Here is a 144,179-nt window from a genome sequence, read left to right as displayed (position 1 = left end):
ATGATAGCAGCAGTCAGGGCTCAAAAAAATGCTGATGAAGAAAGACGGCAGGAAGAGCAAAAGAAGAAAAAAGCTGAGATGGAAAAGGCTGCTATCGAATACTATGAATCCATGATGATCGCAAAGGAAAAAGAAAAGATGAACCTAGAAGAACAGAAGAAGGAAAAAATAAAGACGCGCTTGGAATCAGAGAAAAAGGCAGCTCAGGAAAAAAAGCAACAGGTTCTGGAAATTGCTGCGAAAAAACAAAAAGCCTATGAGGAAAGGCTGCAGGAAATTTCTTTAAAACACCTCCAGAGACAGAAGGAGGTGGAAAAACTGGAAGTAGCTGAAGAACAAAAATGCTTCCAGTCCATAATTGAACAAGGGCGCCGTCAGAATCAGCTGAAGATGGAACAATTAATGAGAGATCGTGAAACTGCAAAGAAAAAAGTGTTTGAACGGCTGACCTGCATACAAAAAGAACAGGCAGCAAAGATAGCTCTGGAGGAAGACATGATAGCAGCAGTCAGGGCTCAAAAAAATGCTGATGAAGAAATATGGCAGGAAGAGCAAAAGAAGAAAAAAGCTGAGATGGAAAAGGCTGCTATCAAATTCAATAAATCCATGATGATCGCAAAGGAAAAAGAAAAGATGAACGTAGAAGAACAGAAGAAGGAAAAAATAAAGACGCGCTTGGAATCAGAGAAAAAGGCAGCTCAGGAAAAAAAGCAACAGGTTCTGGAAATTGCTGCAAAAAAACAAAAAGCCTATGAGGAAAGGCTGCAGGAAATTTCTTTAAAACACCTCCAGAGACAGAAGGAGGTGGAAAAACTGGAAGTAGCTGAAGAACAAAAATGCTTCCAGTCCATAATTGAACAAGGGCGCCGTCAGAATCAGCTGAAGATGGAACAATTAATGAGAGATCGTGAAACTGCAAAGAAAAAAGTTGTTGAACGGCTGACCTGCACACAAAAAGAACAGGCAGCAAAGATCGCTCTGGAGCATGACGTGATAGCAGCAGTCAGGGCTCAAAAAAATGCTGATGAAGAAAGACGGCAGGAAGAGCAAAAGAAGAAAAAAGCTGAGATGGAAAAGGCTGCTATCGAATTCAATAAATCCATGATGATCGCAAAGGAAAAAGAAAAGATGAACGTAGAAGAACAGAAGAAGGAAAAAATAAAGACGCGCTTGGAATCAGAGAAAAAGGCAGCTCAGGAAAAAAAGCAACAGGTTCTGGAAATTGCTGCCAAAAAACAAAAAGCCTATGAGGAAAGGCTGCAGGAAATGTCTTTAAAACACCTCCAGAGACAGAAGGAGGTGGAAAAACTGGAAGTAGCTGAAGAACAAAAATTCTTCCAGTCCATAATTGAACAAGGGCGTGCTGATGGCAAAGGACTTACCAGTCTTACCAGTGCCAAACTGGTTCCACTGCCTCCTATTTGCAGACCATGTGCAAAAGACGGATCGAGGCGTGCACTCACTGGGGAAGTTCTGGGCCACGTTTCTACTCACCGGAGACGGCTAATAAAAAGCCGTGAAGAGTTGGAAAATGCCCACATGTGCCAACCTCTTACCATCACCAAACTGGTTCCATAGCCGCCCATTCAGAAGAAAAAACTGTAGCTGTCCTATACTCCCTTCTTTAGATTAGTGTTTACCAGTGACTGTTCACATCAAGGCCAAATCTGTGTGTTTTAAATTTAGGTTCAGTCCAAGCTCTCTGGTGCATCTTGAGTGAACAATAATAATTTACTTACATTCATTTTCTATATAATAATTTAAAAAATGTTACCACAAAATAAAAAAATCTAACTTTAGTGAGCAAGAGTTCATTGGTTTTATACATGTGTCACATAAAACACAACAGCTGTGATCAGCTCCAGGGCTCCACTGTGGTGCGGAGGTCCTCCTCTTTTGACCACCAGTTCTTAGTTTAGTTTTGTACTTTTTGTCCTCACAAACTGATCTGCTTCCAAATGTGCTTGCAGTCACCTGAGTTCACTTCCCACACACAACAGCTTAGTTGGGTCTAAGCTGTTGTGTGTGGAAAGTCAATATTGTGTTTTGCAAGGCACAATATTAGGGAGCACTTTGTACTGCTTATGACTGAATGTGTATTCTAATTACATACCTTAAAGAGAACCAAGAATGTGAACAATTTTATACAAATTCATATCACAGTTACTGATGACACTTTTCATACTTTGTCAAAATCAGCAAAACTGTTGATGATCACAGTTATTGAGGTTCCAGATTTGAAGTTGAGGAACAAAGAAGTCTTTGTCCATTGAGGATTCCATGGAGCCTAAAGACTCCTCGTAAAGCATCAACACACACTTCATCCAGAGTCCAGGATTCTCAGCTCTCTGGATTTGACAAGCTTTTCCCTACTCCTTTCTTTAAGAGACCAATTATTAATCTTCCTAAGCTTTTTTTAATTTTTAGGTAGAGTAAGATAGTTTCCCCTGGCAGAATACAAACTGATCAAAATACTATAATTTTTTCATTTTATTAGAGATTGACTGCAGTAGTAAGTCAAAAGACAAGTAGTTGGTGCTTGCCAGCCTCAGGTAAGCTGCACATCCTTTCAGAAAATTTAAACTAATGCTAAACTTGAAGATTTAATGATGAATGACATTTATGACCATAGATTTGTGCCACCAGAAACTGCATCTGCATGTTTAATATTTGAATTTGTATTGCTCAACATAAATAATCAAGATGCACAAAAAAGCCTCTTGCATCATTACCCATAATGCAACAGGAAGTCGGCCATTTTGAATAATTACCCATAATGCAACAGGAAGTCGGCAATTTTGAATAATTCTTACCCATAATGAAACAGGAAGTCGGCCATTTTGAATTATGAGTCCTGTTTTGGTCAATTTTGTGTCATTTTTGGACATTTTTAAAAATCTATAAACTCAAACAGCGTAACCCCAAGAGAGCTGAAATTTGGCCAGGATGTACTCCAGTCACGGGTGATCAAAAGTTATCAAAACGCTCCGCAAAAGTCTGAGGGCGTGGAAATGGCGAGCCACGGAATGCGGCCATTTTGAAATATGATTCATATTTTGGACAGTTTTGTCATTTTTGGACATTTTCAAAAGCTATTAACTCAAATTTAAATAAAAAACTGAATCACATAATTTTAATTAGTATTAGTTGAATTAAAAGTTTTTTAAATAAAGTTGAAAACAAATGTAATGAAGCTTGAAATAGAATTCTGTTGCTCTTAAATGTTTATAATGACATTGTAAATTCAACTCATAACATTCTATGAGAACAGTTCAAACTGGGTTCTTCATGATTCTGTCTCATCTTGCTGCTGTACAAAGTGAAGCTGAAGTCTCCAGATGCTGCTGGATCCAGTCTGGAGTCTGAGCCAGGTCACAACATTTTATTCAGTCAGTTAACTTGGTGTTTTGAAGCTAATCACTCATTCGCTGGTTAGCTAAGACAGCTAGCAGGCTAACGGGAGCTTCGTGGAAACAAGCAGCTAGCTAGCAGCTGGTAGCTAGAAATTTAATTTTAAATAATGAGCATGTGAATGAATTTGATCTGTCTGCAGAAAAGGTTCTGCTGAATTAAACCCAGAAGTGTAGAACAGACATTAGCTCTGTCACTGACTGAAGGTTTTTAAGAAGTGAGGTGAACTATTATGCCTGTTCTGATGAGAAACAAAGAGAAGTCATCTGGTCTGTTTGGTTGGTTTTCAGTCATTAAATGTGATTACTGGCTGTTCTACTAGAACACAGGTTTGTTTACATGTATAACCTGCAATTCTAGGTCCTTACTATGTAAATAATGTTTGTAATATTTGTCATCCTCTTTTAAATATTTGATTCTCATTGTCTTTGTGGTATCGATAATAGTCATTCGGTGGAGTGTTTTTGGTATTTCTCACCTCCCCAGCCTTTGTAAAGTGTGTTCATTGAAGTCAGAGCCACTCAGTATTTCAGATGCCCTTTTCTTTGTACCAAACTGTTTGCCTGATGAAGTTCTAGCACCGAAATGTTCAGACAAAAAATGTTTCTTTTCAAGAGTGGGAATGAATATTTCTCCTTAAGTGTAAGGATCTCCTTGAGAAAGCAATAAAATAATCCACTTCCATTTTTGGATTTCATTAAATGGTAAAAGGCTCCAGTACTGCAAATGTTTTGAAACATTTTAATCGCTTTACGAAAATGAATCGATGAAGCTTAAATCACTCACATCCCGCTTCCACAGAGAAAGAGTGTGGCAGCTGATTTAATGATGACAATAATTAATGGATGATGTGCTTAGGACGTTTATTTTGTGCTGCAGAGCGACTGGTGTTTCCCCGGCTTGTGGGCCCCTAATTAATCAATTAATTAATTAATTAATTTTATCCTTTTCAGTTGCTGAAGGCCGGTGGTGGTGTCCACCTCTGTGTGCTGTGCTCCCCTCAGAATTGCATACGCCTCTGTCACGTATGCATGGGTGATTTTGCTTTAGTTTGGTGAATTCCTCTCCCCTTCACTAGCCCCTGGCCAACCGGAAAGCCTCAGCATCTGGATGGCCCCCCTTGGATGACCTTGGATCCACGTCTCATGCTTGTGAGTAAAACGGACCTGTGTGCCTCCAGTGTTGGGAGAAGATAATTCTCTGGGTGCAATTCCCAGAGTGGTGTTGTCTGGCACCTAAATCTCATTCAATTATCCTGAGATCATTCTAATGTATGTCACGTTGTTGCAGTCGCCACACTTTTAATGAAACAGCAACAAGGTCAGTGTCATGGAAGCTGATGATGTCACAGAAGCTGATGATGTCACAGAAGATGATGATGATGTCACAGAAGATGATAATGTCATGAAAGCTGATGCCATTGAATGGATTAAAGAGCCTTAATTGTGATGTCACTATTGTGACATCATTCTGACATCATTATGACATCATCGATATACACCTGAAAATGTATAAATAGGCCCCAAATTCGTGTATATAACACATTTTCAGGAAGAAGACAGAACGGACGGACAGGCAAGACAACTGCTATCTGACAGAGTCTGCACAGAGTGGGAAGACTTAAAATCATGCAACAGGAGAAGAATAAAACAACAGGTTCTGGAAATTGCTGCCAGAAACCAAAAAGCCTATGAAGAAAGGCTGCAGAAAATGTCTTCAAAACACCTCCAGAGAGAGAAGGAGGTGAAAAAACTGGAAGTAGCTAAAGAACAAAAATGCTTCCAGTCCATAATTGAACAAGGGCGCCGTCAGAATCAGCTGAAGATGGAACAATTAATGACAGATCGTGAAACTGCAAAGAAAAAAGTGTTTGAACGGCTGACCTGCATACAAAAAGAACAGGCAGCAAAGATAGCTCTGGAGGAAGACATGATAGCAGCAGTCAGGGCTCAAAAAATGCTGATGAAGAAAGACGGCAGGAAGAGCAAAAGAAGAAAAAAGCTGAGATGGAAAAGGCTGCTATCGAATACTATGAATCCATGATGATCGCAAAGGAAAAAGAAAAGATGAACGTAGAAGAACAGAAGAAGGAAAAAATAAAGACGCGGTTGGAATCAGAGAAAAAGGCAGCTCAGGAAAAAAAGCAACAGGTTCTGGAAATTGCTGCCAAAAAACAAAAAGCCTATGAGGAAAGGCTGCAGGAAATTTCTTTAAAACACCTCCAGAGACAGAAGGAGGTGGAAAAACTGGAAGTAGCTGAAGAACAAAAATGCTTCCAGTCCATAATTGAACAAGGGTGCCGTCAGAATCAGCTGAAGATGGAACAATTAATGAGAGATCGTGAAACTGCAAAGAAAAAAGTGGTTGAACGGCTGACCTGCATACAAAAAGAACAGGCAGCAAAGATCGCTCTGGAGGATGACGTGATAGCAGCAGTCAGGGCTCAAAAAAATGCTGATGAAGAAATATGGCAGAAAGAGCAAAAGAAGAAAAAAGCTGAGATGGAAAAGGCTGCTATTGAATTCAATAAATCCATGATGATTGCAAAGGAAAAAGAAAAGATGAAAGTAGAAGAACAGAAGAAGGAAAAAATAAAGACGCGCTTGGAATCAGAGAAAAAGGCAGACCAGGAAAAAAAGCAACAGGTTCTGGAAATTGCTGCCAAAAAACAAAAAGCCTATGAGGAAAGGCTGCAGGAAATTTCTTTAAAACACCTCCAGAGACAGAAGGAGGTGGAAAAACTGGAAGTAGCTGAAGAACAAAAATGCTTCCAGTCCATAATTGAACAAGGGCGCCGTCAGAATCAGCTGAAGATGGAACAATTAATGAGAGATCGTGAAACTGCAAAGAAAAAAGTTGTTGAACGGCTGACCTGCATACAAAAAGAACAGGCAGCAAAGATCGCTCTGGAGCATGACGTGATAGCAGCAGTCAGGGCTCAAAAAAATGCTGATGAAGAAAGACGGCAGGAAGAGCAAAAGAAGAAAAAAGCTGAGATGGAAAAGGCTGCTATCGAATTCAATAAATCCATGATGATCGCAAAGGAAAAAGAAAAGATGAACGTAGAAGAACAGAAGAAGGAAAAAATAAAGACGCGCTTGGAATCAGAGAAAAAGGCAGCTCAGGAAAAAAAGCAACAGGTTCTGGAAATTGCTGCCAAAAAACAAAAAGCCTATGAGGAAAGGCTGCAGGAAATTTCTTTAAAACACCTCCAGAGACAGAAGGAGGTGGAAAAACTGGAAGTAGCTGAAGAACAAAAATGCTTCCAGTCCATAATTGAACAAGGGCGTGCTGATGGCAAAGGACTTACCAGTCTTACCAGTGCTAAACTGGTTCCACTGCCTCCTATTTGCAGACCATGTGCAAAAGACGGATCGAGGCGTGCACTCACTGGGGAAGTTCTGGGCCACGTTTCTACTCACCGGAGACGGCTAATAAAAAGCCGTGAAGAGTTGGAAAATGCCCACATGTGCCAACCTCTTACCATCACCAAACTGGTTCCACAGCCGCCCATTCAGAAGAAAAAACTGTAGCTGTCCAATACTCCCTTCTTTAGATTAGTGTTTACCAGTGACTGTTCACATCAAGGCCAAATCTGTGTGTTTTAAATTTAGGTTCAGTCCAAGCTCTCTGGTGCATCTTGAGTGAACAATAATAATTTACTTACATTCATTTTCTATATAATAATTTAAAAAATGTTACCACAAAATAAAAAAATCTAACTTTAGTGAGCAAGAGTTCATTGGTTTTATACATGTGTCACATAAAACACAACAGCTGTGATCAGCTCCAGGGCTCCACTGTGGTGCGGAGGTCCTCCTCTTTTGACCACCAGTTCTTAGTTTAGTTTTGTACTTTTTGTCCTCACAAACTGATCTGCTTCCAAATGTGCTTGCAGTCACCTGAGTTCACTTCCCACACACAACAGCTTAGTTGGGTCTAAGCTGTTGTGTGTGGAAAGTCAATATTGTGTTTTGCAAGGCACAATATTAGGGAGCACTTTGTACTGCTTATGACTGAATGTGTATTCTAATTACATACCTTAAAGAGAACCAAGAATGTGAACAATTTTATACAAATTCATATCACAGTTACTGATGACACTTTTCATACTTTGTCAAAATCAGCAAAACTGTTGATGATCACAGTTATTGAGGTTCCAGATTTGAAGTTGAGGAACAAAGAAGTCTTTGTCCATTGAGGATTCCATGGAGCCTAAAGACTCCTCGTAAAGCATCAACACACACTTCATCCAGAGTCCAGGATTCTCAGCTCTCTGGATTTGACAAGCTTTTCCCTACTCCTTTCTTTAAGAGACCAATTATTAATCTTCCTAAGCTTTTTTAATTTTTAGGTAGAGTAAGATAGTTTCCCCTGGCAGAATACAAACTGATCAAAATACTATAATTTTTTCATTTTATTAGAGATTGACTGCAGTAGTAAGTCAAAAGACAATATTTAAAATATATGTCCGTGTGTAAACATAGGTAACACAAAATATGTTTTAATGTGTTCATTCCGTGAACTTCAGTTGTGTTATAGCCACAGTGTTAATCACACCAGTTAATGTTAATGATGGCTATACAAGCTGTTGCTTTGCAAGTTTCTGTTCACACATCTATGGGGACTCTGATGACCGTTGACATAACAACGTAGTCCTGTTGTACTGTTGGCTGGTAGTTGGTGCTTGCCAGCCTCAGGTAAGCTGCACATCCTTTCAGAAAATTTAAACTAATGCTAAACTTGAAGATTTAATGATGAATGACATTTATGACCATAGATTTGTGCCACCAGAAACTGCATCTGCATGTTTAATATTTGAATTTGTATTGCTCAACATAAATAATCAAGATGCACAAAAAAGCCTCTTGCATCATTACCCATAATGCAACAGGAAGTCGGCCATTTTGAATAATTACCCATAATGCAACAGGAAGTCGGCCATTTTGAATAATTCTTACCCATAATGCAACAGGAAGTCGGCCATTTTGAATTATGAGTCCTGTTTTGGTCAATTTTGTGTCATTTTTGGACATTTTTTAAAATCTATAAACTCAAGCAGCGTAACCCCAAGAGAGCTGAAATTTGGCCAGGATGTACTCCAGTCACGGGTGATCAAAAGTTATCAAAACGCTCCGCAAAAGTCTGAGGGCGTGGAAATGGCGAGCCACGGAATGCGGCCATTTTGAAATATGATTCATATTTTGGACAGTTTTGTCATTTTTGGACATTTTCAAAAGCTATTAACTCAAATTTAAATAAAAAAACTGAATCACATAATTTTAATTAGTATTAGTTGAATTAAAAGTTTTTTAAATAAAGTTGAAAACAAATGTAATGAAGCTTGAAATAGAATTCTGTTGCTCTTAAATGTTTATAATGACATTGTAAATTCAACTCATAAAATTCTATGAGAACAGTTCAAACTGGGTTCTTCATGATTCTGTCCTCATCTTGCTGCTGTACAAAGTGAAGCTGAAGTCTCCAGATGCTGCTGGATCCAGTCTGGAGTCTGAGCCAGGTCACAACATTTTATTCAGTCGGTTAACTTGGTGTTTTGAAGCTAATCACTCATTCGCTGGTTAGCTAAGACAGCTAGCAGGCTAACGGGAGCTTCGTGGAAACAAGCAGCTAGCTAGCAGCTGGTAGCTAGAAATTTAATTTTAAAATAATGAGCATGTGAATGAATTTGATCTGTCTGCAGAAAAGGTTCTGCTGAATTAAACCCAGAAGTGTAGAACAGACATTAGCTCTGTCACCTGACTGAAGGTTTTTAAGAAGTGAGGTGAACTATTATGCCTGTTCTGATGAGAAACAAAGAGAAGTCATCTGGTCTGTTTGGTTGGTTTTCAGTCATTAAATGTGATTACTGGCTGTTCTACTAGAACATAGGTTTGTTTACATGTATAACCTGCAATTCTAGGTCCTTACTATGTAAATAATGTTTGTAATATTTGTCATCCTCTTTTAAATATTTGATTCTCATTGTCTTTGTGGTATCGATAATAGTCATTCGGTGGAGTGTTTTTGGTATTTCTCACCTCCCCAGCCTTTGTAAAGTGTGTTCATTGAAGTCAGAGCCACTCAGTATTTCAGATGCCCTTTTCTTTGTACCAAACTGTTTGCCTGATGAAGTTCTAGCACCGAAATGTTCAGCCAAAAAATGTTTCTTTTCAAGAGTGGGAATGAATATTTCTCCTTAAGTGTAAGGATCTCCTTGAGAAAGCAATAAAATAATCCACTTCCATTTTTGGATTTCATTAAATGGTAAAAGGCTCCAGTACTGCAAATGTTTTGAAACATTTTAATCGCTTTACGAAAATGAATCGATGAAGCTTAAATCACTCACATCCCGCTTCCACAGACAAAGAGTGTGGCAGCTGATTTAATGATGACAATAATTAATGGATGATGTGCTTAGGACGTTTATTTTGTGCTGCAGAGCGACTGGTGTTTCCCCGGCTTGTGGGCCCCTAATTAATCAATTAATTAATTAATTAATTTTATCCTTTTCAGTTGCTGAAGGCCGGTGGTGGTGTCCACCTCTGTGTGCTGTGCTCCCCTCGGAATTGCATACGCCTCTGTCACGTATGCATGGGTGATTTTGTTTTAGTTTGGTGAATTCCTCTCCCCTTCACTAGCCCCTGGCCAACCGGAAAGCCTCAGCATCTGGATGGCCCCCCTTGGATGACCTTGGATCCACATCTCATGCTTGTGAGTAAAACGGACCTGTGTGCCTCCAGTGTTGGGAGAAGATAATTCTCTGGGTGCAATTCCCAGAGTGGTGTTGTCTGGCACCTAAATCTCATTCAATTATCCTGAGATCATTCTAATGTATGTCACGTTGTTGCAGTCGCCACACTTTTAATGAAACAGCAACAAGGTCAGTGTCATGGAAGCTGATGATGTCACAGAAGCTGATGATGTCACAGAAGATGATGATGATGTCACAGAAGATGATAATGTCATGAAAGCTGATGCCATTGAATGGATTAAAGAGCCTTAATTGTGATGTCACTATTGTGACATCATTCTGACATCATTATGACATCATCGATATACACCTGAAAATGTATAAATAGGCCCCAAATTCGTGTATATAACACATTTTCAGGAAGAAGACAGAACGGACGGACAGGCAAGACAACTGCTATCTGACAGAGTCTGCACAGAGTGGGAAGACTTAAAATCATGCAACAGGAGAAGAATAAACAACAGGTTCTGGAAATTGCTGCCAGGAAACCAAAAAGCCTATGAAGAAAGGCTGCAGAAAATGTCTTCAAAACACCTCCAGAGAGAGAAGGAGGTGAAAAAACTGGAAGTAGCTAAAGAACAAAAATGCTTCCAGTCCATAATTGAACAAGGGCGCCGTCAGAATCAGCTGAAGATGGAACAATTAATGACAGATCGTGAAACTGCAAAGAAAAAAGTGTTTGAACGGCTGACCTGCATACAAAAAGAACAGGCAGCAAAGATAGCTCTGGAGGAAGACATGATAGCAGCAGTCAGGGCTCAAAAAAATGCTGATGAAGAAAGACGGCAGGAAGAGCAAAAGAAGAAAAAAGCTGAGATGGAAAAGGCTGCTATCGAATACTATGAATCCATGATGATCGCAAAGGAAAAAGAAAAGATGAACGTAGAAGAACAGAAGAAGGAAAAAATAAAGACGCGGTTGGAATCAGAGAAAAAGGCAGCTCAGGAAAAAAAGCAACAGGTTCTGGAAATTGCTGCGAAAAAACAAAAAGCCTATGAGGAAAGGCTGCAGGAAATTTCTTTAAAACACCTCCAGAGACAGAAGGAGGTGGAAAAACTGGAAGTAGCTGAAGAACAAAAATGCTTCCAGTCCATAATTGAACAAGGGTGCCGTCAGAATCAGCTGAAGATGGAACAATTAATGAGAGATCGTGAAACTGCAAAGAAAAAAGTGGTTGAACGGCTGACCTGCATACAAAAAGAACAGGCAGCAAAGATAGCTCTGGAGGAAGACGTGATAGCAGCAGTCAGGGCTCAAAAAAATGCTGATGAAGAAATATGGCAGAAAGAGCAAAAGAAGAAAAAAGCTGAGATGGAAAAGGCTGCTATTGAATTCAATAAATCCATGATGATTGCAAAGGAAAAAGAAAAGATGAAAGTAGAAGAACAGAAGAAGGAAAAAATAAAGACGCGCTTGGAATCAGAGAAAAAGGCAGCTCAGGAAAAAAAGCAACAGGTTCTGGAAATTGCTGCAAAAAAACAAAAAGCCTATGAGGAAAGGCTGCAGGAAATTTCTTTAAAACACCTCCAGAGACAGAAGGAGGTGGAAAAACTGGAAGTAGCTGAAGAACAAAAATGCTTCCAGTCCATAATTGAACAAGGGCGCCGTCAGAATCAGCTGAAGATGGAACAATTAATGAGAGATCGTGAAACTGCAAAGAAAAAAGTTGTTGAAACGGCTGACCTGCATACAAAAAGAACAGGCAGCAAAGATCGCTCTGGAGCATGACGTGATAGCAGCAGTCAGGGCTCAAAAAAAATGCTGATGAAGAAAGACGGCAGGAAGAGCAAAAGAAGAAAAAAGCTGAGATGGAAAAGGGCTGCTATCGAATTCAATAAATCCATGATGATCGCAAAGGAAAAAGAAAAGATGAACGTAGAAGAACAGAAGAAGGAAAAAATAAAGACGCGCTTGGAATCAGAGAAAAAGGCAGCTCAGGAAAAAAAGCAACAGGTTCTGGAAATTGCTGCCAAAAAACAAAAAGCCTATGAGGAAAGGCTGCAGGAAATTTCTTTAAAACACCTCCAGAGACAGAAGGAGGTGGAAAAACTGGAAGTAGCTGAAGAACAAAAATTCTTCCAGTCCATAATTGAACAAGGGCGTGCTGATGGCAAAGGACTTACCAGTCCTTACCAGTGCCAAACTGGTTCCACTGCCTCCTATTTGCAGACCATGTGCAAAAGACGGATCGAGGCGTGCACTCACTGGGGAAGTTCTGGGCCACGTTTCTACTCACCGGAGACGGCTAATAAAAAGCCGTGAAGAGTTGGAAAATGCCCACATGTGCCAACCTCTTACCATCACCAAACCGGTTCCACAGCCGCCCATCTCAGAAGAAAAAAACAGTAGCTGTCCAATACTCCCTTCTTTAGATTAGTGTTTACCAGTGACTGTTCACATCAAGGCCAAATCTGTGTGTTTTAAATTTAGGTTCAGTCCAAGCTCTCTGGTGCATCTTGAGTGAACAATAATAATTTACTTACATTCATTTTCTATATAATAATTTAAAAAATGTTACCACAAAATAAAAAAATCTAACTTTAGTGAGCAAGAGTTCATTGGTTTTATACATGTGTCACATAAAACACAACAGCTGTGATCAGCTCCAGGGCTCCACTGTGGTGCGGAGGTCCTCCTCTTTTGACCACCAGTTCTTAGTTTAGTTTTGTACTTTTTGTCCTCACAAACTGATCTGCTTCCAAATGTGCTTGCAGTCACCTGAGTTCACTTCCCACACACAACAGCTTAGTTGGGTCTAAGCTGTTGTGTGTGGAAAGTCAATATTGTGTTTTGCAAGGCACAATATTAGGGAGCACTTTGTACTGCTTATGACTGAATGTGTATTCTAATTACATACCTTAAAGAGAACCAAGAATGTGAACAATTTTATACAAATTCATATCACAGTTACTGATGACACTTTTCATACTTTGTCAAAATCAGCAAAACTGTTGATGATCACAGTTATTGAGGTTCCAGATTTGAAGTTGAGGAACAAAGAAGTCTTTGTCCATTGAGGATTCCATGGAGCCTAAAGACTCCTCGTAAAGCATCAACACACACTTCATCCAGAGTCCAGGATTCTCAGCTCTCTGGATTTGACAAGCTTTTCCCTACTCCTTTCTTTAAGAGACCAATTATTAATCTTCCTAAGCTTTTTTAATTTTTAGGTAGAGTAAGATAGTTTCCCCTGGCAGAATACAAACTGATCAAAATACTATAATTTTTTCATTTTATTAGAGATTGACTGCAGTAGTAAGTCAAAAGACAAGTAGTTGGTGCTTGCCAGCCTCAGGTAAGCTGCACATCCTTTCAGAAAATTTAAACTAATGCTAAACTTGAAGATTTAATGATGAATGACATTTATGACCATAGATTTGTGCCACCAGAAACTGCATCTGCATGTTTAATATTTGAATTTGTATTGCTCAACATAAATAATTTAAATAAAAAACTGAATCACATCATTTTAATTAGTATTAGTTTAATTAAAAGTTTTTTAAATAAAGTTGAAAACAAATGTAATGAAGCTTGAAATAGAATTCTGTTGCTCTTAAATGTTTATAATGACATTGTAAATTCAATCTTTTACCCTTAGCATATCGTACCCAAAAATGTTACACTACAATAGTTAGCTAGCTAGTAATTAGCTGTTTTCAGACCACACTAAGGATTGGTACGTGCTATCACTGTGATGTAGAAGTTCCTCTGTTATGTATATACAGCACGTTTATGTACAGCGTTAGTGTCGCATACTGATTTGATGTTATATTCACACTAGGAATATCAAAGTTGCAGAATGTGACCAGCTACGTAGTTGCTAACTCTCTATTGAACTGTTGCTGGCAGTGTTAATGCTACGACAAGAATAACAATTTTTTTGGTCCATTTTTCAAACAAAAACTAAATGTTTTTATGTCACCATCTCCACTTTGTTTCTTTCATGCTCTTAATTTCTTGCTCTGTATAAGGGTTATTGTTGTGCTGTTAGCTAGTTCCCAGAATTGCTGCAACATTATTGCCAAGCACTTCAGCAACACAAAATGAGACTACAGTCGCATTATGATGCGACCATAGTAGCATAAAGTGCTGAAAAATAGTTGAGTCCAGCTCATATTCATTTGTAGAACGTCACAAGCTGCAAATATCAAGCGTCAATCTGTAGCTTTACATCACTGGCAGCCATTTAGAACGGCTTTTTGCAAGTTGCTTTTTGACCAGTAATCTCAACACACAATTATTTTTGTTTCAGACAGCACTGGGAGATCCACTGATTCAGAGGTGCTCAGGAAAATGTAGCTTGTGTGGATGCTACTGTTATTCACGATCAAAGTGCTGTTTGATTCAGAAAACAGCACCACTACCAGCATGCTACTGGAAAATGTAGTCATACTATAACACTATCTATAATCTATAACAATCTATAAGTTGAAATACCAGATTTTACCCTTGAAATTGTAACGCTGTAGGAACCATTTTCTCAAAATAAAGCCCTTAACTGCTTCTTCATTTATATTATGTACACAGTTTTTAACTGCAGTGATGCACAAACACAAAGACCTTCATCCTAACACAGACATAGACAGACAGACAGTGCAGTAGATGGAGATGTCTGATTAAACAAAAGTCCCAGTGTTTTATCCTATGCTAACTTTTCCTGCTCATGTAACCTTTCCCGTGTCGCTATTGATCGATGGCTATTTGTATGCGAGACACCAGCAGACAGACACCAAACACCTGACTTTAATCCCAATCAGTGAAGTACAATGACATAGTCGCTGCTGTCATGAGGAGTCACAAAGGACTGCAGAGCAAATATGCTGTACAACACATCCACACCTTGAAAAGTCCTCTGTCTCCAGTTACACAGGCTCAGGTTTTATTGCTGGCTTCCAAATGTTAAATATGGGTTGACTGAAGCACTCTGCCCCAGTTGCCATAATGTGATGACAGGAGGAAGTTTAACAAAGGATGTGCAGGTAAAATGGAAGCCGGGCTTTTCATTTAAATATCAGTCACAGTCGGTGGTGCATATTTTCATGTCCAGTCTTCCTCTGTAGAGTCTAGATAATTTGTTCCTCACTTTTAAACAACTGCAATAACACTGACCTATATTACAGAATAAATGTTACAATTATTTCAAAAATGCCTCAACTTCATAGATTTTCTCTGAACCTATGTATACACCCTGTGGTTGGTGTTGCGCCATGCTGATCTGAGCACTAGGTGGCACATGAGGTTCAAAAATCAACAGCGCATCACAGCCAGGAATGATGAAATTGACTATTTCCCATGAAGGGCTTCTCAGTGTGATACATTAACTCCCTTTGATTTTCAAGCACTCTTTGAAGTTTGAGAAACTCACATAACTTTAAATGCTGAAGGCAACTAAAACTTCAAACACTAAAACTGTCTATTTGATACTGGAGTCAGCTTTAAAGAGCTTTGCTTGATCTCATCATCGTGAAACAAGCAGCTCATCCTGCGAATTTACAAACTGTGTGTTCTTTGGAGACTCGGTATCTGACAGAAAATACATTACAGCTTCATCACTGTTATGGAAGAGACAGTCAAATGGAATCTGATTGTGCAAATACCTTTTGTCAGCTAACTTGATGCTCTGCAAATCAGTGTTAACTACACACACTGTTCAAATGTATGCAATATAAATACAGTGCAGATGCATACTGTTCACTTTTAGCACATATGCATGCAAAGCCTCATAACCCACCAATTATAGCAAAGCTAGAAATTGAACTATGGTCACTTAAGACCAAACAAAAACTTTCCACATGGCTTGCTAAGTCAGTGCAATTGGTTTAAATATGCAACCAAAGCTTTTCATGTGAGATTACAGAAGAGATTTCAAAAACATAATATTGCTCTGTTCACCAATGCTGTTTCAGTCATATGGCGACTGTATAGTGACTGCTCCACTTTCAGAGTTGTTAAACTCTTTTAATAAGGTTTATGTACTTTAGAAAAGCTGACTTGGATCGAATCATTTTGGGGCTTTAATGGATCAGTTAGCATGCAAGGATTAAGCTGCTGGAATATTGCCTAATGATATTCTGTATCAGTTCCAGCTAGGGGCCCTTCTTAATACAAACACACGGTGCAAGTCATTATGAGATACTGTTAAAGTGGAACAGTTCTATTCAAAAATATATATGTGCTCAATATTTGAGGTGACAATTTTGTATACTTCAACCCTTAAATATCTTTTGTCCCAGAGGGATGATGGAGACAAACTGATGTTTCCTTCTGGACAAACTGGGTGAGTATTGAATGATAAAGGTGTAGCTTTTGCTTTCTGTTGCAGCAACTCTTTTGTTGTAGAAAGAAAAACTGACATTAATGTAGTTTTTTTTTTCTTATTGAAATCCTCCACACAATAAAAAGAAAAGTCACTTTTTGGTTGAACTGCTTAAAATAAACTACCGCTCAAAAGTTTGGGGTCACCCAGGCAAGTTAATCTTTTTCATGAAAACTCACTTTTATAAATGTGCTAACATTATTGCACAAGGGGTTTTCTAATCATCAATCAGCCATTCAACACCATTAGCTAACACAATATAGCATTAGAACACAGGAGTGATGGTTGCTGGAAATGTTCCTCTGTACCTCTATGTAGATATTCAATTAAAAATCAGCTGTTTCCAGCTAGAATAGTCATTTACTACATTAACAATGTCTAGACTGTATTTCAGATTAATGTTATCTTCATTGAAAAATGCTTTTCTTTCAAAAATAAGGACATTTCTAAGGGACCCCAAACTTTTGAACGGTAGTGTATCTGTCCATGACCTGTAAAAAACATTCACAAGTGTTCATTACTTCAATGTTTAGGGGCCACAAACGAAAATTGTTAGGAACTGCTGTCCTACAGTAAACTTGTCTCCCAAAGAAACTTATTTTCTTCAGGTAAGGTAACAGTATAATGTCAGAAAAAATTTCACTTTCCAGGAGCCACCAAGTCTTCATTAGGAGTGTTGAGAGATGGTTATGGCACAGCACTCTCACCCTGAAGACCGAGGTTCATTTTGGATGTGGAATCATTATTATTTTTTGCTCATGTTTGAAGCTTCTCCTCTATTTTCTAGGTTACCAGGATGAGAAGTCCTGCTCCATTAAATGCACAGCAGGTATGTTGATTAGAAGCACATTTGCGATAGGTCACGAACCGATCTGGGACAACATACTAAATTCTCTTACAGTGAAAATGCATTTAGTTGTCCGGGAACATATTTTTTGTGGGACAGGGCTCCCAACAGTGCAGCCCTTAAGGTGCCTTCTGGAGAATGAGACCACGAGCAGTACTATGGAGCAACAAGTTACAAGCAGCCTCCCTTTTCGGTTGTATCAAGCCCTTCCCCAACCTGGTGGGTTACCATGTGGTAAGAAACACACACTCCTGTGATTCTGCTGATTCAGTGTGGATCACAGTAACACACAAACAACAATCTGTTCTGCAAATGTATTATGTGAAAGGAAATGCACTCATTATGTTTGTTAGACTTCAAGGATATGGATAATTACTCTGCCAACGATCACCGTATGTTTGTCTGTCTGTCTGTTCGTCTGTTGGCAACATTACTCAAAATTGGATTTGGATGAAATTTTCACGGAAGGTCAAAAATGACACAAGGACCAATTTATTAGATTTTGGCAGTGATGCGGCTTATAGTCTGGATCCACTTACTCACCTAAGTGACATTACATGCACAGTTTGAATAAAAATACAGATCTTTCTACAGCAAAAGTATGAATTGTTAAAAAGCAGGGACAGAATTTCATACTGCTGGTATAAATAGGTATATAAACTTTGCAAAATCATGGTGCATCTTGCTTTTCACTGAAATTACAGTACAGCTAAAAGCATGTCTTTTGAACTTGTCCAAAACGTGAGTCCCTAGTGTCCTGCATGTGCTGAATTAGTGAACACTAAAACCAACACACGGAAGCAAAACAGGCCATCAAACCAGGAGCTTAATAGTTCTTCTATGCCAAAACATTTTTTTAATTTTTACTGTTTGCTGTTAAATTTATATTTATGCAAGAATGGGAATTTCTTATGTGCAATGAAGAAATTAAGTTCGCAGCTGTCTTACACTGCAGAAAAAAGCTGGTCTGTTATCTGTTTGAAGAGAATTCGGTGATGGCAGGCTGCCACCCAGTGGTTCCACACACTACAAGAAAACACACAGAATATGAAGACATGTAATATTGTGTAGGCCTTTCTTGTGGAGTCAAAACAGCTCAGATCTGGACAGGTCAGCACCCAAGGCTCTTTGTGATGTTCCTTGAGGCATATCGAGACATTTTTGTGGTGTGGCAGAACGCACTGTTAACACTGGTGGTTTGTACGTACATGGATGTCAGACCAAAGGTTTTCCAGCAGAGCACTTCATTGTGACAAGATAATCAATGTTATTCACTTCACTTTTCAGTGTTTTTTTTTATAGTTCAGTTTCCCATTTGACAAAACCCGAACATGTGCAATAGTTTTTTATTTATATGTTTACAGTAATAGTTTCCTGGTTGCTACAGGACCAAGGGAAGTCTACTCTTTTTCTTTCATCTCTTCTTCTAAGCCAGAAATAGTATTTTTACATTCTGCTTTACTTGGAGAGACTCCCAGAGTGAACTCTCAGCACCCACAGCTTTACAGTTTTACAGTGTCTCAGAGTCACAGTAAAGATTTGTACACACAGTATCTCTCATCAGGTCATGGTGATTCTCCTCCTTCTTCTGTTTGGACAAAATTGTGAATTGTGTTTCAGTTGTCACTGTATGAGATTCCTGTCACATGTACAGTCTAGAGTAGTGATACTCAACTTATGGCCTGCGGGTCACATCCAGCCTAGATAGTGTGTTGGCTGGTCCACCAACTATTGTCTAATTCACATGGAAAATAACCATTTTCACAATTTCAGCAAATGTTCAACAAGAAAAGCACTCAGAGAGTGCAGTACTCCGCCAAGGCTGTTCATCCCCCCATATAGCATTGTCAGGATTGCAGCATTTTTATTTTTTTTTTCAGAAATGCAGTATTTGTTTATTAGTTGTTGATGATCAGAAATCATGGAAACATAGAATGTAGCCATTTAATATAGATGTACCCACAAGCAAAATGACCTTGCGCTGAGCACAGGCATGTGTTATACATGTATATATTATGTACATATACCGAATTGCGTGACCTAAATATGTAGCAGGTGGTAGGAATTGATGGGTCTCGGAAACACCCCCACAATTGAATTAATTGTTCCTTGTATCATTTCCGACGGATAAGTCCCAATAAGTCCACAGCAGTCGATTTGTAGTACGATGGCAAATGTGATCGTCAGCAGACAGCTGATGTAGTGTTCACCTGTTGTCATAGCTACAGTGATACCGTGCTGTTATCTCGCAATGATACAGAAATATTTAACAAATCTGTGGATCCAGACTATAAGCTGCATCACTGTCAAAATCTAATCAGTTGGTCCTTGTGTCATTTCTGGCTTTCCCTGAAAATTTCGTCCAAATCCGTCGGTCTGTTGTTGAGTAATATTGCTAACAGACAGACAAACCAACGCCGACCATCACATAACTCTGCCGCATTCCTTGGTAGAGTAATAATTTGCGGTGGCAGTTAATCAGTTGATTTGACAATATATCATTTCAAAGAAAGAGTTTCAGTTTGAATGTTTTTATTTTGCTACACAGAATAAATATAGAACATTGGTACCAACTGATTCAGTTTAAAACAGATCATTAATTAGAATATTGTAAATTCAGGTTACAAACAACCTTTCAGTTTTAAAAGTACAGACAAGCATTGTGGTCCTGTCACCCACTAGTACAATACTGGTCGGACATATTTGCTTAGTATTATAAAGCTTATGCAGCCACACAGCATACCAGAAGCCACTTATGGTACTGAGGCTGATCACAGACAGGTTTTAATGGACTGAAAATGTTCCTCACCCCTAATTTTTCAAGCATCAGTCACTGAAATAGTTTTGATCATACAGAAAAAATATGTGAATTGTTTTGCTGGAAAAAATGACTTGTTGCCAAGACCACTGCAAGTATGACAGTAATTGAGATGGACACCAGCAATCATGTTTTGACATCTGTCACATTTCATAAATACAATTTATGTGTCTCAGCAGTAAGATTGAACCAAATGCAAAAAGTAATATTACAAGGCAAGACAAGGCAAGGCAGCTTTATTTGTATAGCACATTTCATACACTAGAGCAACTCAATGTGCTTTACATTAAAACATTAAAAGGAAACATTGGAAACATTCAGACAAGCATAAAAGAGCACAATAAAAAATGAGAAATATAGAAAAGAAAAGGAAATTTAGAAATACATTAAAAATATAGCTACAATTTGCATTTAAAACAAGTTAAAATAAGCTATAATAGGAAAGTTGTGGCAAACAGAAAAGTCTTGAGCTTTGATTTAAAAGAAGTGAGTTACAACACTTTTATCAGATATTGCAATTGTGACATGAGTATGGGTTTTAGTAGGAATAGTATTTTTTGCTTTTCCTTTCCACTGAAAAATGATGATGTGATTTTGTTCCTTTCTGAACCAAACATGCATTTTTTCTTATTTCTGCATGAGTCTGGGCTTCTCTGTAACACCAGTGCCTCATTTTAAATAGAATTTTTACATACATTTCATATATTTAGTGAAACAATTCAAGTCCTGTGAGTTTAAGAATATTTCAGGAAATTATTCAGCAGTGATACTGAGCAGTAACAAATTGTACCTTACTTTACTTTAGTGCTTTTGTGTTTTATATCTACATCCACTACCGGTCAAAAGATTTAGAACGCCCCCATTTTTCCATTTTTAAAAATTGATATTCAAGTGGTTCAAGTCCAATGAATAGCATGAAATGGTACAAAGGTAAGTGGTGAACTGCCAGAGGTTAAAAAAAAAGGTTATCCAAACCTGAAAAATAATGTACATTTCAGAATTATACAAAAAGGCCTTTTTCAGGTTAACAACTTAAAGCTGTTCTGCAGCGATGGAGGTTGATCAAGCCTTGAAAGTTGGTGCTACTAAATCCTGCAGGTGTCCCAACTTTTCTTGATTACTTACAATGCCCTCTGTCTGCATAAAAGTAGTGTTGGAACACACCGTGGCATCATACCCTTGAGAGCATTATTTAGTAGTATTGTACTGCAGAAAGTATCGTGTTGCTATACAAATATCGAGGTAAAGGCAATTAACAATAGAAGAGAGTGAGACCATCATAATACTTAAAACTGTAGGTCTTTCCTACAGAGAAAGTCAAGGTGTCAGTGAGTACAGTTTTCTTCACCATCAAAAGGCACTCAGAAACTGGGGGAAACTCTGACAGGAAGAAGTCTGGAAGACCCACAGCCACAACAGAATCAGAAGACAAGTTTCTGAGAGTCAACAGCTTGGTGATGGGTGGCTCACAGGACAACAGCTTCAAACACAGCTTAATAATGGTCGTAGTGAGCAAGTCTCAGTTTCAACTGTGAAGAGAAGACTTGGACCTGAAGGTTTGACAGGTCCAGTTGCAGCAAGAAAGCCATTGTTAAGATGTCAGAATCAGAAAAAGAGGCTTGCCTGGGCCAATGTCTGAAGAATATTTGAATTCTGTTGTGGAAAGAAGGCAACAATTTCTGGGAGAAAGGTTGTATTATCAGGAAAAATACCAGGGGTGCCAATAATTTCGGCCATGACTGTATATGCACGAGATAACAGGTTGAATTGATTCAGGGGAGATAATACACACTGTTTACATTTTTAAAAATTCTATTATACTTTTTTTGATTTACTTTATTGTTACTGCAAGAGGAAATTCAGTTTTTTCACATACAAAACAAATCAGGGTGTGTTTATCGTTGTTTCAAAACTGTGGTCAGTGTGATCATCTGTTGTCCCTGCTACAAATGCAAAGTATTAAATTATTATGTGCATGTTTATTTAGTCAAATACAAACCTCTGTAGCATTGGTATTGCATGTTTTGAGAGTTTGTGTTGTGCTTCTGGTTTTTACCGCTTATAATTTGTGAGGCTGCTCCCAGTTACAGATAAATGAATGAAGTCTTCGCATGTGGGTAGTCAATTTGCAACATTTGTCAAGGTTAAAAATGTGTGGATTTTTACTAAAAGCAACAGCAATAACTTAATATAACACGTATAAGGACACAAAGTAAGTTTCCACCATATCTGTTCTCTCAACCCACAAATATCCAACAATTTCTGGGGAGCTTAAACTCTCCAACAATGCTTCCTGGGATGTTTGCCTCTGCTCATGTGATTTCTAATGAACCTAATTTAAATGGACTCTCTGTTGTTCATTCATTCCTCTCATCTATTTAGGTAAAAATGCCTTAAAGTAAAAAAAAAAAAAAAATTATATTTTTCAGTCGTAAATTGATCTGAAAATAAAGATTTTACATTTTAATGTCAATGAACCAGGAATTTGCAAAAGTCATTCATTTACATTGAATAAACTTGAAAAGAAGAGTTGATGTGAATTATTTTATGGTGTTTTACAGTGGGGTGATTTATTTGTGGAGCGCTAATTGGGTCAGGACAGGAATAATTAAACAGGCAGAAATCACATAAACATTAGCTCTTGGTGTTTTTATTGGCCTCATGTCTCTCACTGCTAATTTATTTAATTTTCCTTGGCGGTGTGTGTCACGGCCACCTCGACTCCCAGCAGTCAGCCCTGAATAGAGCCACAGGGGGGTGACTAGGGGGCCATGTGACATCTTTGGTGACCATTTCTGACAGGGCGCTAATGATCAACTGGCACGCAAGCGGGTCGTTAGTCAGCCGGACGAATTAGCAGGTTGCATGCAAAGGACTTGGGATCAGGCCAGACCACAAAATAGTTGAGTCATTTTCATTCTTCCTCTCCCTGCCCTCAGAGGGAAGTGCAAACACAGATAATCTCATTAGTAAAACATAACTTTTGTAAAAGAGCTTTAGATTAACCCTTTACTGTCAGTCCATCTGCACGGTTACACTTCAGACTCCAGTTATATCTAAAAAGAAATCTGTAAGCTACTGTTACATCATCCTCATGTGATGTTCGTTGCTCTCTGCGTCATGTGACGTTTTATCTTTTATCATCAACCACTTACCACCCAAATGGTTGGGTCTGTGCTTTGAGTGTTTAGCTCCCAGGATCACCTCTGACCTGACCCTGCAGCCAAACATGGAAGTTGTTAACTCTGAAGGTGCCACAGTCCGCTTAAGATCCTCTGATTTGTGAGGTTTAAGCAAAAAAATGTTGATCTGTGTTGTCATCTACAAGCTTTGATCGCTCAAACACTTCCACTCAGTAGTCACAACAGTTTGACAAGCTGGTTGTTACTTCTGACAAGACAAACACAATATGGATGTTTTAGCTTCAGATATATCTGTGTATACAAAATACAGACTTCCAGAGTAAATTTGATCAAACATCACACATGTTATTCCCTTTAAATGAAGGAGATCTTGGTCAACACTGAGGACACATCCAAACTTAATTGAGTTTGACATTCATAAGCGAGGAATGTTCTAGTCAAGTGCTGAGACCAGTCTGGGTGGTCTGCAGATCAGCTTTATGCCAACAATGGAAAAATCCTCTTAATAGAGAATAAGCTATGATTGTTAAAACTCTGGGATTTTGTTAAATGAGTCTGTCTTTCAGTGACTGTGGGCTGAACAGTGAGAAAACCAGAGAGACACTGACATGTTAGAACAGCAGAGGGAGCCACTCACCATCCTCATTCTGATACCACTGAACACTTGCATGCAGCATGATTAAAAGTTAGACAAAATGTGTGGCTGATCTTTTTTTTTCCTGCTATTTTTGCCATTTAAATAGTAATCATGATATGTAAAATACTAAATGACAGTATTTCACAGTGATTCTGCTGTTGTTCTCATTCGATACAGACATACAGCAAAGTTCTTAGACATAATTGAACTGCAGGAGCACCACTAGGTTTCCTTTATCTGTAAAAAAAAATTTAAAAAAAATAAAATAAAATAAAAACATGTACCGTTAAAAGTTAAAATTTTTTATCTTTAGCTAAAAACCGTAATTTTTCATAATTATAGAAGCAACATCTCAAGGTAAAGTCTAACAAAAATGAGTTAAACACAAAAAAAATCTGCCTATTCCATTTTGTTACAACAGTTTAGAGATAGCTTGATCCAAAAGCATTATTCCCCATCTGCATTTCTGTTGTTTTAGGCTGATTTTCATACACTACACTCTATCTAATTAGATTAATAAAATCAAAAGTGTGTATCTGCAAATACCTGCAAGGACTATCTAGAACTGAAAACAAGGTGTTGTCAAAAACATTGTGACATGTTTTTCCCACCCCACTTCAAACCAATGAAGCCAGACTGAACACAACAAGTCCTAAGTCCACATGAGCCTCCAAATGCATGTGATCAGCTCCAGTTCTCACAGACAATCATATCTGAGAAGCCTTGGCAGTTCTTTGTTCAATTCTCAGCATCAAAATGAATTTGACAATCAATGACAAATTGTTTCTTGGTTATTTTTTAACTGTTCAGTTTGGGTTGTTGCTTCAGAATTTAAATTTAGAACAATAACATCCATCCATCCATAATCTATACACTGCTTAGGGTCGCGGGGGCCTGAGTCTATCCCAGCTGACTTAGGGTGAAGGCAGGGAACATCCTGGACAGACCACCAGTCTATCACAGGGCTGCACATAGAGACAAACAGTCACACTCACATTCACACCTATGGACAGTTTAGAGTTACCAATTAACCTCTGCATGTTTTTGGACTGTGGGAGGAAGCTGGAGTAACCGGTGAAAACCCAGAAATGCACAGAAAGAACATGCAAACTCCATGCAGAAAGATCCTGGGAAGGTCAGGACGCGAACCAGGGATCTTCTAGCTGCAAGGCGAAAGTGCTAAACACCGAGCCACTGTGCAGCCCCTGAAGAAAAACAAACAACCCAAAAAAATAAAAAAAATCTAAAAACAAAATTCTGTTTTGTACTTGTGAAGGGACTGTATCATTAGCATCCATATGATGTCTACAGCCTGCTACAGACCCAGTGCAACCTTAGACTGTACAGTCTATGAGTGATACACATTATATGTATCTTATGTACAACACATCTGACCTTTCAATAATTTATCAGCTTCTCTTTTTTGGGAGGGTTTGGAGACTTATGTGAACATTGATCACAGACATGATTTTAGACCACTGTGCTCTTGTTGTTGTCCATAAAAAATATAGAGTACCAGCCTTTAAATACCTTTGGGACTGTGCTTCTCCCAACACACTTCCACAACTCGGCAATACGGTACGTGCGAGTTGTGTGTGTCTAATGGTACAGATCCTAAAATATAAATAAATAAATGAATATATGGCTACATAAATAATCAAATGAATGAATTAAAGTAAAGCCAACATTATCAAAATAGTGTCATAAACAGTGCACTGTGTATAGATTTTATTAATGCCAAACATATAGTGGAGTAAATAAATTATTAAATGGTCAGAGGAGCGATGCCAAATAAAATGCAAATCTGTGACTCCCCATGGTACCACCAATGGTGCAGTCCAACCACAAGCACAAAACACAGAAATTGAAAATTATAATATTAAGCCGTGTTTAATTTTTGTTGACAAATCTAACTCTGGAGTAACTAGCCAAACTTGAACAATTAAAAATTAAACTGACAGTCAATTATCCATTTGGAAAGTTATCAAATAAAATGGATGATGAAAGTTTCAAGAGAAAGTGGTTGAGCTTTCTACAGCTTCTTCCAGCTTCTTTAACAATTATCTTCTGGAATAAACTCATTGAAGCTAATGATGATTTGATTCTTGATTATTATTCAACCCAATGCACCTCATTGTGTTTCTGCGTGTCTTAATTGCTTCTGTTTTCAACCTTGTGATCAGTTAAAACATTGCTACTGCTTGCAGTGGAAGTTTTGTTTTTTGCTGGTATGACCAACATATCTCCCTGCAACTGTGTGTGGTCTCCTTATCTAATTAAATATCAATAATTCATCAAAGTGACAAATGGAAAACTCCAAGACTGGATGGCAGATCTGCCCCCAGAGACCATGACCACTCAGGTCCTAAGAGGTCCTTAACCTTGACCTCAGTGGTGCCAGCTTATTTTGGAGTATTCCTGATAAATGTTCCTCAAACCCCCTGAAAAATTATATCTGCCACTGGGAGACTTCTTTGCTGGTATTTCTCTCTTTCGCAAGAAGAAGCCCCTGTGACCTGTGATCCCTGGGAAAGGTCAGTTATGTAAGAGTTGATGTGTGTGATTAATGGACTTGTGTAGCACTGCAGTACATGTAATGCCATTAGCAAAGAAAAACGTGGTAACTAGGAAAACGAACATTCAAGAATTGTACCCTAAATGCTGTTATGTCACAACCTGCCTGTAGAGGGCTCACTTGATTTACTGCTTTTCTTCAGTCAGCTCAGTAAAGGATTGGCTGACTCAAAGACTTTTGGGGAAGAGATTTAAAGGTATACTTTTACAAGAAAATATCTGAAGAAAATATATTAAGTCATCCTCTTAGATATCCACATCCAGACACTGACTCCTATTGTATTGATCAACGCTTGGTAGACATTTATTGTTGATCCTGATGCATAGTGGGAATCTATCCAAGACATTTTAATGTTGAAGGAGGTTATGAGGAGAGCCAGTCGTCAGATGATTGGCAATCCAGTGAAAGAGGTTGACACACAAGTTGTTATATTGCTTTACTCCCCACAGTGTCAACTGCAAATGAGATGAATTTCACAGACACAGCTCGGTGTGTTTCAGGTGGAAGCACAATGCAGCTCTTGAGAGCAGGACAAAGGTCGCAGCACTATGAGAATATCATCAACACTTTTGTTTGTTTGTTTTTTGTAAAATTGGAAGTTTGAAGATCTCTCCCTGCATGCTTTGTGTTGTTCCACTTTACCGGACCGGACCGTAATTCAACTGTGCAAACCTGAAGTGTAAAATCTCCTCCAAACAAGGCATAAAATGAATGGCTGCCAGCTGCTGTTTCTTTTTAGGCTCATAGGAAAGGAACCTGCTTGGAAATTTCCTACAGATGTGAAGGCATGACAGGCTGGTGACAACTTATAAAAAGAGACTCTGGGGCACCTAGTGAGCCCCTGGGGGGACGGAGGGATCAGGCCTGCATGGGGTTGAAGAGAAACAGAGTGGGGTCTTACCTTAAAAGGCAGAATCCTGAATGCTGTAGGCCATACCTCAGGAATGTTCCTCTGACCTGAACCTGAACGCACGCTGGTTTCTTGCACTCTACTCTCTATAACTGTGTAATACCCCTTCACATTCTATGCTAAATACCGAGTAATATATGACTATATAAGCTCCAAAAGAGGTTGTTGATGCACTTCAACAAACTTCCTGACGGTCTTGGACAGTTCAGCAGTGAATCATCCCTCTGGTGAAAATAAGACATTCAGGAATTCAGAGACAATAAACAGGAGGTGAACTTTCTACATCCAAGTGATTTTCTGGCAGTGCCGTGTATTTGCTTTTTGAGAGCTGTAAACTTTACAACAGTCTTCTGAGAGTTAAAAGGTTTGTGCTCACCAGATTGTAACAACCCATCAATCAAGACAGTCATTTCCCTGCTTACTGTCAGTGCAGCTGAAGGATCCAGTTCATAGAGTAACAGCTTAACATTTTAGAAAATATACATATTGTCTTTGTTTTTAAGAGCTACATGACAAGATTGACACCACTCTCAATTCTGTATGTTAAAAGCTACAGGCAGAAACCAGTTACCTTAGCTTAGCAGAAACACCTGAAACTAGCAAGTCTGGTTCGGTTCAAAGTTTTAAAAAATCTGCCGACCAGTGCTTGTAAAGCTCCCCAATTAACATTCTGTTGTTAGACAGATGATGCTACATTTGGACAAGGTCAGTCTAGCTGTTTCACCCTCAGGCCTTGTGCTAAACTATGCTAAATGGCTGCCAGTGATGGCTACATGTTTACCACACAAACAGCAGAATGGTATCAGTTTGTCCATCTGTCTATCAACACATCTTGTTTGTTTAGCTAAAGCCTCTTTCAGACATGCCCTCCCTTCATTAATCTGATGGCATCTGAAAGGGTTAGCTTCATGTTTGAATGAAAACCTTGGTAACTTCTCCATAAAAGTCAGACAACAATTTGCAGTGCTATTAACAAATATACACTACCAGTCAAAAGTTTTAGAGCACTCCAATTTTTCCAGTTTTTATTGGAAATTATGCATGTTAATGTCTCATTGCACTCTGAAATTAAAGCATAAAACAAATAAATTAAGTTAAAAATCAATTTAGAAATCAAAATGTATTTTAAACTTTTGACTCATCAAAGTACCACCTTTGGTAGATATAAGAGCTGAACACACTCGTGACATTCTTTCCACAATGGAAACCAAATATTCAGAAAGTTCCTCCCAACTCTGTTGCAGAAGTTCCCATAAATGTGTGGCACTTGTAGGTTGCTTTGCTTTCACTCTTGTGTCCAGTTCATCCCAAACAACCTCCATAGGGTTTAAGTCTGGAGACTGTGCTGCCACTCCGTGTTTTCAAGCTCGCCATCTTGTTCTTTTATTCCTAAGGTAGTTCTGGCATAGCTTGGACTTATGCTTTGGGTCATTATCTTGCTGTAGGATGAACCCCTGACCAACTAGGAACATACCAGATGGTACTGCATGGTGCTGCAGAATGCTGTTGTAGCCATTTTGGTTCAGGGTTCCTCTCACTCTGTACAAGTCACCAACCCTGGATCCAGCAAAATAGCCACACACCATCACACTTCCTCCTCCATGATTGACAGTTGATGTCACACACTGAGAAACCATCATTTCTCCTACTCAACGGCATACAAAAATCCTGCGTGATGAACCAAAGATTACAAATTTTGATTCATCACTCCATAACACCTTCTTCCAGTCTTCAGTAGTCTATTGGTGGTGTTTCATGGCCCAGGCAAGTCTTTTTTTCTTATTTTGACGTCTTAGCAATGGCTTTCTTGCTGCAACTGGACCTGTCAAACCTTCAGCTCCAAGTGTTCTCTTCACAGTTGAAACTGAGACTTACTTACTATGACCACTATTAAGCTATGCTAATTCTGTTGTGGCTGTGGGTCTTCCAGACGTCTTCCTGTCAGAGTTTCCTCCAGTTCCTGAGTGCCTTTTGATGGTTAAGAAAATTGTACTCACTGACACATTGACTTTCGTCACAATTTCTCTGTTGGAAAGACCTACATTTTTAAGAGTTATGATGGTCTGTCTCTCTTCCATTGTTAATTGCCTTGACCTCTCCATTTTTATAGCAACACGCTACTTTCTGCAGTACAATACTGTTCAAATAATGCTCTTCAGAGTATGGTGCCACGGTGTGTTCCAACACTACTTTTATGCAGATGGAGGGGGTTGTAAGTAATCAAGAAAAGTTGGGACACCTGTAGGATTTGGTAGCACCAACTTTCAAGGCTTGATCAACCTCCATTGCTGCAGAACAACTTTAAGTTGTTAACCCATTTCTTGTTCCCTAAAAAAGGCCTTTTTTGTATAGTTCTGAAATGTACATTATTTTTAAATTTTGGGTAACCTTACCTTTTTTAAAAAAAAAAAACTCTGACGGTTCATCACTTACCTTTGTACCATTTCAAGCAGTTCATTGAACTTGAATCACTTGAATTTCAATAAAAAGCTGAAAAAATTTGGGTGTTCTAGTGTACATGCACAAGCAATTTACTTCAAGTTGTGTGAGACAAATTGGGCAGCAAAATTAGTTCAATCAGGTCCGCAGAGATGACAAAAAACTGTACTATGTCTATACTTACCAACCATATGGTAACCTGTCAGTTACATTTAAAGAAAACGGTCATAAAGATAGAATTCACAATACCCCATTTGTTGTTCTTTGGATTTTTGGTTAACAAAAAGTTTCAAATGCAGCTTAAATAAATTACTTGCACTATTTCACTAGTGTAGCAACAAGGCTGACAGTGGGGAAACTTCATGTGCTAACACTCCTGTTCATTGCATTTTGTTGACATTGCATAGATACAGCAATAACAGACATTCACAAAAATGATATTAATGTTCTAAATCAGTTCTTGCAGAGAAAGACAATTGACATATGCCCAAAAATGTTAAATTATTCCCTTAGTGTCACAAGGAAGATGATATAAACAAAAACTACAGCTGACAGGCTAAATTTAAAAATGAGCTTAACAATAGACTATGTATACTTCACATCATGCTGAAGAAAAAGGCCTTTAAATCTCATAAACAGCCTGTAACTATTCTTAGGAGTGCCATGTATTCCCAGTAAACAACAGTCTCACACCAACTCAGTGACCTGCTCTTGTTATTGGCTCCCAGAAGGTGGCTGAATACAGCCATCTCATAAGGCCCACAGAAATGCTGTTGACCTGTGAAAGGAAAAGATGGTAGGTGATGTCACCCATATCTATACAGGGAGATACCCCTGAGCCCATTCCCCTCCCACACCATTCCCTCTGCATGGTATTGAAGGAATTCTCAGAGGGCCGTCTGGAGGAAATGCATCAAAGTGCAAATATATAAATATCCTCTAAGACTGAATCTGCTGTCTGAAGGAGGGCATCCAAATGGCCAGTTGCTGCCCTGGAACGGGGGCATGCCATTTAAAAAGAGACAAAATATAGGCACACGAGATCTTAGAAAGACTCACATGATCGCTGACTTTAGTTTCATTTCTTCTTGCTGCCATAGAAGGAGAGCTCAAATGCAGAGAACATTCATTGCTGTCTGTGCTCAGTCACATTCTCAGCCTTCCCAGGTTGGAATAAACACGAAGGAATATGAATAATTCATGGCTTGTTTGCAGTGTGGGCATGGTTGTAAATTAAGCAGATTAAAATAGCAAGTACAAACTTCGTGCTAAGTCTGATGTCTCAGAGCAGCCCTCCAGTATTTATCATTGAGCTGACAAGAAGACAGTTAATGTCAGTGACTGCAGGCTGAACCTCATACAGTAATGCACATTATGTAGCATGTATCTGAAAGAATGTGCTGTACTGTAGCACCTAATCATGGGCTTTAAAGTGAAGGACACAAAGTCACCAGTGAGTGTGAGCTTGCAGAAACAGATCATTATGACATCTGCAAACTTTTTTTTACTTTTCTTGTCGTTTATTTTCAAATACCTTCTTTCAATTCATCAAAGCCATGTTTACATGCTTTTTATTCAGAAGTTTTACATACATTTTCCAGATGCTGTTTTCTAATTGATAAAAATTATAATTATGACTAGATTTAAAACATGATAATTAGGGATGCGGGCTCTAGCACCTGAGCCACGATTAGCAAGACATCAATATTGCCAGCAATGTTAATTTAACATTGGGGATGAAATAATATGAAATGCACTGGCATGACAAGCAAAATGCCCTTAACAACAGCATGCTATGATTTGATTGTCGTGATTTGTGTTGGCTAATAACAGAGCTGCCAGCCAAAAAAGGAAAGATTTAATATTTATATTTTTTGTTTCCAAATACAAAAATCATTAAACATTGAGACTAATTTATATTTAAAAAATGTAGTGTGCTATTTTAACTTTTTGCAGCAACTATAAAAACTATGATAAACAAGAAAAGCACTCAGAGTGCGCAGCACTCCGCCAAGGCTGTTCATTCCCCCATATGGCATTGTCAGAAGTGCAGCATTTTTTTGTAGAAATGCAGCATTTGTCTATTAGTTACTGATGATCAGAAATCACGGCAACATACAATGTGGCCATTTAATATAGACGTACCCATAAACAAAACAACCTTGCACTGAACACAGGCATGTGTTATGCATGTGTATGTATGGTTACCGACTCACGTGACCTAAATATGTAGCATTCAGCAGGAATTAAAGGGACTTGGAAACACCCCCACAATTTAATCAATTGTTCAATGTATCATTTCCGACCAATAAGTCTCAATAAGTCCGCAGTGGTGGATTTGGAATAGAATCGCAATCACGAAGTCGTCAGCAAGCAGCTGATGTAGTGTTCACTTGTAGTCATAGTTACAGTGACGCCATGCTGCTATCTCACAATGATACAGAAATCTTTAACAAATGCATGGATCCAGACTATAAGCCTCATCACTGCCAAAATATAATCACTTGGTCCTTGTGTCATTTCTGACCTTCCCTGAAAATGTAATCTAAATCCTTTAGTCTATTTTTGAGTGATGTTGCTAACAGACAAACAGATGGACAGACATCCAGACAAACCAGCGCTGATCGTCACATAACTCCGCTGTGCTCCTTGGCGGAGTAATGAAAGAAGATAAGAACGTGCATACTCAATTCCTTGTGGATCCACTTGGATATTGCCAACCCATTTTTATTCCTGTTGTGTCAAAAACTGGTGTTTTGTCAAAGGTGCTTGTGTCTCTCAGATATGTATGAAGTGTCCTTCAGCACTGGTGCCACCACGCTATTCAATGCCCATGTAAAGGAGTTTTTTCAGTTTACAAGAGCAACATAGGGAGGTTGGAGGGCTGGTAGCAGTGTAAGTAACAGATCTTTTTTCCAGGAGACTGAGGTTTACGCCCAAAGCTAAGCCGAGGTTTGTGTTCGACACCAACAGTACAGGGGGTCCTCAGTTTACGATGTCATCGACCTACGGTGTTTCGTCTTTACTGGTTGCGGGCTGGTCCTTGGGTTAATGTACAGTGTTTCGTTGTTGTGCCGTTACTGGTTACGTGGAACTAGCTGACGGGTGGACCGGACGAATACGTCGTCATGCGGCGGTATGAGACGGCTTTGTTTATATTTGCCGGTTGCACACCACCTTGGATTGCGCTACATTCGCTTTTTTTTGCCCTTTATTATGGCTCCCGAGCCTAACTCAGACTCTTCTGATGGCAATGCTTTGAAGAAAAGGAAAACCAACACTCGGAACAGGGTGAAACACTGACGGACATTGGTCAAGTTGTAAAAACAGTGCAACATATTGTAGTGACTCTCTGTGATAAACGAGTGAGACTTTATCTCATTCTTTGGTCGTTTACTGAACCTTCACACAGGCTACTGCGGGCAGTAGCCAACCCAAAATAACTACAAAAAGCCTATAACTTAGCTCCAAACTAGCTGTCGTTCCCAGCTCTCTCTCTCGATGATTTATGACTTTTCCGAAGAACTGATCGATATTGTGATGCATGTAACAGTTTAGTTTACGTTTTCACCATATCATGATGCACTGAACGGAGTTCCAACTTATGGCAAAAATCGATTTATGTAGATCCGACTTGAGTCGAGGACACCCTGTACTTGGTTAAGTTTAAGAAAATATCTTGGTTTTAGTTAAAATACACCTTTTCACAACATAAAGTTTGATACAATGGTTATGATCTGTATTTGTGACATTCAAGGAATTTTATAGGTCTATCAGGCTATTCTGCATGTTTTAAAATTATGCTGAAGACTACCCGGTGCGGTCAAAGGTCCTGACAAAGTGTTGCAATGTGACGTGTTGGGAGTGGCACTCCTATTGGGCATGGAAACCAAAACCCAGCTGCAGTAAAACAAGACCCAATGTGATTAGAACTGGGTATAATCGCTAAAATTTTTCATTGTGTTTTGTAGTTGTTATAAACTTGTAGGTGTAAAATATAAGCTGTCAACATATATAGATATTCCCTCAGCTACTTGAACTAGTTAGCCTCCCAGCTTCACAAGCAAGTAAGACTGTAATGGTGTCTGTGTTCTTCCTGAAGGGGGCGGGACCAGCAGCAGCTCATTTGTTTTCAGAGCAAAACAGCCCATTTCGAGCAGCCCTAAAAGTAGAGGCTGTACTATTATAGTCAAATGAAACATTTTTGCTGTATTTCCAGCTGAAAAGCTGAAAGACATACTGTGGGGACACGTGAGACTTTGATTCATTGCTGAAAAGAGCCACAATACCTGACCTTTACTGACACAGTTCACTATCATGTGCTGTTCTGATTACTGCAGCATGCAAACAGAAAAAAAGACAGATACATGAAGTACATGAAGTACAGCATACAGTAGCTCTTGTTTTGCTCTACATAGTGTGGCATCATGATCAAGCGTGCCTGGGTTTTGTCACTGAGGCATTCTGGTGCCTGGGAGGTGACACAGCTCTGTTTGACTCTGGTACTCTCCCTGCCCTCCTTTCTGCTCAGCCTTCACGTGCTGGAGATACAAACTCAACTTGCTATGGTTACTGTCAGCCAAACAACAGTCAACATTTCAGTGAACCTGAGATATCCACAGCCTGCCAGACCAAAGTGCATGTGAGCTCGCTCGTATCTGCACTGCATCAACCCCTGCTCATTTTGTTCCCCCCCGAGAATAAGCTCTCTCTGCTCTCTGCTCTTGTTGTCTTTTGAAAGGGAGCTGCAGTGCTACGCTGCTAAATCAGCAAATCTGCAGAACACTTGAGTCCAAGCTCTACGCTCAGCATCCTAAAGTAAATGTTCCCAAGAAACTTCTACTACTGAGGCCCCCGATTATCATGGTCATGGTATTCAATTTTGGAACATGAACAGTATGTATAAACAATGAATGATATCTCCCCAGCAAGCAAAAGAAATATTTAACAATAATATTCCTGAGAGAAGCTGGGCTCATGTCTCAGATATTTCCTCCTGCTCAGACTGTTGGCTGGACGAAAAGGACTGTATCTGTGTTTGGGTTTATTTTGTGCAGTAGGACATTTACAGCAGGTGAGGACAAGAGGAGCTTTATCCCTCAGCTCACATCTCTGCTGTCTCCATCTAGGGCCAGTGAGGGAAACATCTTATTAAAGTTTCCCCTCTCATCCACTCTCATATGAGGGGCTCCTTCACCAACACCTCGATGTGAAAGACAGTGTGCACATTATGCAGCTCTGTTGTGGAGGTAGGGTGGAAAAATTTTGCTGGGTCTGAACTGTGCTTTTTTTGGCACCGGTGGCCTCTGGGCCAAAGCTTATTCATCTGTGAACTGACAGCTTCACCTTAGCCCAGGAAACCAAGGAGCTGGATCCCTGGAGCATGTGCTGCAGAGGCACGCTCATTAAATGTTCTTTACTTTGTAAGGGCAGATGTTTTGAGGAAATACCCTTTATTCACCTTTTTAAAAAATTTTATATGGTACAATATGCCCCAGATGTGTTAAAGGTATATTTCCAGGTTAGCACAAACCAGAACATGCTGAAAAAGTTGTGTATGTTCTTATATTCCTTATGTTATTTACCGTCCTACTTAAACCACGGCAGAAAGGCATCATTTAGCAATTTGTCTTTTTCTGTTTTTGTCAAGACAGCAACTGGTTGGGAAATTACAAGGCAGCAGGTAGTGGCAACACCCGTGTCAACTCCCTTTTTGGACTAACGTCACCAATTTGGCAGTTGCTGCCCTGTTCTCACTAACACCAGTTTGACTTCTCAAAAACTGTTTGTACAAAATGAACCCTAGATTTTTCTGTGAATTTATCTCTAGAGAAATTCAAGCAAACTGAAAAACACACGCCTAAGCTATGCCAAGCTGTGACTTGCTGGCAAAACAAATGGAATATTGTTCTGGGTTCGTGGGTGATGCACAATGAGCAGCCTGATTGTGCTGCTGTACAGCATCTTTGTGGTGCTAACATGGAATATCAGGGGCAGTTGGAGTCAAGGTTTCTTTGGGTCAAACTTCCACCTTGGACTTGTGGTAATGAGAAGACAGTGCACCGGGACTATTTCCACCTTCCATCCCTGGCATTTTTTTGTCTGCCCTTAGGCCCTCAGAGAATACTTAAGCCCAAGAGGAAGAAAAAGAGACTCTAAGGCTCTGATCAAGGTGCAATTCAAATACAGATTTGTTATCTAGACTCTGAAATAACAGAGACATCGATGTTACATAAGACACACCTGTTCAACTGACACTGCAGGTAGCGTGCCAGCTGGACACAAAAACAAAATAAACCTCCTTCATTCTGTATTTCATGTAGAGTGCTGAACTCACAGTGATGAGCAGAGTGTAACATATGTCGAGTATTTGTATTGGATTTCATAAAACAGTGGTATTTCCTGGCATTTTGTGTCGGAGAGCTTTGGCATGGCTAGAGAAACATTTCCAATATGTTACACAACACACTATGCTGCTGTGGTCGTAAGCTCCTCTGTAAACCAGAGGGAGTTTGCTTGGGGTCCACCACGCCTGCCAAATTGAAGGCTGTCATCAAGTCAGTGATGTACCATTGCAGGTATAAGCATAGTAATTACCTTGACAGCAAAGGTTTTCATTACTCATGCTCAGCGTCTGTATGCTTCAGCTCAGCATATGCAAATTCTTCGGCACTAATGCTGGGATTTTCCGATGGCTGGGTATCTGCCATGACATGGGTTCGCCTGCATCGGGAAATGTTTATGTCTCCTCTAACATCTGGTTTCACAGCAGCCTCAGATACCTCAACTGGGCCAGTCGCGGTTGTTTATGAACATTCTGAGGGGTTTGAGGGATTCGGTGGGTTCACCACACTGGTCTGCTCAATGACAGAAGTGGAATCAGACCCAGATAATTATTTGCATATGAAATTAACACACTAGAGAGGAGATGATCTTGTTTTCTGTAAACATGCAAGACACCGTGACATGAGAAGTCTGCCATAAAGTTTCATGAAGTCTTGTCATGACCCTTCGTGCCTACACTAAAAGGCCATAGGGACAGAGGATCAGGATATGGAGACCACTGCTGAGGTGTGGCTGAGTTCATGGGGCTGCATGTAGAAGTAATCACTGCTGTCCTGCTCTTTCAGGATGTTGCTTCAACACTGCGGGGTCAACGTGTTTTTAGTGTAAGAAGACAGAAGGACAGAACTCATCAATCGTTCGGCGCTGAGCAAAGTTTGCCCACAGGTTGTAAGAGAGTGTTTTATAGCCTCATCCCTCTATACATTCTGCCTGATGGATAGTGTGGCTCTAGACGGAAGCCCTCCCTCCTCACTTGAAACAGCTGATTTATGTCTAGTCCTGGACACTTGTGCTCTGTGACTGGAATGCAAGGAATTTCAAAGACCCCTCCTCTGCATGTCCCGTCCACACGCAAACAAATGGAACAGGCGCCTGGTTGGGTAGATGAAAGCCCACCAGTGCTCCCACTACAGGGCAGGGAGCAAAATATAAGGAATGTCAGAGGCGAGAAAATAAACCCATTCTATCCTTCTGTCTGTCAGTGTGTTGCTCTCACTTCCTTTGGTGTCTTTATGGTTTGTGAGTGTAATTCTGATTATCTTGAGTCATCTCATTTTGGGAAAACTATTTGTCTTGGCGTACATACACATTGCCAACAAAAAAGATAGCATAAATAGGAAAAAATTAATTTATTTGTGTTACAATATTAAAAACACAAATATGCATAGTGTTCTGTTGTTGGAAATATTAATGTGGCAAATGAATCGTGTGAAAACAGTGCTTTGTTAAACACACAAAGTCACAAAATGCAAGAATTGAGACTGTAAAAAAGCAAAGGATCTCAAAGCTATTTTGTTTATACTGTGGAAGTCAACATAAGAACACCAATCTGTCATGTAGCATTTTTACAGTAATTGAAAATCAAAGGCACGATGGCTGTGGTTTAGCTGTAACTCAAAAGCACATGCATCTTTAACATGCTGCTGGCATGGCAAACGAAACAAAGAAGAATCAACACTCCATAGAAGCTAGATTAGTTATATGTTTTGACAATAAAAACATAAGCAGCTTTGTCTATTGTAGCTGATTTACATCTCAATGATATATCCAGACACCATTTTGATTGCTTTATGAGTCTTTCTCTCCTCATGGCTACACGTTAATAATCCCCTTTCTCCTCTTGGGGCCTCAGCACAGCTCAAGGCCTGCTCTTTGCTGCAGGTTTATCCATTATGTTGAGCACTTCGTCCAGGATGGATGGGCCCAGATCGAGTTCGAGGGAGAGGAATGACCCCGTGATTTGGGCAAGGGAATCCTGCGACCTGCTCTTTTCTTTGGAAAACTCAAACTCAAAATCACAGATGCGGCCCTCTTCCACCCCACTGTCCCTGTCCACCCACTCTCCACTGCACTTGGGGAGGTCCGGCTTAAAGCCCAGGGTAATGTCATTGTTAAAGTGTCCATAACCATTGCAGTTACCATTGCCATTGAGACTCCCACTTCCGTTGCAGATCTTGCTTTGGAAGTCCCCTTTACCACTAAAGCTGTCAAAGCTGTCACTGCTTGTGTTGCTGTTCAGGCTTCCATTGGCTTTATAAATGCTGTTGCTGTGACTGTTGATATAATATGATGATGTCTTGTCAAATCGGCTTTCACTCTTGTTTATTTTGTTAGCTTTGGCAACTACCTTAGAGGTGGGCTTATCTGTGTTTTCCAGCAAATCCAAGAGGACATCGGGCTTTGACTGGATTTCTGTGGAGGGAGACGAGGACTCGTTGCTGAAGACATCCATGGAGCGCAACAGAGCATCCATCTGCAGAATCTCTACCTCATCAATGCTGTCGGGTTTCATGGAAGCTGTAGGCCCCATGATGTCCTCCAGTGGTTCTGGTGGTAAGGAGAACACAGTGGAGGAGATCAGAGGAAGGGTGAGGGCCTGGCAACCACCAATAGTTGGAAGGGAGATTGCATTCTTGAGTACTGGAGAGGGAGTCTCAGCAACGGAAGCATCACCTGTGCTGTTTGCTCGCAGAAACTCACTTTGGATTCCATACTGAGGGTGGACATTGACCTTTCCTGGTAGGAGCTCATACTTCCCCTGGAGGAAGGACATGTCTCCAAAGGCATCCCTCTCCCCACCCTTGCCAATGTGGATGGTGTGACGAAAGTCCCCCAGCGGTGGGCTGATCATGTCAGGGGACAAAATATCTCTCAGGCGACATTTTTTCCCCTTCTTGTTATTGCTGGGTTTCAGATATATGGGTGCTTTTGCTGGCATGGCTGCTTCTGTGAAGGAGATCTCAAATATGGAGGATAGAACAGTCAGAAATGCTCTATGAGTTGTGGATGTCACTGTTCCCCAGGGAAGAAGCTCCAGTTACATTCTCAAAAACAAAGCGCTCATGCAGAACTCCAAAAATAATTGTCGCATTGATCAGGAAATGGCTTTCCAAGCAGGGCTGGTGATGTCCAGTGATGTAGAAAGGTCAAATGGGCACTTTCCTGAAATCAGAGACAAAGGCAGAATACATCAGCATTTTTCTAAAACATGAACTCAGCAATTTCACATTTCCTGAAAGTCTTTTTGATGAGAACTGCTACTAATAAAAAACTACTGTCCTGCCCTCATGAAAAAGAATTCTGGCCACAGACACAAGTCCCAGGAATAAACTCTGGATCCAGAAAGAAAAAAAACATCCTCATCCTCAGCTTGCATCTGGTAAGTTTAGATGCCAGAGCAGAGGAGGATGAAACCAGAGTCTAAGGCTTTTTGCTTTTCTATTCACATTTCCACACATGAGCCTCCTTTGGACTCCACCACTCTGGATGTGCTAATGTGGAACAGCTGGACAGCAGATTGGGAGAGAAGAAGCAAAGGGGGACTTTAGAAAGATCAGAGCAGGGCAGTCTGTTTTAGGAACGAGCTACTGCTCACGCACAGAGATAGAAAGAGATCGACCAGAGGGGAGGAAGAGGGGAGGAAAGGGGTTTAAGGAGGTTTAGTGGGATTGTGACTGAGAGATAGAGTGAGGGATTACAGAGCAAGTGGACCTTAAGAAAGAAGGTGGTGCAGATTGGGAATTGCTTTGACTTTGACGAGCAGAGGGTCAACTCCAAATTTAATAAGTGATGAGATACCAGATAGGTTGCACGGTACGTAGGGATGAGTAAACATTATTACAGGGGTTTTAGATTTGATAAAAGGTGCCTGATTGCATGCTGCCTTCTCAGAGCTTTTCTATTACAAACCTAGAATGTCACCATGTTGGCAGCCGGCTTAGTGTAGGATGAACTAAGTAAAAAAGAGGGAGAGAATCAGTTTGACCGTTTGAAATGACATAGCAACCAAGGAGAAGGAGAAAAACACTCCGTGGAGGAAGGGAGTTGATGGTGTGTGTGTGTGTGTGTGTGTGTGTGTGTGTGTGTGTGTGTGTGTGTGTGTGTGTGTGTGTGTGTGTGTGTGATGGGGTGGGAGAGAGCACCAGTGAGAAGAGAGCTTGCCCATTTATAGACATATTTACTTATGAGAGGTCTGTCAGCAGTGACCGTTTGACAGAGTACACCGCTGCACCAAAGTGCCTGGGCGGTCAAGTCCACCTCAGACAAAAAAAGGTTTCACCGAGAAAACATCCACATTCCTGCTGCAACCTTATCAGAGACACTTTAAGTAGGCTATGTTTATTCAGCAGCCACATTAATGTGGAGCCAGAGAGACAGACACTTGCTGCACGTTTGAATCCAAACAGCAGTCTGGAAACGGTCCATCTCCAGTTCGTTTTCTCCTGTCTCCAACCTGTTTGATGAGCTACCATAGCATCAATATCTGCCTTATGAAAACTTCACTCTACTGTATAGAATGAGGAGCACAAAGTGCAGTCTTCTTACTTCAGGAGATGCCATCACAACACAAATAAACCTGTCATCCAGCGAGCGAGCACTGTGGGGCTATATATAGCTTTGACAAATACTGAGGGATGCAGAACATGTGTGAGTGCGTTGAATGGCAACGCCGCTCTCCAAGTATCCTTGTCTGTTTGAGTGCTGGTGCAAGTGTTTGTGCGAGGTGCCTGAGATAGCAGTTCTGAATGCATGCCATGTGTGCGGAGGAGAGCGTGTTTGTTTGCTAATAGTGAGGGAGAAAAAGGGGACGGGGGGAGGGAGAGGAGGAGTGCTGCAGTGTTTGATGAAGGGAAGGGGGCTGTACGGTAAAATCCACAGCTTGTTTAGCCCAAGCTTTTCTCTTGTTGTACTTTCCTACATTTCTCTTCCACCCACTTGTTTTTTCTTTTCTTAGCATCTCTCCCTTTTGCCGGCACTCCTCAGTCCTTTCTGACCTTGACAGCTGATGCTTACTGCAGTGGGAAATTGGGCTTGGAAGTGAAACAAATGCACCACCCAGCCAGAAGCTGCTTCCTGTGGGCTCAGAGCGCGCAGAATATCCATATCTGTATTAACTTTTGCACTGCTGTTCCTAAGAAAAGAAGGTCAATGCTGCATTGCTGGCTGAGGCACATCCTCTCAAACAATTATTGATTATTGGTCTGTTCAGATGAAACTATAACAACTGCCTGATCTGTATGGACCTGCTACTCTCCAGCGGCATGAAAAACACACAGCCCATGCATTACAATAGATGATAATATAGGCTGGAATCAATGGTATGGACAGCACTCTTCAGGTACCTCAGCAATCCAGTTCTTGCAAGCAGACATCTGCTGTGCATCTTACCCAAGGTCAACACTTGTGGCTCATGAGAAGTCAGCTGGTATGGTGAAAGCCTGAAGGTCTGACCTTCATGTCAGCCATCCTGCTGGTGGCTCAGTTTGGCTCATATGCCAAACATGAATGGAATTCCAGAGGCCGCCAGCAAAGTATGAGGAAAACAATATCCTCATGTTGGTCTTTCATGTCTTGCATGCCTCCACTGCATTCTCTATACGAGGGATAATTTAATGAGAGACTGAGTAAATTTGTATTGATTTGAGTCTATGTGGAGAATCTCTAGAGCCACAGCAATGTTGGTTAAGCTTGTGTTGGCCCAGGAGGAACTTAATCAATTACAACACCTCAGGATATCCCAGGATGGACCCTTATGACCCATTGAATCTCTTTGTGTCTCAGCAGGCTGTTAATAGTTGAGCAAGCAGGTGCATTCTAATATAATCTGAAAGCCAAGGCCAGATTTGCACCCTACTTTTGGAGCTGCTCCAAAAAGAGGCTGCGTGGCACGTGTTGAGAGGTCCAAGCCTGGCGGCGCCGCCACCACAGAATGCAGTCCTGGATTTCATTTACACCTCTGGGGAAGTGAGGATCTGATGGCATCTTCCTATCCAAATTGCTTGCCTGGGCAGCCATGCAGTCATAATGGGAGCTGCAGGACAAAACCACTGTGTCATTGGGTCAGCAGCAGCTATCTGTCTGGGCATGAAGCGATCTGGAGCCGCTCCAACCTCTTTAAAAGTGGAGCTTTGCCTCATCAGCTCGTGCTTGGAGCTTTAAATACAAGCAGAAGGGCAGCAGAGGGAGCAAGGTGATGAAAGTTTGAGTGTGGAGGAAGATAAATATGGGGTCGGTATCTGGTAATTAAACTAATGGCTCGTGATTTGTCTGGGTATTTCTGAACACCTAAAAGTCACGTGTGACATAAATAGGTCAGTTATTCTGAGAGGCTGTGTAATCTAAGTGTAGTCTAAATAAATGCTACAGGTTGATGATGCTATACAGTTCACTGTTAACCGAGCTGCTCCAGAGCAGCTGTTCAAAATATGAGCTATATATGACAAAGCAACTTTAGGGAAGCTTGAAGTCTCCAAATACTAATCTGACATGCAACCATGGCCCTGACGTGTCGCGAGAAAGACCCTCTCTTTGGGGCTGTTATAAAAAGCAAATGCACATACCACAGAGAGTAATGGTAGCCTTACAAAATAGACTGAGCTGTTTGCTACATGAAAAGCCTCAATTATAGGCAAAGGCCTAACTTTTCGAGGGGCCTGGTGGTGGTGCCGCGACTAGGGCGAATAGCAGGGTGGAGTGTTTGTTCTGTCTTTCTTTCTCCCTCTTTTCCCCCTGTGCCACCCGCAAGCATGGCCAGCAATTGCTAGAGTTATCCTTGGCAGAGATGAGCAGGAAACCGAATCAAAGCGTATGAAACATGAAGAGAATGTCAACAGACTGGCAAAGAAGGAGAAGAAGAAGTCCTTTTCTCCCAGTGAAACCATAAAATCCTCCTTAAATCTGCTTTCTCGACAGATAAAGGATAAGCCAGCTGTGCATTTCAGAGGAACATGCCTTAAGCATGTAGCCCGACTAAAAATGTCTCTCTTGGAAAGCAGGGAGGATATCATGTTGCTCAACTGTTGTGTTACATGTACGGGAGTCAGACAGACGTTTCCGTACAAGCTTAACTTACCATGCACGTTTTCACATTTCACTGTTACTAAGCAATATTGCGCTCTGCTCCAGACATTCACTGAGAAAACCCCTGTGCACTTATATGACAGCAGGAAACCTCCAGCAGCATAATCCCAGCTAATAAAGCGGTAATTGTGATTACAGCAGCATCAGAAGGTAAAATAAAACATGTTCCCGCTCTCACTCACCTCAGATGTTCTGATGGGAGGATCTCGACCCTTCACAGGTCTTGCTGGTGTTTCTCCTGCAGCCTTTCGTTGAAGTGTGTGTCTGTATGTGTGTGAGCTCAGCGGCTGCTGCTGCTCCTGTGGCTTGTTGACACTGTCCTGCCTCCTGTCTCTGCCTCGGGGCTGCACTTCTGTCGACTGGGACGTCTGCCGGACAGCTGTTTTGGAATTGCTCTCCGGCTCCTATTCCCTTCTGAAGCAAGTCAAGTCTCCTCCTACACCTCCCCTCGCTCCTTCTCTCCTTCCTCTCTCTCTCTCTCGCTCTGATTCTCTCTCCCTCTCACCCAGCCTCTTCTCTCTCTCTCTCTCTCTCTCTAGCAGCACCTGTGCATGTCTGTCCTCTCTCCTACCCAGAGCTTGGATTTTTTTTAAGCAGCTCTGTGGCGTTTGAGGATCATCCTTGCTTCCCGTGCCTCGGTGGAGCTGCGGTGTTGAGTGATCACATGCTCTGCGTGGAGAAAGGCAGATTCCTCATGGGAAGCCCGGCTGTCTCTCCTCTGTAAAACAGCCTTGCATGATGTGTACAGTGAATGTGTCTCTCCCTGTCTGGCTGCGCACATCTGATAAGACCTATTCTGTAAATGCAGCTGGCAGACAGCCGACTGGACTCACCCTGTCTGTCTTTGCAGCTGCTTCTTGCTGTCCATGTCAGTGGATCACACACCCATGCCTTCCCTTGATTATCCCAAACTGTAACTCTGCAAAGATCCTTACTATGCAATTCATGTTGTGCATAGTTATTTTTAAAGGCTGCAGCAGACTGAGGTGACAGCTTATGAATGGGTTAATCACTGCAGAATACTGCAGCACTGCAGCATCTACAGTCAAGCTGAGAGACAGCACATGGAGAGCTGCAGCCAAAGCAGACTTCTTTCCTGTTTCTCTATTAGAATTTTAAATGTGCAGAAGGAGACATGTGACAGTGCATGTAAAGGTTCAATATGATGCCCTTAAGTCAAGGACAGGGTGTCTGTGCATTCCATTTTCTTCCTTTTTTTTTGGTTCTATTCTTGTACAGAAAAAAAACCATCACCTAGGTAACTGGTACAACTGAGAGGTGATTAGTTTCCCCCCCAAAGACAGCACAAGGAGAGGTGTGTGTCTCGTACAGTGTATTTCAAAAGGAAGGCAGCACATGTGGGGGGAAGGGTGCTCGTGGCTCAATCAATGCATGTGTGTGCTGTCTGCGGTTAGGTGAAGAGGTGGATGCATGTCCTCACAAGCAGTAATAGTGCCTTAACAATAATCCAGCCTTGTCCGACATGTGCAAAAGCGCATCCTTCTGCAAACACTGCAAATTCCCACTCCTCCTTCCTGGTGAATTTGGCCTGGGTTGCTCATTCTTCCTAATCTGCTTTCTCCTTTCTGTTGCATTCATGTGATGGATGCACGACTGTAATAACTAGCCATAAATAACACTTTGTGAAATCATGAGCCGAAATGAATGCAGGGTTGCGTCTGTTTGTGAACAGCTTACAGTTGCACAGACACTCTCTATTTAACTTGTGCAGGCGTTATTTAGCACCAGTTAAACAGCAGTTGTGAATGAAGCCCTTTTAGCATGGTGTTGTCATGTCGCCCCAGGGGTGATGTCATCGTGGCAACCATGTGGCCGGCACATGATCTGTGAGTAGAACACACAACCCTGTCTTCTCATTTAGGAAGACCGTGAAACCTTGGAAACTCCAGACTACTACTGCTGCTCAGAAAGGAAGCAATAAGTAATCATCCCTTAACTATAAATAGCTCAGTAGTGAAGCGATGGGAAATTCAGTCTGTTGGCAAGACGTCCTAAATCTAACAGGCCTTAATTACAACACGCATTTTATATGATCTTAGCAGGAAAAGTCATAGAGGGATTAACAATGGCTCCAGTGTATTGAAGAGTCTCTTCCTGTAAGATATGACAGTGTGACAGTGAGCCAGCTGCACAAAAGTGAATCCTAAAACTGAAGAAGGTAAATGGAGTTCTGCCATCATTAACTGAATTAGTCCTGTGTGCTTATTTAGGCTAGGACCAGCTGAGAAATATGCAGATACCTGTGCTTGTTAGTTTAGCCTACAGCTAGAGGCTAAACTAACAAGCACAACAGATCAGAATTCTTAAGATAGTGCACACATCGTGCAGCTATTTGGAACAACAAGAAGCAGTGGAACCCTATTTAGTTTTTCTCATGCAATAATGACATTCACTGTCAGTAAACAGTATGCAGTCAGGCACAGCAGTGTGAAAGATGAATGAGCAATCCTGATAATAATCACATTCTATACATATGAGCAGCACAGACCAAGAAAACATAAAGTACCAAGTCAATAACCAAGATATTCATCAAAATAAAATGTTAACAGAAATATGATATATAATTTAATATAATGAAAAATAAATGTCTTTATATGTACCTATACATCATGATCACACTGGCACCAAACTGAAAATATTTCCCATGGAAAATATCAGCTTTTAGATTCTGCTATAAGGTTATAAAGTAATTAAATCTGCCTTATCAGATAACTATAAGGCTGTAAGGTACAAAAACACAGTTTGGTTTTGGCTGATATAATGCCACAACTCTAATAAATGTTATAGGTTATACATTGAAAGAGCTGCGAGTCACAGCTGCACTGAGTTTTATTAAATTTACCATTTTTGCCACATCACTTAAAAAGTCATGAGACACAAACACAGTTTAGTTTTGGCTGGTATATGACAACAGAACTCCAATGAATGTTTAGACATACACTACTGTTGAAAAGTTTGCACACACCTTCTCATACAATGCTTTTAATTTATTTGCATTATTTTCTACATTGTAGATTAATACTGAAGATTAACACTTTTTTGTTTACAACATAATTCTATAAGTATTCTTTGAAAATGTTGATGTCTTCAGGATTAATCTACAGTGTAAAAAAATCATTAAATAAAAACCACTGAATGAGAAGGTGGGTCCAAACTTTTGACTGGTAGTGTATATATTTGTAAGCAGCAGCCATTGTAGGCTTTGTTAAATTTGTCATATTAGGTAGCTATCAAAACTTTACACCCATACATGGGGTTTTTGAACCCGAAGGTTTTCCATTTTCTTTCATGAACCCACTTGTAACCAGTTTCTTAGTATGTTTTAGCTTCTGCTGTTTGAACCCAAGAACACATAGCAGCAGCATAAGCTTACAGTTAGCTATACAGTGTATTCCGCTGAATACACAGTGTTTGCCAGAAATATGCTTGGCATCTTGTTTTTGTATTTCCATCACAAGCTATGTTTTGGGTTGTACGGGTGGAGTTAGACTTTTTTTTTTCTTCTAAATTTCAGTTGAAGGTTAATTTGCCTTGCTCGGATTTGGAACCTTCAACAAGAGAGCTCTGTGTGTGTGAGGTTTCTCTCCAGTGTTTAGCTGTTCTGTCCAAACTGTTCCACTGATGTCACTTTTCTCCAACCGAAACGCCATGTACTGATCTCCAGTCAGGTAAACAAGGCCTGTGGTCATCTACTGAAGTAAATCAACCAAGAAAAGCAGGATTTAAAGAGGCACGCGCAGCTCTCATTATGCTTTCCACGCTGCTGCTTGTTTTATCTCACCAGCTTTAAGTTGCCTTCACAGCAAGTGTGGCTGATGACTTTCTCCTGTCACAGATTTAGTTTTAATCTCGTGTTAACAGCTCACTCGGTTGACGCACCATCCAGCTCCACCCGTCCTCCTCCAGCTTCTACGACACATGTTCACACCCATTATGGACGAATCTACATCGTTATCACTTACTGTCTGAAGGAGGCGGAGTAACTGGGGGGAACAATATGAAACTGTAAAACAAAGCACTACTACAGACTGTTGCTGTTGAGAGTGTGGTGGAAGATTGCCCAGTCTTTACATACTATAATCCATCTATCATGTGACTAAAGTAGAAAAATGTGAAGGATATGGAAACATATATTGTGGGCACAGTAATAATTGCAGCCATGAGAGATGGATACTGTATCAAATACTTTCGGGGCTAAGTTGCATTTTCCTGTTTTTTTTTTTTGATAAAATCTTTGGAGCACAGTGAAACGGTTAGTTTCCAAAAGGAACCACTGAAAAATAGTAGATATATGCAGCTAGAACGACAACATTCCTCCCTACGGCTCTCTGAAGGGGGCTTCTGTGGCATTTGTCAACAGTTTTCACAGCTTTTAACAACAGCATCATGAACAGAATGTTCCGCACGCACATCCAATATACACTGTAATCAGCTGGAGACTTGACACCACATGTTCACGGCCTCATCTGCAACTGCTGCATTCACATTCTCAGCTCTCAGAGCTTCACTGAAGGTCCTCATGCACATTCATTTTCATCCTGACAGTAAAAGTTTCACAATATTCTCGGGCCTGCAGGCAGCACAGGGAGGGACCCGACGCTGAGGGCACTGGCCAGTTTTCTGAGTGCAGGAGATGTGCAGCCGAGCGGAGGAGAGGAGGGGATTGTGGGTAGTCTAAATACTGTCTTGCTCTGTGGCCGTATCCCAAAATGTTTTTCTGCGTGTGCGTGGGCGATGCACCATTCTGAATTACAGCAGACCACACACACCAGAGGTAGCACCTTGGTTTTTGTGCCTATTTTAGCAACTGGATAAACCTTGCTCAAGGTGAAAGATGGAGTTGAAGAGCGAGGACAGCAAGAAGTCAAGATTTTAAATGCTGTGCTCATGATCATAGTTTTTACTCTGTATAAAAATCATACCTGTATTAGAAACCTTTTCTAATCATACAGCTTAATATTAACCTGTGGAATTTAGCCCAAAATGCTTCAACAGTGATACCAAAAAGCTGTTTTTCTTTATGTGTAATTGACAAAATGTAGATGGTATGATGTTATATGCAGATCACTAAGCTGGATTCTGACATTTCCAGCCTCAGTTTTTTGATTTTCTTTCCTTTGAAATCAAATAGAAACAAATTCTGTGTTTTGCCAATTTAAAGCTGCACCACTCAACAGCTTTGTATTAACAAAGAGCGAGATGAATATGTCTAAAATAAAAAGGGTTGGTTGGCATGACTAGCTTATGCTCAATTATCAAACAGCCCCACAGCTTCACCTTTCCTTTTGGCTTGTAAGTGCCTTATTTTGGTTTTACAGCCTGCAGCTCTAATGTTTTGGTACTATTAGTTTAACTAGTTAAAAAATGGGTAAATCTACAATACACAACCTGCCCAGCTCCAAACAACACACCAAAAACATAACTGGTGAGAAAACCAACTAGATAGGTGTATATTTCCTATAGGAGTTATTGGAGAGTGAAACAGAACTAAAGAATGAATATGTGGTTTATTTTCATCGAATGGACAGAAATGTAACATTAAAATAATGCTAATTTTGCTCTTTGCCTGTTGGATGTGTTAATAAGCAACTGCTTACAAAAAAGTCACCATAACACCTTTATGCAACTATATTACTGTATGCTGATGTGTTTACAGCTTGTTGTAAACAAGCACCGGTTGTAAAAACAAACAAACAAACAAACAAAAAAAAAAAACAGTTGATGCTGCCTCTAAAAGTAAAAAAAAAAGAGATAATCAAATGCCAACTTTACCTCTGACTGCCACAATATAGCAGATTGCAATGCAGCCACTTTCATGCTGCATTTGGAGTAAGAGGCATGACTCTTTAAGTTTCTACACTCCCTCATTAATGCTATTTTCTCCTATTATAACTTTTTTCTCATGTATTACCACATATGAACCACAGCTGACTACAGCACAATGAGGGATATTCTCTGGAAGTCGGAAAGAGGAAAAATATGAATACCTTCATGTCACACTTCATCACCAAACAACTCCTGGAATGCTCTGAACATCTCAGATTAATGGTAGTGTAAGAGTATCCAAGGGGGATTTTTCCTGAACTTTGCAGAGACAAATTCTCTCCTCTACAAATTAGACTATCTGACCACAGCCACGCTAGTGTGACGAAGTCTGGTTCACATCCTTGGAAAGAGAACAAATGATACATCACAGGGTATCGAGTGAGTCTTCCCATTGGAATTCCAGTAGCTGTGCAGCAGGCCACCCTCTCGCAATCAGCTTGCGGTTGTCCATTTCCCCCAGCTTACATCCTGCCTCATCCACAGCCGAAGCACTATTATGTCCATGAGAATTGGCAGGCTGCCCTTGCCCATATCATAGAGGGTTGAGCCTAGTAGAATACCAACTAGAGTCAAGTTGAGGCCAGCTGAAGGTCTGAAAAATGTGTTCACGTCGTAGGCTGGGAGGATGGTATCTGCACCAACGACAGTCATTGAACATCTCATGTTGTATACACTACCGTTTAAAAGTTTGAGGTCATGTAGAAATATCCTCATTTTTAAAAGAAAAGCATTTTTTTTCAATGAAGGTAACATTAAATGAATCAGAAATACAGTCTAGACATTGTTAATGTGGTAAATGACTATTCTAGCTGGAAACAGCTGATTTTTAATGGAATATCTACATAGGGATACAGAGGAACATTTCCAGCAACCATCACTCCTGTGTTCTAATGCTACATTGTGTTAGCTAATGGTGTTGAAAGGCTAATTGATGATTAGAAAACCCTTGTGCAACTATGTTAGCATATGCATAAAAGTGTGAGTTTTTATGGAAAACATGAAATTGCCTGGGTGACCCCAAACTTTTGAACAGTAGTGCATATCTATAAATCTTTAGCTTGACTGAGGAACACAGTGTACTATATATACTGGATTCTTAACAGATCTTTGATTTACTCTGTAGCCCCCGGCAGAGTCTGCTCCTCATTAGAAACATGTTCCAGGCTCTGGGAACATGCTCCACCATGTTGGAATTTAGAATATGTGCACAGGAGGGGTTATGCAATTTTCCCATGAGGAGATAATGTGAGTAAACTGATGTTTAGATGCAATTATTGAGCAACAACCCAGACAGTAAAGTTTTCAGTGGTGTATCTTATGGGTCACATGGGGAACAGGAAAAATATTCAACATTCCTTTGAGATGCTAAGTCAAGAGCCGCTCAGTTCTATTTTTGAACCTGGTGTATATTACATGGTCATTGCATGACCACTTTGGGAGGGGAGTGACCTCAACTAAAACCCGTCATTGTTGGATCCAGTCTGATCGGATGATTGCTTCCTGTTTTTCTTCATACCTACTTAGATGTCCCTATGGGAATCCTTGTGTCGCTCCAGTTTAATTTGTGATGATGTTATCTGTTTGGCCACTAAATAACATTCCATGGTTGAAGATAAAAGTTTCTGTTTAAAGCTGACACATTGAATTTTCCTGTGTCTATTAAAATAACAGAAAATTTGCTGCTGCTGGAAGCATCAGCAGAAGAGATGAATCACCAACACAAAGCTATGCTTTTGATTTCATTTAGAACTGATAACGCCAATAATAATAATGAAAATTTATGATTTTTGGGAGTAACCTGCAGCACTGTACATTATCAGAGGGAGTGTGTGTTGGCCACTTCTCATCAGCTTTAGATAGAAGTATGTGTGGTTTTATTTCCAGCAACAGCACTGTGCTTTGGAACATCTGGTGAGATTATCTCCAGAAAATCCTCACTTCATTAGAAGCGTTGGAGATTTCCAGAGGCCAATTTAAGCACGCTTTTGATTAAATTGATTGCATTTATACGTATTATAAAATTACTTATTTGTGTTATTAAGAAATAAGAAACGCATTCTTGGGGATTTCTCGGGCATTGCATTTGCTGTTCATTTTAGTTGCAGCTCTGTGGATGGCACACATCCCACAGGAAAGCATGAGATTGGTTCCAAAACAGCGCAGAGCACGGAAAGGCAAAAAGGCATGAAGAGATTTGAGCCAGGATTTTTAAAGATACGCAGACCCCATTTGGTGCACTCATTATCCCAACAGTTTTAATTTGACAATTATATTCTTTTTAACAGTGAATGTAACTCAGCATGCAACTCCCATCTTTTCTTAATGGATCCAATTAATCACTGTCGTTGAGTTCCTATTTTTGGGATGAATGTAATTGGATCAAGTCTTGCAATGTCATGGCATCAATATTTTTTCACATAATGACATTTAGCTCAACAGGCACTGACTTTGAACTATTAATTAGGGATGTCCAATATTGGCTTTTTTGCCGAAAACTGATATGCCCATATTGTCCAACTCTCAATTTTCGATTCCGATATCAACTGATACCGATATATGTGGACTTGGAAATAATTCCAAACAACAGACATATTGTTAGTCAGACACACCAAGTGTGTTACTGCAGCCAAACTTGCAGGACTTAAAGTGAAAAATAATCCAAAATCTGAATTTTTTTTTTTGCTTTTGGGTGGGGGTCGGGGTACAATCTAGCTAAATAATAAGAAATGAAAATATCTGCATTCAGAAACTCAGAATGCAGATTATAGTAATACTAAAAAGGTCAGTAGGTGGTGGTCTTTACTTCATTTGACTAGAACATGGTGCAAATATATTATTTAGCAACTAATCAGTAAAAGACAGAAAAAGGACATTGATTCACCTTTTAACAATATGTGCGCTATTCATTCTGAAATACAACTATGCAAACAGCTACAGTGCAAAAAATAAAAATAAATAAAAATATAGTTTATAACAGCAAACTATATTTCAGTTCAAATAATAACAAAAATATTAAAATGCTCTAAGAACTGGTAACTTAAACAATCAGACACAAATAAGAAAATAGAATAACAAATACAGTTTACTACAGACAACTACAGTTCAATTTAAAAAAAAAAAAAAACGGTACCTCAGCGGTGACTGTTGCTCCCAGTAAACGAGTTCTGAGTTTCAGGGGCCAGCGGCTCTGTGGGTCTGACTCGTGGCGTGACTGCACTGTTTTGCCGCTAGTTGCGTGCATGAGGTTTTTTTTTAACACGCAGTACAGAAGCAAGCACCAGGCTCCTTCAGTTTTTTGTACCAGCAACCATAGGGCTTGCTGTCTCTGTTTAACTTCCAACCACGGGAAGCGCCATTTATTTTTACTCCGCCAAAGAACGCGGCAGAGTTATGTGACGATCGGCGTACGTTTGTCACTCCGTCTATTTGTCCGTACACAACATTACTCAAAAAAAGCGGAATAACGGATTTGGATGAAATTTTCAGGGAAGGTCAGAAATTACACAAGGACCAAGGGATTAGATTTTGGCAGCTATGCAGCTTATAGTCTGGATCCATGGATTTGTTTTAAAATTTCTGTATCGCTGCATCACTAAAACCATGACAACATTAGACTCACCTGCAGCGGGATCTCAATGTCTTTCTAAGATATGCCTCTGCTCTACTTCCCATTGGCTAGTGACATTAGTTTGGATGAGACCAAAAGCTGCGTTCCCCTCATTCCATTGGTAGACAAACTCGACTGGCAATGTAGTCCTATCTTTTTTTTTCTTTTTTTTTTTTTTTTGAGCCAAACGCCGGCGCCGCACACCAGAAATCCAGCACCGTTGTTTACAGGCTTCATGAAGCAGTTTGATCAGGTGGTCATTTGCACATCGGTAAATGCCGACGAAATCCAGGCATTATTTTATTGGTTTTCATGACAGGCGAAAAAAACGATAACGATGTTGATGCATTTTTATGCCAATATCGGACCGATAATATCGGTGGGCCGATATTATCAGACATCCCTACAATTAATATATACATTCTTTTCTGTTAGATATTAGGGGAATCGAGTGCCAAAAGTGCAGGACACAAAACCAAAACAATTGTACAGCAAAAAGATTCCAAAATAAAGAGTCTGTTATTTAATCCATTTTTATTGTAACAAAATTAAGTAGTGCGGCTTCAATTTCAATCTGTGACTTCAAATGAATATAAATAAATTATAACTGTTAACAAACCAAAGTACTGGACAAAGTAAAGGAAAACCAGTTGTCTGTCTTGAACGCATCTGTTGTGCAACCTTTAAACAGAGCTGCTACCAATTTGCTCATGTAGAGATCGTACTGAAATGTATTAATTTACCATTTGGTGCATCTTCACTCATTGACAGAGATGCCGACAAGGAAGCTGTGGTAGCGACATAGGAAGAACTAAATTCCGAAAAATCTAAACATTATTCATTTAAGGGATTGCAGATAGAGTAAGTTTGTTGTTATTTTGAGTTAAGAAAACAAGAAATGATGAGTAAGCAGTATTTCTTAAGCGTTTTTCCCCAAAGCAAAGTTGTGTAAAGCAACTTCTCAACCACTACCTGCTCGTTATGTATAGCTGACACTGGAGTTTTAAAGCTGACAGTGGTAATACTGTGGCGACCTGTCCAAACCTGTCCACAGAAGGGAACAACACTGCAGGTATTCTAACTTGACACTTAACTAAATGAAACGCACCGACCGTCACGTTCCTCTCTGCCTCTGTTCAACTTCACAAAGTGACCCTTCAATTTATGGAACAATACATGCCACACACAGTATCCTACTCTGCATTTCTCAGCTCAAACATAGAAATTAGCTCGGAAAGGATTGTGCAGAGGCCTGTTATAATGGCGTGCTCCTCCGAAACTCTAGTATGTCAAAGGCAAAGGAAGCTGCTGCGGGGGCTGCACAGATGCCAGGGATACCTCACCCTTTATTGTATTCAGAGGCAGTGAGCGTGTACAGAGGTTTGGACACACCGAGCATGTGCAGTGAAACTGAGCGAGTGCCAGCAACCACGACAGAGAGGCCACAAAAGAGCTGATCATATGAAAGGCAGGGCATTTGGTATCTTGGACATAAACTGTGTGTGGCATCAACACAGAGACCATCAAAGATGAGGCTGATTTAAAGCTGTGCTGATATTCAACTCACAACTATGTCTTTCTAGTTAACTAATTAGTAGTTTGAGAATCATTCAACTGAGACTATGATCTAATGTTGCCTGTAAGCATCCAATATTCTGAATTAAAGGTTGACTTAATGAAAGTCCTGGATGGTTCTGAGCACTCAGAGCCAAAAAGATATTTTACTATACAATCAGTTATTGCAGTAATGAAATAAAATTCCTTATGTAAATGAACCCCTTGTTAATCACCATCATTTTTCAGTTGGCTAAAACTTTTTAGGTTAATTAAAAAGTTTATTGAAAAGTTGCCAACTACAGTCAATTTGATTTGATTCTGTCGATCTATTAATGTGCTGTGTTTTACCAGATTAAAACAGTGTGTAATATTTTAGCCTTGCTAGCAATTAGCTGCCTGTATGACAATGATTTTGTCATTTTGCACCATAATCAGATCAGGCTTTACTCCTTTACTATCCTTTGGTTTGTCCCCAAATACTAGTAAATTCTATAAGCTTCATCCATCTCTACATAATTAGCAAATGCTGATTAATATGCTAAGATGCTAAACTGAAGTCATGAACATAGTAAACATTTGCTATCTTCAAATAGAACTTGTGAGCTTATGATTACGACATGACGTGATGTACATAAAATTTTTGGCATTCAAGTGGTACCATTAACTTTAAACACCTTCCATGCTTTACACAACTGAGTTTGCAAGGGTTTCCCTTTGCAAACCTCTGCATTCAGCTCAAAATTTGTGACTGAATGGACTGGTCACGCTAAATGTTCATGTGGCAGAAAAATATATGGTGCTATATACAATCGGTTGTTATGAAAAGAGGCCGTATAAGCAGATTCTCCATTATCCACATGTTTATAATTCAGTATTAGAGGAGTAGTAGTTGAAATTGTTGCATCTGGATTTTGGAGGAGCTTTGATTTGGACATGGTTTCCATCAACGTTGCCAAAACACAGTGGGAAGCTCAAGATTCTGCAGGAATCCAATGTAATATCCATCCAATTTGCTCTGCACACCCCCAGAATAATCACACTGATACACTGCTACAGTCCTAACTTCACACTGATACAGTGCAACAGTCCTAACTATAAGCAACAGTTACATCCTGTCAGTGTAAAGTTATGGCCAGCCTTTCAGAAAAACCTAAGAGAGCCTTGTCTATTTTTCTGTGCTCAATATGAGGGGAAATGTGACTGTCGGTGTAGCAGATCAATGCGTATTGTCATAGGATCAATAAAACGTGTACATGTTCGTTGTCCTACAGAAATCATGAATTTGCCCTAAGTTTGAAGAACAAGACTGGTAGCATGGGTGTCACTGTGGCATCTTGATGTACCAAGGCTAACCATTTAGCAAGCTAATGACTAGTTAACCTAATCTTGGACATGCAAAGGCATACTGGAAAGATTAAGCTGTTGGGAGTATCATCATTTTCTTCAGATATGAAATTACAAAGAAAAGCTCCATATTACTAAAATGACAATATATTACTTATCATCCAATAAAAAAAATGTACTTCCTAACTCCATTTCTGAAAACATCAGCAAATACATCACAACTCTTGAACTATAAACTTTAGGAAAACTTCCACTTACATGCTTGTGAATATCACAAGAGAGGGGTATTTATTTTAGCTTTTATTATGAATATGGTAAACATGACTTCATGTGAAGGCATAGTTCAAGGCACGCCTGCTAAAAATCATATGTTGGCATTGTCATGTTAACATTTAGCTGCTTCACATCTAAGACAACCAAAGTCCTTATATAAGCAAATATTGCCACTCAGGAGCCACTGTGGTAATGCACCAGTTAGGTTTTTCAATCTAAAAAAATCTGGCTCGTATGTAAATGAATGACGAGAATTTCAAAGGTCACTGAGACAAAAGAACTGGATAGAATCACCAGTCAAATCAGAAAATGCTCGAAGTGTTTGCTGACTTTGCCCAATGATATGATTTAAAAAATGTCTTCCCCCATAAATGATACAACATACTGCCATTACAGAATTCTCCCTTAGATTTCTGTTCAGGATTCTTTAGGTGCGAGTCTCCCTTACACTGTCTCTGTCTGACAGAGCTGCTAGCACAACTGTTAAATCTTTGTCTTGTTAATCCCTAATTAACACCACACCACATAATTTCCCTCCTATCTGCACAGTGGCTTGGTGGTTAGCACTTAGACCTTGCAGCTAGAAGATCCCCGGTTTGCGTCCCTGCTGTCCTGAGATCTTTCTGCATGGAGTTTCCATGTTCTCCCTGTGCATCGGTTTTCTCCGGGTTCTCCGGCTTCCTCCACAGTCTAAAAACATGCTGAGGTTAATTAATAAATCTGAATTGTCCGTAAGTGTGAATGTGAGTGTCACAGTTTGTCTCCATATGTAGCCCTGCGATAGACTGGTGACCTGTCCAGGGTGTTCCCTGCCTTCGCCCGGACAGAGTTACAGCTTGTGGATTGTTAGAGAGCTATTGACATTGGATTGGAATGATAGATGCAGTTTGGCCCAAAAAATGAGACTTTCCTGTCAGACTTCTGCAGTATACAGTTTGTACTTGATAATGGGGTTGAATAATGTTTAAAATCCAAAGGCATATGAGGAGACTGACAGAGAATGGATGTTTTGCGTTATATGCAGACATTCCTTACAATCCGGTTTATGCTTCAAAGAGAACTTATCAAATCTAACTCCGGTCTTCTGTCTCCAGATCAGCACTGACACAGACATGTTATCCATTAAATTTACTACAACATAATGGATGATAACGTCTTAACCTTTCTTTCAGTCAGGTCAGACAGAAACACTTATTTGAACTTGATAACATCTGCTACTGTTATGGCCTATCACTCATTTTATGTGCCATGATTAGAAGCCGTTTTTCAATCTGCTCAGTTTTACTGCAGCTCAACGTACTGCAGAATCCCTAACCTTAGCAGTCAGAGGAGAGACGGAAAGAAAATGATGAGATTCAAGTTCAAGATCATCCCATCAGGTTTCTCCTGTGGCATAATGATCAGCCATGCATTTGATCTAATGCATAGTAAGCTCTGTCTGCCTATGGTTGCTGGGTCATACAGAGGCTGAGGACAGAGAAACTGACCAGGTCCATATGGAAATCATGATTCCCCCACAGGGCAGATCAAACGGTGATCAACACCTCTTCCATGTGGTACGTATTTGACATGGGATGGGGGTGGGGGCACTAGCTAGCTGCTGGTCCCCTCCACTGTCCCACACTCAGGGCTAAATCATTTGGGCAGACACATCCGACCTGCCCCATCTGGGTCTGCTTATCTCTTACTTTCTGAAGTCAAAGCCAGCCGTCAATCAGAGCCTTCAGTCGCTGATACAGATAGAGGTGTCTGAGCTGAGATGTGAAGACAAGACTGGGCTGCATTATAGGGGATAGATGGTGAGGGGATTTCTTTACATCTCTTGTTTTAAATGTGTTGGCTTTGACAGCATGGACAGTTTGGGTCACTTAACCATAAAGAACAGGCCTTTTACAACCTGTCAAGCTTCTAATGCACAATGGAGAAATACAGTAGGCCTAGTGGGCATGCTTCCAAGCCATTAAAGTACAGTAAGTGTGAGTGTGGGAGGAAAGAGAGGGAGACAAGGGGGGTGATAGTATTTGAGTGGGATACAGCAGCAGTTTTATACAGTTTTCAGTGGACACATTCTTCTATGGTGAGTGTGTGTGTGTGTGTGTGTGTGTGTGTGTGTGTGTGTGTTTGTGCTTCACCAGGTGCCTGGAATGCACCGGGATAAACAGGCAATATTTCACTCATATGGCCTTTTGTGTTGCTGAGTGCTGCACATTTAAGTCAGCAAAGAAAGCTGGAGAATAACAAATGTTAACTTAAGGCCTCCCTAAAACAATACCGCTCTCTGTACAGCTGAAGAATTCCCCAACAGGCTGCCATTACATTGTTTTGAATTTATATTTCCCAGCGGGGCAGTTCGTTGACACGTTCAGATAGCAAACAAAAGAAATGCTTCACATTTCTTTCCCTCTGCCTGAAGGTAGCTAAACATTCATTAGGCACAGAATTAGACTTAATCAGCTCCACATAATTGTGTGATCAGCAGTAGTAACGCCCCAGGAATGTTGGTGTTATCGTTACCTCTAATGACTGACGCTGTGATGAACAGCACCATGGGGTGTGTTTATCCTTTTTCATGTAGCTGCTTACATATTTATATCCAGAAATAACATTGTGCATTTAACTTACTGTGTACACTGCCAGTCAAAAGTTTGGACACACCTTCTCATTTAATGGTTTTTCTATATTTTTCATGACTATCTACACTGTAGATTCTCACTGAAGGCATCACAACTATGAATGAACACATATGGAATTATGTAGTAAAATGAAAAACCACTCTTTGCTTTGATTACTGCTTTGCACACTCTTAGCATTTTCTGGATGAGCTTCATGAGGTAGTCACCTGAAACGGATTTCCAACACTCTTGAAAGAGTTCCCAGAGATGCTGAGCACTTGTTGGGCTTTTTGCCTTCACTCTGTGGTCCATCTCATTCCAAACTATCTCAATTAGGTCAGGTGAATATGGAGGCCAGGTCATCTGATGCAGCACTCCATTAATCTCCTTGGTCAAATAGCCTTTACACAGCCTGGAGATGTGTTTGGGGTCATTTCCTGTTGAAAAATAAATGATGGTCCAACTAAGCCCAAACTGGATGGGATGGCATGTCACTGTAGGATGCTGTGGTAGCCATGCTGGTTCAATGTGTCTTCAGTTTTGAACAAATCCCCAACAGTGTCACCAGCAAAGCACCACCACACCATTACACCTCCTCCTCCTCCACCATGCTTTACGGTGGGGAACCATGAATGTAGAGACCATCCGTTCTCCTTTTCTGTCATACAAAGACACAGAGAGTGTAACCAAAGATCTCAAATTTGGACTTATCAGACCAAAGCACAGATTTCCACTGGGTCTAATGTCCATTCTTTGTGTATCTTGGCCCAAGCAAATCCCGTCTGCTTGTTGCATTAAGAAGGCTAGAAATCCCACAAATTAACCTTGACAAGGCACACCTCTGAAGTGAAAACCGTTACAGGTGACTGCCTCATGAACCTGACTGAGAGAATGCCAACACATTCAGATAGCAAACAGAAGAAATAATTTGCATTTCTTTCCATCTGCCTGAATTATTGCCTGAATTGATTACTGTGCAAAGCAGTAATCAAAGCATAGGGTGGCTATTTTGAAGAATCTAAAATATTAAACGTTTTGACTTATTTCACACTTTTTTGCTTACTATATAATTACTCCACCAAAGAACATGGCAGAGTTATGTGACAATTGACATATATGAATCCGTCTGTCCGTGCAAAACATTATTCAAAAACAGATGAATGGATTTGAAAAAAAATTTCAAGGAAGGTCAGAAATGACACATGCACCACCTCATTAGATTTTGGCAGTGATGGGGCTTATCGTCTGGATCCATAGATTTGTTAAGGATTTCCCATTGCGAGATAGCAGCCAGCACACAACTATGACAACAAGTGAACGCTGTGTCAGCTGACGATGACATGATTGCGATCCTACTACAAATCCACTGGGATTTATACGTCGGAAATCAGAAAATGAACAATTGATTAAATTGTGGGGGTGTTTCCGAGTCCCATCAATTCCCGCCGCCCGCTACATATTTAGGTCACGCAATTTGGTATCCATACATAAAGTACACATGCATAACACACACCTGTGCTCAGCACAAGGTCATTTTTTAGTAAAGATTTCATCCGTCGGAAATGATAAGACTGAGCAGCCTTGGTGGAGTACAGCGCTCTCGGAGTGCTTTTCTTGTTCCATATGTGTTCATTCATAGTTTTGATGCCTTCAGTGAGAATCAACAATGTAAATAGTCATGAAACTAAAGAAAAAACATTAAATGAGAAGATGTGTCCAAACTTTTGACTGGTAGTGTATATTATTTCTTCCATATACATTTACGCATCTCCCTCCCGTGAGCAGTTTACGACAGGGGAGGAAAAACAGATAAATATTCCTGTGTCACCGTCAGTATTAGATTACAGCACAGCAGCCAAAAATAAGACGTTCATGGTTCAAAACTGACAGTAGGAGGAATAAATAAGTCAAATACATTTGCCAAAAAGTTAACAATAAATTAAAGAATAGAAATAGTGGAAATAAAGGAGTCAAGAAGAATTTTTTTTTTTAATTTGCGCTGGAGCATGAGCATGTGGAAATCAGGGGAGAGGGCAGAGTAATCGAGCTCTTATCCCTCTCAAGCTCAATTTTCTTCCTAGTTTTCATCGTTCTGTCTGCTCCCAGTGCATTTGCAGATATATTAGAACTCTGAGAGGCAGCTGTGTGTGAAAAAAGAGAAGAAAAAAAAAGAGAGTGACTGAAAGAGTGTAAAAGAAGAGGACAGAAATAGTTGAGGGTGTGTAGGCCGGGCTCTGACCACTGGCATGCATGAGGAAACAGCTTCCATTCCACAGGCCAGCGGATGGTTTAGAGACACTACAGAGCGCACAGCTCAGCAGCCCACATGCAAGTCTGCTGGCCTTCCCCACCCTCGGCTATTCTGGGCCTCTCTGCCACTGTGGTGGCTTTCACTCAGCAACCACACAAATAAAGCCTCAGTGAGAAAAACATGAGAAACTGGAGCTGTAGGCGAGGAGGGGAGGAGATGCATTGTTTAGTGTTTGTCTTGTTTTTTCATTACTACTTGCCATCATATGGTTTGTGAGCTGATTTAAGGGGATGCGGCATTGTTGAAACAAAGAAATCCGGCTGCAGTTTACAATATGTTGGCCATAGTAGCATCAGCACCCATGTTTAAAGAATAAATCAAGTTTATCCCTCTGAAACATGGGCCTTGTGTCTGCAGGTTTTTACTATCAGCTACAATGACATTATTCTTACCAACCTAGAAGGCTGATTGATAATCCAGAACTGATAGTGGATAGTTTGGGCCCTTTTTTTCTCTTCCATATAAGATTTATCTAACCAGATGATTTGTTTTAAACCTGTATGATCCATTCTCATATATTTCTTGCTCTGTTGGACTTTTTTTTTTAGGAATGTCTCCACATTTTCAAATGTCAGCAATCAACTGTGTGACTACAATGTTAAAACTTAAAGGAATGATGGCCGAACCTCTGAAAAATAAGACCCAGAACAATCCTTTAATGAAGCACATAAGATTCTTATTTAAACTCCCTCACCGTTAACATATTGACAACATAGCTGAAATTCTGGTATGTAGCATGGTCATTCATCCGCCCACGGAGAATGACGAAATCAGGTGTTATTAGGAGTGAAGTAAGGTTTCTTACACTGCAGTGAGTGAGCACCCACAGATGAATTCTGAGAAATGGATGCTGTATTCCAAGATGGGAATCCATTCATTCTTATTTAAGTGCTCACTGAGCACATGGGCTGACAAATCCATCTGGTTCTTTACGAGTTGCACATCTGTGAATCCACAGATCTGCGACATAGGGGTGTTCACTTACTCACATGAATACCATTTTAAAAAATCTACTGAAAAAGCTCTGTGGGATTATTTTTCTTACAACAGTATATAAAGAGTGATACTTGAGAATTTCCACCTTGGAACTGCAGTGTACTGATGACTCAAAAACATGCAGTCCAACTTCCTGTGTTTTGTGTGTAACAAATCTAAGGAACCAATCCTGTCAGGTGACAGGGACTTTTCTGTATCATTATTCTTCTTCAGAATCAGTTATCATTTCAAACATGTATGGCTGAATTACTCCTGTGTACATCATGCCATGGAGTAGCTTAGAGTAGTTTTACAGTGTTTGAGCAGAGTCACAGGTGAGCTGGTGTGCTTGAGCTACAGGGAGTGGTGAAGCATTGGGTGAAGAAAGTGGCGGGAACTTTATAGATCTGCGCATACTGAAGGAAGCAGGAAAAAAAATCATCAGCAGTCTGACAGAGCCAGTATATACACTACCTGTCCAAAAAAAAGTCGCCAACTAGATTTAACTAAGCAAAGAGGTAAGAGCCTTCCACTGGATAATTACTGCAGTGATGAATACGTTTCAGCTGCAACAACTTATTTAACCCTAGCTGATGCAGTGAGGAGCTTCTCATTTCTTAAACAACCATGTTGGAAGACATATCCTGTGGTCATGGAAAGGATGTTAATCTGTCTCAGAAGGGTCAAATTATTGGCCTGCACAGAAAAAGCAAAGAAAACAACTGAGGAGATTTCTGAAACTAATAAAATCAGCTTAAGAAATGTCCAACACATTATTTAAACCTGGAAGGATAGTGGTGAACCATCATCTTCGAGGAACAGATGTGGTCAGTCATGTGGTCTGATGAGTCCAGATTTACCCTGTTCCAAAGTGATGGATGCATCAGGGTAAGAAGAGAGATGGATGAAGTGATGCACTCATCATGGCTAGTGCCTACAAGCCTGTGGGGGTTAGTGCTATGATCTGGGGTTGGTCAGGTTCAGCAATGTTATGTTCCCAAAGAATGAGGTCAGCTGACTACCTGAATATACTGAATGATCAGGTCTTTCCATCAGTGGAGTTTTCCTTCCCTGATGGCGCGAACATATTCCAAGATGACGATGCCAGGATTCATGGCTCACATTGTGAATGAGTGGATCAGGGAACATGAGACATCATTTTCAAACATGGATTGGCCTCCACAGAGTCCAGACCTCAGCACCACTGAGAATCTTTGGGATGTGCTGAACAAGACTTTGCAAAACGGTCCGACTCTCCCATCATCAATATAAGACCTTGGTAGAAAATTAATGCAACTATGGACAGAAATAAATGCTGTGACATTGCAGAAGCTTATCGAAATGATGCCACAGTGAATGTGTGTAGTTCTCAGAGCTAAAGATGGTCCAAAAAAATATTAGAGTGTGCAATTTTTTTTTTTTTTTGGATGGGCAGTGTATAATACAAGTGCACACAGAAGGCTGAAGGTAGAAATCTGAAAACTGACAAAGAAGTAACAGGCACAGTAACACACAACTCTTTGCTGGTTGTAGAGATTTTGGTTGGATCTTTCCTCTGGCTGCCAGGTAACACTGCCAGCAGGGCAAACAAGAGTGAATAGGACCAGAGGGGCTAGTGCAGCCTGGTACAGGTTGGCTCTCCATTGTTCTACTTCTGCCTTTCTACTTTTTCATTCTCTCTGGTTCCTCTTGACAAGGTCATTTCACAATGAAATTATGCATTTCTTGTATGTCAAATTTCTGGTAATGTCTTGATAGGGCTATTCTAATTCTTGGTCGGGTTGTAGCCCCATGTAGTTGCTCCTTGGCACTACAGTTGCTCTCATTCCTTTTTGATCTTCTGTTATAAAGCGTAACATTGGCCAGATGTTGTTTTCATGCAGCATGATATGACAAACGTTCAAATTCTAGTTTCTAGTCTGCAATAATACTTGTATGCCTTGAATTGTTACAGCACCATAACTCTAAAATATCCTCATGTGCTCATCTAGTAACTGCCACAATCTCACAGAGAATAACTCAAAGATTTGCTCATTTCCTCGGTGAGGCCTCATTGGCCTCAGACAATACGAGCCTGTGCTGCATGTCGAAGCAGCTGATGCGGTCACGGGCAATAACCTCCTCCTGAACTTTTGGATACAACCTCTGCAGTTTACCTCATGATGAGAAGATCATTGTTGTCTCGTTACAACTAATTTCTCTATTAATGACCGTCTCAAATGCATCTGTATTACCCATCAGAATGGAAAAAAAAATATAGGAAATGTTTTTCCACCAAATTATGAAATGTAGGGTAATTGTTTGCTCAAATGGGGTTAACATTCTTTTATGCAGAATTATTAAATAGTCTAACCGATATTCGACCAGCAAAATATTTAGATTAGACAAATATAATAATGCAGCACATGAAACGTCTCTTGCTGCAGACAAGAAACCCTCAGAAATGATCAGGGAAATTGTTTAACCAAACAGATTACATATAAAATGTTGGTAGCGGAATCAATACACATTAGGTACCAAAATGTAAACAACAAAACGATTGAGACAACTGGACTTAGTTTCGGTACATTTATTAAACTAAAAACATTCATTATCAACAACACAATAACAAATATCAGCTATGACCAACAACGTCTATCAACTAATAACACATCAATAATGCTTACAACGCAAGACGAACACAAAACAAACAATGAGGGGGATATGAGTGACACAGAAGGGAAGGAAGAGAACACAATATTACGACGTAATATTGGGATAAATATAATGTTGTAATATGGTGCTCAGGGAAAGAGGAGTAAGGAGACACACCTAAAAGCAGTTGTCATTTTTGGTGAAATGCTAATTTGAAGACTCGTAAAAACTGACTTTTGGGATAACAGAAATATTGAGAAAGTTGCACCTCGTCTTCAGTGATTGAAGGTACTTATGTGCCCATGATGATGCTGCGGCGGTGGATGGTCTGGTCATCCTGTGGATGCAGGCTGGAACAGTGGTGGACAGAGTGGAGCCTCTGAGTCAGTCTCAACAAACTTATGGGATTTGAAAGAAAGCTGACGGTACTCAAGGATAACTTACAATGGATGGGAAGTAGAACTAAAAATTGAGTTTTCAGGTGTGGTCTTTTTAAGCGATTCTTTTGCATCTCATTAAGAGAAGGGGAGGGCTAAGGTCCAGAGGTCGCTTGCAGAGCTACAATTTTAGAATGAACATCAGATATGTTAACCTTATAATGCTGATAGATAAACAAGCAAAGTAAAAGATTAACAGAAAAGGCACGGTATAAATTGATCATGAGGTTGTTCAAACATTTAGCTGTTCTGTAAAATCAATGTACATAAAGAAGGGTTAAGTCCAGAATTGTGGAATAATTGTCCTCCTTGTTCTAATGTGAGTTCAGAGTTCCTTGTAGCATTGTCAGTGAAGTGGAATCATTTTGAAGTTATCAACATTTCTGAGCCCCACCTTCTGCAGGGTCAGAAATCAGACAGTGAGTTTATGGGGATCATGTGGTCTTTTGTCCTAGTAGTGACTGGGGATGTGAGTCAGTCATTTGGTTACATTATACACGTTGTTCAATTGCTCTCACTTGATGGTCTGTTTTCATGGAATCCTTTGAAATCTGTCTTCTTGTGCTCTCCTCCTGCTGATTCAAACTTTACACCATCCTGACAGGTGTGTTCCACATCTGCTATGGTGTCTTGGTGTCCTTTTGCTCCACTGATCACAGAGAGCCCCGTCTCCAGTCTGTGGTTGTGAAGGTGTTAAAAATCCTTCACAACCAGAGCTACAGGATGGGGATAAAGATCTGCTCGTGCTCTGTTTCACCGTTGATAATGACTGTTGGATCTTACACAAATAATACCATATCTGTAATTTCTATCACACCTTTTTGCACAAAATGTAGTTTCTGATCTTTTTGCACACAGATCTTTCGATCTTCTTTACTTATTTTAGCATTCTACTAGTATGTGGCTCTGGTAAAAGGGATCTTCATCTCATTCTAGGATGGTTTTCAGTTCTTATTAAAGAATTTTTTATTTATTTATGTTTTGGTGCACATTCACCTTCCTCTCTTTGAAAAATCATGAAACTTTGATCAAAAGAAAATGAAGAAAGAACCAACAAAGTCAGTTGCTCTTTGAAGCTGGTGGATGTTCTGCACCTGTCTCTTGGGATGACTGAGTTATTAGCCTTTCTCTAGCAGCATTTTATTTCGTTTAGTGTCAAGTTTTTTTCAGCTTTTAAGAACACATAGACAGACACCATAGCGGACACTTTAACAGGCAGCACGGGCTTGTGGCTGATAATGTTGCTCCATTGGTCTACTACCTTGGTCAAAATGTAAATATCTTCAAAAAATATTTTAGCATTCACCACACAGTCATAGTTCCTGGAAGATTAAAGGTCTGGCTTTTCCTCTGGCATCTTTATCAAGACCAATCCACCCCCCAAAAGTGGAAATTCAAAAATACTTTCACAGTTAATGACATTAGGTCCTGCACCTAATTAGGGTGTTTAAAACTGAAATGATGAACATGGTAAAAATGAAACCTGTTTAACATCAGCATGTGATGCACCTGTGTCATTATTTAGCATGTTAACATATGGGTCACTCTAGAATTGGAGGACATTCGGGTTTCAACATTTTTTGAAAAATAAACCTTCTCTTTTACAATTTTCTGTCATGTCTATCAGGGTACTTGCATTATGTCTGCTCTCCTCAGGAAGACCAGAACATGATAAGTAGACAGGTAATTCCAAAATGTTTAAAAAATAAACTGTCTTTTTTTTATTTAAGTTTCTGCTACATATTCATCAATAATAAGTAATAAACTACCAAAGGCTTGATTGGCTCAGCTTACACATCAATGGTACCATTTGTATTCCATGTTTTATTTGTTGCTAACCCTACTCTAATCACAGTAACAGGGTTGCTAATCCATGCTAAGGTTAGCTTTTTCTCAAGAGTAGAAGTGAGATATTTAGCTAGCTGTTACTGCTGACCAAGAAGACAAACTTACTGATGGAAAACAATAAAGAAAAAGGCAAAAAGACTTTGTCTTATCCTGATAATATGCATAACAGGGTTGCATGAGGTACAGTGAGACATTCAATCAAGGCTGATATTGTTTTGAAAATGTGAAAAATAGAAGGGAGGACATAGTTTTGCTCTACACATTCTTTTGGAAAACTGTCTGATGATGTTAATTCCAGCGTATCATGTGATTCACTGCTTTCTTCTTCTACCTGCTAAAAATGTTATGCTAACATGTTGTGGGACACACGTTCCATGCATAATAGTTATTATTTAAAATGTTATGTTGATTTTTTTTTTTTAATAGATCCTACAATTACCAGAGACATCAATAAAAAAAATACAAAAAAAGAAGATTTTATTTTCACATTAACTGCTTTATTTTAGATTCAGTCGTCAGGGGGTGGGCCAAGAGAAAAATGAGATTTTAGGGGGAACTCCAGACTTAATTGGTATTTTAAAAATATTTTTCAAACATTCTTTTCTCCAAGTTTTTGTTTTTTTTTTTTTTTTTAATTTGGTCTCAAGACAAGTAAATTTACACAACTGGATGGTTTAGCATTTTATACATGGATTATTTGAAATTTTATGAATGGGACATACAATGTCCTTCAGTTCTGGAATGACCTAGATATATTATGATGCCAAACAAGGTTTCACTTACTGTATATCTACAACATCAGTGCCTGTGCAATGTGTTTTGTAAAATGCATTCATCTATTTTGCCTTATTTAGCCTACCCATGCTGTTATAAAAACAGCACAGGATCAATGCATAATAGCATGGTCTGTTTGACACTTTGCAGGTCTTTGATTAAGTTGTAAACCATTTAAATAAATCAAATTAAGGCAAATTAAGGCAGCTAATAAATCATTGCTGCTCAGATGCACTACTGTGTTGCTGCTCTGGTTCCTGGCTGTAGCTTACTGCACTGATGCGTAATAATGGTACAGTTCAAACATCAGTGTATAACACCAAAATAAAAATAAAAGGAATAGTAAGTGTTATAACAATAAATGTAATAAATATATGTTTTACATCAGTAAGTTTGTCTTCTTGGTCAGCAGTAACAGTTAGCTAAATATCTAGTTTCTACTCCTGAGAAAAAGCTAACATTAGCATGGATTAGCAACCCAGTTACTGTGATTAGAGTAGGGTTAGCAAACAACAAATAAAACATGGAACAAAAATGGTACCATTGATGTGTAAGCAAGCCTTTGATAGTTTATTACCTATTATTAATTAATACGTTGCAGAAATTTGTAAAAGAGAAGGTTTATTTTTCAAAAATTTTGAAGCCCAAATGTCCTCCAATTTTGGAATGACCTATCTAATTATCATGTTCTGGTCTACCCAAGGAGAGCAGACATAATGCAAGTACCCTGAGAGACATGACTCAGGTTTTCACATACACTGATACAGTCTGAGTAAAGTATCTGGAACTGTTGATGCGAAAGTTTTGTTTAAGAGCAGATTAACTTGATCTTTTGTTTATTCCACCCTGAACCACAAAGAAGTGTTGCGTCTCAGTCAGTGCAGACTAGTGATGAAACACATTTGGTCTATCAGAATACACATTTCGATAAAGATGTGTGTGTCTTGGATCCAGTCCTACCTGTGCCCTGTAGACAGCTCATCCTCTCAGGTGGATCACAATAGAAGTTCTTTAGGCGCCACCTGCTGGTCATCCTCTGTCTGCAACAAAAATCAGTTACTACCTCGCTCATTATATCAGTAACTTAAACTACATAATGCTGAGAGTTTTAGTGAGAGGGGTCAGGAAGGTCACATTTATCCACTGGGGCACACTGGATGATCTGTGCAAGAGAATTTAAATTGTGACAACTATTGTTTACACAAAACTGTATCAAAGTTCATGAATCTCTTAGTAGAGACAAGTTATAAGCTTGTTTGTTTACTCAGTAACAAGGAAAGGACAGGGAGGGTTGTCAAAGGTCAGGGCCAGGAATGTGTTGGTGTTGTATTTGAATATTTTGCTCGAGAACCAAGCGTTCTTACCAACTATTCCATGAGTTGGAGAGGAAAAAAACAACTTTCATATGTTATTGTGAAGGGAAAGGATCTCACAAAGGAAATCATAAAAGTTGCATGTGTGATGTGTATCTGCTTTTTGAGGAATGCACACAGTCTGATGGCATCCTTGATTGTCACTGCAGAGGAGGACAGAGGAAGGAAGAAATCATTAAACCACAAAGTCAAAAGTCACAACGCTCTCTGATGCAATCTGCTTTCCTAAACTTTTCCCGGCATTCATCACTTGTCAGGGAGTTTGTCATAGCCAAAATTAGAAGTTGCTTGCAGCTTACATATAAATCAGATCATGGTAATAACATCATTTAAATCATGAGTCTAGCACTGTACAGCATCCCACACAATCAAATTAGGTCATTTGAAACACCTGTGCACACCATTTTTCTAACTTTAATTTTTAAATGTTCATTCAAATTGTGTGATGACTGTTTGCCCTTCTTTTTTTCACATTTAACATGTCAGTATAGTCTGTCCATTTCATTATGCAAAAACAGCCAGAACAATTCTAACGGTAAAGCTTGGTATAAAGTTGATTTGTAATTTGTAATTCATATTGACTTTCAAACAACATCCTGATAAATGTAATAAGCTGACACAGGGGTGTGGTGACTGCTGCTGAAACGGACTGAACTTGATAAGGACACTGATTTAATGAGGCATGGGCAGCACTGATATTATCTAAGTGTCTAGTATCTCATTCAGTGACGCACAACTATCACCAGACTTAACCTGTCTAAGACCTGATGAGACCTTTTGTCCCTGCAGGAACAAAAACACAAAGAGTAAAGGAAGCTTAAATGTCTCACAGATGCAAATATATTCCAGCTTTAGGGTAAAAAAAATCCTTAAAGAGTGAGCTGTGCACATTATTACTGTTATTCTTGCCATTGTTGTTTTAGGATATACAGTATCTTTATCCACCACACCAAGCAGTAGCCATTGACAGGGGATCAAGATTTTAATAGACTTACTGTTTACACATTAGGGAGTTGCATTCTACCATTTCTACAAAGACAGTATTTTGGAGTGGAAAAACAATAGTCAACAATGGATACTTTATTTCTCTCAAGATACTTTAAAACAACAATGAATAACTAATAAAAACACAGCTTCTGTTATACTATTGCTGCTGCAGAGGTGTTATCAAGACACGAAAGGCTCTTCTGCTCCTTTCAGATGCTCGACAATTTAGAATTAACGTGATCAGGCTAACTGAAACCAAAATCTGAGACCTGGTTTAAATAATGTAAAGAAGCTAGTCATTTGAACCACAGGCTACCTCTAATCTAGTCAGCTCAAGTGAGCACCTACCACTCGTCACTAAAACATAAAATCTGACTCATAGTTATTGTGGTTTTGAGACTTTGTGATTCATCCATCCATCTGTTATCTATACAATGCTCAGTCCTCATTAGGGTCACCGGGGGTGCTGGAGTCTATCCCAGCTGATTTAGGGTGAAGGCCGAGGACACCCTGAACAGGTCACCAGCCAATCACAGGGCTACACATAGAGACAAACAGTCACACTCATATTCACACTGACGCACAATTTAGAGTGACCAACTAACCTCAGCATGTTTTTGGACTGTTGGAGGAAGCCAGAGAACCCAGAGAAGACCCACGCATGCATGTGGAGAACATGAAAACTCCATGCAAAAAGATCCTGGGAAGGTCGCAAACCAAAAACCCTCTAGATGCAAGGCAAAAGCGCCAACGACCAAGCCACTGTGTTCGCATCTCCAGTCTTTCTGCATGGAGTTTGCATGTTCAACCTGTGCATGTGTGGGTTTTCTCTGGGTTCTCCGATTTCCTCCCATAGTCCAAAACATGCTGAGGTTAACTGATAACTCTAAATTGTCCGTAGGTGTGAATGTGATTGTTTGTCTCTATATGTAGCCCTGTGAGAGACTGGTGACCTGTCCAGGGTTTCCCTTGCCTTCACCCTAGATCAGCTGGGATAGACTCCAGCTCCCCTGCAACCCTGATGAGGATTAAGCAGTGTATAGATAATGGATGTATGGACAACCCATGCTTATCCAATCTACAACAGTGGATGGTACTGTTATGTCAGCTTATCCTGGGTTTTAATGGCTTGTTTATATAAACATTCGAGAAGTTTCAAAGTTGTTCTTCTGGCTTGTGACCAGCATAAGATACAGTATGTGACATAATCAGAACATATAAAAAGGTTTTTGCACCTTCAAAAGTAAGAGAATTTCGAATACTTCTGAAATGAGAGAGGTTTTATTTCAGTGTCTGGCTCATCTGTTGAATGTGTTTTTTTTTCTTCTTTGGGCATCTCTGTCAGACCAGCACCCCACTTTATGGAAGCTATGGGTATCCAGTTAAAGAACAAATATCAGCTACTTGGTTCAGTGGTTGGGACACATATCACATGAGCTAAAATTCCAGAATCCTCAGTTTCAGATCCAGATTACTGGACTTTTGCTGCATTTCATTCTCCTACTGTCTGTCCTACAATTACTGTCTGCCTTTACTGTTACCAAAAAATAATCCCACAAAACTTTATATAAGAAAGATGGATCAATAACGGTAATAAAGATGGACACCATTTTTCCGAAGTCAAAATACAGTTTAATGTGACAAGGGACATTGAATCTGATTCATTTTTCAATGAAAGACACAAGATTGCTCATAATGCAAGCATGCAGGACAGTTGTTGGTGCTATTCAGTTGTATTGTATTCAAGTTTTACTTCTTGTTCCATTGGAGCAAAGGTCTCTTCCTTGTGATAGATCAGTGATTGAAGTCAGACAGACCAGCGTGGAATCAGGGGGTAAAGTCAAGTTAACCTGCCACACAGCAAGTTAGTTTCAGTCTATTAGGAGCCACTCTACCAACAGGTCCAGATTTTCAAACTGGTTTCTAGGAGAAATGAATTACTGTGAGCCCAGTATTCAAAACCAGCATCTCCTGAATTTCATTTCAGTCGATCTTGTTTTTTTTTCTAGCACTTTGTTTATTGGGTTTTCAGATAAGCCAACAGTTACAAAATTATTGCACTAGCAAGTTATTTGGTAGAAACAATAACAATGATTGTACAGACAGAGGCATACACATACACAATTGTAGTCAAGTTTTACTTCTTGTTCCATTTGGTTCCCCCAGTATTGTTGCTGATGTTTGGGAACCACTACTGTAATCTCTTCCCACATTATAGCAAAGGTACCTTCCTTGTGATAGATCAGCGACTGAAGCTGGACAGATCAGTGTGGAATCAGGGGTTCAAGTCAAGTTAACCTGCCACACAGTAAGTTCGTTTTAGTCTATTAGGAGCCACTCTACCAACAGGTCCAGATTTTCAGACTGGTTTCTAGGAGAAATGAATTTCTGTGAGCCCAGTATTCAAAACCAGCATCTCCTCAATTTCAGTTCAGTCGATCTTAAAATCAGATCAACATTATCACCTGTCCAGATTTTTTCTCCTAACTGTTGTTTTTGAGGAGTTCTCATGATGTTTAGTTGATTTTTTTGCATCCTTGTTGCCACACCCTAATACAGTAACTACTGTAGCTAAGACTGTCGGTAGCCCCGAGAATAAGAAAACTGAGTGCCTGCAGCTGAGATAGACATCAGCAGAACAAGTGTAGACCTAAGAGCTGGACTTCCCAATTCCTCAAAAATGTTGTATTTGAGTGATATTGTGCCTTCTGTTACACAACACTCACCACATCTTTATGGCTGAATAAATCTTTAAACTATCTGTAAACAGCACACCACTGATACAGAGGTTGGTTCTGCTTCCATGAGGTAGGCATTTCAAGTGGAAAACACTCCTACAAGACTGACAGGGAACAATACGGCTTAACGCTGTGGTTTCTCAGTGCAGTTCTGATAGTGACGCCTTATTTCCCCAGGATTCTTCTGTCATGTATTGTTTGACAGCTGTAATGGGCTTATGTCTGTGCACAAAGGTAAATCTGAAGCTGCTTTTATTTCTCTATTTGTGCTATGAGAGCTTGGGCAGATGTGTGGTGGGTGGATAAAACAAAACTGTTGACAATATCTACTCATCTGCTGGCTTTGACCCAATGGGAGCAAGGCCATGGCTGGATGCAACTCCCTTATCACTGCATCTACGTCCCAGCCTAGAGCTGCCGGCCAGGCTTTTTTCTTTTTCTTTCTTTTTTTTTTTTTTTGCACCGTCATGCTGCTGGCTTTCAGGTGGGCTTTTTGTTCCCTGTGGAAGCTGAATGCTGGCTGAGGGCTCATGAACAATACTGTGTTCAGAGAGCAGGGAAGAAACTGCACGTAGCGATCCCCACATCATATTATGCAAGAGACCTCCCTGTTACCTCTGTGTCCAAATTAGAATGCCTATCTGCCTCTCTTTTGGCTAAAAGACACATCTGTTGAAGAGTTCACGTACCTCTGCCAGTTAAAATAAACAACGCTATCCCAGAAAGAGACCATTTATGTAATGACCTAACTCTTAAGGCCATCAAGGACATTGCTGTTGTTGTTCATTTATCCTAATGGAACATTTCTCAAACTATTAATCATGAACTTGTCTTGATGTGCAGATAAAAGAGATAAAAGGAGAAAAACAAGAAGAAAAACAAACATTTGAAAAATCGAAATGCAGAAAATACAAAAACAATTAAAAAACACAGTAAATACACTACTTTTCAAAAGTCTGGGGTCACTTAAAATGTCCTAGAAAAGCAGTTTTTTTCAATGAAGATAACATTAAATGAATCAGAAATACAGTCTACATTGTTAATGTGGTAAATGACTATTCTAGCTGGAAATGGCTGATTTTTAATGGAATATCTCCATAGGGGTACAGAGGAACATTTCCAGCAACCATCACTCCTGTGTTCTAATGCTACATTGTGTTAGCTAATGGTGTTGAAAGGCTAATTGATGATTAGAAAACCCTTGTGCAGTTATGTTAGCACATGAATAAAAGTGTGAGTTTTTATGGAAAACATGAAGTTTTCTGAGTGACGCCAAACTTTTGAACGATAGTGTAAATGAATAATGAAATGGCAAATGAGAAATACACAGTATTCAGGCAATAAACAAAGAGAATCTAAATACTGGTTCTCCAAAAGCATCTTTACATTTGGTGATTTTTGCTGTAATATTGGCTTTTCTAAACTCCGGTGACTTTGTCAGCAGTAATTAACAATTAATATTTAAGTTAATATCTGAGGTAGATTTGTTTTTATCGGTATTGGCAATGGAAATCTGTAATTCATGCTTACAGTGTCCAATGGAGACAAGAGATAGGGAGACTTTGTATGTGGTTGATGAATCAACATCTGTTATTATGTATGTTTGGACTTTTTTGAAGTTTATTTGTAACAAAACTAAGCACTTCTGCTTTAACAAAATCAAAAATCAAAAGAAATTGTCCATCTAAAGAGAGTGTAAACAATGCAAATGTATAATATTCAAAACACAAAGTTAACCATTCTAAAGCTCCCCCACTGCAGACATCACTTCACCAGTAAGGACAGCTCTGTGTTCGCTAACTGCAGGTCCAAGGTTGATGTGATAACATGTGTTTAGTAACTTTTTAAAACCTGGTGCACGTTCAGTCCAACTTCACTGCAGGGAGAGAAGCAAGTCAAAGAGGTGAGTCTTTTGTTGAGTTTCTTATTACAGAATATTTATTATTTTGTAAATATTATTTACTATCATGTTTGCACAACATGAATGCACAACTAGACAATGATATATTAGGAATTACATTAGAAAGTAATGAAGGTAGCAGTGCGACAAATTTAAATGAGACGGTGCCTTTATTAAAATAGCTGATGACACTCTTTTCAAGGCAGTTATTATTATATGCTTTTATAACTGAGTCCATGCAACATATCACTAATATGTTTTTGTGGTAAACTAAGGTCACTTGATGAATGATTATAGACAGACATTGACAGTAACAAGTCAAATAAAAGGTAATTAAGAACCAATGGAATACAAATGAAAATGCGTCAATCTAATCTTGTAATGTAGCTTATTATGTTGTGCATGAAGAATCAAACATCTGAATATAACTAATGATTGTCTTTGTACACTGTTTCATTATACGTCAAAGTAAACTTAAACAAGGTCATGCCTCTGCAATAATGTATATCATTAGATCTGGATTTGATAGACTACAGTAAAAACAAGACAAGCACTCAGAGAGCACAGTACTCTGCCAAGGCTGCTCCTTCCCCTATATGGCATTGTCAGGAATGCCGCATTTTTTTTTTTTTTTTTTTAAGAAATGCAGTATTTGTTTATTTATTAGTTACTGATTATCAGAAATCACAGCAACATAGAATATGGACATTTAATAGAGAAGTGCCCACAAACAAAATTACCATGCGTTCTTTGGTGGAGTAATAGGGTTAATAGAAGCACTAATGAAAGTAACTGAAAATTACAAGGAAACATGCTTTCATACACAATGCAAACAGGCAGATCACTTGCTTGACACAAATCAGTTTGGAATGAAGACAGAGGAGACCCAAAGGGACGCCCAGGAGGCCACAGACTAAAGTCTGACCACCCGACACAATCAATACTGAACTCATCGATTCAGTCATCAAACAAAATTGATTTGAACTAAAAAAAAAATATTTGACAAAAATGCTATTAATCGCAATTAATTAATAAATTAATAAGCCTCTAATGAATGAGATTAGTTTTTGGAATCCCACCACTAACATATATATATATATATATATATATATATATATATATATATATATATATATATATATATATATATATATATATATATATATATATATATATATATATATATATATATATATATATATATATATATATATATATATATATATATATATTTATTTATTTATTTATTTATTTATTTATTTATTTATTAAATATATTGTTTTTGCTTTTATATTTTGTTTTTGTTTTTGTTTTTTGACGATGGACGTCCGGAACCTTTGTATACGGCTTCTAATTCCGCACGGAATATTTTGACCGTTACACAAGACAGCTGTCAAACCACAGAAGTGCCTCCGTTCTCACCTGAGCAGTAAGGTGTCTCTTTATGTCAGTTTTGTTTTTAATTAGAAATAAAACGTTCGTGTGGGGGGTTAAAGTGACTGTGATCGGTTTAAACCGGTTTAACGGGATAGCCTCTGCTAATGGCTTCGTTTTGAATGTTAGCACAACCTTTGGGACTGAACTCTCAGTCAGCCGACTCTAAGCTAGCAACAGGAATCTGACAGTTGATAAACACGGTTAGTTCGGAGCCGTGATGGCGCACAGGATAAAGCGGGCGAGAGACTCAGGCAGGCTTTAAATTCCTCAATGCGTTCAAGCTGTAATAGCTGCTGTTTGACTGCTGGCTAACAGCCTCCCTCAGTGATTCTGAGCTGATCCAATTATCTAAGCTAGTTAGCGAGCAAGTCGCACGTAGCTCCTTGTAAACAGCAGGTGAAGGGCAGACACTCCTTCGCCTGTGACTCATTTGTTTGATATTGTGTTCGCTGAAGCAACAAGAACTCAGAAGCCCAAGTAGAGTGGAGGTAAAACACTGAATAAAAGGCTATGACCACCATACACACAGTTTCTATTATGTAGTTTAGCCTCCAGTTTCCCAGTGATCTTCAAACCCAAATAAGAGATACTGATTGGAAATGTTGACTTCATAGATAAGCAGGACACTTTTGTGTCCTTGTGCTTCACACTGAGTAACCAGGTCCTTTACAATCACTGCTTTCTACAGGAAATAACTGCTGAAACGGAATAAGTATTCAAAATTGTCTGTCATTATGAAATGCTACCCATATATGCTATAATTTCTACTAAGAAATTCAGAGCTAAATGTCAGTCACACATGAGCTTGTGTTTAAGTAGGGGGAGGCTATAAATGCCTTTTGGGAGGAAAACACCCAGTAATGAGATTAAATAAATTTTTCTTGTAGAAAAAAAAAGATATCCCAGCTTTATTATTCTGTGTGATTTTGCTTCTTGTGGCTACTGGCATTTTATGAAATACCACAATTCTGCTCAAAATTTTTCCAGAGAACGTTCAACATGCATCCCTGTGTGTCTGGCACACAAAAACCCATGCTCATTCAGCCAAGGCCTAGTGTGAGGGGTGTTGCTCCATGGCTGTAGACATGTCCTTGGTCCTGCCTACTAGACCCTTAAGGTTGTCACTAACCTGTTCAGGAGCAAGCAACTTCTGCTTTCATTCTTCAGTGTTGAACATCGTGAAGACATGGCTTGTTGTGGGTAGTGATACAGAGCTGTCTCTGACACACTACCAGTCAAAAGTTTATTTAATTGCTTTATATATTGTAGATTAATACTGAAGACATCAAAACTATCAAAGAATACACATGGAATTATGTTGTAAGCAAAAAAAAGCGTTAATCTTCAGTATTAATCTACAATGTAGAAAATAATACAAATTTTTTAAAAAGTATTGAAGCATTGCATGAGAAAATGCGACTGTTAGTGTATGTCACATTTCTCATTCTCTTGGTCTTTGTCTTTAGGTCATCTGCTGCATTTTGCTGGTACTCGTCAATATGCTGAGCGGCTCTGAATGGTCCACCTTTGGCCTTCAGTCTATCCAAAATATTGACAAAAATGTTTAGAAGATGCTGATTAAGCAGCCACTTGTGACTTACAACAATACAAGCAATATAATGCATGGAGAATTTGTGAGTGGTCATATGGTAACTTATTATTGTTTATGGTCTATCAAATGGCACATTTTCCTTAAAATCTTATAGACATTCACCCATCAAATGAGTAGTTGATTGTGTGCATTCAGTTTGGCCACATAATGGCCTACATGATTTTGATGATAAACTCTCAGTGTGTTATTTAGGTGAAAATCCACATATCTGTGGTTTTCACATTTATGTCGGTAGCCAAGACAAGAATTATAGCCCTCCCCTAGTTAGTTATCTTGCTATCTTTTTTCTTACTGCTATTGTACTTGGAATACATCCCAAAACACTTCTCACTTTGATCTGACATTTCATTAAAAAAATTATTGATCAACGTTAGTATCACAGTAAGTATTAAAAGGAAATATGATCAGCTGAAAAAACTGAACCAAGTAGCAGCTTTTTGGGAATTGCTTTACCAAACATACTACAAAGGATCGTTTCACATGATGTGGACCCAGAGTCTCTCTATTCATGCATTTTTAGCAAGCTGTTTATCAAGTCAGTAACCTAAAAAAGATGTGTTTTCTATGAATTCTCTGCAGGATGGCTCAGACAGACAGCAAGGTGCTGGTTCTGGGAGCGTTAGCTGGAGTGGCCGGCGTTAGCTTGGCTGTGGTCTGTTACCAGGGTTTTAGATCAAGGCAAAGAGCCTCAGGCCCTGGATTCTACCTTAACCGCATTAATGACCAGGGGTCGGGTCTCATGTTGATGGACAGTCCTGGATTGTCTGGTGGTCAGACTGAGGTGCTGGAGCGCCTTGAAGCCCTGATCCAGTGTGTGTCTGAGCTGAAGGATGAGCTGAAGGCGTTGAAGAATGCTCTGCCAACACTCCCAGACCAAGTCAGGGAGGAGCTGAGGGGACGTGATGAGCTGCGTCGAGTCAGCCCTCTATACAGGACCACGCCAACACGACGGAAAAGGGCTGCCGGCACCATCGCAGGGTCCAGAGCTGAGGGTCGCAGCTCAGAGGAGGCAGAGAGTGAGGGAGGGTGAGTACATGGCAGTATGGAGTTTTCCTAAATTTCCTCTTTTTGAGCAAGCCAGAGAAGTCATAATAGTATTCCTTTTCCTTACTCACTCACAATAGCACACAGATTGAATAGAAATACTTCATTTACCCCTCTTGCGGTCTTAACATCTTGTACACGCCCCTTGTCCTAAGGATCAAAAATGACCCGCCTCCACTGACCCTCTAAAGTAACGCAGCTTAAATGAATTATCAAGCAAAAATCTATTTTATACGAAGAAACAACCTTTCATGCATCACACACTTTGTGAATATCTGGGTTTTCCCTCTTCAGAGGGCAGAAAGACTGTATTTAATCAATATACACCTCTCATTTTTGTCACATCACATATTGTAACTGTTTTCTTTGCCAAAGTAGAGGTTTGTTATCACTATTATTGCTGCTAAAAGTACTGCATGGGCGTAAACATTATTTGTTTAGCAAGAGATAGTACTTGTATAGCCTAAGAAAGTACCAGAAATGTGCAGAAAGTAGCTTTAAATGCATTATTTGAAGGGAAACAACAGTGTACTGTATACTGTACAATGGAATTCAACGACAAAAACTCAACTACAGTGTGTCGTTGTGGTTTTAGAGGTGTGTGTGATGTGGGTGTGTTTCAGTCCACAGTGACTGATTTTTAACTGCTGGATCAAAAATGACCCTACGACAGTCTTTGTACCCTGGTGGTGTACAGCTTTGAAGAAAATATAAACAAAGACAATGTTTCACTTTTTTTCTAATGTTGGGGTCACTTCAGGAAAACTAATTCAATTTCAAGTTGAAAAAGGGTTATTTAGGGGTTTTTCTCTGCTATTAAACATAGTTACTGGGTCCTTTTTGACCCTAAGACAAACACAAGGGTTGAATCCGAAAACTTCTTTTGGATTTATCAGATTTACACACAGCATTGAACCCAAATGTTAACCTTTGTCAAATGTTAACCTTTGTCAAAGTGGCACACACACACATACTGTCCTTAGTTCTCTTTTTAATCAAATATTAATTGTGAAGCACAGCAGACTTGGACCTTTGATCTCATTCAGCATTTTGGACTATTGCTCTCATGACAATCATTAATTTGTCAGATCACCTTCTGCCTAAAAAGCATTGTTTGTGTCACACTTTCCACCTTTTTGAACACCAATCACACACTGGTACGTAGAATAAATCGTGATTTTTTTTTTCCCAGTTCTGCGTGCATCTTATATGCTGTTAAAATTGCAGCACAGTCTGTTAATGTGGTTATTTTGGTAAGTGATTATTCTAGCTGGAAATGGCTGATTTTTTAATGGAATATCTACATAGGGGCACAGAGGCCCATTTCCAGCAACCATCACTCAATTCAGTTCAATTCAATTCAATTCAATTTTACTTATAAAGCGCCTGTTACAGTTCAAATTGTCTCAAAACGCTTTACAGATCCCATATACCTGAACCTCCAGAGCAAGCCCTAAGGCGACAGTGGCAAGAAAAAACTCCCTTTTAACAGGAAGAAACCTTGAGCAAAACTCTATCAATGGAGTTTTTCTTCCCTAATGGCACGGGCATGTTCCAAGTAGACAATGCCAGGATTCATGGCGCTCATATTGTGAATGAGTGGATCAGGGAGCATGAGACATCATTTTCACAAATGGATTAGCCTCCACAGAGTCCAGACCTCAGCCCCACTGAGAATCTTTGGGATATGCTGGAGAAGACTTTGTGCAGTGATCCGACTCTCCCATCATCAATATAAGATCTTGGTAGAAAATTAATGCATCTCTGGACAGAAATAAATGCTGTGAACATTGCAGAAGCTTATCGAAACAATGCCATGAGGCCCATTTCCAGCAACCATCACTCCTGTGTTCTAATGCTACATTGTGTTAGCTAATTGTGTTGAGGCTAATTGATGATTAGAAAACCCTTGTGCAATTATGTTAGCACATGACTAAAAATGTGAGTTTTCGTGGAAAACATGGGTTTTCACATGGGTCACCCCAAACTTTTGAACGGTAGTGTAATTTTGCATTTTTGCTTGCAGTACTATTATATGTACATATAAATGGACACATGTATATGAATGCTGACATTAAATTAAAACTACTTTTCTTGTAATCATGTAGAGACAGTGGTTGGATTAGTTTAGATCAGTGTCATCATTACACAGTTTGTCCAGCAGACTCCACTGTTTACAGTCTTTAGCTGCAGTTCATTCGCTGTCAGAGTGTAAAAAGCTTTAAAATAGCTGTAAATATCAACCTCTAGTCTGTAACTTTATTACATTCTGATCACAAACATTACATGTCTGGTATGTTAGAATCATGTTTCTGCTAATTATCGATATCTGCTCCAGCCAGCAATTTTCATTAAGCTCAAATCATTTCCTAATGTAAATAATTCCAATGGATAAACACAAGAAAATAAACAGTAGCAAATTCAACTTTTGCAGGCTTATCTGTTGATCATTGTGAGATTAAAAAAAAACTCTTGGCCTTCCCACTTTACCAGTTAAACTCTCTTCCTTGTTTTATGCACTAAATTATAGTTATGACAGTACGTACATTTGCCTGAGGTGCCGCAGAGAGAAGCAGACTAATCAAGTACCACATGCCCAGTCATCCACCTCCATGCTCAGCCAGATGCCTTGAACTCAGGCCAACCTTTGATAACATAAACAACAGATGCGTCTCTTTTCATTGGCCTACCATTTAAAAGCTCGTCTTATAAAAACAAATATCATCAGTTAAATAGCGATGATGAATCCAAGGCCTTAAAATCTGCAGCAGCTAGACAGACTTACAATGCCTATAAAAAGTATTCACTCCTCTTGGATGTTTCACCCTTTCGTTGCTTTTATACATGAAATCATGGTCAATATAATTTGGCTTTTTTGACAAGAATTTGCCCCCCAAAGTATCAAAGTGAAAACACATTTAAATAATAATATTTTTTTTAAGGAAATGCAACATTACATGTTATCTAATGTTTAAGAGTTAACTCTGATGTACCCAGATACATATAAACCTTAACATATCACGTATCGTTTGAAAAAGCTCGACTTTTTTCAGCACCATTTAGGTCATTTTCCAGCAGTAAATGTTATGTCACCTGTTTCATGCCAGGAGTGTCACAGGACCAGGGTGAAAAGTACCGCTATTACTGTTTTTGTTTGAGGTCATGTGCACTTCGTAGCATTGGAAGCAAGACAGTTCATAGACAGGTAATAACACCGTATCATATGAGCCCTCTTTCATGATGGATAAAACATTTCAGGTCAGCCTGCCTCTACTTATGTTACCAGCATTGGTTTGAGGAGCTGATTGAGGTGTAAGACTGCCCTCTAGCAGATGTGGTTCACAGGTTTTGAGTGACAGTCGTCAGCCGCATCAAATGCTCCTAATTACAGTTCGGGTTATTGTGCTTTAAAAGAAATCACATGACGCACACACCTCCCATAATTAAAGAGCCTTTCCTGCCGCTCTGTTATTTGTATGAGCAGAGGGTGTGGGGGTTAGTGGGAATGCTGCAATGAAGAAATTCCAGCCCCGTAGGGAGTGTGTAGAGTTTCCCCCAGAGGAGTCGGTTGCCCTCTCTAATCCTGACATTCATTTAAAGGGCTCTGGGTAAAAGTCATTACAAGTTTATTGAAATCTGAGGCCTTAAGAACACATCTAAGATTAGCAAGGATAGTGAATTTGGTGCTTTTTGCAAAGTTTGCTGCTTCAGACACAAGCAATCATGTATTCAGTGTTGCATACTGTCAGTTGTAGTCACAGTCAGCAACTGATTGAACAAGTCAGAGACAAAATGTTTCAAACTGTGTAATTTCCCAAACTTCTGTAAATAATGGCATTGGTGTAGAAGCAGATTTCCAACAGGGGGCATCAATGCAAGTGTGAACAAGGCCTTCAACAAATCCCGCAAGGAGCTCTGCTGCAGAACATTGTGGCTGCACATCATGAATGGGCAAAGGCATGTTTTTGTATCTTTCTGTTGGGGAGTACTTTTGCAAGCTGAATGGCTTCTGACATTTTATGTTGAAATATTTTTCTAGTTGGATAAAAAAAATATTGAAATTATTATTTTTATTGGAGAACTTTCTCCCTGTATGTTTACAGAATCATTTCAGACATGACCAGTGCTGGCAAGACAGTCTGATTCTTGCCTGAGTGTAACAAAGCATATTACTGGTACAGAAACACTGCAAAAAACAGAACAATTAGTGTGACATAATGTCAGAAATATGGAGAAGGGTACTGTCGATCAAGATAGGGTACGAGGTTGAAAGTTCCAGCTGTTTACTTTTTTCACTCCTCATGTGTCACAGTGACTTCCTCAGAGCTACCTTTCTGCAGGTAAGGAGACCCATCAATCAAACTGTCTGTGTGCCAAGCTGTCAGAGGCCTCATTTAAAGGTGTCTTGCAGGAACATGTAATTCCTTGAACAGTTCCCACTGAGTTTATTCACATCACGTCGCTGTAGCTCAAGGACATTAGTACTTCTTTTTTTCCTTTTCCAAAAAATAACATTTATAGCATTGGATAGTTTTTGATTGAAGCTGATCTAAGCAGGAGTTTTGTTTAGTGACAGGCAAGCCTGATCAACACACATAACTGTTTAGTAAGAGAAAATGGAGATCATTGTCTGCATTGTGATTAAAAGCTTTAGTCAAACTTCTGTGTGACGTCATGATAAGTGTTGCTCTGCTGCTGGTGGAGGCATTCACATCTCTATCCTCAGATTCATTCCTCAATCAAAGGATTTCAGCCTAACAAATACAATTATTTACTTGAGTTTCAGGAGTACAGTGCACACAGCAGACACATTCAGCTGTCTGATGTGTCCTCAGTCACCCAGGCTAGTGTCTGACCTACACTACCATTCAAAGGTTTGGGGTTGTGTTGTTTCTAATACAATGAAGAATCTGGGTTTGCGGTAGTTTAACTTTTACCGATAATCAGCAGCTTACGGTCAGTCATCTTCTTCTGTCCTCTGCACATACGTAGCTTAACATATGTCGTTGCTCTCTGGTGGTCAGAATACGCAATTACACCTATCACTACCAGGGTCACTTAGAAATAGCCTTATTTTGGAAAGGAAAGCAGTTTTTATCAATCAAGATAACACTAAATTAATCAGAAATACAGCCTAGACATTGTTAATGTGGTAAATGACTATTCTACCTGGAAATGACTGATTTTTAATGGAATATCTCCGTAGGGGTACAGAGGAACATTTCCAGCAACCATCACTCCTGTGTTCTAATGCTACATTGTGTTAGCTAATGGTGTTGAAAGGCTAATTGATGATTAGAAAACCCTTGTGCCATTATGTTAGCACATGAAAAAAAGTGTGAGTTGTCATATAAACATGAAATTGTGTGGGTGACCCCAAACTTTTGAACAGTAGTGTACATCTGCTGAGTTTGACTCAGACCACCCATGTGTCCCATTCAGTATTTGCTTTACTACTAAACGCTCTGTTTCATCAATTTCGTAACCAAAAAAATATTTTCTTTTTTTTTCTTTGACAATTTAAAGTGTGGACAGGGCAAGGGGTTGACAAATGTGTTTTTTTCAGGGTCGTTCAATCAATTCAGTCAAGGAGATTGATAACCAATATTCGGAATCATTATACTCTTGCAGTAAAAGTGAAAATCCTAGTGTCAAAACTTAAAAAAAATTAAATTCAAACACAGAAGTTTGTCAAAATGTCTTTATTTATTAATGTTTTACATGTGTTGAATTAAAAAATAACTTTTTATCCATTATTCTTCAGTGTTGATAGACTGTTACTTGTAATATGTAACCAATCAGATATTGCTGTGGGCGGGACATTGCTCGACATCACAGAATGGTGAATACAGATAGAGAGAGGAGACAGCATCAGAGCCAATGTAGACTACTCTGAAATCAATTTATGTAGCAGGAATTGGTTAAACAGAAAACCAATACCAAATATCACAACAATGCTGAATATTGGAGCTGATAATCAACCTGGTAAAGACTGCTCGATCTCACAACTTAGTATTTTACACCTGCATAATAGAAAAGAGTATTTCCACTCTTAGTAACTCTGAGCAACTATTGACTGCCCTCCTATTTTTGGATTTTTGTCAGTGTCCCACACTGTCTTGCAGTGTTATTGGTCGAGGCACACATTACACCTGTTGAGCCAGTGATGAAAATAATTGGGTGTGACAGAATTAGACCGAGTCTGATCCAGTCTGGGTCAGTGGATGCTAAAAATTGACAAATAAAGTTAGATAGAGTATGATATGTAAAGATTATAATCTTTTTCATACCTCCAATCAGAGAGGAGAGGAGAGAAGGAGGTCTTTTCAGTTCAAACTGCTCTTTAAAGCTATTTGAACTATGCAAGCTGCTGGTTGCTGTTCATATTTGTTTTGGTCCAGAACCACACAACATTTTGACTTCTCTTAGAATTTGCTGAGTCATTTGCTGTCAAGGTTTATTCTCTTTCCTGTCTGTAATACATGACAGAGGTCAACTAAAACACCACACACAGGCAGCAGTAAGATACAAAACACAAAATTAAGAATGAAATTAAATTGTGAACTGTCTGTGGGGAAAAATGACTATGTATTGTATGAGAGATTTGTACACATCTACATTTCTTTAAATCATTATTCCTATTAACAGAAATGCGTGTTGTCTGCAGTTTCCACTAATTCAACAACCATATTATTTTAATATTTCATTTTGGTTACGGGTTTCCTGAGTATCTTTGTCTATGAGGGAGCATCTCAGTTTACATGTATTTCTTGCTTGTTTATTTTTTGGCAAAATGACAAGCTACACGTCATTTGTGTACAAATGTCAGATTCCAAACGTATTTCTTCCTGGAGCTATTTTAAGAACAGAGTTTTACCACATCCTAATAAAAGTGTTTTTTATGATTGCATAGTAGAGATGAAACTACATTGACAGCATGAACACACTCGATGAATAACTGCATTCATTACCGATTTGCAGTGTCATCTTGTGTAAGCAAAACATGAATGACAAATTATTTTTCTCCCATCTTTTTTCTGTTTGTATTGCTTACCACAACACAGGAGGGAGAAGTGTCAAACCCTGTCCAGCCCTTGGGGGGGCAGAGAATAAATAACTAGACTCTCTCCAGCCAGTCAGCCATTGTTGCAGAGCAGCCTTTCATTGGTCCTGTCATCAGACACTGAGTACTGAATAAGCTGGCCTGCATGTTCCAGGGCCCGGTGATGTTGGGATGGTAACTCAGGTTTGTTTTGAACGGGGTAACCTCGGAGACTGCTATTGCTAAGCTCTTTTGAGAGATTGCCCATTGAGAGGTGTGCACTGAATGGCTGAGCTCCCCTGGAGAGCACAGAAAATAAGTTTTCCAGCCTTCAGCTTTACATAGCTGGTAGGGTGTAGCTGTGTCCATGTGTAACGTGTTTCTTGTTGAATATGAAGTAGCAAGAATCAGTGTTACTCCTCATACAGATATAGATTCTGGAGTCAACATAATGAATCTAGCTTCTTTTTCAGGCATTTATTTGAGCTGTCAGTGTTTAAATACACCTGCTGTATTAACATAGCCATATTATGGGAAAGCCTTATTTAGGATGTGTGTCTACACTGTTAAATGATTCTAAATGTTACACTACCATTCAAAAGTTTGGGGTCACCCAAGCAATTTCATGTTTTCAATGAAATCTCGCACTTTTATTCATGTGCTAACATAATTGCACAAGGGTTTTCTAATCATCAATTAGCCTTTCAACACCATTAGCTAACACAATGTAGCATTAGAACACAGGAGTGATGGTTGCTGGAAATGGGCCTCTGTACCTCTGTGTAGATATTCCATTAAAAATGAGCTGTTTCCTGCTAGAATAGTCATTTACCACATTAACAATGTCTAGACTGTATTTCTGATTCATTTAATGTTTATCTTTTTTGAAAAAAAAAAATGCTTTTCTCTCAAATATAAGGACATTTCGAAGTGACCCCTAACTTTTGAACGGTATTGTACATTGTTCATCATTTAACCTGAAAGCCAGAATCCAAGTTTTCCGAAAAGAACATTGCATTGCAATCAATGTTACTAATTTGGCATATCAGTGCTTTTATTATTGTGGCTGATTGTTGTGTAAGTTATGGTCATAATGGTATACTACTTGTTGAAACTAACCTTATTGTTGGCTTTCAGTTTGCTTATCTGAGTCAATAGTTGTAAGCTGCTTAATTCACTTGCCGATGAGTTTCCGTCAACACCAACCCACCACTAACAGGCTGTTGATTGGCAGATCCTGGCAGATGCCAGCTTACATTTCTGTTTGAGATCAAGCCACTTTTTTTAATCAATGTACTCTCAATGTTGGCTTCACATTAATTCTAGTATGCTGCCTAAATGCCTTTTTACATTAAGGGTTAGTTTAACAGTTTAACGCTGTGCCTCAGCCTTTTTTATTACATAGGAAAAACCTTGCATTTGTTCAATCAGTTATCAGAACCGTCAGATTTTGTTGCTCTGAACTAACAAATACTTTGACTGTGGCTTTCAGTACTAAAAAGTCAATCTCAGAGTTCTTTACACCAAAACTATTTCTCTCTCTCTTTTTTTTGTGTTGTCCTTTTCATGTGCACCATAAACAAAACTTATGTTGTGACACGCTTACATTTTTTTCTGTCCCAGTCATGAATTTGCTGGCTGAAAATAATTTAATATCTTGTCATGTGTGAGTCATAGGAGGGCCTGCTGCTACATTATGTACCTAATCAGTGTTGAAATACCAATGACATTATTCAGACTTGTTCTTTCAGAGCTGTGCACTGCTAGTAACATTACAAGCATAATAATAGTTCCTTCACAAACATATATACATTACATAAACACACAGTAATACAAACAGATCCCTAGCTTCTTTTTTCTTTCAAACTCAAGTGATTCATGAGGTGTGGAATGGCGTGACATGAATGTGCTGAACACTCAGTACTCCGCTGCCTGTCTCTCCAGCTCTACTGAGTAAATAACTGTAGGGAGGGAGGGACAACGGACTGCTGAATGAATAAAAGGACAGAGAGATGAATGAATTTGGGAATGAATGAATGACACGAGTCCAACAATGTGACTAACTTGTTGCAGTTACATGCAGGGCTTATCTGTTGCAAGCCAGTGCACCTTATTATGGTGCGGCCAGACAAAAAAGACCACGACAGCCAGAGTAAACACATGAGCACACCCATTCAGATTTTTTAAAGCCGGGTTGTATTGGCCAATAAATGATTTGAGCCTTGCCTGCAGTTTGAGGGTTTACTCAGGGGTTAGTGCAGAGAGATATACTACCAGTCAAACGTTTGGACACACCTTCTCATTTAATGGTTATTCTTTATTTTCATGACTATTTACATTGTAGATTCTCAATGAAGGCATCAAAACTATGAATGAACACATATGGAATTATGCAGTGAACAAGAAAGTGTGAAATAAGTCAAAATATGTTTTATCTTTTAGATTCTTCAAAATAGTCACCCTTTGTTTTGATTACTTTTTTGCACACTCTTGGCATTCTCTGGATGAGCTTCATGAGGTAGTCACCTGAAACGGTTTTCCAATAGTCTTGAAGGAGTTCCCAGAGATGCTGAGCACTTGATGGCTCTTTTGCCTTCACTCTGCGGTCCATCTCATCCATCTGGACTGGGTTTAGGTCAGGTGACTGTGGAGGCCAGGTCATCTGACGCAGCACTCCATCATTCTCCTTCTTGGTCAAACAGCCCTTACACAGCCTGGAGATGTGTTTGGGGTCACTGTCCTGTTGAAAAGTAAATGATGGTCCAACTAAATGCAAACTGGATGGGTTGGCATGTTGCTGCAGGATGCTGTGGTAGCCATGCTGGTTCAGTGTGCCTTCAGTTTTGAATAAATCGCCAACCGTGTTCCCAGCAAAGCCCCCCCACATCATCACACCTCCTCCTCCATGCTTCATGGTGGGAACCATGCATGTAGAGACCATCCGTTCACCTTTTCTGTGTCGCACAAAAACATGGCGGGTGGAACCAGAGATCTCAACTTTGGACTCATCAGACCAAAGCACAGATATCCACTGGTCTAATGTCCATTCCCTGTGTTTCTTGGCCCAAACAGATCACTTCTGCTGGTTGCTTTTAACCTTGACAAGGCACACTTGTGAAGTGAAAACCATTTCAGGTGATGCATTGAGTTTATTTAACAATTGTTTGTTATGATTTTGATGACATGATTTTGATGTCTTCAGTATGTATCTACAATGTAGAAAGTAGTAAAAATAAAGAAAAAACATGGAATGAGAAGGTGTGTCCAAACTTTTGACTGGTGGTGTAGATTGTAGAAAGGCTTTGGCAAACTATCCCAAAATGATGATATAAAAACAGATGGAGATTAAAGTAAAGATACTGCAAATTGTAGTTCTTCTTGCAGTTGCAGTGATTTTCGTGCTTGCTAACATGCAAGCCAAAAAATCAGTTATTTCAACTACTGGCTAATGCTACCATCAATTAGTTTGTCTAAAGATGTCAGCTTTCAATAACTTTTTCATGTTTCTTTAAAGTGCAAATGTGTAACTTTTGCAAGAAGGTATGACTTAATGTCATTTTGCAAATAGAAAGTTGAATTTCTAAACAGTAAAATGTACCTTTGCTCAATTGAATACAATTCTAGGTTCAGATTTATTGCTAGTTTGTAACTAACATAGAGGCAGCAGGCACAAGTCATTTTACTTATTCTCTCAGTTACATATTATAATTAGTTGGTATGACTTGTCTTTGTAAGGACCCAACAAACACATACTCATTTAGAGCCATGTTTCTGTCCAGTTGGTGAATGTAAGTCCAAAATCGAATGTTCCCTTAGCTGTCACGACAGTGATGAAAGTGATGGTGAAGCAACAATTGTAAATTATGAGCCATAAATCCAAAATGTAGAATGAAATAAACCAAAATCCTCTGTAGAGCTGAGTTTAGGTGCTCCAGCTAATAATTTAGGTGCATTCAGAATTTCTCACTGAGGCTTTTAGCGCTGAACAATTTCTCATTGCATCATGCAAATGATTGTAAACAGGAATAAAGCTATAGATAAATGTTTTGTTCTTTGTCATGAGGTTGATCTTCAATTTAAAGTTAGGCTTTACTTGTCTACATTATAAGCAATATTAAATTTTACTGTCATATCTTCCTCCACTACTTTGTTGCGGCTTGGTTCTGAAATGCTACAAGGAGGGGAGCTGCTCTGCTAACCACACACCTGTCACAACAGAGGATGTTTTAATTCAGAACATCTGTGATATAACAGTAAAGCATGTTGGCTGTTATATCTTAGTGTTTCTCACATGGTTGAAAGTTTACCTGGGTGGGGTGGTGGGTGGTGCAGGTGACTGATGTGCATGCAAAGACTCGTGAATTTCAAGAGGGAGAGTATACTCCAAGTTTTTCTCTAAACTACAATTTATAGATGTCCCTTAAATGCCTTGCAAGCAGTCTTTTGGTAGATACAAAAAATTTTCAGGGTTCCACAAACATGCATTGATAGACATTACCTGGGCAGCTGGACACAGAGAATTCTCTACTCCCTACTCAGTAAATGTAGCACACTTGAGGCCAATTAATACTTTCTAAAGGGTGACAGGTTCAAACAAGTGTGTGACCAACAATTACTTTTAAAAAAATGAAAAAATATGTTCTGGTGGTGAAGCTGAAGCTGAAGCTGAAGGTCATCCAGAGCTACACAGACAGACATCGTAAATGTCAGGTACACTGGTGTGACCAATGAAAATGTTGAGCCACATTTCACCGCTGCATTTGTCATGTGCTACCAGAATGGTTACACTCTGGAGACTCTTCACATACACCATCCTGTGATCCATTGTTAGTATAAACATATTGAATATAGCAGATTTAAAGCATGTTTATTTTCTTTCAATTAGAATGAATTTGATATTAAAAGGGAACATAACATTGTGCTCTGAGAAATAGGACAGAATTCCTTCATTTCATTCTGTCCCTATTGTGTTGTTGACTTTGTCAGTCATGGTATTTTATCATTGACAGTTCCTCTCTTGACTGAGGGAAGTCTGCAGCACAGATACCCTCATGTTACTCCTGTAATCACAGCACTCAGGGTTGAAGTTGTGTGCTATGGGGTGGAGTTAGCAAGCCGCCTTGGGCACAAGGCACCTGTTGGGTCCACATTGTTTCTGTCTGTTGCCCGCTCTGACACATCCCTTCAGAACCATGGCTCACAGCCCAAAATATTCCCTTAACCACCAATGACGCACATGCAGCCGCTGCCAACACTTAATAGAGGCTTTTCATATTTTTTACCTTTGTGTGTGTCTTTCATTTTTTTTACCTATACCTTTAATATCGCTGTTTTTTTCTCTAGCTGCTTCTTAAGTGTTAGCTTAAGGTATCAGTGCATACTTGCAGCCATTGAATGGCTCCATAAAACAACTAATGCGAGTGTTGCGTGCCTCACCCTGCTAAACAAGTCTCCCTGTGTTTGTAGAAAAGCCTTCAGGTATCCACATTTAGACGTCACGAGTTTCTTAACAGCCAGTATATATAAACAATTAAGTGACCCACTTGTGTAAACAAAACTGGTGCTGTTTGTGTGTAAACAGACAGTGAAGATTGATTCTTTATAATCAGCACCTGGCAGAAAGTGGCTCATAAAAATGCTCGTTATAACAGGATTGTGATTGATCTGTGTTCATTCCACCTCACAAGTAGAAGATTGCTTTGGTTATCAGTACACAGGCCACCGTCTTGTAATTCAGAGAAAAGTGGGAACATTTAGGTTGTTTATTGATGCTTCCTGAGGCCAAATTGCACATCTTGTTGACAGCATGCTGGAGACAGTCTGGTCTGATAATCGGAACCACCTAGGTGTTTAGTACAACTGTCGAATCCACACTAGTAATCTTTAATTACACATGGTAAAAACGGACTGAATCAGCACCTTTTCTTCAACACTTTGTTTATGCTTTTAGGTACATGACTGCACTGACAGACTCAGACTCAGACGAGCCCAGTGATGCAGAGCAAAGGGATGAAGAGCAGCCTGTGGACAAGTTATCTGTCCTCCTTGAGAGAATTGACCGACTGCATCAGGGCAGTGAATCTGACAAAACAGAAAGTCTCAATATCCTTTTGGAGCAGAGAGAGGAGGTGTGTATGCACTGAGTTTGTACATGTTTGTGTCCTCATGGCTCAGTATTGAACAGTGTGCCTGTACTTTCATGTTCTTCTCTAGTTCGGACAGAACTCAACATTTCTTTGGCGACTAATCCGAGCTTACTGTGATGTTCATGACATCAGCTGCACTCTGGAAGAGAAGAAGACCCATGCAGAAAGTGGTAATTTTGTAAACCTTATTTTATGCCACATTTGCTAAGCATCCAAATCTGGATGTGAGATGCTGTAATGTCATAAACACGAATGTTACGCTGCTCAAGCCCCAAACGACAGAGTCATCCGGAAAACCTAAATCTGTGCAAGTCTCTGTTTCTGCAGAGACCTCAGTCAGTTGGTTTGTGTTGTCCCACAGTGGACTGGCAGAAACCGTATTTGGTGAGCATTTGACCAAATATAAATTGTCAGTAGTTCCAGTTTAGATTGAATATAGCAGAATGAACTGCAAGTGTCATTTTTACATATTGTATAGTCATTCAGGTCTCAGGAAAACAGGTCTGAAATTGTATTTTCAGGTCATCTTGGCTCATCTCTATTATATACATGCTAGGATTTTCCTAACGGCTAGTTTTTAGTAGTAGTAGTAGTCGATTAAATGCAAATTTAAATTCTGATTGGTCGACTAGTCTGAAAGTAAAAAAATACTCAGACAACACTTAAAATTGAGAACAATTTAATCAATAAGGGTACCTTACCTGAAAAGAAATTACGGCTATTTGAATTCCTTCTCTGATCATTGATTTAACCTCTAAAGATTTCTCTGTGTATAAAAGTTACTTATTTGAATTTTTTCTTCCTGAAAATAATGCTTCCATGCCCTGAATTCTATCCATTTCTCTCTTTAGAATGTGCAGATCTGTGAAGTTCCTGCCTCCCTCTCCACACACCCCTCCCTACTCTGTGCAGCTGGAGCACACCAGCTCACCTACATAGTTGCTCAAACACTGTAAAACTACTCTATGCTACATTTTTGTTGCATGTTGTAGTATTGGAATAATTCAGCTATAGATGTTTGAACCTGAAACTAATCCTGTAGAAAATTGATACAGAAAGTCTTTAATCTGTAAGTTGACAGGATTGTTTTCTTAGTTTTGTTACTTATAAACGCTTGCACGTCGGAATCCATGTTTTACAGGTATTCATCAGGATGCTTGAGTTTTCAGCATTCAATTATAATTTATACTACCGGTCAAAAGTTTGAACATGCCTTCTCATTCAATGATTTTTATTTAATTATTTTCTACATTGTAGATTAATATTATTTTTATAGTTTTGAAGACATCAAAACTATAAAATAATACATAGAGAATTATGTTGTAAACAAAAAAGTGTTCATCTTCAGTATTAATCGACAATGCAGAAAATAATACAAATAAATAAAAACCATTGAATGAGGAAGTGTGTCCAAACTTTTGACTGGTCGTGTATATCTTATAGCATAGAAAAAGTGTCAAATGGACATGATAACAAGGTAGACAACTTGGTTTCCACAGGGGTCTTTAAGAGTTTCCTAATACAATTATTCTATTCTTCAATAGCCAAATTTTCAAACATACATTCATATATACAGTGGTTCTTCTACAGTTTAGTGTGACACAGGCTACACACAACCTTATTGTAATTGTCCAGATCAAAATACTGCCACAACACATGGTTTTACAAGATTTCATCGGCCCCACTTACACACCTGGTTTCCAACATCCAGACTTTAGCAATGGGAGAGGATGGCTGCCCTACTGGGACAGGTGTCTGAGTAACATCTTTTACCCAAAAGTGAACCTGTGTTGTGCAATAATAAAATATTAATAATTGGTTTAACCAACTAATTTTTCTGATGCTGACTATCCATTATCTAGACACTGCTTAATCCTCATTAGGGTCATGGGGGGCTGGAGTCTATCCCAGCTGACTTAGGGTGAAGGCAGGGGACACCCTGGACAGGTCACCACTCTATCACAGGACTACATATACATTCACACCTACAAACAATTTAGAGTTATCCATTCACAGCATGTTTTTGGGCTGTGGGAGGAAGCCAGAGTACCCGGAGAAAACCCATACATGCACAGGGAGAACATGTAAACTCAGGATGCGAACCAGAGATCTTCTAGCTGAAAGGCGAAAGTGCTGTCCAGCAAGCCACTGTGCAGCCTCCTAATATATCTTTCCACTATAATACTGCTGATGCTTAATGATGATGCTGGAGAGGCTCACTGCTGGATCCTGATTGAACACGCTCTAATGTATAGTTAAGCTAAAGTACCAAGTCTTGATTGGTGTCCAGTACTTCACCTTTTCTTCTACAATAGTCACATCATTGTTATGGTTCCAGTAATATTGTGTCAGTTAAGTGCAACATTGACTGTTCAACACACGATCTTGAACTGTCCCAGATGAAAACTGACATTCCAGGTGACAAATGTGGTGAAATCTCTGTTTGCCAATTAAAACTTTGAGCATGTTCATTGAATGCACTGAGAGACAAGTTCACTGACAGCAGATTTACAATTTCTACAGCCAAAGGCAAGCCAAATCAGAGTTTTGTTTGTACAACGTTAAGATGAAATCTCCCAATGTGAGTGACGCTACATCTATGATATCAAATAACATCAAATACCCTGTGAACTAGCGTAAGATTACAGCTAAAACATTTTAATATCTTCATTGCAAATTCATTGGCGGTTTCTGTTGACCTGTTTGCCTTACCTACGTAGGTTATGCACGCAACGTAGAGGACACTCTAAAGTCTTACTAGCCAAATTCATGATGACAAAAGTTTTCTGAGTCATCTTTTATTACCCTCTTACAATAGACCACAATGCTTTTTCCGCAAACAGAGGTTGTTTTGTGATTCAACTGAAGTTCAGACTGGATTGACCTGTTTATCCTTCTTCACTGATGTTCCTCAAATCAGAGCTGGCCAGGTGCTTCCTTCAAAGACACCTGTGTCAAAGCATTTGACAGCGTAATAGACATGGATATTTAAAGCAACGCAGCATCATATTTAACATTCATTTGGTTATTAATAGAGCAGATGAAATGAAACACTTTCCACTGAGTGATGAAGGATTTAAAACTGAGCTCTCTTCCTGGATTGTATTTCATAACTGTTGTTCATATTGTTTTAATCCAGTGCCCAGTGATGCTCCTTGATTTATGTGTATCCTGTTGTGTTTTCTCAGACAGCATAGCCCTTGATTCTGCTAATCCTCCCCCTCTTCTTTTGTCATGTCCAGGGTGCAGAGTGTGTGTTGGATTTATGTTTCAGTAGAGGATCACCATCTCTTCTCTATTTTTTCTTTCCTCTTAGGGAAGAAAGTTGGCGAGCAGGCGGTGAGCTTGAATCCTAGATGTGCTGAATGTCATCAGTGGTAGGTGTAAGTTGTTTCTTTTGACAGCACTGATTTAAAAGTTACTTTTTTTTCTGTTCAGAAAAGTCTACACTCTAAAAAATAATGTTTGGGCTTGAAAAAAAAAAGAAAGGAAAGCGCAAATGTTACCATCTATCTTTTGAGTTATAATAACTTCTAATGAAATTGTGTTCAACCAACAAACTATTAATTTAGAGGAATTAGGCTTTCCTCAACAATTGAAAATATTGTATATTACCACATACTTATTTTTGGTAGCATAAACACAAGTTGATTACTCAAAAAAATTGTTTGCAAGTAGTATTTCCACGTTATTTTAAAGTAATTTTTAATATCTTGAAACAAGTGTTTTTGAGTTGGCAAATGAAAAAGAATTAATTGCTCTAATGTTAAGTAGGTAGTGGAGGAGACTTACAGTCCTTTCCTCAAAGTGAAAAAAAAATTAAAAAGTTGTCAAGCCAATTTCATTAAATTACCTCAACTTGAATTTATTTGTAGCCCTTTGATGCACAACATGAATGACCCATATTCAATGGAATATGGGTATCTTTTGACCAATGTTGTGCATCATAGGGTTAAAACAACTAATGCAGAAACTTGAGTTTAAATTACACACAATATTCAGTTAATACAATTACCAACATTACTGTGGTCACCCAACCAATCAAAATAGTGTTTGCAACTTAAATGTCCCTTAGTAATAGATTCCTTGAATTACCTTTGAGAGTTTAAGCGCAGTTTCAAAACCAAATTAGTCACAGAAATCTGAAGATGAAGTTTGATGGAATGTCAGAATTATAGTTGAATCCTAATCCGGTTAAATTGTTTAAGTTCATGCTGTGAGACAGAATGAAAGCATAAAAGCAGGTACTTTCCCCAGTTGAGAGGTGTTGGGGGCCATGGGTGTTTGAGTGATGTGTTACCCTGGAGCAGCTGTTCAGATTTTACCTGAACAAATCAAGAGGAAACTCTCAGAAATCCCACAGGGGTAGATGACAGAGTAACTTCTATGTGCATTTCATTAGTTTACTCTTTGGACTAAAACAAAAAGCTGTGGAATATGTTTTTAAAAAGGAGCGCATTTTGTCAAATGAAATAGTGAAATAGTGTACTCCGGCAGAGCGTTGCTGCATGCAATGCAGACATCCATGTTTGTGAGATAATAGTAGCTTACCTCCCAAACATCTTCCTTCAGATCACCCCCTCATCCACCTGATAGCATCACATCCAGCTTCAGGAATGTAAACACAACCCAGGTTAACTTGGCTTAGATAGACTGATGGTTATACTGGAACAACTCATGTGATTAATAGTCCTCTCTTATTACAGTTGCAGTTCCTCTGTGTTGGTGGTTGCTTCACAGCATGAGCTGTACATATGTTATTTACTGCTGTACAAATTTAGTGCTTGAGGAAATGTTGGCGATAAATGTAGCACCAAGTCATTTGTTTGCATTTTATATGCTCTTGTCACTGTTGACTGACTTGTCTAACAGAAATGACCTGCACGAGTGTTTCAAAATCTGTGTAATAATGGAGGATATTTCAGAATGGCCAGTAATTGTCGTGCTTTATTTACCATTCAGTTAAGGGGAATTTTGCAGTCATAGGTCATTCCCAGGCAAATTAAAGGAAAGGAAATCAGGAAAACCTCCTCTCCCCTGGTATACCACCCCAGTTGCTGGTGACTCAGGCAAAAATCCCCTTGCTTTTAATTATCTGCGCAGAGTGGGCCTGATGGCATGAATCCCGTTTGTATTTGTGCAGGCCCCAATGCATTCCTCATCTGAAACACTGCTCATGTCAAAACTTGACTGTTGATCATACATGGAATCCACATCTGGAATACAGAGATGAAGATTGTAGCAGATGCAGCTCTAAGATCACTTTGCAAATGCTGAAGTTTAAAAAAAAAACCCTGCAAATTCCACTCCTGTAAAATAATGCAGAGCACCATTTATTTAACCGTTTAACTCAACGTTGGACATTTAGTAAAGATACATACAATAAATAGTATACCGTGCTTGTTTTTAGCATGCAAATAGTTTCCCTATTGTAAGTTTTTGTTACAGTTAATTGCATTCCATAAATTTGTGTCCTGTGTAACTGAGATCATGCGGTTACTTTCTCTATACACGCATGTGAAGTTTTCTCATGGAAAACAGACTAAAACTGCCTGCTCGAGCCAGCAGCCCTGTTTGCTCACTTCGTCAGGGAATAATTAGCATTAGCTCATGCACATACCGCAGCACTCGAGACGTCAAGTGAAATAGAAGGCCGTGTTTGTTTAGTTAATTAAGAGCAACAGCTTTAAAAAAGCTTAATGCTTAATCCCGTATCCACTAATGGAATTTGTAAGATTCTTAAACCAAGCAGAAACACTGTCTAAGTTGAATGGACAGGGCAAAGTAGGTAAAGCCGCATTTTGAGAAGGGAGGAGGCAGGAACTGGGGACGGTGCCAGGTAGTGTTGCAAGGAAGTTTATGTCTGAGGTAACTGTTTACTTAGTGTACCGATGCCGTGAGAAAACTTGTCACCTGTTTTCCTGAATGCCGCCCAGGTCGTCACAGTTTGGCCCATGTTGTTTAGAGGCGCTGCCAGTCAGTTCCTGCTCAGCCACTGAAACTACTTATGCTTCACATAGCATGAGTGAATGGAAGGCTTTTCGAAACTTTGCATTGCTGCAACCCTAATTTATAATAGTCAAATGGGTTTCAATGAGTGCTTACTACCGGTCTGGATGTGAAAGATCTACAAAGGATTTTTCCTTGGATTCTTGTCACAGCTTTTATGGATCTGTAAACATACATGCACAAATATAAATGATACAAGCACAACTAAAAAGTGCATGCTACATGCTAATGTTTTATATTTACATACAGCTACAGTTCAAACCATTATCTGATTTTAATGTTTGCTAGATAGATATAGTTTATTCAGAAATTATCGACCGTAAACTCCCATGACCTGATGCATGTTCACTAAGACAACTGTGAGTGACAGCTTTCAGGTTGGGTGAGAAAGACAGTCTGAGCAAACCTGCTCTGTTGTATCTACAGCTCGCATGGCAAGTCGCATAATTTTAGTGAACACTTTGTCTCTGTCAAAGGTACAAATGCTCTACCTGTATACCACCATCATTCTGTGATACTCAGCACACTGCAAGATATTCATCTTTGATACAGAGGGAAAAATGCCCTTTTAAAGGCATAAAGTGCAAACTAAGTATTTATTTACTGCACTGCACTGCACTACCTCCACCTCTACCCCTCTATCCCTCTACCTCTCTACCTCTTCTGTCCCTCTCAACCCGCCCGGCCAGCAGGCAGATGGGTCCCTCCTCATAAAGAGCTGGGTTCTGCTCAAGGTTTTTTTCCCTGTTAAAAGGGTGTTTTCCTTGCCACTGTCGCCTTTTGGCTTGCTCTGGGGGTCAGGCATATGGGTTCTGTAAAGCGTCTCGTAACAATTTGACTGTAATTGGCGCTATATAAATAAAATTGAAGTGAAAAAAAAATTGAACTGTGATGCCAGCATGTGCCTATTTTCAATTGTTATTCTATTTTAATAATATGCCAATTCAGTTAATTAGCTCTTGGATTTTCTTTCATATGCTATCCACACTGTCTGTCAAGGGGAACCCTGTGAGTTTTTCTCAATCACTGCAACTTAGTTAACCTACCTTTACTTTACCTGTATTCGTTTGATAAATGTCTCCACAAGTTGCCAGGAAATAGTGTCTCTGCTGAGTCAAATTGTCATCGGACTCTGTTTAGAGTGCTTGCATGTCTTAAGAAATATATTAATATTTGGGGTCAATGCATAATAAGCCACAAGAGGAGGGGATAAGGTGTTTTACTGTACTCATACATTGATCCATCCCTAATCACAGGTAGTCAGGCTGGAGTGCAGTTTGCCTTTAACAGGAGAAACAGGTTGGGCCTCATTTGCAGGTCTTCTGAAGAACCTTCCTTCAGGGACTGGGTTAAAAAGCCTTGATTACTCCATTGAGGACACCCACAGGTGCACAAGTGTTATTATTATACTGCTTTTGAGTCTGCATGAGTCCCCTTGGAGGACTGTGCTGCGTACATGTGCAGTGTGTCGTATACATACTCATGCACATGCACACACTGCCTTTGTAGAGTGGTTGCATTTTAGGGTGGGCACAGGCATTCATATATGATAGCTGAAGCGACTATCAAATGGGTACAGTGTTTACCAGAGGCTGGCCTCATATTTGTGATAATGAATAGCATAAATGGCCTCATGCGTAGAAATATAATTATATGTATCAAAATTGTGTAGCGTAATGCAGCTGCATCACAGAATTTTTAAAAATTCACTTTGTGATTAAAATTGCACTTGTTTATCCGAGCTACCAGGTTACCTAGGTTTTGTTTTTTGTTTTTTGTTTTATCTAGGCCACCTAAGAGAACCTCATCAAGGATAGTTCAGTTTCCATAATCATTAATTAATCAAATCTATTTGTGTTGATTAGTCTCATAATCAAAAGTCGCAAACTCTGATTTCATTGACCTCCAGTTCCCCAAACAAAGAAATACATGGTCGAACCGATGATGAACCAATACTACGAACAAACAACAAACAGCAATGACGTAACAACAACAGACGGTGAATAAATGAATGAATAAATGCAGATAAACAAACTAATGAACTGTGATCATCACTGGAAGCAGTTGGTAGAAAGCTGATGAATTTAGAATTACTTTGAATATTGGAAAACCAATTGTAATTTGTAAATTCCCCCGTTCAGCAGAAGGAAACTGACACTTGGATAGCCTTTGTAGTAGTGAGAGGGAAGCTGCTGTAGGATGTGGAGCTGTGATGATCTGCGGAATGAGTTGGTTCAGGAACGCAGAGACAAAGAGGAACTTTGGCAGGTTTGCACTGTCAAAGTGTGCCAAAGTAAAAACACTAAGAGTCAATGCTCATAGTTATACAGAAAATATTTGCACTGTTGTATCATTAAAGTTAACTTACGGAGTCCAACTTAAATTAAAACATAGGAAAACAAAGCCCTAGTTTAAAATTGGGTATCAGTGACTGAGTCCAGATCATCACTCTGGTGATGCTGCATTTCCTTAATGTTCTGATTTATAAACTGTTCAATTTATTCCTGCATAGCAAGTTCTCTGTGTTAGGTAGAGAGATCAGAAGTTCACTATGAAGAATGCAAATCCTCTTCTTCAGAGGTGTGGTTTTCCTCACAGTTAACACTTTACAACCTTTATCAGATTGTGCTGGAGGTAGGAGGCATGCTGTTGTCTCCACAAAAGCTGTCAGTGGTACTTTAGTTGTAAACAAATGATTGGCAGATGTTCCATTTGGATGTGAGTTTTAGGTTAGCTGACTTCTGAAATGGTTTCTTACCAAATTTACAGCTTTGCTAAAGGGTGTCTGGATGCTCTCTGTGTTGCTCTGGAATATTCTGCACCTCAGTCTGCTACACATTATTGACTAATATCAATATCCATACTGATATGTTAATGTTATTATAAACATAATGTGATCAGGACATCCAATATATTGGTGAAGTAAGTTACAAGCAGTTGAATTTGAGAAATCCTAATTGTTTATGTTGTTATATATGAACATTATTGATACTGGCCTCAGCAAAGTAATGCTTCTTAGCAAGTTACAAGTTAAAAAACCTCAAAGCTCCTTCTTTAGGTTTGAATATGCCATGATGATGCCCACCATGAAAGATCTTGTTTTTTTTTCATAGAATTCGGACTTATACTAATAGCCCAGAAGTTTTCCCATCGTAACCTGTTGATGTGCAGCAACAAGTTGCAAGACATTTGTGAACCTAACAAACATTCCAGAAAGCAAGCGGCATCCTCTCAGAGCCTTTACACTGATTGTTTGAAGACCTGAAGTGATGAATGAATGTGATGTCCGTGTAACAGTCATCACTTCACAGGAGAGTACGCATACTTTCCCACTCTGTCATGCACCAAATCTCTGTACCGGAACAGGTGGATGAGGACTCTTTTGAAGTCGGATATGTATGGAGGCACTTGACTTACTCAAAGAGCACCACTGGGATAGATATAACCCATATACTCCACACTGTCAGCTTCAAAAATCTTTTAATTCTCTGTGGGAGTCAGAGTAGACCCCTCTGCTTGTCCCCACTCAGGTTTCATTCTTCTAAAGCACTGCAGTAGTGTCTAGCCATCAAGTCTGTCACTGAGCTTTCTGGTAAAGCATGTTACGCAAGAGAGCTGTTGTGAGAGCCACAAATGGAAGATAGTGTAGGACGTGTTTTTGTCCGTGTTTGTATGAATGTAAGTGAGGATATGCATGTGTTTGGTTACACAGGAGGTTTTCATGACAGTGAGCGTAGAGCCTATTTGTATAATCTCACCAGGCTGATGGCTGCGAGGTGTGATTGCATATTTGTAGCAGCGGCTTTGTTTATCAGAGCGTTTTCAGTGATCCCACTGTGTGAATCCAGCCCATGTAAATCCCTGATTGTAGGGCCTTGCTGACCGTACAAAGGCCCACGGATTAAGCAGAGAGACTGTGGTAGTGTCAGTCAGAGGAAAGGGGGCATGGAGTCACTTTGACCTCTGCAAAGACAACTTTAATTTTAAACTCTTGCCTCGTCGTTAGCAACAGCGTTGTGCTCTGTTCTCAGTAGCCGTGGAAACCCCGTGTGTGTGTGTGCATAAACTTCAGACCTCGCTATAGTCTGGCTCATCGCTGTGGGAACACTTGACACACAGCCACACATCCCATCTCTCCTGCAAAGAAAACACTATCAGCTCATTATGTCATGGGCTAAGTGTATCAGCAAACTTCACAGTCTCACACATTGTCTTGCACAGCTTAGCCTTGAATTCCTCGAGTTCCTCCTCCTGTTTTTGTTCAAGTTTTAGCCTGGAGCTCTGCTTGGCAGTGTCTGTCTTTGAATGAGCTCTCTATGTTTGGATTTGAAGGTCTGTAATCAATCTGCTGTTTCCGCCAAGCAGCTGACACTTGGTGCCTTTTGTTTTTGCCCAGTAGAGTAGGGGATTTCATTGAGCCGCGATAAAAAGGCGGACTAACCTTGCGCAATTAACTGCTGTGTTCCGCTCTCATCTTCCCGTGCCATGTTTTGCAGCCACCCATTTTTCCGCCCCCCCCTCCTGATATTTCCCTTTTCTTGCCTTAGACAGTCGAGGAGAGATAGTATTTCAACTCACAGTAGAAAGGAAAGGATAAACAACAGCAGGTAGGCCCCCGAGGCTAGACACACCTCTGTACACCTTCACATCCCATCTCCTCATACGCTCCCTCCCCTTTCTTTTCTCCGCCCCTACCTCTGCGTCTCCATTGAGCTCCTGGTACAGCTGTACACAGGGACAATAGATATGTCCCGTAAGACCAAGAACAGCACACACACCATCTCCTGCATGCTACAAGAAAGTTCATTTTAATTTTTTTTTTTTGCTGTTTTTAACTGTGCTGTGTGGAGAACACAGACAATTAGGAGGAACTTTGACATAATCACAACTGGCTACTCCCATCAGTCCAACCACACATCATCCTGGTCCAATCATGAGATGCTCTGCCATTGCTACTCTTGGACCCACACACGTCTGAGTAAACAGAATTGCTACATGCTGAATAATGTTAGTGCTAGCCAATCAGTGGGAAACACAAATATGTCTTGTGGTAGCCTGGATGTTGTGCAACCTCTCCCACAGCCCTCACCTGGGCAATGCTTGTTCTCAATTATGATTACTGTTCTTCTCTGGTATGCTGCCCTAGTTGGTCTGCTCATCTTACCACTTCGATTTATTGCATTTAATCACGGCAACATATTACAACATGCTCTGGAAAGAGTGGAATGATTTAATGGTTAGCATAAGTCCTTTAGCAAAATTGCAGTTACCTTTGCTCATTTGTTTATTTTGGAGGATTGTGTGTGATTTCAAGGAAACACAAGGACTGCTTTTTGTTTATTAATTAGAATTAGTGTGACTTTTTGCTTGTGTATCAACAGAACAATACATTAAACAAAGCTATGATTTTAATCATTTTTACTATCAAAATTTGCAGATGGATTTCCTTGATTAATTGTTAATATCTAAAAATGACACTGCCCAAAATAGAGTCCAAACATATGAAAATAAGGTGGGCGTAGCCAACATGATGCCACCCATTGGTTTTTATGAACTACTGTTTTGAAACCTTGAGTTTGGAATTTGGTAATCACCACCTTGCTTTTTTGAAACCAGACATAATGCACAAAGGTTGGATCTGATGGAGAACTCTGAAGCATAAGCTGCTGTATCATCCATTTTCCTCTACATGAAACCACAGTTTACTAAACGAACATCATGTTGTATTCATAAAGTCTTGAAACTAGAATTCAGAGTATGAACCCATTAGGAAAATGTTTACTGAGAAAATGCATCAAGGGAGAAGTAAAGTAAGTTTCTCATAGACTTCTACTAAATCAGACTTCTTTTTGCAACTAGAGGAGTAGCCCCATGCTGGCTGTTAGAAAGAATGCAGATTTATGACATTTATTTTGAAGACCTGGAGGCTACATCCATCTTTTATACACCATCTGTGGTTTTTATTCAATCAATAGCCCAGAACTCTATAGAAGTCTAGTTTGGAGAAAAGGAAAAAGCAGGAAATTCTCACAGTTGGCATGCTGTTGTAATCACGTTTTAGGCAAGTTTTATTCATAGACTTGCAAACAAGCAATCAATTATGGAATTCTAAGTTTTTTTATTAACTGATTAATCATTATTGTTAACTGTTTCAGCCAAAGCATGGTATTACTGCAATTATTGCAACTAAGAGGTGCAAAACTTGCAGCAATATCATGCCATGCTAATAGCTCTGTCAGGCTGTACGTAGCTCTGCTTTAAGCTAAATGCTAAAGTTGTTATGCTCACACTGATATTTGCAAGATAATTTTTACCAAATTCACTGACTTAGCTTAGCATGCTAACATGCTACCTTTCGCAAGTTAACATTAAACAGATGGCATATAGCAGAGGTTGAAATGTCGTGAGCAGTCCTGCGACCAATATATTTTTAATACTGATTATCAGTCCTCATGATGACCAGTAAACGGTATTTGGAACCAATATACATTTGCCAGTTCAGAATAACCGAGATTCCCACATAGAACTTTGTTGAAATGCTTTTGTTTATTCATTTGTTACATCTGCTTAATTAGAAAAGATCTTTTCAACATTTATCCTTCAGTGTTGATAGACTTTTACTCAAAATGTGCAATCAATAAAATAGTGCTCTGTAGGGTAAAATACATTTATTTCATGAGGATTAACAAAATAACAAAGATATTTAGAAAAATTTTGAATATCAGATCTTATAATCACTCAACCCCGTGATAGATAATTTTGCAGGTATTTCCATTATTAGCCTGAGTATTGCACAAAGTGAAAGTTGGAGCTGATGATGATGATATATGGGAAGTTTTTACAATTTATCCAGATGGTGACATGAGTATCTAATAAATTCCCATGTAATCCACCCAGTTGTCAATTTGATGTAGAATCACAGATGTCAACCTCTTGGTGGCGCTAGAGGAAAAGTCAGTGGATTTCCAGAGTGGGTTGTCCTCATCCTGCGAATGCCAATAAAATCATAATAGCAATCCATTCAAAGGTTTCTCAGATTTCTTTAGTATTGCTCCTAGAGTGCGTAAAAGGTCTATAATCAAGCAGATGTTCCCCCAGCTGTTGAGTGTACTCTGGTTAAATTCCCTACCAATACAACAGCTGGAAATCATGACTGCTCACACTTGTAATAATTTTCGGACCACCGCTGCTTTGACTGTCTCACTTTGTTAAACTTGAGTCATGCAGGTAGATTACATGATACTGTGAGCAACTTGTAACTACTTGTATGACGGAAGCTGAACACTGGATTAAAATGTGTTGGTCTAGCACGTGGTGTCCTCACTCTGTTTCCTCTCAGTATATATTTAGTCACTGCTGATAGATTTGCTGAAGCCTTTACATCCAGCGCTGTGTTTTCATTGGAAGCCATGCACATAGATAGCATCTCTCCTCCTCTGATGTTGTGCAGCTCTCCACTCATCGAGCACCAACCAGTGGCAGTGTGGGCGCACCCTGCTCTACATTAAGAAAATAAACAAAGATCTTTTTTGTATCAGTTGCACACTATTCATGTGTTTGGCATATTTGGGACACGTAGAAGTGATGTGGTTAGTACTTATCTCTGTTAATTTTCCAGCAAGTACAAGTAATAATAGTTAGCAGTAAGATAAACATTTCTTTGAAGTTTTGTCCAACTATAACCACCTGAGTTATGTTTGTTTTTTCTTTTTGTCCATTTTGTTCAGTTAATAGTTGGAACAACGTTGTTGCTTGCCATCGAGGTTAATCATTGTACCTGTATTATCTTAATTTAGTAATTATCTGCTAAACATGTTGTACAATTTGCACACTGCCCCAGCTCACTTCACCCCCACCCTGTTATCTTTCTTCCTTTTTTTCTGGGTGTTGTGCTGTCTGATCAGTCTGAAGTCAGACACAAAAAGAAATAAATACCCCACAGTAGCCCACCGCCACATCATACCCTATTAAAGAATTAATTCACACACTCACACCAGACACCTCAGCACACACATACAGTTGTAGATTCCATCTACCATCAGGGCCACCGTGTAAGACTGCACTGTCAGGTGGCCTTTGTACTTGCTGATCCTTCAAATGAAAAGGTGTTCATGTCACTCCGTGGTGTTTGACAGAGTACCAACAGGATTAAAGCAGTCGTGCGGTGGAAAGACTTTGATCAGTTCACTCCGCTCCTCTCCAAACCCTCTACGTCATGCTCACTTACAGATCTCAAAGCTGAAATTCCCCTATGTTTCCCCCTACACCTGCCCATTTGCCCAAGCCAGTGTATTAATTAGGAGCGAGCTAGTAAGGTGAAGCAGCTTATCTCTGCTGATGCTGTCTAATGAGGAGTCTGGCCTCAGACCATTGAATGTTGTGGTTTTCCCATGCCCCCCTCCTGGTTGGCTTATTGCTACTGACCCAGTGAAAAGGTGGTGTGACTGCGAGGTGCTGCCGAACATCTCTCCAGTTCTCAACCTATGTAAACATCTCTGCTTTACCTCCATATTATTAGAACTATTCAACCAACAGCTCTCTGTTGCTATCATATATATTTTTCTAACATGAGATGATATCAACATCAGTTTAAAATGTCATTCCCGTGTTTTGCTTCTTTATGTTTTTTGATTTCATTCCAGTGAATACCACTAAATTAATCTGCCATGTTATGTTAGAATGCCCTTGTGTCAGATCCCCATTTGTTTTAAGCATAGGATGTGCTAAAAACAAACAAGTTCATGTAGTGTTCCACCCATGGCATAATAAAGCTATAGTGCTGCTGTTCTGAGCTGCCACGTTTGAAGGTGGAATGGAAAACCTGCTAGCATAGACAGGAAAGGGTCAGCTCACTTTCCCTTTCCTCTTGTACTTTCTGTAAACATGACAAGTGACAGAAGCTCAAACACTCCGGTGGACACAGCTGCCCTTTTCTGTTATTGCTAAGCTCGGGAAGGAGGACATTTCAGACACTGTTGGAGCATCAAAAAGCACCTGAGCTGAAACTGAGTGGCACTTTCAATTGAACACATTTAATGAAGCACACTGTTTTCACTTAACTGGAATAAATAACGGAAAGAAAGCTTTGGATTTGAACGAAGTTTACGCATCCTACTGATCAGAACTTACTATTGTTTTCTTTAGAATATGTATATTATTAGTCAAAAGTTTGGACAAACCTTCTCATTCAATGTTTATTCTTTATTTTTACTACTTTCTACATTGTAGATTGTACATTGTTAATCCTCATTAGTGTCGGGGGGGGGGCAAGAAGAAGAGCAAAGGCTTGGTTTACCGTACGTGGACACATCGCCAGTCTATCATGGGACTACACATAGAGACACACTAGCATTCACACCTACGGACAATTTAAAGTTACCAGTTAACCTCAGCATGTTTTTGGACTGTGGGAGGAAGCTGGAGTAACCAGAGAAAAGGCCAGGATGCAAACCAGGGATCTTCTAGCCACCAAGCCACTGTGCTGCCCTCAACATTTACATGATTTAAAAAATGTGGTAAAGCATTACAAAATACCTTCCAAACAGGGAGGATGACATGAATTTATGAAACCAATGACATGACAGTTTAAACCCTGAGTTAGATGCACTGCATAATGTATATCCAATATTTTTTCCTGTCCTTTTGTTTTTCAATTTTTATTTGAAATTGATTTGTCAGTAAATTTTACCAGCTGGTCTTACTAAATTGTTACTATATTGTTTACTGCCAGTTATGGAGGTCAGAGCCTTCATTGCGGCAAGTAAGACAGCAGCATCTGATGTCAGTGTGGTATTGTGTCTCAACAGGTATGCCATCATGTGTGGAATTATGGCTGAATATGAAACAGTACAAAACAAGATAAAGAATGGATACATATTTAAGGTAAGGTATGCACATCGTGTTCTAGTTGTGTCTAGGCCTGTGTGCATTCTGAAGCCATTTAATGAAGTGACTACTCTGTAATGTTTATACATTAATCTATGCATTAAGCATTGCTTCTCCCATGTACTCAGACTGAAGGGGAATGACTGCTCCTATCACTTAAGCCAGTAAATCACTCCTACAGCCATTCAGTTGCATAAGACGGCGTGTGGAACAACGGCACGTAGCATTTTATCTTCTGTCAGCAGCTTCCCCCAAACACTATATGCCTTCAAAACTCTTGACAGGTGAAAGAGAGAGAGATAGAGCGCTGGAGAGGGAAGATATGAAAAAAAGAAAAAAACACCTGAATCAGAGAGAAGGAGAATGGAAAAGAACGAGGGAGGGTGCGTGGTGGATCAGTGAGATCGCGTGTGTGAGAGGTGTTTGTGAAATACTTGTGGGTTGGTGAAGCAGGACAGATCAGGTCAGAACAGAAGGCAGTGGAAATAGCAGCCGTGTCATGAATCAACAGTGAAAATCTTCTCTCTGTCTGTCTGCTTCGCCTCTCAGGATCATCTGGATAAAGCCATCGAACTGAAGCCACAGGACCCCATGTCCTACTACCTGCTGGGCCGCTGGTGCTATGCTGTATGTGACCCTCCTGACAACTCCACAACATCTATCTCTCCCATCTCTCCTCACATCGACAAACTGAATTTATGCAGGCTGACGTGTCTGCATGGCCTCCCGTCTCCCTCTGCTAACCCACCCACGGTTTCCCCTCATTCATTCCTAATGTTTAGGTTTCCCTGAGGTTTGTTTTTCCCTCTGTAAGCTATGGGAGGTTCACACCAACCATTGTTAGCTTTAAATCAGATTCTACCAAGGAGATAATTTCATCCTGTTTCCGTTCAGCTCATGTTCTTTCAGCGTAGGCGGTTGTTTTTGATGCAGCTTATGATTGTTGTTATCGTCTGTCAGTCATTTAGGCTCAACTAGTATACTTAAGAATAATGTGTGATGATGAATTATTATCATTTAGATGTAAAGTGTTGCTGACATTCTCCTGGTGAGTGTTTCTGTTGTTTCATGAGCTACTTATCTTGTAACTTGGTGCCAGTTGTCAAACTAAGTGCCTGAAAGGAAGGAAGCTATTATAGAGATTGTTCTGATTGAACTGTATAACACTCACTTACACTGCTGCTACCAGAGAAGGAGCAAGGGACTTTGCAAATTTATTGGACAAGTAACACCTGATATTTTCAGGGATAGAGTTTTATGGGCTGTCTGTTGTATGTGCATGTTCAACAATGATCTAGTGTTTGCATTCAGCCAGCGGTTCTGTTTGAAAGGTCCTACGATGACGCCAGAGCAATGCTACACCTGCAATTAGACGCTGCTCTGATGAATAGTGCGAGGCAGGAACATTACATGTTTGACCCAGGCTTCTCTTGGTCATTATCATCTTCTGCAAGAAGTGTCAGGAGAAAGTATCAGTGTACCGGTTACGAACTGGTGGTCATGGAAATAGTGGAAAAGTCATAGGAAATTGCCTGCACTAGTTCAGAAAAATGATATGTAACCAATCCTGCTTGGAAATTTTGTGGGGGTTATGTTTCCTTAAATGTGTACCCACAAAGTTCATTACCTTACTTTCCATTATAACTGTTAAAGCACTTTATGTCATTGCTGGTTGCTAAGAGATGTAATCACTTTAAAGTGAATGGAAAAACCTCCACATTACATAAATGTATCAAGAGAATGTAGCAATATGGTATAGCAAGAGCTAAGAAATTCAGATTAACTTTGAAAAGTTAAATATTTAAAACATGAAGCTCTTGGTTGTATTTTGGAATTGGTAAATGGGTATTTACCATTTTTTTGGAAGTTTTTAGATCTGTTCAGTGAAAAAAAAAACAGTTTGAAGTTGATGACAGCATCTGCTCATTAGAGCCCGACTGATTCTTGACTTTTGGGGCTAATATTGATACGAGTTTTTAGCGAGTAAAAAATTAAGATATCAATATAGTGGAAAGATTTTCTATATACTCTACCGTTCAAAAGTTTGGGGTGACTTAGAAATGTCCTTATTTCTGAAAGAAAAGCATTTTTCAGTGAAGATAACATTAAATTAATCAGAAATACAGTCTAGATGTTTTTAATGTGGTAAATGACTATTTTATCTGGAAGCGTCTGATTTTTAATGGAATATCTCCATAGGGGTACAGAGGAACATTTCCAGCAACCATCACTCCTGTGTTCTAATGATACATTGTGTTAGCTAATGGTGTTGAAAGGCTAATTGATGATTAGAAAACCCTCCTGCACTTATGTTAGCACATGAATGAAAGTGTGAGTTTTCATGGAAAACATGAAATTGTCTGGGTGACCCCAAACTTTTGAGCGGTAGTGTACATGTACATGCATATGCATGTACTGTATTTTAGAGTAGTTAATACCTTTCTGGCAGTGTATTTCACAAAATATCTGGCAATTCACTGTGAAAACACTGCCTGACATCACCAGCTGTGTAGCTGCGTTACGTACTCTGCTACATGTGCTGCAGACAGTGCTCAGACTCTTGTATAGAACAGAGTCAGAGCCACTCTGCTGGACTAACTATATGATGACACAATTTCTTAATTACCCAAAGTGTCTTTTTCCACATATGCACTGATATATCTGTGACAGATGGTCCAATAATATGAGCTGACCGATATATCCGCCAGGGTCTACTGCTCATTATTCCTTATTATCCCCCAAAATCTTATTTGTGCTGACATGCAGTGGTTTAACTCATCACCTTGCTGCAGCAATGCGCCGGTTGTTGGGTTTGGATACAAGGACAACAAAGCACATTTCTGACCACACCCAGCATGTAAAACAGACTTAAAGAGAGAGACAGCAGCAATGCACTGCTACTTAGGGTATTAACGTTGATCTTTAAAAAATGTGTTGGACTGTTTTGCAGGTGGCTCAGTTGTCATGGATCGAGAGGAAAGTTGCTGCAACTCTATTTGGAGAACCTCCGAGTGCTACAGTGGAAGATGCACTGAAGAATTTTCTAAAAGTAGGTAATCACTTGATAGTCTTTCAGCATGTAGTAATTCAAGTGGTCTGGGAGGAGGCTATTCTTCTGCACCTCTTTGGCTCTGTTTTCAGGCTTAAGCTAATCACAGACAAGATGAGATATGGTCACATAAAGAGCAACAAAGTCCACAGTCCTCAGCAGAGTGGAGTTTGAGTAGGTCTGAGTCCTGTGTGAAGCTAAATGTTAATACTGACTTTGGGCTTGATAATTTTGTGGGTGGAGTTTAGAGTATCTGCCTACTGCAGCTTTAAGGAGGCATCATGCTCAAAACAAACTAGTTGTTACTACTTGTCAGCCACATCTCAATTTAAATGTATTTGAAGCTGGTTAAAATCCCCCTATCATAGAAAGGGGGTAATGCGCTATACAAATTAAGAGCAACATTCAAGTTTTCATCATGGCATTAATAAACACAAATGATGAGAGTAACTAAGATAAAGCTGTAGAGAGAAGTTAAAATCCTACCTATTTCCGCCACACATCTGATTGTATGTATTCCCCTGAGCTGCTCCGATTAACCAAACATGTAACGTACAGTCCTGTTTATCTAGTGCTCCAATGCAGTTTGCCTCCAGGTCACTCCTGTACCCAAGCTTCAAAGCCCAAACCCACTGTATTTAGAAAGGCTTTATCTGTGTTCCCACATTCAAATGTTTATATAGTAGAGAAATTACTTTCGCTCCTGGCCAATCTGCTTTTGCATGCCTCTACATCATGTCTCATGTGTCTCAGCCTTCAGTTTAAGTGGTCCCTGTTGGAACATGTCACTTGTGACCTGGGAAAGGTCCTCCGTCGAATTTTAATAAACGCATCCCGCAGTGTTACACAGATCCACAGCCTTTAAACAAGCTATCTGTACTTGACTGTGGTGATGTGGAGGACCAAGGGTCAGGAGGAATCAATGGACATGCCTGCTGTTCTGGGTCTTTTCAATGATGGAGATATATCTTTATGGTATTCATGTGTGAAGCTCAGCATCTTCATGCAAGGGGAGCTCTTTAAAATGTAAATGCTATTTGTGTAGTTCCTTTAAAATGCACACTAAAGTTTATACCAGCAGTAGGCATTGTCATTTACTGACATAACAGAGAGGAAATTGTCTGCAAAAACTCAGAGGAACTTTTTTTGTCTGTGGTTTTATGCAGGTTGAGGAGATCCATCCAGCATATTCCAAACTCAACTATGTATTTCTGGCTAAGGTCAGTACCAGAAACATCAGGTTTATGATAATCTTGTAAAATTTGAGCAGTTCTGCAGGATCATACTGGGACTGAACAATGCTTTGACAGTTTTTGTTTGTTTCTTTGGCAGTGCTACAAAGACCTGGGCCAGAGGGAAAAGGCCAGGAAGATGTTTGAAGCTGCTTGTTCAATGAACGCCGTGTCCAAAGAGGTGCATATTATCAGCGTCCATTGTCATGTCTGTTTCTTCTGTGTAGTCTCGTCTAGCTTGTGATTCAGTGAAAACAGAGACTGAAACACATCATTAAGCTATTTTCCACTGCAGGAACTTCCACTTCTACTTTGTAGGGTGACACATACCTTTAAGGTGTGTTCCAAACTCACTAACTGACCCTGTAGAACCTCCTTCAGTGCAGTTTTTGAGGTACAACAAAGCACCTATTCTGGGATTGGTACATCTAAATGGCTTTAAAACACTGCTCAGTGCTGATTGGTTAAATAGACAACGACAAGCACCACATTTTCTTCCCTCTCTACATCCTTTTTGACTAGCATTGTTGTCCTCTCAAACATCAGCATCAACATCGTAAAATTTAACATGAAGGCTAACACAACAAACAGCAACCATCGCAGTTCCTCCATTGTTTGTACGTGTTTTTTTTATAAACTGAAAGGGTTAAAGAGCCAATTAGGATGTTATTCCTGAAAACCTTCAAATGCCTTGGTACCTCAAGCAAGTTGCTGGTTAAATTGTGCAAATTAAGCCCGCACTCCAGGGAAAATGAATTTTTCCACCTTGTTAACTTGTCCATATGTTGTTTTTTTTACACTAGGAGACATATACTGAGCGAAATGAATAGTTAGCACCATGGCTGAGTATTTCCACAAGTGTTCTGATGGTGGTTTCATATGTAACAACCTAAGAAACCGATCCTGTCTATCTGAAGGTAGTATTATTAACCTTCTTCACAAAAAGATGAATTATTGTGTAGCACAGGATACTTTTTCAGTGATTGAACAGGGTCATAGATGAGCTGGTGTGCTCGAACTGCAGGGCTAGGTGGAGAGAGAGACAGTGACTTTATAGATCTGCACGTCTAGGAGCAGCAATGTAGAGTTGCATCAAAGACATTATAAGGCATGAAAGAATTATTTTTGAGGAAAATCACATGTAAGTAATAGTAATTAATCACTACTAACTTATATAACACAACTTTAATACACAAGGATGATTTTTAAGAAGTTTAATTGATGACCAGAGTGGAACTTTAAGGCAAAATGATAGGCTTTTGCATACTGTGTTATTTCTATAAAATCATTTTCTTTCACCAGGATGAAGAGGCCCAAAAGGAGCTGGACTTACTTTGCCCAGCACTTGGAGTGTGACAGCAGTGGAAAAGTGTACTTTCCATGTACTACTAGCATCATGTGAGAATGTGTGGATATACCATGTGTTGATAGGCCACCATGTTAATTCATTCTGTGAGTGTAGGGAGGTACGTCATGGTAGGACATCATCCATGGGAGCAAAAGGCCACCAAATTCAGAACCGTCCTTTGTACTTTTAAATCAGACTTGCATTCTGATGTTTTCCTTATAAGAACATTTGCAATGATGGAAAACAAATGTAATAACATCTCTGTCCATCAGGTTAATTGCACTGGTGTAGCAGACATTCTGTCAGAGGTCTGGTTGCTCTGATAGAGGCAGCGTCTCAAGGATACTGTTTCCTTGACAATAAAGACCTATCACTTGTTGGAAAAGTGAACCACAGGACTTGCCGTTCCTTCCTCTTCCGTCCTGTGTTTTGTTGCGTCTCCCACCACACATTCAAGTGACAATAACAAAAGCCCATCAGACAATGGCGCACCCAAACATCTTGGAATGCTGTGACCACTGGTTCACCTCATGGTTCGCCCTCCCCCCTCATCATACAGACCTGCATAAAGCTCTCTTGTACCATTTACATGCAGACTTTGTTAAATGATTAAGACACACACTCTCACACGAACAGGTAAATGTGCTCCTTGGTGATGTCTCCTGTGATCTGTTTCATGAGATCTGATGGTTGTGGTTGTTGGTGTTGGCATCTGTCCATTGAAGAGGTACCTGCTGCTACTCAGCTGCTGTGACAGTTATGTCAGGGCAGTTAATCAAATGATCCAACATAAAGAAAACACAGCAGACTGTTAAACAACCCTTGGTGCAGAAGGTTCTTTAATGTTTTTCCTGGACCCCTCCTATGTGAAAATGGCAACAACTATCTGATGCATTTTACTTTGAACTCTCAATCAGACATTTCCCGTGTGAATATATCAGATTTGGCGGGTATATGTGATTTGACCCTAGATATCTGAAATCTTGAGTTTAATGTGCCCTTTTGCATGTTTGCCATATCATGGAAAAAAGAACACATTAATGATGAGGTTCTTTCCTGTTCAGGTTTTATATGAAGCACCTGTACGGGTGTTTTTGAGCAAATCCCCCTTTGTAGTCCACATTTCCACTTCCTGGGGGTTAGCTATACCTCTGATTTTTCACATGTTCCATTTTTAACATTTACATGAAGCTCTGATTCGATTATATTTTATCAGCCTGAAATGGTTTTTAAATGTGCTTGATCTATTGTGAATTTTGTCTAGACATCGATTCTTGTTTTTTTTTTTTACTAGCTTTTCCAACATCAAAGGAAGTGGAGATCCATCTAAAGCACACCACTTGAACTCGGTGTGCCAAGTTAAATAGGGGTTTAATGTTTATAGGAGGCTCTCATTACACTACATGATGTATATACAACACCTAGTTATTCTGGTTGAGGTTCAATTGAGGTTTGGCACAGGTTCTAATTAATGTAAAATGCATATTTATAGTAACAAAATATGATGAAAATAGGATTCATCAGTACTTTGAAGAAGAAATGACATGTTTAGATGCATATGCTGTTTAAAAAATGACCTTACTGGAGTTGCTTTTGCCATCTGAACTTCTCAGATTCACAACTAATGAATAAAGCAGCAAAGGCAGCTCCGCTGCTTCAACATATTGCAATGATTCATACAATTGCATTCCAGGTTAGACAATGGCACTGAAATGTGACTCAATTAGACTAAAGTAATGTTTGATTTTATTTTTTATAACTGTTTCTCACATTCCTAATTGTTTTGTTGATGTTTCAGCTCAGTCTAAGTATGATGCATTTTAGAAATGCGTATTGTATGAGTGTTTTAGTTTGGTTTACTTTGGAGATTTGTTGTGCAGTCTGGTTAATTCTAATTTATGTGTTTTGCCTGCAGTGTATAAATTACAAGAAGAATAGTTTTTGTCACTTTACAGATTTTTCTACCAGCACTACGAATGTATTTGATTTTTTTCAAATGCCAAAGCAAATTCAATATTCCTCGAGGTTATATCAAATCTGATAGAGTTTATACTGTGCAGTATCATAGGCAGTGTGCACTGAATGATTAATGGTACTGTAGTCTGTAATTAAATCTGTGCAATCCTGATGGAAGTTGTCAGTTTGTCATTTGTCTGGCATGTTTGTGCTCTTGTTAGTTTTATTGCTGTTTACAAGAAAACCCCTCTCGCAGTCGATTATATCATCTGTAACTTATAATTAAAATATGCAGTGAATTATGTTAAAACTGAATTGATCTTAATCCAAATCCAGAAAAGAGCGCAACAAGTAGGCTCCTGCAGGATTGTAAATGATTGTGGAGCTTTAATGCATCTCTTCCATTTTCTTCCAGACTACATTTTGTGCCAGCGCAATTTGGAATTTGTTACTGGATCACATTCAGGCAAACTTCCCACTGGTCAAGGCATGTTTCAGCATTTTTTTTCCACAGTACAACCACTCTAAATGGGTGCCTCTCAAACGAGTACAGGTGTTTGTTTATTCAGTAATGAAAACTTCACCTTTCCTGACTGATTTTATGAGCCTGCTGTGCACTTTAATCAAAAGCCTCAGTTGAGACAGCTGCAGAAATGACTTGCAGTCGGTCTGTACAAGCTAGCCTGAAGGCTAGGAGCTCATTGTTGCATTAAGAGCTTAGATGCTGCATCTCTCATACCCTGCAATCGAAAACACTACAGCAAAGACATTTGAACCATTTCCGACATTTAATTCTGTTTCCTTTGAAGGTACTGGCAGACTGCCATTTTTGATCGGATTCTTAAACCTGATGTGCAACTTGAGAAAAGTTTAAAGTCTTTACTGTCATTTGACAGATGCAATATTTTTTGATTAAGATTGTTGTAAGAGTGTAGAAGGGGATTATGTAAATATCTTCATAACAACTGAAAGTGTTCTTTGGGGTTTTTCAAACATTGCTTTTTTAAATTATCTTTAACAGAAACTGATGGTTACTCCTGTGAACCAGTTCTATGCTAAAATGTCAGGGGTAAGACTTTTCAGCTAAGCCAGACTTCTGCAGCTCTCTTTGGTGATTCGTCATTTTCACACTTTGGAGTTTGTACATAAATACAATATATGAGCAAGCTTCAGATTTTATATCAATCAAATTCTAATTCTAAGACCAAGCTAAACTAGGCTAGCTGTTTCCGGCCTTTATACTAAGCTTAGTGGATGTTAATTGTAGCATTACACTACCGTTCAAAAGTTTGGGGTCACCCAGGAAATTTCATGTTTTCCATGAAAACTCACGCTTTTATTCATGTGCTAACGTAATTGCACTAGGGTTTTCTAATCATCAATTAGCCTTTCAACGCCATTAGCTAACATAATGTAGCATTAGAACACAGGAGTGATGGTTGCTGGAAATGTTCCTCTGTACCCCTATGGAGATATTCCATTTAAAATCAGCCGTTTCCAGCTAGAATAGTCATTTACCACATTATCAATGTCTAGACTGTATTTCTGATTCATGTTATCTTAGTTGAAAAAAAAAATGCTTTTCTTTCACCAATAAGGACATTTCTAAGTGAACCCAAACTTTTGAATGGTAGTGTATATTTAACGAACAGACAACAAATAAGCACATTTTCCCAAATAGCTTCTTTTTTTTTTTTTTTTTTTTGGCACTACGAAAGACCCTGCGCTATTTTTGAACTGTGGGTCTCTACAGACTCCACAGTTTTTTCCACTTGTGGTGCATTGTGAATACACTTGGTATTATTAGAAGATTATGGAAACATCAGTACCCACAAATGCATTCAGGTATACACCAACCAGCCTCAACATTAAAACCACTGACAGGCAGCATGAATACTATTGATCTAGTCACAATACAATGTTCTGCTGGGAAACCTCGGGTCCTGGCATTCATGTAGATGTTACTGTGACATGAACCATTTACCGAAATATTGTTGACAAAGCAAACCCTCTTGTGGCAGCAGCACTTCCTGATGGCAGGACAGTGTCCCACCACACTGCAAATAGTGCACAAGAATGGCTCGAGGAACACAAACCTCCCAGTCTGATGGAGCATTCACACAATGTGCCAGAACACATAACACAGCAGCCCCACTCTGCAACCCAACAGGACGCAAAGAATTCACTGCCAATTTCCCAGTGTCCCATGCCCATGGTCCGACAGGTCAGAGCTGTTTTGGTGGCACAAGGAGGACCTATACAATGTAAAGCAGGTGGCTTTAAAGCTCCAGTAAGCACAAATCGGTGCGGTGGAGCAGGTCTCTGAGGTATGGGGGGGGCTTGGCTATGTAGGGCTTTGAGGGTCAGTAGAAGGACTTTGAACTGGATGTGTTGTGGGACAGGGAGTCAGTGGTGGTTTTGGAGGACAGGGGTGATGTGTATACAGGAGCGGGAGTGGGTGAGGAGGTGGGCAGCAGAGTTCTAGATATACTGAAGATTATTTTGAAGCTGAACCATAGAGAATGTTGCATTAATCAGTTTGGGATGCGATGACTGCGTGGATGGGGGTTTCAGCAGTAGAGAAGGAGAGTGAGTTGCGGAGGTGGGCGATGTTCTTGAGGTGAAAGAAGGCGGTGATCTGGTTGATGTGTTGTTCGAAGGTGAGGTTGCTGTCAAGAATGATTCCCAGATTATAGATGTGAGGTAATGTGGACAGAGTGGAGTCATCAGTGTTTTTTGTGAGGAATTTGGGGTCGATGGTTATTATGTCCGATTTGTCATAGTTTAGTTGTAGAAAGTTATTTTGCATCCATGTTTTTATTTGATTTGAACCCCAATCTCCTGAGTGAAAGTCCTCTGTGTTTTTTCCATTGTGCCACTTCATCCCATACCCACAGTGAACTTTACAGCTCTATATACTGTCTCACCTGATCTTGGTGAGAAGCCCTGGGATTGGCTGAAATTTCCTGTCACTGGTTAAATTTGACAAAGCCTGAAAATGGAGCCAAGTGGAGGTGTTGAAGTCTAGTTTCTTCTCAGACCACTTGAATCATAACATGCTTGGTTGATATGGAATTTTTGACCAATGCCATCAAAGAAAATACTACCTACCCCAGCTTTAATGCCGTAGATAATTGTATGTTTCATAGAAGCATAATTTAAAATGAAATAATTATAAGAGCTTAAAATTAACTTGCTAACTCTGAGTCCCTCCACAAATGCAGGCCTCAAGATTAATAAATAAACCTAATGTCACCTTTGGCACCTATTTTTTCAGTAAGTATAAGTTTAATCATTATTAGTTGCAAGGTTTGCTGGAATTTACCACCCTTGTCTATACTCCTATTACTCAGATGGGTATAATGGACCTTTTTCATGTATTCATTTTTATTACACGACCTACTCTGGTGTTGACCTGAACTTAACCCCTGCTGGTCTGGAGCTGATGTTAACATGGCTCCGGACTCAGCTAAGATAATCTTAATTTTGGTCCTGCGGTGACGTTTCTGTGCTATCACTCAATTCCTGAGCTCCTATCAGTCGGCTTTAGCAGTGTGCAACGCTCTGTCTGAATACCACATCTGTTACATTCCTGCTCGCATTCATTCAAATCTCCACGTATCCCTCCATTCACAGTCTAAGCTCAGCTATGTCTAAAGTTACACAACTCACAGTCAACAGTGGAGGGATTTTGTGTGTATGTGCTGCATGTGTACATGATTTATCTGCAGCCAGTGCAGGGTATGAGCTTTAAATGGAGAGATTCATGCTAATCTTGTTAATGCAGTCTTGACAGGTCTAAGCTATATTGACATAAGATGCCTTAATGCCGCTTCATGCAATATTTCAAGTTTCTCAGCTGGATATTGCCAACACAGCCCTTCTTATTTGTGATTTGTGTCCACCAAACTCGTGTAAGACACATGCTATGCTGTGCAAGGCATAACATTTCTTGTGTAAACTTAATTTTAATCAGGACCTCCGCTCTTCATTTTTTATGTTTCATTTCCGTTACTGCGTATAAGGATCACTTGCTTCCTTCTCTACGTCCTGAAATGCAAGCAGGTAGACAATATGAGCCTGCAGGGGTTTTTGCTTTTGTTCTCTGAGCAGTTCTAATTCAAGTTGTTATGCAGCTGCACTGGGTGTATTAACCACGACATTGTCAGCTTTCCTGCTCTTTTCAGCGCATTTATGTTTGTGTGTTTTCCTTCCCATTCATAAAGATTATGTTTGGAGCGTTGCCACACATGACTTCACTGGCCCTATTTAGTCTTGAGATGTAATTTGTACAATTGGAGAATGGAGAACACCATATCAGCAGTCATCAACTGTCTGAATTTGTCACGCACTGTATAGCTGGCTATAAGCCTCCTGCTGATCAACTACAGGAAGTTCTGGCAGGACGAGATAAAATGCTGCGCAGGGGGAAGAGATCTCCCAAACACTTTTGTCCCCACCGGATATGGTAACATGCCAAGAGCTGAAATGATTTATTTAAGAGCTCTGAGGGACGATACTTTTGTGTAAATTAATATTTAATCAAGTGTTTTCAGCTTTATCTGCTTTCACCTGTTTACCACATACAAAAAACTAAACCAGTGAAAAACAAAAGATTGTTGTCAGTTTATTATGCAACTCTACAGCGTCATTCCAAACAAGAGCAGAGTAGAGAACATGACAGCTGCGGTAATATGTAGATCGAAGCCTAAAGTACAGGACTAAATACCTTTTTTGTTCAATCACTATATTCTGACTGAAGCCTTACATTTAAAGTTACTGTAAATTTGAGGTACATCCTGAGTTTGATCATGTTGATTATCTTAGACACTAGGTGATAGTAAACTATCCAAATTAAGGGCTGTGAATAGAAGCAAACAAGGTATTTTAATTAATGATTTGGTGGTGCAATACTTGATAGAATATATATATATATATATATATATATATATATATATATATATATATATATATATAAAAATTATATACACACACTACCGTTCAAAAGTTAGGACACATCTTCTCATTCTATGCTTTTTATTTATTTGTATTATTTTCTACATTGTAGATTAATACTGAAGATTAATATTTTTTTTGTTTAGAACATAATTCCATGTATATTCTTTCGTCAGTATTAATCTACAATGTTGAAAATAATTAAATAAAAACCATCGAATAAGAAGGTGTGTCCAAACCTTTGATTGGTAGTGTATATATACACTATTGTTCAAAAGTTTGGGGTCACCCAGGCAATTTCATGTTTTCCATGAAAACTCATACTTTTATTCATGTGCTAACATAACTGCACAAGAGTTTTCTAATCATCAATGAGCCTTTCAACACCATTAGCTAACACAATGTAGCATTAGAACACAGCAGTGATGGTTGCTGGAAATGTTCCTCTGTACCTCTATGGAGATATTCCATTAAAAATCAGCTGTTTCCAACTAGAATAGTCATTTACCACATTAACAATGTCTAGACTGTATTTCTGATTAATTTAATGGTATCTTCACTGAAAAAAATGGTTTTCTTTCAACAATAAGGACATTTCTAAGTGACCTCAAACTTTTGAATGATAGTCAAAAGTTTGGACACACCTTCTCATTTAATGCTTTTTACTTATTTGTATTATTTTCCACATAGTAGATTAATACTGATGATTAACACTTTTTTGTTTCCATCATAATTCCATATGTATTCTTTTATAGTTTTGATGTCTTCAGTATTAATCTACAATGTGTAAAATAAATAAATAAAAACCATTGAATGAGAAGGTGTGTCTAAAGTTTTGACTGGTAGTGTGTATATATCACAATATTACAATACAGAGATTCTGCAATACTCAGTACATTACAAGGCAATAATTTATAATAAATCACAATGTCTGTGTAAAGTGAGAAGAAGAGATATCCCATAAAGAGTCAAAAAGCAGAAATTGTCTTTTTAGAAACTGCATTGTGGAATTGTGTGTGTTGTCAGAGTATTAAATTTCAATGACATGTCAGTTCTATGAATTAACGCTCTGATTTGGCACCAGTGCAATGATTACGTGTTACGATATGTTGCTGTATCGATATTTATCTCCACTCTTACTGCACACCACATTATTGTATGTAATAAAGGTATTTCATGGACTGTATTAGGTATTTTATGACATGACGTGTGCCACCCTTCTGCAAGATGTTATTTCAATAGTAACTTTACTCTTCACTATGTCCATTTAAACTGTGACAAAATCAGTATGTGGAAGTTAACAATTGCTTAGTTTTTAGTTTGGAAAAGCTAAAGTGGCTCATGCAATGTTTCTCTGATCTCACTGAATGTTTCTGCTTTTTACTTCCAGACACAGGGATTCTCTGAGACAAATAACTTCTACCAGATCTGTGAACACTTTCTTAAATTCGCCTATTATTTCAAAGATTAGCCTGATTTAGATTATTCCAAAATGCTTTAGCAGGAATCCAACAAATCCAAGACTTTACAGTCAGTGCATTAGTCTCTCATGCTGAGACAGCAGTTAGATGAGTCCACAAACACAATACAGATTTGCCCCAGTGACCCAACCCTAAATCTGACAACATTAATGTTTTTGTAGATAAAATAAACTTTAAAAGACAAAAGCAACATGAAATAATTTGGGTTTTGGCAATGGAAATTACCAGATGGGGTATTGGGGCTTCCTTGGAAGTTAACAACATTCAAAGTTGAAAAAAGAGGAATAAATGGCTAAATAACACTGATCTGACAATAGTCTTTTCATACCGACAGCAATGGACACCTGCAGCAGGTCTGCTTGGTTTACCCTGTATGCTCTATGTTTCATCTACAGCAGGTTTCAGAATATATTAGAAGACTTTCAGAAGCATTCTAGTTCAAATAGTTTTGGGCTGTTTATAAGCCTTATTCCTGAGTAACTACAGTTTTATACTTTACATCAACAACTACACATTAGTACTAAACATTTTATGCTTTAAAGCCTCACATAGACATCAGGCTTAAAAACTGACCATGAGCTTATTCACCGGTTCATTGGTCAGGAGTTTGACCTTGGCACATTACTTTCGTCACGTAAAAATCTCCAGTTTTTTGTCTTTACCTTCAAATGTTACATATTTTTGTACATTTTAAGAAATTTTATATGGCATTAGAAAAGGTTTGGATCCTGTTATTGTGTAAAAACATGAATAAAACTAATTTAAGAGATTCCTGAAAAGTTGTTGAAAAGTTATTTCCATCTATTAGGAACTGTGACGAGAAAACACTACAGTGTTCCTGGATAGTTTCTACTTTTCAGTAAACTGTTGCAGCAGGAGCATTCACACAAAAATCACAGGATGTGTGACAGCAGCTCTTCAGGCTGAGATGGTGATGAGCAGCTGACTGCAGTCCTCCACCTTGATTAATCCACAGAAGAAGATAATGAATTGCTATGTGGTATGTTGGACTGCATTTGAAGTTAGAGATTCAGCCTCAGTGAGCTGCTGTGCTGCGAACACACTGTGAAACTTCTGTCAGAAATAGGTCCGGAACTGCAACTGTTTAATCATTCTCAACTGTTTAACCCAATATGCACAAGATAAGATTTTAGCCTGAGATTTCAGGTTATAAATATATTTTTCAGCCACAAACATGGCTCAGAGTTCCACAGTTTTTCTGTTTCAGCCTTCATTTTTTTTTTTTTTTTTTTTGTTGCTTACTATAGCTTTGAGTTTATTTATTCTTTTGTTTGTGAGTCTAATGAGGGCTTGTCCATCACCTCCTCAGATAACGACTGACTGGTAGCAGCATCCAGGAGGGTCATATCTTCACGCAGAGTCACTGCTATAGAATAGGCATGAGGTTTGAGGGTCAGACCGTAGTTGTAGTCCAGTTTTGGCAGCTTGGCCGGGTCTGCAGTGATGTTGCACTGGTGTGCTATGAGGGCTGTGAAGAGGAACAGGTGCAGCTTGGACAGCTCCTCGCCGATGCACCGCCGCTTACCCAGAGAGAAGATGAGCACTCTGCTGGTCAGGTCCTTGTTCAGAGCGCCGGCCTGGTCCAGGAACCGCAGGGGGTCAAAAGTCTCTGGGTGGGACCAGAAGGTCGGGTCGTGGTTGACGGACCACTGGTTGATGAAGACGACTGTGTTCTTTGGTATGACGTAGCCCATGAAGGAGGTGTCTGTGGTGGTGGAGTGGGGGATGGTGAGGGGGGTGAAGCTGGTGAAGCGCATCACCTCGTAGAGGAAGGCCATGACGTAGGGCAGCGCGGGCTGGTCCTCGATGGAGGGGACACGGCTGCGGTCCACCACTTTATCCACCTCTTGCTGCAGATGGGCCTGGATCTCAGGATACCTGCATTCACAGGTCGATCCACAGTTTAGAAGATTATCGAAGAGCAGAGACAGTACACTCATCTCAACTCCAGTTAATTAAATAATCTGATCAACCTTCTAAACTACACCAAGTCAGACATCATGCACAGATTTGTGGCAACTGTTTCAGCACCTCACACACTGCCGGAGAGAACACACCTTTCTATAAGAACATCCTAACTTATTTTCTATTTTCCCTTTTTTCTCTCTCTCTCTACTGTAAAGTTTGTTTAATTGCTTTAAATTGGATCCTGGAGAAATGCTCTCTCATCTTGCCTGCACTGCTGTTGTATGTACAGCTAAATGACAATAAAGTTTGATTTGATTTGACTGTATGTGAAACAGTGCTTGTTTTATCACACAGTCCTGCTGCTGAAGACATCAAGCACAGAATGCATATAACACTGTGAAGGATCACACAATGAACTCATGTAAAATCTGCCAACAGTCTTTGAAAGTAAAATGCTGACTGGGCATTTCATTGACTTTCTCTGGTGTACAGTTTCAGCTCTTTATGTTTTGCTGCCAGCACCTGCCTGTGTCTCAGCTCCCCTATTACACTGTTATGTAACACAAATGACACTGAACTTCCTGAAGTGTGCAGCAGCAGCAGCTCTGATTTATGATCTGCTGTCCTTTACATTATCTTTTACACTTTTTACACTGGTTGTCATTTTGCACACAAATGATCTCTATAAAATGATTTTAAAAGTGTTACTTACTTGACCAGAATGAGGACGATCCACTGCTGGGCTGTTGACAATGTGTCTTGACTTGCTCCAAATATATCCCCAACTGTAGGAGGAACGTAGTCCTTCACAGATGAACGCCCTGTTCTATCTCTCAGCTGGTCCAGCGCCACTATTAAAGCATCCGTCATGTCTCTGATGGTGCTCGACTGGATTGTTTTTCTGTGTTGAATAACTTTATCTTGAATGAACATCCCAAACTCCAGGTTGAGCCTCTTGAAGTTGTCAAACATGGTTTTGATGGAGTTGGGGAAGTACTGGAGCCAGGGCATCACGTCCACGATGCTCCCAGCCCCAACAGTCTGCGTGAACTGGTCGTTCCTGCCCACTATCTGCCGAAACTCCTCGTCCTCATAAGAGTACCTCTTCCCAAAGCACAGCGCGCTCATGATGTTGGCCGTGGACACCACCATGTGGGTCATGGGCTGGAAGTACTGGTGCTCCTGTGTCTTCCTCACAAACAGCGTCAGCAGCTCTCTGACCTCGCAGAGGACATGATGTTCAAAAGTCCTCTTGGTGTCCGGGTTCCCGGTGGAAAACATGCGCACGGTGGAATGGGCCACTCTGCGGTGCACCTTCCACCACTCCGTGTTGGTGCCAAACGCGAGACTGTCCCCGTTGGAGATGTACTGGAAGGAGGTGAAGTCCGGTCTACCGGCAAAGTCTGCTGCCTGCTTGACCAGCGCCTGTTTAATGGAGTCTCCGTTCAGCACCACCACGGCCCGACTGCCCAATTTGATCTGGAAGACGTTGCCGTATTTTTTCGCCATGCGCGCAAAGTACAAGTGCGGTGCGCTGCCAAGCTGCGGAGCGTTTCCGACGACCGGCCAGGCGGGAGGACCGGGAGGACAGAGCACCGACCGGTGCCGGAGCCACCGACACAGGTGGAGGGAGAAGAGCAGAGTGGCACAGGTCACCAACAGAGCTTTGGGAGTCGCAGGATCAAACTCCTGCAGAGTCGCATCCATGATGGAGATCCTGCGGAGGAAATCACATGAAGCGCACTTATTAGCCTATTACATGTTTAGATGCAGGTTTATGAAATCAAAAATGTTTAAAAACAAGCTTTTGTTGAGCAGGAAATGAGTAAATACCTGGTTGTGTCCTTGGTTCATCTAACAATACCAGCCTTTATGATTTATCCAAAATACTTAAATCTGTTTCTGCTTAAAGAAAAACAAACTTAAAGCCCACATCTGATGTGTTTCTCCATAAACTCGGTGAGCAAATTACATTTTTCAGAATATTCAGTCTCATCGTTCCTGAGTGTGTGCAGCCTGTCGTGCACCCGCAGACAGCGTGTGAAGCGCAGACTGTGCGCTCTCTGCTCTCCCTCCGCAGCCTGCTCAGGCTTTGAAGCGCCGCAGCGCCAACTCCAGTCATTTAGCCGCAAACAGCGCAGCATCACGGCCCGTCAGCGTCTGAGCGCGTCCCGCTTTGTTACAGTGGGCAGGTTTGGAGCAAAAAGGGTGTCACCCCACCCTCCCACCTACACCTACCCCTCCACCCGCTCGACTCCCCCTCCTTCACTGTTACTCACAGGGAGTTATTGTACGACTTGGAAATGGGAGCTTTAGAACTTGAGAAAGAAGTGAACTCACTGAGGTCTGGATATTATTTGTGCCAGAAGTGCAGGACGACCAGCCGTTTTTGCATTTAAAAAAAGAAAATGTTTTTTTATATATATATATATATATATATATATATATATATATACACACACACACTAGACACACCTTCTCATTCTATGCTTATTTACTTGTATTATTTTCTACATTGTAGATTAATACTGAAGATGAACACTGTTTTGTTTACAACATAATTCCATATGTATTTTTTAAATAGTTTTGATGTCTTAACTATTAATCTACAATGTAGAAAATAATTAAATGAAAACCACTGAATGAGAAGGTGTGTCCAAACTTTTGACTGGTATATCTATATCTATATATATCTATATCTATATATCTATATCTATATCTATCTATCTATCTATCTATCTATCTATCTATCTATCTATCTATCTATCTATCTATCTATCTATCTATCTATCTATGTATATATATATATATATGTATATATATATATATATATATATATATATATAGATAGATAGATATATATATATATAGATAGATATATATAGATATATAGATATATAGATAGATAGATAGATAGATAGATAGATAGATAGATAGATATATAGATATATAGATAGATAGATAGATAGATAGATAGATATGGCCCCTGAACTAAAACGAGTTTGATTTATATAACATCCGGCACAAGTCAATGGACTTTCAGAGATATTTTATATATTTTTAACCAGGGGTGTCAAACTCATTTTAGTTTAGGCCACCTTCAGGCCAGATTGATCTTAAACGGACCGGACCAGTAAAATCGCAGCATAATAACCTATCAATAAGGACAACTCCAAAATTTCCCCTTTGTTTTCGTGTAAAAAAAAAATACGTTCTGAAAATGTTCACATTTAATGAACTACCTTCTTACAAAACATTATGAACAACCTAAAATTTCTTAAGAAAATAGGTGTATCTACAAAAGCACAAAACGTTTAGTCTCAGGTATCTGGAACTGAACAAAAACAAAACAAAACGTCAAGGTCTCTAAATTATTTTGAACTTAGAGTTTTACAAATTTACAATTTGCAGTTAATTTATACCCTTTGCAAAGTCATCCTGCGGGCCGGATTGGATGCTCGGGTGGGTCGGCTTTGGCCCGCCGTCCGTATATTTGATACCCTTTACCCAAACGCAAACAAGTTTCGCTGCTGGGACGTCGATTTCTCCTTTTATTTAAAAAGCGCAGTTAGTTGTTGGGTGTTTCATTTAGGAGAGGGACGTGGATTTATCTTTTTTTTGTGTGTGTGTTTCTGAACACAGCTTGTAAAACACAACTCTAAGCTGCAATCACACCACCATCTGATTAAAATAAAATACATAAACTCATTCATTAATTAATTAAGTAAAAATAAATGAATAAATAAATAAATTTTTGCAAAGTGGTCATGTTTAATGAAAAATGCAAACACAGTGATGACAGATTTGTGATTTGGTTGCACGATAGCTGACCTAAAGGGACTATTGCACAGTTGACGAAAAACAAACAAGAAAACCCCAAACAACTGCAGTGTGTTTCTAGAAAGTCTGGGCTCAGTCTGCTGCTCTGTCCCTCCGAGGTGCGTTTTCCCTGCGAGCCACCAGGAGGAGGAGAACCCCGATGGAGCTCACTAAGTCCCCTAATAATTCAGTCTGGACTCTGATCGGTCCTGTGCTGCCTCGTTTTAATGCTCACAGATAAAAAATGTATGAGGATGTGAGAAAACGCTGCTCTAAATTTGAATCAATGCAACTGGATCGTCTATTTACATATTTCAAAAGAAGACTTTAATGATAGAAAAAAGATTTCCTCTTAGCTCTGGTCAGTCAACAATCGGGTTCATTTTTTAAGGACTTCTTCCCACGTGCAGCATCATCGGACTTTTCCTGAATAGTCTCACGATCTGTATTATCATTGTTGAAGTGCAATAATTGTAGTGCAATACATCTGTTTTCTCTTACTTTCAGTTCACTTTCTCTTCATCTGTTTCTTGTTGTTGGTCTACAGTTCAAATTTTGTACTTGTTTTTTTTTAATTATTATTATTTTTTTAGACACTCTTCCTTGGCATCCACTTTAATACTTTACACACTTAGACACTTCACACAAACATTTAGACACCTGATTTGTATTTTACTACTAACCTCTGTGTAATTGTGTATATTCCACTAACCTTTGTTTATTGTATTGTACTCTGGCAAACAGTTTCCTCCGGGCTGAATAAAATTGATCTTATCTTATCTTGTTTTTTAGGTTCAGATCTGGGTTCTGCTCAGGTCTGGTTTGATGTGTGTCTTGACCCGCTTCAGCACCGCGGAGAGCGGCTCTCCTCTGGCCTCTTCCAGATCCGTCACCCCTGGTTCTATCACAGACTGCAGACACGTTTTTATTGTAGTGATTTCAGCTTCTTCTTCTTCTTTTTTTTTTTTTTTTTTGTTAAAAAAAACAACAAACATTTAAATACAATACAATTTAAATACGGCAGATGGAATTCAGGCGGCTGTTGCTCCCAAAAATATTGATACCTGAATATCTTTTAGAATAATTTAGGCCCTCTGCATGCAGAGCAGAAAGTATATGGATTTCAGTATTATCGCGGGATTTGTAGGGGATTCGGAGTTTTAAGTTTCACCATTGTTTTCTAAACAGATCATTAAAGAATTTGCTATATTTCGGCTGTATAATTATGAAAAAAGTCAAATTTTTGTGACGTCAAATTCTCAGAATTCCGTGTTTAATCATGCTTTTAAGAGCTATCCTGTGGCCTAAAACAATAATAACTAGCAACAACAACAAAAAACGTAGATATTTTATTAAAAAATGACAAATTACAGCATTTTAAATATTTCCAAATTAAATTAATTTATTATTATTGTTTCTACGCAGTTATACATTCTAAAAACCTAGTGCAAATACATTTAGGTGAGGTGAATTGAAAGCAGATGTACTTACTGAGTCTGCAGGCCTCTCCTGGTCTAATGAACGTCTCCCATGGTGGCACTGTGTGATCTTCCTTTATTCAGTAGTGAACGATCTGTGAGGGTGGAGACAAACTGGTGACCTGGTCCCAGCCTCATTTACTGGCCACTTATTAGAATAAACCCCAGCAGCTCCCCTGCCTTTTATTCCATAAGGTATTTCAGCGAAATGCTTTAATCCTCTTATCTGGCAAGAAGTAATTATTGAAACTAGTGTGATAAAGATTTTATTATATTGAATTTAAATGAACATTTAATGGTTACAATACTTTATTATATTCCTACTTAAATTAAATATTTAAGTAGCCACAGCATTTTCATATTTTCATTAGATGTCACACACACACACACACACACACACACACACACACGCACACACACACACACACACACACACACACACACACACACACACACACACACACACAGTCTCTTGTGTGTGTGGTCAGTGGTTCAAACTGGTGATCCTGAACATCCTAGTGATCATAAGACTGACTTTTGTTGCTCAGCAGATCTTTGGTTCAACAATGCTACTTGCTGAATACTGTTAAAAATGGGAACTGAATTTTAAAATAGAATACAAATGCAGATCATGTCTTTTAGATGTGTAGCTCAAACATTAACCTTCAAAACTGCAAAAAAAAAAACCTTTTCCCATTTCTGGCTTCATGATATCCTTTGTTCTGAATTGAAAAGTAATAGATTTGGTCTTTCATTCAAGACATCTATCCCAATAACACTGAAATATTCTTTTCTGTTGAAATGTATTACCACATCATATCATCTGTTTAGTGGGATTAACTGTCAGACCACTACAGGCTGAATAGGGAATCATAAAAACAAACAAACAAAAGAATCTCATGAGGCTTCTGAGCATTTGAAAATAATCTTTTTTTTAAAGCTATTTTTGGGGGGTTTTGCCTTTATCATGTATGGGACAGTGGAGAGAGACAGACAGGAAACATGGTAGAAGAGTGAGGGAATGCCATGAATGGCCATGGGCTGGATTCTAACCCAGGACCGTCCCCTTTATGGATCATCTACTCGGCCAGCTGAACGATCTGGGTGCCTGGAATTCATCTTTTTAAAAAGCAAACATTAACATTTATAAGTGTCAGTATCAGTCTCTCTGTCAAGCCTGTGTGCCTCTTTATGCAGCCCTTAAAGGCCACATTTGTTAGTGTTTGGATGCAGAGCATTTCAGGTTAATCCTCAGAGGTGCAGTGAGGTGACTTCAGCTGCAGAGCACCATGGAGATGTAGACGGGCCCACACAGTGGCCTCTGCCTTGGGCCCCCTGAAGCTCCGTGCTGCTAGTTTCAACACCAGTTTCCCTTCCTGTTTGACTGACAGCTCAACTGCTCATCGCGTGTGAGTGAGCATGGAGGTCAGGGAGGAGCCCAGGAAGGTGTGTGCAGGTGATGATTTGCTCCGACACTGAAGGCACAGTCGCATTGTGAAGTTCTAGCCTGGCAGGGCAGAGACCATGTCTGATTCCAACAACATTTCTCACATTCAGGGCATAGTTTCGAACAGGGGAAATCAAAGTAAGTCATATCAGGAAATTACGTCACCTGCAAGCTGGAATGATAAATGGAACAGGTCATTACAGTGATTTATGTCTGTTATTAGTGGAAGCATGCTCAAGACCTCGGAAGAGAAGCACGTCTGTTACAGCACTGGTGAGGCTTATCTTATTCTCTGAATCAATGCTGTGAACTTCTGGGGAAAACAGAGGAACAGAGGGGAAGGCCCAAGGCTATTCTAAAGGTGCAGAACAGTCACGCACATGTGCTTCATTATGGGGGTGACAACTGAAGGGAAAGTCGCTGACAGCTTCACTAAACACAGGACTCCCTCCATCTGCCTGTCAGTCAGGCACAGAATAACCGCTAACCCGTTAAGGTTTGGTTAAGATTTTATGATGTAGACTTTGATGCACTGCACCAGTGAGGTTTAATCATGTATACACGTATTTAAATAACAGATTTACAGGCCAGAATTATCCACCAAAAGATGTTCTGAGCAACATTTTTTGACAAATTTGCATAGGAATGCATATGTAACACTTAAAGTATAAAATCCTAGCAGTTGAATTTAACTCTAAAAGTGAGCTTCTGTTAGTTTAATATGTGATTTTTATGACAGATCCTCTCCTTTGTAGATGCACAAAAGTCCAGTTTAAATAAAATCATGAATGCAGGGTGTTCATATTTGACACCTTTTCTAATCAGATAACAGGGTTCATAAAGTGAATTATTAGTTATATTGCATTGACTGAAGAGACACAAACAAAGGTGATATAAAAAACTACATGCAATTATTTTATAAGCAACTTGAAACTATAAAAGTAATTCAGAAAGTGGCAACCCATTACTCCCATTACTCTACTTTTTAGAGACCTGTAACACAATATCAGGAACTTAAGAAATACAAGGAACCAGACACAATACAGCTCTTCAAGAAAGAGGCTTTTATCTCCAGAGTAACTTAATAACAGGTAACTCTAGGAGAGGTATCACGCATATTAAAGTCTGGCAGTCGAAACTTGGATGTGAACTAAATATGGAGCGGGCGGCGGGAATTGGTAGGACTCAGAAACACCCATACAATTTAATCAAATGTTCCTTGTTTCATTTCCGACGGATTAGTCCCGATAAGCCTGTAGTGTATTTGTAGTAGGATCACAATCGTGTGATCGTCATCAGGCAGCTGACATAGCATTCACTTGTTGTCATAGTTACAGTGACACCTTGACGCTATCTCGCAATGATACAGAAATCTTTAACACATCCATGGATACAAACTATTAGCTGCATCACTGCCAAATTCTAATCACTTGGTCATTGTGTCATTTCTGACCTTTCCTGAAAATTTCATCCAAATCTGTTAATCCGTTTTTGAGTAATGTTGCTAACAGACAGACAAACAGACGGATGGACAGACAGATTGACGGACAGACGGACAAACCAACGCCAGTCATCACATAACTCCACCATGATCCTTGGCAGAATACTAATGGGAAATGTACTTAAAAGTCACTGTAGTAAATGTTTGCATATCTTGCTAATTTGTAGGGCTGGACCCGAATATCCGAATATCTCACAGGGGGAATCCACATGAGGACGATTTCGCGCGATCGGTTCGCCCGATGCGGACCGAATATTCGGTTCGTTCCTCCATCCGTCCGTTCACACCCCCCAAGTTCTGCAGTGACTTAACTTTTCATATTCCCAGACTTCATCCATCATGTGTGTACAGTCCATGATCCTAAACAACCAATAATCAAAACACTTGGTGCCTCCAAGTGGCCAAATAATCACTTAGCAATATTTTATTATATCAGAAAACCCATATAACAAATTACAGTAACAAACATATCACAGATGAAATGCTCTGGGCTATGACAAAAAGCTACATGTATAAATTTATGAGCTCAGCTTGGCTTTAGACCTGATATAACCCATCATGTTTTCAGCCTGTGCTTTAAGGGTTAAATCATTTTCCATGACGTGTTTCCATTTTTTGTCTATCACATTTTAAGCATCTGTAACATTTGATTGACAGGAGAAGATATGTACAATGAGCACATACACACACAAAGTTAAAATGTTTACATTTTACATTATACCCAGACACACACACACCAGGATTGTCTGTATGGCCCTGTCTTGTTAATTACTTTCCATTAGAGATTAATCAACCTGCCGCTGTGTGATTGGACTGACTACCATCAAACCAAACTGTCATCTTGCTTGGCGATGAGTCAGGGAGAGTTGAGCGCCGGGGCAATCCCTTTTACTTTTGTCCGACTGCGAGCGCCTCATTACGACTGAATGACCCCAGTAGCTCCAAATGTCAAACTGTCCCATAACAACTCGCCCCCGACTCCCACCCCAATATTTCCCAGAAGTCCACAAAACCTGTGTTTTTCTATTCTTTCCGGACGCTGAAAAAAAAACTGCAGCTTTCCATGTAAGTTCATGAGAATGATGCTAATGAGTGTTTCAAGTATCCTAATGACCTTGCAGATTAACTGAGGGCTCTTTGAGGTACGTCTATCTCTATGGTCGTTTTTTTGTCCAGCCAAGTGCTGCGGAGGCCCTTGCCAAAGCGTAGTCAGCAGCCCGTGAAGGCGTCTCCCCTCCATTCTCACACTAAAAGGGCATTTTCCCCCTGAATTCTGAATCGCCGTGCATGTCAGATTTTTTTGTGTTACTGAAGGAAAACCTTTTCAGGGGTCTGCAGAGTCCAGCTGAACTGCTGGTACAGCTTTGGAAAGAATGGGAGGCTTATTATGTCTTCCGCCGCATGACTGCGCTTTTCAAATCAATGCCAACTAAAAACAGCCTTGCCCGCGTCTATCCTTGAAACTGTTGTCATCAGTCATTGTTTTTATTGGCCTAATTGAAGAGACTGAAAAGAAGCCCATGGAAAAATAACCAGTGAATAGAATGTGAAAAGCTTTTAATGAAGGCGGAGGTGTTTTGTTTTTGCGGATTACTGTGTGAAAGGAATGAAGTGAGGATTATGTGAAAATGAACGTTGATGACAAGTTTGATCAGGGCCTCAGATATAACATTTGTGGAAGTCACATTTTTGCTGCTCCAAGAAGTAGTACATTTGTAAATGTTTGCTTCCTACAGGAAATGGTGAAGCAAACGACCTCTGAGACACAACTTACATGTGATGTTAGTGCATAGTGTGTAAATGTAATGCTAACACGCAATATACACATCAGTGCAAACACACAAACGAATGCCGAAGACAACAGAGCAGCAAGGGGCTAGCCTCGGCTGATGAGGCCAAATCTTATCTAGTCTCTGCATGATGACAGTGTTGCTATTCTAACCCAAACCACGTCTGTCATTAAAAGTCACCGAAGCTTTGTTGTCTCCCCCCTTATGTTTATCCCTTCCCCCTGTGAGAGGTCAAAGGTAAAGCAGTGCTCAAAGCCTCGGCGACCCCCTCCCTGAGTCTGTCTTTGTTGTTTTTACAAGAAAGTAATGATGACGGACAATCATGCACGATAGGCTGCGGCCCGCAGAGGTGGAAGTCACGCAAAGAGCTGCTTCTTGTCCCACACAGAGCTCCTATGTACCACATGTACCGAAGCAGCGATGTTTGAAGAAGGAGAAAGTTTACAGCTGTGCGATGAGCAGTAATTAGCCCGGCAGAAAGGTCATGGAACAACACTTCATAATGATGTCAGGATGGAGAATACTATAGACGATACAAGCTACCTGCCATACAACATGAAGAGAAGTTCTCAATCAGCACTTTATTATTGTACTTTGATGGAGTAAAAAAAGATGAGTAAAGAAAGAGGGAACATTTAGTTCTAAATGTGGGCCATTCCAGAAGCATCTTTATGTTGTTGCTCTAATATATGAAGTATCTCAGTTCTTTTTAACTCCATGCCCTCTGTTTGCAACTCAGGCTTTGTGCTGTGACTATGTAGCATCCAAACTGATCTCAAGATTAACCTGATGACATCCTAACAGTTACGCTCCCAGACTTTGAAAAGCTTCATCCAGAGCCACAGAAGATATAAACTAACAGTCAAAAGTTTGGACACACATTCTCATTTACTGGTTTTTACTGGTTTTTCTATTTATATTGTAGATTCTCACTGGAGGCATGGAAATTATGAATGAACACATATGGAATTATGTAGTAAAGAACAAAGTGTGAAATAAGTCAAAACATGTTTTATATTTTAGATTCTTCAAAATAGTCACCCTTTGCTTTGATTACTGCTTTGCACACTCTTGGCATTCTCTCCATGAGCTTCATGAGGTAGTCACCTGCAATGGTTTTCCATCAGTCTTGAAGGAGTTCCCAGAGATGTTGAACACTTGTTAGCTGCTTTTCTTTCACTCAGCAGTCCATCTCATTCCAAACCATCTGGATCAGATAGCCCTTACGCAGCCTGGAGGTGTGTTTGGGTTCACTGTCCTGTTGAAAAATAAATGATGGTCCAACTAAACGCAAACCGGATGGGATGGGATGGCATGTCGCTGAAGGATGCTGTGGTAGCCATGCTGGTTCGGTGTGCCTTCAATTTTGAATAAATCCCCAACAGTGTCACCAGCAAAGCACCCCCACATCATCACACCTCCTCCTCCATGCTTCACAATGGGAACCATGAATGTAGAGACCATCCATTCACCTTTTCTGTGTTGCACAAAGACACGGCGGGTGGAACCAAAGATCTGAAATTGAGACTCATCAGACCAAAGCACAGATTTCCACTGGTCTAATGTCCATTCCTTGTGTTTCTTGGCTCAAACAAATCTCTTCTGCTTGTTGCTTTTCCTTAGTAGTGGTTTCTTAGCAGCTATTTGAAAATAAAGGCCTTATTGATGCAGTCTCCTCTGAACAGTTGATGTAGAGATGTGTCTGCTACTAGAACTCTGTGTGCCATTTGTCTGGGCTCTAATTTAAGGTGCTGTTAACTTGTGATTTCTGAGGCTGGTGACTCAGATGAACTTATCCTCAGCAGCAGAGGCGACTCTTGGTCTTCCTTTCCTATAGTAGTTCTCATGTGACCCAGTTTCATTGTAACTCTTGATGGTTTTTGCGACTGCACTTGGGGATACATTCAAAGTTTTTGCAGTTTTCTAGACTGACTGACCTTCAGTTCTTTAAGTAATGATGGACTGTTGTTTCTCTTTACTTAGCTGATTGGTTCTTGCCATAATATGGATTCTAACAGTTGTCAAATAGGGCTGTCAGCTGTGTACCAACCTGACTTCTGCACAACACAACTGATGGTCCCAAGCCCATTAAGAAGTCAAGAAATTCCACAAATTACCCTTGACAAGACACACCTGTGAAGTGAAAACCATTTCAGGTGATTACCTCATGAAGCTCATTGAGAGAAGGTCAAAGGTTTGCAAAGCAGTAATCAAAGCAAAGGGTGGCTATTTTGAAGAATCTAAAACAAAAAACATGTTTTGACTTATTTCACACTTTTTCGTTTTACTACATAATTCCATATGTGTTCATTCATAGTTTTGATGCCTTCAGTGAGAATCTACAATGTCATGAAAATAAAGAAAAAACATTAAATGAGAAGGTGTGTCCAAACTTTTGACTGGTCGTGTACATCCTCATGACAATGTGTATGGGAAATTGTGGAATTCACTTTTCATTCAAGTATGAACAACAGTAAAACAGCATTCATAAGTAGTAGTTCTAGTGGGAAAGGACAACAAAGCCCCAGTTTTATGAAAGCTCTCAGCCTTTGTATCACTTTACAGATTGTTGTCTTATGTTTGTGTCTTCATGGCTGGTAAACCCCAAACAAATCCAGCATCAGTCCTCTGAAGCATTAAACTGTGACTTATTTTGCCAGTCATGTGAAAACAAAGGGTGGATAAAATGCCCAGCCACTACTGTGGAATAATCTGATCCTGGATCCCAAGAAAGTGAATGTTGCAGGCAGAGCATTTGTTTACATGGAGATGATTGTACAGATTGTTGTTGATTTTTAAGGTTTTATACTGCATATTAGTGTCATAGAAGCATGGATGCTATATGGGGTTGTATTTCTAGAGGAAGATCATCATGATGACTTTAATGTGAAGATCCTACAAGCTGGACTGTATTCTGGGATGCTTTTTTTGATGCCTGAGGTGCTTTTCAGCTGCTTCTTCTGTTTTCTGTTCTTCTTCAGACTGCCTACATTCATCTCTTGTATCCTGGACAACAATGCTGGAAAAATGTGCTCTACTTTCCTGTGTTCCACAGACTCATTATGAAGATAAAGGAAATCCTTACAGCACAAAAATATCCACTACCTGTTAATTGCTGGATGGGCTGTAATTCCGCATTTCAATTTGATGAACCTTTCCTGTTCTGCTGAAATATTTTGGAATGAACCGGCTATTCTGAAAGACTTGGACAAATGTGTGAAGGAAGTATAGCTGGATTTGCCAAAATGTGTTTGTTAGGTTTGGGCTTTATAGTTTTTATCATAATGTAGATTATATCCATCATTGAAAGGTTATTGCATGGACATATTTTATACCGGTCATTTGTGTGATGAAAATCATACCTGTATTTTGCCAGTTTTGGCCCCTTAATGTTTGAATTCTGAAAAATGTAATCCTATTTATTTGTCAGGTTTTAACCCATGAGTGCCATTAATCCTTGTACACTTTTAAAAAGATGCTTAGGTCCTTTTTGGGACCATTCAATACATTCTGATACATGTATGTATGCTTTACATTTTTTTTTGCCACTTTGGAACACATTTTTGAACTATATTAGGATTTGTATGTACAGTTTAGATTATCAGACTTCTCAAATCTATTAATTATTACAGTGACAGTCACTTAGCATATTTAGAGTTTTTAAGCTTGAATTGTGTAAAGGAAACCTAAAACAGCAACAAAAAAAGAAAAAAAGACAAAGAAAGAAAGAACACCAGCTGAGCTGTCATGTAAAGCTTATGTAATTTGCATTAAATATAGAAAATATGCAAAACGCTTGGTATGGTCCTTTAACGGGTTATTTTATAGCTTTTACTGTCTTTTATTAATCTACTGATGCAAAATGCAGTTGTGTGCAGTTCATTAAGGGCATTGTGGGGTCATGAGTCTCACAGGGGGAATCCACATGAAGTCTTCTATTATAGCCCATTCCAGCTCTGGACTGTATATTCTTAGCTTATTGTTTCGTAGGGGAGCTGGTATTTCCTTTGAGGCTGGGGTTGCTACTGATACAGCATCAGAGTTCATCAGATAGTCATATGGAAGCAGGTTAGGTGGTGGTGAGGCTCTGTTTGGCGTCAGGTAAACACTAAAACACATTTCACTGAGATAGATGAAGGATATTTTGATTTTCAAATTGTGCTGCAGCACAAGAACAATGAATTCATTAAAATGTTTAGAGCTTTAAAATGGTCTTGTACAGACAATAATTGTGTGCACTTGCTCTCTATGATTTTTATGTTAAAATGTACACTACCTTTCACATTAACAATATCTAGACTGTATTTCTGATTCATTTAATGTTATCTTTATTGAAAAAAAATGCTTTTCTTTCAAAAATAAGGACATTTCTAAGTGAACCCAAACGGCTATTATCAGCTACTTTCTTTTGTGTGAAAACTTCCCGTTAAGGTATCTGTTTGTTGTCCATGTACAGCAAAAGTATTCAGTACATTCGGTACAACAATGATAACCAAAAGAACAAACAGCAAAGGAAACAGATGAGGACAAAGTAAAAAGCAGATTAAACTTAGACTCCTCCCTCAACCTCGTGCACACCGTCAGAATTATCTTTGACTTTAGACTCTTTCAGTTTTAAACTTCACTTTCTGGATTTAAAATAGATATTGTTTTCACGATGCAGAGATTACAGAGGATACTGGCACTTCATCCTGGTATTATGAAAATGCATATGCATAGCACGCCATGTTCTTTCTCGTGTTATCAAAATGCATGTTTTGCGTTTCATGTGTCAGTTCACACCCTGTACTCTGTATTGACCTAACCTTAACCTGCTTACTATGATTATTATCATCTAACCATCTCACCTTAATGTTTGACAAGGTCACTTGTGTTGTCAAATGAAATGACGTGTGAAAAGCCAAAAATGTGCATGACACACAAAATGTCCTTGAAGTGGTGTTCTATTTATATATACCCTAAAAGACCATGTTGCCTAAGTTAAAAAATAATTGCAGTGTGTGAACTACAAGCTGGGTGGATCTGGGCTCCTCTTCATCAGACGTGAGCTCGCTGATGGGAAAATTTTAGTTTTTGTCACTTGACAATATGTTGTTTTTACCATGTATTTTATTTTCCTTAGTTTGTATGATCATTAATCATGCTTAAAATTTAGGGCTGCAGTGGCTCAGTGCTTAACACGCCTAGCAACGTCTTGCAGCTAGAAGATCCCCGGTTCGCATCCTGGCCTGGACCTGGGATCTTTCTGCATGGAGTTTGCATATTCTCCCTGTGCATGTGTGGGTTTTCTCTGGGTTCTCCGGCTTCCTCCCAACAGTCCAAAAACATGCTGAGGTTAATTGTTAACACGAAACTGTCCAGAGATGTGAATGAGAGTGTGATTGTTTGTCTCTATATGTAGCCCTGTGACAGACTGGTGACCTGTCCAGGGTGTCTCCTGCCTTCACCCTAAGTCAGCTGGGATAGACTCCAGCCCTCCATGACCCTCATGAGGATTAAGCAGTGTATAGATAATGGATGGATGCTTAAAATTAAGCTATTTCTGAAATATGATTCATGCATTCATTGGATTGAGTAGCTACTGATTCACTTTAATGAAGATACCGGCATGCATATTGTTCTTGCCATACCACCGTCAAAGTGATACTATATCATAAAGCTCACTCACTTTAACTCACTGATGAAATAAAAAAAACTGTCTTGATGCAGAGAACAGAACGAACCAAACACTGTGGACCTGAAAGCAGGTAGCAGTGGTTTGTTTTCACCTGTTTTCTTAGTCATTTTATTCATATTAGGAAAATTTACAAATAAAATTTCAGTTAAGTGTTTTAGAAATGTTGTATCTGTCTTTTCTGAGCATAAAAAAGTGAACGCCCCAGACCCCACTGTGGTGGCACACTGAATAGTTGCATGTTGTTTGCATAATATCCTAATGTCCTTATGGGCATAGCAATAAAATAGTAAATTGAAAACATGTTTTGCTGGCCTGTTTTATATTTGCTCATGTAAGTTTTAGAAAAAAAACTAAAAATTATTAAAATTATTACTCTACGATTTTTAACAAAAAAAATCTAAACAAAGATGTGTGGTATTACATGTTTTCATACTTGTCTCTGTGTATATGTATAGTATACACTACCGTTCAAAAGTTTGGGGCCACTTTGAAATGTCTTTTTTTTTTAGAGAAAAGCAGTTTTTCAATAAAGATGACATTAAATTAATCAGAAATACAGTCTAGACATTGTTAATGTGATAAATGACTATTCTAGCTGGAAACCACTGATTTTTAATGGAATATCTATATAGGGGTACAGAGGAACATTTCCAGCAACCATCACTTCTATCTTCTAATGCTACATTGTGTTAGCTAATGGTGTTGAAAGACTAATTGATGATTAGAAAACCTTTGTGCAACTATGTTAGCACATGGATGCATGCATTGGGGGACCCCAAACTTTTGAAAGGTAGTGTGCGTATAGAAATAAACAGATGAGTGTCAAATTAAAAGAAAAACCTAAACACCTGACCTCTGCAGCAGATCTGGTCTCTGTGAAATTTGGGTTTACTTGTCCCCTGAGAGGGATCATTCACTGCAAATCAATACAAATTCATTCTGAGTGATCAGATTTATGATATGATGAAACAGTTTCATTATGATGGGAGTCTCTTCCAGGATGACAGTGTTTTCATCCATAAGGAACAAGGAGTCACTGAACCATTTGATGAAAATGATAAACCAAACACCGTCTTGGACTGACATTTTGAAAGGATGGTGTTCATCCCTCCAGCAGAGTTCATAAACTTAGAGAATCAACACAAATGTAGTGGTGCCTTACTAAAAAACTTTATTTGTATTAACTTGTCATGAGTTTTTATATGTACATTGTGTTTGTTGCTAGTGTTTAATCTAACTACTTTATGTTTTTCACTTTATTTCATTGTCCTTTGTAAAGCAGTTTGCTGATTTTTATTTACTGTTGGAAAATAAATCAAATGTCTTACTGAAGTATCCTTTATAATTCAATTTAATTTAAGTGTCTCAGTCATCTTTTATTTGAACCAGTGCCTGTAACATTTATATAATGTTATATGTTATAAATAATGAATGCATGTAAATATAAAGATAATCAAGAAAAACATGCTCTCTCATATTTTAGAAATGACAGCTCAATAATAAGAGAACAATAGAGGATATATAGGTGGTCCTTTGTACTAGCAAAACAAGACCTAAGAAGAAATAAATGCCACTGTGTGATATGTTTCTCCAGCTTACACTGGAAACAAACTATTTCCTCCCCACCCACATCCCCCTTCCCCCCTAAAGACCGAAAACCCCTGACAGAAATAAAATACAGTCCCTGCGGATCTGATTCTATTGAGAGAAGGAAGGGTGGAGGAATACAGAAAGAGCTGCACAGCAAAGCATACTTTATCATCTGACCTAAAGACAAACAACACACATGCATGTGTTAATTATTAAAAAACGCAGGATGTGTTTAAATGTAACAAATTTAATATAGACACGTGGGACATCTTGAATTCATCATTCTATATATAATTATTATATAATTTTATTAAATTGATTAAAGAATGGGTTGCACAGTGATTCGGTGGTTAGCACTGTTGCCTTGCAGCTGGAAGATTCCTGGTTCACGTGTGGACTTTCCATGTTCTCCCTGTACATGCGTGGGTTTTCTCCGGGTTCTCTGAGTTCCTCCGACAGTCCAAAAACATGCTGAGGTTAATTGATGATTCTAAATTGTCCGTAGGTGTGAATGTGAGAGTGATTGTTTGTCTCTATGTGGCTCTGTGTTAGACTGGTGACCTGTCCAGGGTGTCCTCTGCCTTCACCTTAAGTCAGCTGGGATAGACTCCAGCCCCCATGACTCTAATTAGGATTAAATGGTGCATAGATAATGGATGGAGGAATGATTAAAGAACATTTGCATTAGATCTAAGGATGAGATTTATCATTATCACTAATTAGTCAGAGTGTGAGCTGTGTGATCAGGCTTTAATCCAACAGACTGGTGTGAAGCAACTCAATCAAGTTGTCCTTTTATCTGAATAGAAGAGAGATGCAAATAGACCAATGAATGGTTAAATGAATGATTTGCATGAATAAAAAAAGGAACAAGGTGCAGCTTTAACTCTTTGATGTGCAGTGTGGGTCAAGAGATTTTCCATTGGATTTGGGTCACTTTTGACCCATGCTGTGCATCAAAGGGATAAAATTGTTCAGCAGATGTCCTGTCCAGTCTTTATTTATTTACCTTGATTTAACCAGGAAGTCCCATTGAGATTAGAGATCTCCTTTACAAGGGAGACCTGGCCAAGGTAGCAGTCATACAAAATTTAATAGTCATATAAACCAGATACATGATGCATGAATAAACAATAAACAAAAAACAAAAAACAGTAAAACAATAAAATAGATTGACAGCTATTCATGGACAGTGACCTCTCAAGAAAAACCCTGACATTCCTCTTTCACTGTATTCTTTATGATATATTTAAACTTATTAATGGATATGAATGTTTCTATGGTGCACGATGGGGAACACTGTTTGTCAAAGTCTGTTAGAGTCCGGGAAACATTCAAAAGCAACCGCTTAGAGGCACACAAATGTTAACTATTTGTAATGAGAAGGGTGCTTTCAGCGCTAGCAGTTAGCATCTGCGCACCTCTAATAACTGTTAACATCAGTGCTTCAAAATCTAACTTAATTTTAGTGACAGGAGAGTTTAAACTCTATGCCCCAGACAGGAGTTAACGTGATAAAGGGTAGTGATGATTTGGGTCTAATACCACAAAAGAACACCTACTAAATAAATAACCCATAAAGCATGGTGGACCCCTGTTGTGTTAGAAAGAAACTGTCTCACACACAAACACTCACAGACAAGAAAAAAAGAAAAAAAAGGAGTCCGTGGCGGCAGAGCTTTCAAGCATGTCGTTCTCATCATGTTGCCACAACATTGTCAGAATGTCATAGCTCCTCAACATGTTGCAGATAAAGGTGACACAACGGGGTCTGGGCACACTTGAACAATCAATCTGAAAAGTGAGGAAGCATTTCGGGGGCCTGGGAGAGTGAGCAGTGAACCATTCTGTCAACAGTCGCTCTCAAACTGTCTGTTTTAGTTTTTTTCACTTTTTCAATATTTTTAAGGTAACAATTAGGCAAATGATTACGTGCAATAGGAAAAGAAGTAACTCACAAAGGATGATCAGATGATTCTGCAGACATTTCAACCATACAAACATCTTTAGCATCGCTGTTTTGGTTACTCTTTTGGTTCACTCTCACAGCTCTCATCAGCATTATTTTAAGCAACAAGCTGTTTTTAATGAGAAGGCTTCGATAAACTCTGTAGTCTGCTAGCTGAGCACCAAACAGTTGAAGCAATTAGCATTTGGCTGATGAAAATATGAAGCATTTAGCTGCCAGATATTTTCCTCAGCGCTGATGGAGACCAAAAAAGAGCTTAAACAAAGGTACATAATATATTTCTCTGACGATCACATGATTGCGATCCTACTACAAATCAACCGCTGTGGACTTATCGGGACTTATTAGTCGGACATGATACAACGACTGAGCAGCCTTGGCCTTGCTTAGAAATAAAATGGTCCGTCCAAATTTGGATGTCAAGCTCCTGTCTGGATGCAAATTGGAATGTGAATTCAGGTTGGATTTTGTTTTTCAAAAACACTGCATGTCCTAAAAAAGTATCCTTTTGTCTCAAAAACTATGCTCACATCTTGGGCAGATTTTTTAAAATGCATGTGTATGATAGTCATTATGGCCTACATGAAGCCACCGTACTACCATTGCCAGGTCAAATTGAGGTCAGACGTATGTAGGTGGCATCCGCTGCTGCTGGTCGGGTGTGTCAAACAGCTAACATGCTCTAATAACTCAGGCTGAGCTTTAATTACTTCCTGACGTTGGTGGGTCTTGTTTGGTCGGACTGGGTCCCTCTGTCTAGTCAGGATGGAAAGAAAGACTTCTAACTGCTCCCTTTTTTATCCACTGAGAACTTCTATGTGTTTTATTTCCACTGAGGCCTTCAAACAGCATTGGCAATGCTTCATTTAAAGCACGATGCAGACTGTGATCAGTTCAGCACAAATTCATAAATATCTTTTCATAGTCGTCAGCGTCATGTCTCCCATGCTGCCAACTCCCAGTGTACCGTCGGGTGCCATGGGACTGTTTGTTTCTCTGACGTTAGATTGGGAATAAAAGAAGTGTTGTCATGGCTTTGATACTCTGGCAGGGAGGTGAAAGGCTGGCCTGTCAATCCGGATTACTTGTGTCTCAGCACGGCTTTGATGTGCAATGACAGCCTCAGATAATTTCTACAAGCTGGAAGAACATTCACTTCCTCTCTGTGTTTGGATTGACTCTCATGGACGGGACACAGATTCAAGTGGCAGGTTCGACATCAGTGCATGAGCACGGTCAATGCACTTTTTCAGGAAGAAAAAAATTGGTTTATTGTCTGTGAGCTATTTG

General features: G+C 39.5%; 3 protein-coding genes across 8 annotated transcripts; 1 reads left to right on the top strand and 2 right to left on the bottom strand.

Annotated features, from left to right (window-relative positions):
- Positions 1–37,529: 37,529 nt before the first annotated feature.
- On the bottom strand, positions 37,530–43,969 carry cdc42ep3 (CDC42 effector protein (Rho GTPase binding) 3). Its single transcript, XM_023296459.3, has 2 exons — positions 43,458–43,969; positions 37,530–39,357 (listed from the first exon to the last, which is right to left on the bottom strand). The coding sequence occupies exon 2, from the start codon at positions 39,131–39,133 to the stop codon at positions 38,054–38,056; it is 1,080 nt and encodes a 359-aa protein (XP_023152227.1). The 5' UTR covers positions 39,134–39,357; positions 43,458–43,969; the 3' UTR covers positions 37,530–38,053.
- Positions 43,970–74,367: 30,398 nt separating this feature from the next.
- On the top strand, positions 74,368–115,424 carry LOC111586884 (regulator of microtubule dynamics protein 2). 4 transcript variants are annotated; one of them, XM_023296726.3, is made up of 11 exons: positions 74,368–74,495; positions 78,121–78,567; positions 91,578–91,755; positions 91,841–91,943; positions 95,090–95,150; positions 107,589–107,664; positions 108,217–108,294; positions 110,618–110,716; positions 111,883–111,936; positions 112,049–112,129; positions 113,251–115,424. In XM_023296726.3, the coding sequence occupies exons 2-11, from the start codon at positions 78,122–78,124 to the stop codon at positions 113,302–113,304; spliced, it is 1,230 nt and encodes a 409-aa protein (XP_023152494.1). In that variant the 5' UTR covers positions 74,368–74,495; position 78,121; the 3' UTR covers positions 113,305–115,424. The 4 variants fall into 4 exon arrangements, with proteins under 4 accessions (XP_023152494.1, XP_023152489.1, XP_023152502.1 ...); XM_023296721.3 differs by lacking the exon at positions 74,368–74,495 and adding an exon at positions 75,869–75,921; XM_023296734.3 differs by lacking the exon at positions 74,368–74,495 and adding an exon at positions 75,875–75,926.
- A 4,442-nt stretch (positions 115,425–119,866) lies between these two features.
- LOC111586556 (cytochrome P450 1B1) lies at positions 119,867–129,032 on the bottom strand. Of its 3 annotated transcripts, XM_055018530.1 has the most exons (4): positions 128,929–129,032; positions 128,150–128,348; positions 124,331–125,335; positions 119,867–123,588 (listed from the first exon to the last, which is right to left on the bottom strand). In XM_055018530.1, the coding sequence occupies exons 3-4, from the start codon at positions 125,323–125,325 to the stop codon at positions 122,970–122,972; spliced, it is 1,614 nt and encodes a 537-aa protein (XP_054874505.1). In that variant the 5' UTR covers positions 125,326–125,335; positions 128,150–128,348; positions 128,929–129,032; the 3' UTR covers positions 119,867–122,969. The 3 variants fall into 3 exon arrangements, with proteins under 3 accessions (XP_054874505.1, XP_035798171.1, XP_023152079.1); XM_035942278.2 differs by lacking the exon at positions 128,150–128,348; XM_023296311.3 differs by lacking the exons at positions 128,150–128,348; positions 128,929–129,032 and adding an exon at positions 125,452–125,805.
- Positions 129,033–144,179: the final 15,147 nt, after the last annotated feature.

Source organism: Amphiprion ocellaris, chromosome 16 (assembly GCF_022539595.1).
Source record: "Amphiprion ocellaris isolate individual 3 ecotype Okinawa chromosome 16, ASM2253959v1, whole genome shotgun sequence".
Taxonomy (NCBI): Eukaryota; Metazoa; Chordata; class Actinopteri; family Pomacentridae; genus Amphiprion; species Amphiprion ocellaris.
This window is presented reverse-complemented; position numbering and strand designations above follow the sequence as displayed.

Coding starts and splice junctions, on each gene's coding strand:
- cdc42ep3 (XM_023296459.3), bottom strand. CDS start 39,133: ATGCCAGCAAAAGCACCCATATATCTGAAACCCAGCAATAACAAGAAG.
- LOC111586556 (XM_055018530.1), bottom strand. CDS start 125,325: ATGGATGCGACTCTGCAGGAGTTTGATCCTGCGACTCCCAAAGCTCTG. Junction 123,589..124,330: donor ATCGTCCTCATTCTGGTCAA/GTAAGTAACACT, acceptor CTGTGAATGCAG/GTATCCTGAGATCCAGGCCC.
- LOC111586884 (XM_023296726.3), top strand. CDS start 78,122: ATGGCTCAGACAGACAGCAAGGTGCTGGTTCTGGGAGCGTTAGCTGGA. Junction 110,717..111,882: donor CACTGAAGAATTTTCTAAAA/GTAGGTAATCAC, acceptor GGTTTTATGCAG/GTTGAGGAGATCCATCCAGC. Junction 111,937..112,048: donor ACTATGTATTTCTGGCTAAG/GTCAGTACCAGA, acceptor TTTCTTTGGCAG/TGCTACAAAGACCTGGGCCA.